Below are 144,179 nucleotides of genomic sequence, written 5' to 3'. Positions count from 1 at the left end.
TTCATGACATTGAATTTGGCAATGATTTCTTGGATATGACACCAAAATCACAACAATATAAGAAAAAAAAACAAGCAAATTGGATTTCAGGAAATTTTTAAAAATTATACAACAAAGAATAATACCAATAAGGTAAGAAGGTAACTTGCAGAATGGGAGAATATATTTTGAATCATATATCTGATATAGTACTAATATCTAGTGTAGATAGAGAACTAAAACTCAACAATAATTTTTAGGATGGGTTAAAGACTTGAATACATATTTCTCTGAAAAAGATATACAAATGGTCAGTAAAGATGCTCAATACCATTAATTATTAGGGAAAGACAAATCAAAATTCTAATGAGATACCCTCTCATGTACATTAGAATGACTAGTATCAAAACCAAGAAAATAACAAGTGTTAACATGAATGTAGACAAGTTGGAACATTGTTGCTCTATTGGTAGGAATGTAAAAGGGTACAGCTACTAAGGTTGTTCCTCTAAAACACAAATATAGAATTACTATATAATCCAGTAATTCCACTTCCAGAATATATAGTCCCTCAACCCTCCAATTTAAGCTGGATCTTAATGACATTTGTATAACCATGTGCAAAATAGCATTATTCACAATAGCTGAAATGAGGAAGTCACCCAAGTGTACATCAACTGATGAACTGATAAGCAAAATGGATAAATGTGTGTATACATACACATATACATATGTATATCTATGTATATGCACATATAATGGATCATAGAACATTACTAAACCTTGAAAAGGAAGGAAATTCTGATATAAACTGTACCATAGATGAACCTTAAAGATATTATGCTAAGAGAAATGAGCCAATCACAAACAAAACAAATACTTATTGTTTCCCCACACATGAAGTAAGAATCATACGTAATGGTGGTTGTCAAGGAAGGGAAATGGTAACTGTTTTAGTCAGCTTTTTCATCACTATAACCAAAAGACTTGACAAGAACAATTTTAGAGAAGAAAAATTTGGCAATCACAGGTCTTAGTCTATAGAGGGCAGACTCCATTCCTTGGGGCTCAAAGTGAGAAGAAACATCATGGTTGAAGAGTGTGGTAGAAGGAAGCTTCTCAGGACATCACACCGGGAAGGAGAGAGACAGACAGACAGACAGATGAAGGGAGGGAGAGAGAGGGAGTTCTCCACTTACCAGGGACAAAATATTTATGTCAAAGGCACACCCCAATGAACTATCTCTTTCAGCCACACCCTATTTGCCTATAGTTACCACCTATTTAATCCCTATCAGAGATCAATGTGCTGATTAGTTTAAAACTCTTATAACCCAATCATTTTACACCTGAACTTTCTTGCATTGTCTCACACTTGAGATTTGGAGGATGCCTCATATCTAAAGCATAACATGGATAGAGGAAGAAAGTGGTTTTTTGTTTCAAAGGTATAGAGTTTAGGATCTACCAGATAATCAGCATTATGAAGATGAATTGTTGCACATTATGAGTGTATTTAATACCACTGAACTGTACACTTAAAATGGTTAAGATGGTAAATTTTATGTTATATATATTTGGCCATAATTTGAAAAACTGGAAAAGAAGAATAAGAAGGAGGAAAAGGAAAAGAATGATTATGGGGATAAGGAAGAGTAAATGGTTCATGAAGAAAACACTTATACAACATGCTTGTATTTTATCTTGTGGGTGATAAGGAACTGTTGAATGGATTTAAGCAAAAAAGAAATCAGACATGGATTTTAGAAAGGCCAATGATATGGATCAAGAAGTCCAGGGTAAAGCCTATCCGTAGGAAGATGAGCTCCTGTTTTGCACTATTCACGTGGGTTTGGGGAAGAGGGGAAATGAAGGACACAAAGGAAAAATTGGGGACTGATTTACTTTTTCAGAGTAAATAAAGGTGATTTGATGATGGTATTGACCATTAAAAAATCAACTTAATCCTAAATATTTGCAATATTTCTTGATAGAGTTGTAAGCATGCTAGGGCAATTCCTTGACATATATAGCAGGAATTCCTTTCACCTGTTTTGGGTAGAAGATATAAAATAAATAGGAGTCAGAAATATCACTAGATCAGAAGTTCAGAATCACAGACTTCAGAAATTGCCTGAATCACTATTACCTGTCATAGTGATTTTTAATCATGAATACACATATACACCAAGGGAGGTTTCAGAAATTAAAATGCCCCATCCTTAGAAATCCTGAGATAATTGGTGTGAAGTTGAGCTCAGATATTGGAATTTTTCCTCTAGTTCTCAAACTTCAGTCTGCACCAGAATTGTTACTCTCAGGGTTTCTAATCTAATAGCCTGTGAGCAGGGCCTGAAAACTTGTATTTCTAATAAGATCTCAGGTGCTGATGCTGCTTTGGGACCACATTTTGAGAACCAATGTTCTAGAGAAAATAAGTCCCAATAGACAGTTAAAAATGAAATAATGCCACAGTTGGCAAAATGTTAGAAATAAAGATTGCTCTGATTGAGGTGACAATAGATAGAAGCACTTTTGAATTCAGTTGATAAAAGTTCAAGTGATACAAGGCAAAAGGACAAAAAATAAAGGCTCAATAAGAACAGAACATTTGAATAAATGATAAATTCAAGTCAGCTTAATAAATAAAGAGTTGAATGTAATCTATCCGTCCTTTAAAAAGTGACAGTGCTTTTATCTTCTAAAGAGTGCAGATTGAGGAGCATTACCCAGGCCCAGGCTAGGTCCGGGTCCATCTGCCACCAGCAGACAACCAACAGAGCACAGGCTCTGGCACAGGACCACATCCACCAACATGCGCAGGACCCAGGCCCAGGGTAGGTACAAGTCCCCCACCTCACCCCCAACTGGAAGTCCAGACCTAACCCACTTTCATCTTGGGATATTGCAAACATTGCCATAGCCTTCCCCACACAGTAGCCTCTACTTTTTGACAACAGAGAGAACCTAGAAGCAGCTGAATCACAGAGCAGTCATCCCAAAGGCAATGTATGGCCCACCCTTTCAATTCCATCTCTGAAAGACATTGCATCCATCTTGGGATACATTCAGTGCTATCTTGGGATTCATCCACTATTGCTGCCACCATCTTTAATTGTATCATACAGTGATGGATAGCTGCAGGGTCTAGAAGCCTAACATCAAGGTTAGGATACACTAAGATTATAAGGTAGAAACTATAATATCTCAGATCCACACTGCAAAAAAGGAAAACGCATAAACAACATGAAAAAACAAGGGAGGAAAGTGTCCCAAACAAACCAGGATAATACAATAACAGAACCCATGGAGAGCAAAATTGAAGAAATGTCAGAGAAGGAGTTCAGAATGTTCATAATTAAAATGATATGTGAATTAAAGAATGACCTAGATGAGCAAACGCAGGCAAAAATTGATCACTCCAATAAAGAGACAAGAGAACAAACATAAGTAGCAAAATATTATTTCAAGAAAGAGACTCTGGAAAAAAATCATAAATCCTTGAAATGAACAAAAAATAAAACAAAAAGCTCAATAGAAAGCATAACCAACAGATTAGCTCACTAGGAAGAAAGAACATCAGATAATGAAGACAAAGTATACACTCTGGAAAATAAAGTTGATCACACAGTGAAGATAGTAAGAAACCATGAACAGAACATTCCAAAAATTATGAGATAACATCAAAAGACCAAATCTAAGAATTATTGTAATAGAGGAAGGCACAGAGTTTCAAACAAAGGAATGCACAATCTCTTCAATGAGATAATATCAGAAAATTTCCCAAGCATGAAAAATGAAATGGAAAATCAAATACAAGAGTCTTACAAGACACCAAATGTACAAAACTACAACAGATATACAGCAAGGCACATTATAATGAAAATGCCTAGAAAACAGAATAAGGATAGAATCTTAAAGGCTGCATGAGAGAGGAATCAGATCACATATACAGGGAGACCAACTCATATCTCAGTAGATTTTTCAACCCAGACCCCCAAAGCCAGGAGATCATGGAAAATATATACTAAGCTCTGAAAGAAAATGGATGCATACCAAGAATATTATATCAAACAAAATTAAACTTTAGATTTGATGATGAAATAAAAACCTTCCATGATAAACAAAAGTTAAAAGAATTTATAACTAGAAAGCATGAAAGGACATCCTCATCAAAATATACCAAAGAGAGGAAATGAAAAACAATAATGAAAATCACCAGAGGGAGGTAAAATCACTAAGGGAAAGACTAATCAAAGGAGAAACCGAGTGAAGTTAAATACCAAAAATAAACAAAAATGGCTGAGAGTATAAATCCTCTCTCAATAATAACCCTAAATATTAATGGCCTAAACTCACCAATCAATAGACATAGATTAGCAGATTGAATAATAATAAAAAAAGACCCAATAACATGCTGCCTCCAAGAGTCTCATCTCATAAGAAAAGACATCCACAAACTGAAGGTAAAATGTTGGGAAAAATCATACCACTCACATGGACTGCGGAAGCAAGCAGGGGTCTCCATCCTTATATCAAATAAAGTAGACTTCAAGATAAAGTTAATCAAAACAGATAAAGAAGGACACTACATACTGACCAAGGGAAACATACACCAACAAGACCTAACAATTATAAATATATATGCCCCAAACAAAGGAGCATCTGCTTTCATCAAACAAACCCTTCTCAAATTCAAGAGTCAAATAAACCACAACACAATAATTCTGGGCGACTTTAACACACTTATTTCACCACTGGATAAATCTTCCAAACAAAAGCTGAACAAAGAAACTATAGAACTCAATAACACAATCAATAACTTAGGCTTAATGGACGTATATAGAATATTTCATCTTCAAGGAATGAATACACATTCTTCTCAGCAGCACATGGAAACTTCTATAAATAGACCATATATTATGCCACAAAGCAACACTTAAAAAACACAAAAAATGTAGAGATACTACCCTGTATTCTATTACATCATAATGGAATGAAACTAGAAAACAATGATAAAATTAAAAATAAAAGCTGGGCTGGGGACGTGGCTCAAGCGGTAGCGCAGTCGCCTGGCATGCGTGAGGCCCAGGTTCGATCCTCAGCACCACATACAAAGATGTTGTGTCTACTGAAAACTAAAAAATAAATATTAAAATTCTCTCTCTCTCTCTCTCTCAAAAAATAAATGAATAAATAAATTAAATAAAAGCTACTCCAACACCTTGAGACTAAATAATACGCTACTGAATGAACAATGGGTTGCAAAAGACATCAAGGAGGAGACTAAAAAATTCTTAGAGGTAAATGAGAACACTGATAAAACATATTGAAATCTCTGGGACACTATGAAGGCAGTATTAAGAGGAAAGTTCATTTCATGGAGCTCATTCCTTAAAAGAAGAAAAAGTCAACAAATAAATGACCTAATGTTACATCTCAAAGCCCTAGAAAAAGAAGAACAAACCAACACTCAAATTAGTAGAAGACAGGAAATAATTAAAATCTGAGCTGAAATCAATGAAATTGAAACAAAAGAAACAATTGAAAAAATTGACAAAGCAAAAAATTGGTCCTTTGAAAAAAGAAATAAAATTGACAAATCCTTAGCCATACTAATAAAGAGAAGGATAGAGAAAACTCAAATGACTAACATATATGATGAGAAAGGAAATATCACAACAGACACTACAGATATACAGAAGATAATTAGAAATTATTTTGAAAACTTGTACTCCAATAAAATAGAAAATATTGAAGGCATTGAAAATTTTCTAGTCATATGATTTGCCCAAATTGAATCAGGATGATATACAAAATTTAAACAGACCAATTTCAAGTGACGAAATAGAAGATGCCATCAGAAGCCTACCAAAAAAAGCCCAGGACTGGATGAATACACAGCTGAATTCTACAAGACCTTTAACACAGAAATAATACCAATACTCTTCAAATTATTTTGTGAAATAAAAAAAGAGGGAGCACTTCCAAACTCATTGTATGAGGCCAGTATCATGCTGATTCCAAAACCAGGCAAAGACACATCAAAGAAAACTTCAGACCAATATCTCTAATGAACATAGATGTAAAATTTCTCAATAAAATTCTGGCAAATCAAATATAAAAACATATCTAAAAGATAGTGCACCATGATCAAGTGATGTTCATCCCAGGGAGGCAAGGTTGTTGCAACATATTAAAATCAATAATGTATTTCATCACATCAATAGATTTAAAGGTAAGAATGGTATATATAATCATCTCAATTGATGCAGAAAAAGCATTCAAAAAATACAGCACCCATTCATGTTCAAAAAGCTAGAAAAACTAGGGATAATAGGAACATATCTCAACATCATAAAAGCTATCTATGCTAAACCCCAAGCCAACATCATTCTAAATGGAGAAAAATTGAAAACATTCCCTCTAAAAATTGGAACAAGACAGGGATGCCCTCTTTCACCACTTCTATTTACCATAGTTCTTGAAACACTGGCCAGAGCAATTAGAGGAAAGAAATTAAAGGGATATGAATAGGGAAACAAGAACTCAAATTAGCACTATTTGCCTGCCAGTGATATAATTCTATACCTAGAAGATCAAAAATTCTATCAGAAAACTTCTACAACTGGTAAATGAATTTAGCAAAGTTCCAGGATTTAAAATCAACACCCATAAATCAAAGACATTTCTATATATCAGTGACAAATCCTCTGAAAGGGAAATGAGGAAAGCTGTTCCATTCACAATAGCCTCAAAAAAAAAAAAAAAAAAAACCTTGGGAATCAACTTCAACTTAACAAAAGAGGCGAAAGACCTCTACAAAGAAAACTACAGAATGCTAAAGAAAGAAATTAAAGAAGACTTTAGAAGATGGAAAGATCTCCCTTGTTCTTGGTAGGCAGAATTGATATTGTCAAAATAACCATACTACCAAAAGCACTATACATATTTAATGTGATTTCAATCAAAATCCCAATGACATTCCTCATAGAAATAGAAAAAGAAGACAGGAAATCCATCTGGAAAAATAAGAGACCCAGAATAGCAAAAGCTATCCTTAGCAAGAAGAGTGAAGTAGGTGGCATCAGTATACAAGACCTAAAAGTATACTACAGAGCAAGAGTAACAAAAACAGCATAATATCGGCATCAAAATAGACGTGTAGACCAATGGTACAGAATACAGGACACAGAGACAAACTCACATAACTACAGTTATCTTATATTAGAAAGAGGTGCCAAAAGTATACATTAGAGAAAAGATAGCCTCTTCAACAGATGGTGCTGGGAAAACTGGAAATTTATATGCAACAAAATGAAATTAAACCCCTATCCCTCACCATGCACAAAACTCAGCTCAAAATGGATCAAGGACCTAGGAATTAAACCAGAGATACTCTGCCTAATAGAAGAGAATCACGTTGAATTAGGCCCAGATTTCCTTAATAAGACTCCTATAGTGCAAGAATTAATATCAAGAATCACAAAATGGGATAGATTCAAACTAAAAAACTTTTCAGCAAAAGAAACAATCAGTGAGGTGAGTAAAAAGTCTATATTTTGGGAGCAAATTTTTACCACACACATATCAGATAGAGCACTAATCTCTGGATTATAAAAAGAACTCAAAAATTTTAAAATAAAAAAAAATCAAATAACCCAATCAATAAATGGGTGAAGGAACTGAACAGACACTTCTCAGAATATGATATACAATCATTCAACGAATATATAAAAAATTTCAACATCTCTAGCATTTAGAAAAATGCAAATCAAAACCACTCTAAGATTTCATCCTACTCCAGTCAAAATGACAGCTATTAAGAATATAAATAAATATTGGCAATATTGGCGAGGATATGGGGAGAAAGGCACACTCATACATTGCTGATGGGACTGCAAATTTGTGCATCAAATATGGAAAAGCAGTATGAAGATTCCTTGGAAAACTGAGAATGGAACCACTATTTGACCCAGCTATCCAACTCCTTGGTCTATACCCAAAGGATTAAAAACAGCATACTACAGGGACACAGCCACATTAATGTTTATAGAAGCACAATTCACAATAGCTAAACTGTGGAACCAACATAGATCCCCTTTAGTTGATGAATGGATAAAGAAAATGTGGTATATATACACAATAGAATACTATTCAGCATTTAAAGAGAATAAAATAATGGCATTTGCAGCTAAATGAATGGAATTGGAGAACATAATACTACATGAAGTTAGCCAATTCCAAAAAACCAAATGCCGAATGTTTGGTCTGATATAAAGATTATAATTCATAATGGGGTTGGGGGTGGAGAGCACGGGTGGATTAGAAGAACTTTAGATAGAACAAAGGGGAGGGAGGGGAAGGCAGGGAACATGGGGGTAGGAAAGATGGTGGAATAAGATGGACATCATTAACCTAAGTGCATGTATGAAGATATAAATGGTGTGATTCTTCTTTGTGTACAACCAGGTATATGAAAATTTGTGCTATATATGTATAATATGAATTTTAATGCATTTTGTTGTCATATGTAAAAAATTAGAATTTTGAAAAAGTGAATACTGAAACAAAAACACACAAAAAAGAGGGAAGTTTGAGGTAAAATTTATTTTGAATGTATATGATTGGATTAGGCAAATATAAATTAGACAAATAGAAATAATTCTTTTCAGGATGGTGGTTATTTAAGCTTACCTGTGTTGTTTTGGAGGCAGCATATTTATATATCTTAATTCTAGAATGATTTTAATATAGACTTTCCAGAATTTATGTATGTGACCTCTACATTTTCCTCTTATATTTTTCCCACTGCTTGCTCTTTTGTTATATCTAAATAAATTTAGAAGCTGGTATCATATAGGGAAATGAAGTGAGACAGCCTCTGCTAAAAAATTAATTTAAAATTATAATATTCATAGCATATTTTAAAATCAAAACCTTTGCCAGCATGATTTTTGTTCACACTGTTATAAACATTTAGAATCACTAGAGCCTTCTTAGAATATGACCATCATTTTTACACTATAATGTTGTGTGAATTTCTCTGAAAGTTATTTGTACTAAACAATAGATTACTGTAGAAAATATAAGATAAACTGTAATTATTCATGCATGCTGTCAACTCTAAATGACCTATTCAACACAAATAGCAAGAGATGTTATCTATAGTGTTTTATGGTGTTCTTTCAGAAAAGAGGCATTTCCTGTTATTACTCTTACAGCTTATCTACATCCTAAAATAAAATAAGAATGGATGAAATCATTCTAATTTTAAAACAACTATTTTGTTATAATGAAATTCCTATAAAAACCTTGTATCTTTAGTGCCTGCACTATGTCAAGAACTTATAATTGTATTTAAATACAAATAAATAAATTGTTTAGTTGACTTCAAAAAGAGGTCATTGATAAAGTAACTCATTCAAGAATAATTGATATTTATTTCACAAGCTTTTTAATCCTTCCTCCATATTCATTCTTCATCTTATTTTCTTAACCATATTCCTTACAATTAGTTGATTCTAACTTATGTACTTTTTATAAGTAGTAAATGGCCATAAATTCACTAGGAAAAAAGTTTGAGAAAAAATGGTAATAGATAGATAGATGGGTGTCTAGTCTTGTTGGTGGGTTATGAACAGATAAGACAAGATGAGTTCTACAAAAAAGAAAGAACATGGAAAGGAGGTAAATATAGGGTAACAAAGAAGAAAGAGAGGGAGGAGAGAATCAAGTGAGAGAAGAAATAAGAGGAAAGGAAAGAAGGAAATCCTATCAATATTTTAGGATAATTAAATGTTTGGATTGGGTTCTGGAAAAACCAAAAAACCAAAGCAAACCAAAACAATAAAAATGACTTGGACAAGACCCCAAAAGTATTCCTGTACTCCATTATGTATCCTGCTGCTACTCCAAGTTCAACAGAACCTAAACTTAATTTGTTTTCCCTACTTCCCTATTTTTCATCTGTTTCTTCTGACTTCACAGTCTCCTACATAATGTGGTGAGTAGAAAAATAAGACACATTTTTATAAAGAGACACATGAATTTTAAAAAACAGTGTGAGCTTCAATAATATAATATTTCCACTCTGTCTTCTCATCCATAAAAAATGAAATAATAACTCTGTGCCACACCCCTCCCCATCAGACTGTTAGGATACTCTAAGATGACACATGTAAAAATTCTATTTTATCCAGTGGATCTCTCTTTCACTCAGTAGATCTTCAATAAACAAGGATACTTGTGTTTACCCTTAAGTCACTTAAATATCATTTCTAAGTTCAAACTTACATAATTAATCTGGTTTAGTTTCTTGTCATCTGCCTCCTAAGTTGCAGAGTGGAATTATTATTCTACTTCTCCATTTTCAATTCCATTTTCTCTATCTCCTAACATACCTCTTTTATGGCCCATATTATGATAAAAATACACTTTCCAAGAATACTTCTTATTATGGATACTTCACTGTTGAAAATGTATTAGTTTGACTCATTACAAACAAGATCATAACCAAACTTATACTCAAGCTCCAATGTCTTTAAGTTTGTCTACTTTTAATTTGGTTTTCTGTTCCCCTGAATTCTGCAATTTTGTCACACACACACACACACACACACACACACACACACACACCTATTTATTTATTTATTTATTTATTTATTTATTTATTTATTTATTTATTTATTTATTTTGGTACTGGGGATTAAACCCAGGGGCACTTAACCCTGAGCCACATCCCCAGTCCTTTTTTTTTTTTTTTTTTTTTTTTGTATTTTATTTAGAGACAGGGCTTGCTGAGTTGCTTGGGGCCTCATTAAATTGCTGAGGGCTTTGAACTCACAATCCTCCTGCCTCAGCCTCCTGAGCCACTGGGATTACAGGTCTGTGCCACCACACCAGACTCAGAAAAAAATATTTTTATAAATATGAAGGTAATGTGCACTAATTGTAAAAAAAAATGTGAAATGCAAAAATAACAATGTAAAGTTATCCTCCACTCTAAATCCAAATATAAAATGCTAAAGTTTTGCATTCTCTTAATCATTTTTCCTTTTCTAACATAGTTAACAAATAAGATAATATCCATATACGTACATTTTCATATTTTATTTCTCCTTTTATGCTGCATATCTGCCAAGGAAATTTCATATTCTTTGGAAACCTAATGTAATGCACACATAATATTTAAAGTTGAATATATCAACATTTGACTTAAGTTCCCATTCCTGCTATCACTTAACTCTTCCTTTTCATATCCATATTTTCCAAAACCATTTTCTATGGTCATTTTCTCTATTTTGTTTTTTTTTCTTTTCTCTTTTCAATCTACTTAAAGCCAACTTTTTATCTCAAAAATTAAAAGAAACATTTTAATCAATTAAGAAGAAAATCCAGAGATTACTCATCAGCGCTCATCTGTCCATACTGTATGCTTATATTTATATAAAGTTCTAGAGAATGTGAACTTACTTATGAGACAGAAAACAGACTAATGCTTTTCTGGAGAGAGTGGCAGGAGAGTAGCAGAAGGGAGTGACACAGAGGAACTTTTGAGGATGATGGATATGTTCACAATGATTTCAATGATTATTTCCTGAGTAGATGCTAATGTTAAAATGTATCAAGTAGTATAATTTTCATATGTGCCTTTTATTGTATGTCAGTTATATATCACGAAAGCTGATAAAATCATAAACATCTTTCAAATAGTTTGTTCACTTCTAATTAAATTCAACAAACTGTGTGCTCCGTGTGTTCATATATATATATATGATGAGTGAGTTCTAATCTCTATATAAACTGTTTAGAGTTAAAGGTTAAAACAAGGACAATACAATTTTATCAGATTGTTATTTGAGGAGAGAAATATGGAGGAAGAGGGAGAGAAGAAACAGCCCTACCTTCACTCTTCAGTCATCTACTAAGTGCTATAGTTTAGATATGTTTTGAGGGTGCCCCCAAAGCTTTGAAACTGAATTCCCATTTTGAGGTTTGAAGGGTGGAAACTTTAATGTAAGATGTTTAGAGATGTGGACTTTGGAAAATGATTAGGATTAGATAAAGTCATTAGGGCAGAGCCCTCCTTTATGATTCTTAGTGATTTTATAAGAAAAGAGTAAAGAGATCAGAAGATAGGTCTGTGTTTCCTATCTCCTGCCAGGTGATGCTTTCTACCACATTGGGAGACTATTAAGATGAAAGCCATCCCTAGAGATAGCCCTTCAATTTTGGACCTCCAGAATCCTGAGTCATAATAATCTTCTTTTCATTAAAATGAATTCAATCTGTAGTATTGTGTTATAGTCAACAGCAAATTGATGAATAAATATTTTTAACATACAAGGCATTAGACTCATCATTGGGAAAATAACCTTAAGAAGAATGTATACCAAGAAATAAATACACATGTAGAGTACAAATTGTTTAAAAGTCTAACACTCTAAGGCTGAGTAATATTCTCTTGTGTGTGTGTGTGTGTGTGTGTGTATCACATTTTCTTTATCCACTCATCTGTTGTAGGACAGCTAGGTTGGTTCCATAATTTAGCTATTGTGAATTGAGCTGCTATAAATATTGATGTGGCTGTGTCACTGTAGTATGCTGATTTTAAGTCATTTGGGTATAAATTGAAGAGTGGGATAGCTGGGTCAAATGGTGGTTCCACTCCAAAAGTTCTGAGGAATCCCCATACTGCTTTCCATAATGGTTATACCAATTTGCAGTCCTATCAGCAATGTCTGAGTGTACCTTTTCACCCACATCCCCACCAACATTTATGGTTACTTGTATTCTTGATAATTGCCATTCTGACTAGAGTGAGATAAAGTCCTGGAGTAGTTTTGATTTGCATTTCTCTAATTGTTAGAGATTTTGATCATTTTTTCATATATTTTTTGATCAGTTGTATTTCTTCTGTGAAGTGTCTTTTCCGATCCTTAGCCCATTTATTTATTGGGGTATTTGCTTTTTTGGTATTAAAGTTTTTTGAGTTCTTTATTATCCTGAAGATTAATATTCTAGCTGAGGTGCATGTGATAAAGATTTTCTCCCATTCTGTAGGCTCTATTTTCACATTATTGATTATTTCCTTTGCTGAGAATAAACTGTTTAGTTTGAATCCATTCCATTTGGAATATTATGCTAAGCAAAACAAGCCAATCCCAAAAAACCAAAGGTCTAATGTTTTCTCTGATATACCAATGCTAATTCACAATAAGGGGTGGGGGTGATAGGGAAGAAAATAATTTCTTTGGATTAGATAGGAGTGAAGGGAGAGGAAGGGGAGTGGAGGTAGGAAGCATAGTAGAATTGGACATTATTTCCCTATGTGCATATATGACTACATGACCAGTGTGATTCTATATCATCTAAAACCAGAAGAATGAGAAGTTATACTCCATTTATGTATGATATGTCAAAGTACATTCTCCTGTCATGCATAACTAATTACAAAACAAAACAAAAAGTCTAGTATGCTAAGGGCACACAAGAAGAAAGAATGTCAATGTATTAGAAGACAACATTTGACGTTAACTTAAAAACTGCATAAATATGTAGTTCAATGAACATAAAGACTAAAAAGATCTCTTCCACCCATGGAAATGGCATGAAAAATTCCCAGAAGTGAGAGAGTTTACTCATTGTGGTTGGAGAATAAAAATTCTTCTTGCATTGTCAGTAAACAGGATATATATTAGAAAATTAATAGGAAATTAAACCAATAAGGTGGGTTGTGATCATATTGTGAAAAGAAACTGAAGACCTTAATAAACAGTTTGGAATTGATTCTCTAAGCAAACAGACATTTTCAACAGTAACCTGACTACCACTTGTTCTAATTAATTGTAAGATGGGTCACAAGTAATTTAATCATAATGATTATACTACCCATATTTGTAAATAATATACTTAAAAATTTTTGATCAGGGCTTTTCTATAACAATATTAAGCTTAGTAAATCATTTTTCCAATATTCTTTCTTGAGTATGAGAGTTGGGTGTGAAATCACTATAGTGAGTTGGACAATTTCAGTAATCCTTGGAATAATCACATGGATGTGTCAAAATGAGTTATATAACATTATGTAAACTATTTCAGGGAAATTATATGTGTATATATGTACATAGAGAAAAAGAGAGACATCTTTGATATAAGTAATTGAAAGTAAGTTCAAATCAGGTGAAAAATTCTAGGATGTATTAAGTACGGAGGAAGAGATGAAAAAATACAAGAAAAAGTTAACACATATATGTGAAAACAATATTAAAATGTGAATTATCTGTATACAAGATTTTAGGAAAATAATAATATGAAGAAGTTTGTATATATTATTTGAAGATATTTCACTAATGATTCCATAGAAATAGCACACTTGCACTCACACACACACACACACACACACACTCATCACAGTGTGTGCTCAGATTGAAAGTGCAAAAGTGTGCCAGAGGTTACAAATAAATCACAATGGACATATAAAAGTAATATTCAATAACACCAAAAATACAGAGAAAACCTCTAAAATGTCCCCCCAAAGAAATTACAGATCAAGTAACAACAAAGAGAGAGAGAGAGAGAGAGAGAGAGAGAGAGAGAGATCATCTTACTATTCTTAAAGAGGCTGTCCAATGTAGTACTTCAATCTCCTGAATCTAGACTCTGTGAAACTGCTCTAGAACATACAGCAATACATTTAACTTCTCCATAGCTCAGTCTTTGCATCTATATAGCGTAGATTATTGCCATCTATCCTAGGTGGCGACCTATGCTGGGTTCACAAACCTGACTCTTCCAATAACTTAAGAAAATGGCAAAGAAAGCACACAAACACACAGAAGTACCTTTTAAAAATCCAGGACTGCCTCTGATCTTAGGAATCCATGGAAAGAGGGAAAGCCACTGGAACTCTTTATTCTTATATAGGGGACACATAAAGGGAAGTCCCATTGGAACATACTATCCCAAAAAGTACATAGGGGTAGGATTGCAAAGGAACAGGTGAGTGTAACTCAACCCCACTGGGTGACTCCTTCTCCTGGAGCCATGCTTCATTATCCCAGTGGAGGTAAAGCCCAAGTTATTGCGGGGCACAATAATTGTTCAGTATCTCTTACTCAGGACTTAAGGCCTGTATTTTCAGCGAAGCTCCCAACAATAGATCATAATAATTTCTATATCATAGGATTTTAGGAGTACAAAATATAGAGAATATGTAAATCCCATTAAATATGTAAATCCCATTAAATATGGTAAATCCCATTAAAATATGGCTAGACATGTGACAAGCATTATATGCGTATAAAATATTATTATGCTTAGATTTCTTGGGAATGATACTTGATAGAGGAATACAATGAAAGAACACTTTTAAAGTATTTAAGAAAAAAAATGTGATATTGGTATTTTATATCCACTTGAATAATCATTTAAAAAATGGGTAAAATAATAGAAAAATATTAAATATAAGAAATAAGGACTAATGTATCAGAGAGGACATTAATAACACAACTAAATATTTATTAGTAATTATCATTAATGTTCCATCCAAAATTTATTGAAAATACAATTGAATTTCAAATGTTATTTTAAAATCTTTACCTGTATTTACTTATTTAGGATTCACACAAGCCCCATGTGGCAAGGTAGGGTTCACCAAAGGTCACCCTGGGGAGATGTGATAGGCCATCAGTTACCTATATAGTAAGCCTTTGTAAGATTTGTGAATGTGAGACAGGTCCTAAATAAAAACCATCTGTTCCTTGTTCCCCTTTTGAGTCTTTCCTCTATGAAAGTTTGTTTACAGATGTTATCTCTGAGAAAGGGTCCTTGAGTGTGGTTTCAGTGGAGGCAGAAACCTTTCTTTCTAGAGAGTTTTGGTTTTGGTTATTTATACTGTTGTGTCCTTTTCCACATTAAAAAGTCAGTTACTGGTTCCAATTATGAGTACAACCAAATATTTTGTAACAAATGATTGGCACTTGCTAGTTGGCAATCACAGGGAAGTGTGTGCACAACATAGAGCTCAACTATTTGTGTTGGCCAAATTGTACACATTGCTCTCAGTGTCTGAGTCATCCCAAGGAATGACTAAAGATACAGAAAATAATGTTAGAGACCTTAAATTTTGACTGGGGAAGAAATAATAATCATGGTCTAACTACCCAGAACCTCAAGTCTATAATGGTGAAAGAAAAGAGCTTATGGAGAAAATTGAAGAAAAGAAAAAAAAAATGTACGTTCAAGTATGGCCATGGTGGCCCCAGTAATTTAGAGCTAGATCTGTAGGTGTTGGGTAGAAGCTGTCCATGTCCTGTAGTTGCCATCTGGAAACATACTTTGTGGCAGAAGATGCCTTTGTCCAAAGGCTATCTGTTTCTAAGCAATTCTCAGTAATTCCTAATTTTAAACCTTCTTCCCAGAATGTCAATCCTGTTGTCAGTGGGCTAAACCTTGTTTCTTTTTAGTTGGAAAATGAGGCCAGGTATCTATTCCTTCCAACTTAATAACTGTTCTAGTCAAAATTTCCTTCTCTTTCTTCCCAATGTTGTTGCAGGGATTTCTTCTATGCCATTTTTCCATATGACAAAGTCTTTGTTTAAGATCCCAATATTGGGGGGAAAATATTCAACATCAAAGGGAAACTTGTGATGTGTTCTTGTGGCAAGTCAATGGGTTACTAATTTTAGTTTTAAAATCCTACTAGCTTTCTGTACTTTTCTGGAGGGTTAAGGGTGATAGGGACAATAAAACTTCTGAGTAAACAATAAGGCTTTGCTAAGGTCTCTAGTAACTAAGCCAGTGCTGGAGAAGGAGGTTGGAATTCTCCAAGTTGAGAGCCCCAAATCAAGTAATATTTTTATTACAGTCAGATTATAGCATTCCAGAAAAAAAAGCTTCACTATCTTTGAAAATTAGTAAACATTGACTATTTATCCAAAATCCACAGCAAGGGGAATATTGTATGAAACCCACTTTAAGTGTCCAAAGGTACTCTGACAAGTGAGCTCTTATTCACATCTTACCTTTATAGAAGTATGCTGGTGCAGATAGAACATGCCACCAGAGAAGTTTTCAGCAATCTTGGTAAAATTTTCCCACCAATGTTGATAAATGTGCCATGATTATTTTGTCTTCCTTTGGACAGGTAATTCATGTAAAATGTTGACAAAGATTCAACTGAGGGCCTCTACGGACAGCAAAGAGTCATTCTGAAACAGACAGATTATCCTCATGCCTTTTTTTTTTCCTCCAACACATCTTTCTGTACTGAAATATGGGGACCTTGCCACAAAAAATATCCCCAGTAACAGTTCTACAGTCACAGGATGAAACAAGGGGAAGATCTGGATTATTAGAGATAGCTGTCATGTGAGAAGATTAACTCTGGGGAGGAGGTTGTATGACACTGATGGGGCTTTTGGTTGGTATTATTGTGCCAGTATCAAACAAAAATGTAGAGAGACACTCTTTAATATTTAGGCTTTCCTGGGGAGTTTCTGAGTAAATAGGAAACTGAGTGCTTGTTACCCATTGGAGCAGCTTCAATGTTTCCTTGCTTCATTTTCTGTTTAGTTTTGCTCAGTGAGTGTTGGACTGGCAGGAGGTCTCTTTTCCATTCTAGTTTCCACCTGTATATTAAGTCTCCTATTTCTCTGACTTAGGGTCATTGGGAGAAAGCAAGACAAGAGCCGGGGTTCCATCCACTTCAAGATCTATTCCTTAGTGAGTTCTAAAGGTATGTAAAAGTATTGCCCTACATATTCCCACACAGCCATCCCCTTGTTTTGGTGGAGGTCCTCCAAAAGTTTTGTCTTTTAATGGATTTTCTAAATTCCTCTGGTTTTACTATGGGATTTGGGATCTCGTCCATAATACTTAAGGTATTTACACTGCCTTTTCCATTCTATTTTATTTTATATGAAGGTCCTAATCTCATATAAATCAATTGATTGAGATAGGATAGGGGAATCCTGAATTCTAAGTTCCTAGAACCATTGACAATTCTCTCTAAATGTATGCCTTCTCCACTTAGGCTTTAGAAAGTCTTTGAAAATGACAGGCTTAAAATCCACCTTTAGACGCTTATTCTGACTTAGCTAATTTTACCAGCCATTTGAACTTTCAGAGTTTCTGGTTGACCAGCAGAAAGGGAAGCTAGTCAGAAGGAGTATTATGACAACGAAGGACCATAGGATGGGAGAAGAAGAATAGTAAGATAAAAGTTTAAAGATTAAAGTTGTGACTTCAGCAGATCTACAGTAGAATATGTCTTTCACATTCTTAAAGGTCTCTTTCATGGAAGAAACCCTAAAGTCATTGAAGAATTTGGATTTCTATTGTAAGCTTTCTCAGACTAATCATAAAATACAGGTCAAATAATGCATGCAACTTCACTCCCTTTTGAGTCTAAAGCATCTCTCAAATGAATAATTTTATTATTTTTCTCAGTCCAAAATTGTCATTGAAATTTTAAATTACCATTGGTAAGATTATGCCATTAAAAGACAGTTGCATGTATTAGTTACAATGTAAATATATGTAAGAAGCGGGAATTTGTCTTAGAGGAGATGTAAACATGGTTTAGTTTGAAACTTTCTTATGAATTTCCTGTTGTCCATTCCCTTAGGAAAAAATAATGAAAAGAGCATTTACAAAAAGCAATGTTGTTGATAATGTAGAAAATTTCTACTAGGGATAAATACTTTCAAATCCGATCACATGATTGAAGGATTCCTGAAAGGAAATAAATCTTAAGGGACAAAATACGCGACCAGTGATAGATAGCTTGGTGAAAAGAAATTGTAACTGAAATCTAATATGAGACATATTCCATCATTATAGTCACAGATACACCCTGAGCAAGAACTCTCAATGGCATTATTGGTTTGCTTTTATTTCTGAATGGAGGGTCTTGGGCTTGAGCACTAAGGTAGGTATCAACATGATCTCACTGGGACTTCCAGGTTGTTTGAACTACCCAAAATATCAGAGAAAACATTTTAATAATAATAAAAAAGCTACATTTAGCAGAACTGATCACAGTAATGGAGAATATCACTTTAGCAGAGTGTTTGCCCTGTCTTGGGGTAAGTCAGAGGTAGAAAATTTAAGGGCTTTGGGGTCTGGACTCAAGTAGTTTTAAGGTGGATCTTTCAAATTGGAAACTGAAAAGGACTGGGCAAAGTTAACAATATAGTAGTTTAGGTTTGATCCACACAGTTAAGTAAAGGTCTTGATAGGTAAATTGTTATTGACATACAGGCTGTTGTTCAGAGTAAAATTATTGTTTTCTTCAATATACTGATTCGCTGACATTTCCCGAATCAAACAGTGCATTCAATTACCTGTTTGCAATATTATCTTTCCCAGGCTAAAGCTTCCCAGAAGAAACAACTAAGTCATGCTGACACAAATGGTCCATAGTTTTACCTAAGTCTTGTTCAGAAATGGTCTCAATTCTCAAACTCTACAATATAAAAAAAAGTAGACTTTCAAAACTGGAGATTATATGTTTGAAATGGAAAATTAGATCAAAATGAAACAACACCAAATTTGTTTAAAAATAAGGCAAAAAATCTTCCAGAAATGGAAAAAGAGATTAACAATTATAATTGAAAAATTTTAAAAATCACTCCCACAAAAAATTTCAATAAAACAAAAAATAAACTCAAAATTGGTACCCAACAAGAAAGAACACACAGAATTAGTTGAAATGATCCACCATGTACTTGGTCACAAAGAAAGCCTTGAGGCATTTTTAAAATCAATATCATTTGTCGTATGACTAAATATAAAAAAATACAAATAAGGAAAATTCTATGTAAACTAACAAGAAAAAAATACAATTATCTAATGTTCTCATTTAGATAAAATAATCATAAATCATTTAGGATATATTTACAACTGAATGTCAAACACAACAGTATAGATCAAAATTTAAAAAAAAAATAAGTAAGGCAGAATGTAAAACAAAACTTTTCAAAAAATATATATTCATCATCAGCTAAAAAGATGCAAAGCAAGGGATCTGATCATTCAATAAGAAAAACTTGAATTAGAGCAACAAAGCAAACCTATAGAAGCAAAAAATAAAGTGATAATGAAATAACTGATATCAGAAAATAAATGAGAGAGATGACCAGAATGGCTATTAGAGAATGTACAGTGGGCATAGTATTGTCACTTGTCATCAAACATTATCTTCAAAGAAAGCAGTAAGTAAAACAGAAAAGAGGTATTATTTTGGCTGGCCCCTGCTACCCAACTCTCTTTTCTCAGTTTCCACTGACTGAAGAATATTTTCTGGAAAAAATAAAAAATAAAACAACAGCAAAAAGCCCGCCAAATAAAACAACAACAACAACAACAACAAAACCCCAATACTGGTTTAGAAGCACTGTTGTAAAATAGGTCTTGCACTAAGCTAGTGATGGACTCACAATCAGTACAAAGAACCTTCTTAAAGTTATTTTTTTTTGTAGATATATATATATATATATATATATATATATATATATATATATATATATATTTTAATGTGGTGCTGAGGATCGAACCCAGTGTGCCAGGCAAGTGCTCTACTGCTTAGCCACAACCTCAGCCTCCTTCTTAAACTTCAAAATATGCAGGTGGGATAAAGAATTCTCTAGGTGTTAAGAAAAACAAAAAGTCCTGAGCAACTGCCCCCTTTTGACTTTTTGAAACATTCTTGAAAACCTAATGCAATATTGTTTTCAAAGACTGCAATTATTTTTTTTCCACTCACATTCATCTTTTGCCCACATTTCACTTAACAGAATAGTAGTAGGAAAATAAATTTTTTCAGAAGAGAAAGGTTAGTATGAGCTACTGTTCTATCCTATAAATATAATACATTTTGATACATTTTAAATTGTGGATTTTGCAGTATTTATACAATGCTAAGCCCAGTGTTGGAACTGCTTGAGCTTCTCAATTTTGTTTGCCTATTAGAATGCTTCTGTCTGAGTCTTACTCCAGAATAGTTTAACTATGATTCTGATGATGGACTAAAGAATCTGAATTTCTGAAATCATCTGTGATTCCAAAGCAATCAATATGGAGACTCACTCTACTCAGGCAAGTTTATAAAGCAACTCTAATGTCTATTTAAATCTTATCCTAGTCTGTCCTTAGCTCTTCTCTTTCCATAGCTTCACCAATTTCTAAAGACAAATATAGCAAATTGGTCAAATATGTATATGGCAAGAAGACAGAAGACTAAAAGATTGACCCTGTAAAGATCCCAAAATAGCTCAACAAGTTGTGATAAACTTACTCTAACAGGAGAAATTTTCATAAAGACAAAGAACAAAACTCAAACCTGGGCATGGTAAACTGATCCTATGAATGTGGGATGCAAGGAAATGCAGATGTGAGTATATAGCAGTAGGCATGAAAAATTATAGAGGAACTTAATTGACTTTAAGTAGTTTTGCTACCTGAATCCTAGGGCAGAGATCTAAGTCTGGGGATCCCAACAGACCAGATTCAGTCACCTGTGGACACAAGATAAATGTTTGTGAAGAAGGGAAGAGGTTTATTCAATATGGTTATACTGAGAAGAAATTAGGACTAATCTCCAAATCCATGTCTTCTTGGTACTCAAAGTACCAAGAGTATATAAGTGAAGAACTAGTGCAGGAAGCAAGGAGGATGCACAATCAAGTAGTGTTTGCAAAGCTGTGGTGTAGCTGATCAGTTTCAAGGCTGGTAATATGGAGTCTTATTGGAGCTGGGAAAATCCTTGTTACCCAGGGGAGAGAGCAATTTGGTCCCTCATGAGATGATTGCTCCTGCTTGAGGGGCAGCTTCTGATCATATGATGGGGTGATGTGTCTTCAAGGCTCATTGTTCCTGGAATTTCTGGGGAGGAGCAATGACCGACAGGAAGAACAGACAATGAGGAGCAAAATGGAGTCAGGACAAGACTGGCTCCTCCTTCAAAGCCCTAATTTTTCAATTTGAGTCAGGACTCCGATTTGGCTGCCAGAAAGTAAATTTGATCCAAGACTATATCAACAAATATGTTCCATCTGCACACGGAAGAGCCTTTTTTGCATGTTTATTGGAACACTTTAAGTACTGAGCCATGGTCTGAGCAGTATGCTTTATGAGAAAGTGGAGCTGTCATACAGTGGAAAAGGAAATTTAGCTGGGAGGAAAGCTAGCACTGTGAGAACATGATAGGTATGTTGAAAATATCTGAGGAACTTACATGTGGTAGATTAGATTTATCATGTAAAAACTCCAGAAGTCAAAAGTAATAGACACAAGGAAACACTTCCATAATGTTGACCTTCAAAACAGGGAATGGACAAGCACACAAAGCAGAGGGTTCCCTGTTGCTGGAGGAATTTAAGCCTTCAAATAAAGGATGGGTAAGGAGAATTCTAAGTGTCCTAAAGGTCTGAATCACATCTAGGATTTTATGAACCTATAAGATCAGCATATTTAGAGTGGTTTGGGAGCAAAAGTGAGACTTTTCATGTTCTGCACGCTGTCAAAACTCCTTAGTTACATCCTCTACTGCTTGGGGACTGCTGGTGTCACAGGTATCACAGCCCCTGCGTACTTTTCTAATGGGAATGCAGCACTTTTCTGAAGATGTCATGTCCTTCTAGCATAGGTTTATCAGGAGCTCCTCTTCATCATCCAGTTTCTCTTGTTAACCAAATTTGTTGCGGAAGTAGACTGTGTCTTTTAGTTCTTCATAAAAATTCTAGCCTTTATCTGCATCTGCCAGAAGTCTGGGGTTCCAAAATGGCCATTAGCATCTATCCCAACAGGCTACACTGCATTCTGTGAACTCCCTTTGTTGTTCTGGCTTCACCAAGTTACCCAGAAAAAGGCAAAGGGGGGCAGTGCATTTTCCAAGGTCCAGTTGGGTCTCTGCCATAGTGATGACTTTCTCTTGAAACTTTTAGAACTCTCTTGGAAATGTGCTCCGGTCCTGAGGCCCAGGCGTGCCTGGAATAGGATGAGAGCCCGGGGGCTGACAAGGACAAAGGGTCGGCGGCTGTTTTCTACCCAAGGTACCTGCTTTCTCCTTGCTCCAACTTGCCCAGAGTAGTAACTTAACCTCCAAGGCTGGTCCTGCGGATCACCCGCCCCAAGGATGAACTTGCACCTCCAGCCGCCCACTCCAGGGAGGGAAGGGGAGGGGAAGAAAAGCTGGGGAGCGGGAAGGAGGTGGGGCCGCTGGGGCGGAGGCGAGGGAAGTGGGGAGCCGCTGGGAGAAAGCTTCCGAGGGAAAGTGAGAGGGGAGGGCAGCCCGGGCTCGGCACGCTCCCTCCCTCGGCCGCTTTCTCTCACATAAGCGCAGGCAGAGGGCGCATCAGTCATGCCCTGCCCCTGCGCCCGCCGCCGCCGCCGCCGCCGCTCAGCCCCGCGCGCACTGGAGGCTCGTGCGCCGCGGTGCTCCCGGGCCTCGCCGCCGCCGCCGCCCGGCGCCCCGCCGCCCTGCTCGCGCCACCCGCACCGCCACCGCCACCCCTCACGCCGCTCCGGGTGCCCGGCTCGCTTCACTTCGGGGAAGGGGAGGGAGGAGGGGGACGGAGGCTCTGGTGGCTCCGGAGGAGTAGAACGTTGCGGGGTGTTTGGGCTTTCCCCTCCTCTTCCCAAAAGGCAAAAACAAAAACGCGAACAGAGGAGCTGTCCTCCCTCGCCCTCGCTTCACCTCGCCGGCTCCGAATGAGGGGAGCTCGGATGTCCGGTTTCCTGTGAGGCTTTTACCTGACACCCGTCGCCTTTCCCCGGCACTGGCTGGGAGAGCGACTTGCAAAGTTGGGAACCCAGAGCCCCGGACTCGCTCCCGCCGCCTCCGGCTCGCCCAGCGGGGGGTCACGGAGAGGAAACCGGGGGGGAAAGGGGACGAGGAGAGGACTTCTGCATCGCTGGGGCGCCCGCGCCCCCACCCCTGGCCCCGCTAGCGGACCGGTCCTTCCACCATGCACTTGCTGGGCTTCTTCTCTCTGGCGTGTTCCCTGCTCGCCGCTGCGCTGCTCCCGGGTCCGCGCGAGGCACCCGCCGCCGCCGCCTTCGAGTCCGGCCTCGGCTTCTCCGACGCGGAGCCGGACGGGGGCGAGGTCAAGGTAAGAGCCTGTCTGGGGCCGGACCGGGGCCCAAGTCCAGCTGCCGGCTCAGTTTGCTAAGAATCTGCGCACAAGAGCTAAGTGTGTACCCCTTTAGCTTCGTGGAGTCAAAGTTACTGAGCCCAGTGCACGCTTCCTTGGAGAAAAGTTTTTCTTTTTTTAAATAAGAAGTTGTTACTGGAAAGGAAAGCAATTTACAGAAGCGGAGGCCCAGGAGAGGTGTCTAGTAATAGAGATCGGAGGAGTCTGTTTCAAAGTGGTCTCCGCTGGCACAACAAGGGCATCTGGAACCCTGCCAGTTGGAGTGGCTCAGGAGAGCGTTTAATTCTGGTCGAGAAATGCTCTTTCTTTCCCTGGCTGATCTGTGGGACTCCAAACAGCTTCTGGGGTAAGGATGACCAGTCGAGCGAGTCTGATTTTCCTCCAGTGTTCATAGTATGTGGAGCACCCAGCCGGCGCCTTGCGCTATTTTGGAAAAAGTGTAAGGGAATTTAGGAACTGGGCTTGAGGGCTTGAGACTTAAAAGTTCACTTGAAGTTGGTCAAACTTGGAATGTAACCGGAGGTTAGGCTCATTTAGATCAGAATCAAACAAAGTTTTTTTTTTATTCCAACTTTATAAATTCTTCTTTTCGAAAATCTGGTCATGAAATATTAAAATTAAGTTGTCTTTTTCTTGTTTGAGTTATTTTATTTATTTTGCTTTTAAGTTAGAGGAGTTTATCTTTTGCCTAAAAGTGTTGCTAAGATGCTTTTTAAGGCATTCTGATTTTCAAAAAACGGCATTATGGTGTTTGTGTCTGTTCTTACTGGGCTTTTCTAAAGAGTATGTTTTTAACCTAAAAAGTTCATAACAGTGGAGTATGCTTTATAGAGTTCTTGAACTCCTGAAATTTTATACTCAACATACTATGAGATATCTTACTTCAAACACTTGCAGTGCCTCTGGCTGAAACTACACTGCAGTGGTTTATTTCAACTGATGGCAAATGAGAAGTGCCAGTGATATATGTTGCTCTCAACTTTCAAGTGACTTTATTCATGAACATATTCTGAATGTGTAGAAATTACGTCGTCTTCCCAGTTATATTTTGAGATGCACTTTAAGACTAAGAAGACTAAGGTTTAAAATTAACTACTTTTGCATTTTAAATTTTGGGAAAAATTAAAATATATCAGAATTTGTAGTTTGATAATTAAAGTCAACAAAAAAATGAAATTTTCAGTTTCATTCACAATGTATTATCTGCATTTATTTATATGCATTAAGTTGCAAAACAGTGTACATTATGTGCATTACAATTCAACACAAACACATCACTATAGCTATAGTAGTGAAAATGTCCTTCTGTTTTTAAATACCACAAAAATGTAGCATTGGACCCAGTAATGCCATCTGTAATTTGAGTCCTTGAATTTTGCCACATCTGTTCACTTTCTGTGTCTGAAAACTCAAAACTAATTTAAGTATAACTTAGTAAGACAACACCTCTCCATTGCCTATGGTAACTTCGATTTACAATAAGAAAGTGTGATACTTTAAATAAAATGAGAAGCACTTCCGGATAAGACAATATCCGAGATGAGATTTGCTAACTCTGGGTCAGTCATGAATGAATGTTCTGCATAAGTGGGTGAGGATGGAGGGAGGAGGGATGTTATGTTTTGGTATGGGATTGGAGGGTAAAAATAGTTAATTTATTTTAATTTTCAATTGGTGGTGAAGTAATAAAATTTCCCTTCTTTGAAACTCTCTGCATTTTTGTTGGTAAATGTGGCTTTTCACATTTAACCATCTTTTCTGTTCTGTACGGGGAATATGGATTGATATTCTGTATGTGATGTGAATTCTTTCCTCACACGATAAAACATTATTTTAAATCTCTTGAGTTTTATACAGCAGTATATAGTGCTGCACTAAACTTTTCCCCAGTGGTGAAAATAGCCTTGACAGGATATATGTCATTAATGACTTCAGTAAAACTGTTCTATCCTTGCTGTGAAACTTGGATGCAACTGATCCAAAGACTCCCTGTCTCTCCCTAGTGGTCTGTCTATGGAAGCACCTCATTTAGATGAAGGCGTGCAAGAACCAGGGAGGGACCAACTGTTAATTTTCTATGAACAGTAAAATCCAGCATGATATTTCAGAAAGTAAATAAAAGATGCCTTATATACCTAATCCCAATAGATTAGGTATATAAGAAATTTTTGGTAATTAACATTTAACATAGGAATTTAAAAAATATATAACTAATATGAAGCAACTCACAAACTATGAACCAAAGCTAGCTATCCAAAATCCTTTGTGTGGTCCGAAAAGCCATGCAAAATATTGGAAGCGAAATCAGAAAAGGAATCAAGATCTTTTTTCTTGACTTATATTTGCATTTAGTAGGTTCCCATTTCTAATTATTGGTGTTGTATGATTTCATGAAAAGTTCTAAAATGTTTCTCTGAAGGATGTTTGTACAAACTATCAATGTCAGAATAGTATGTTGGTTAAAAGTGAAATTAACTGAATATAAAGTGTGAAAAGAAGAAGTATCTAAATTGTTATCCAACTAACAAAACTGCAAAACCTAGAAAACACATTAAATCTCTAAATCTAGTGATTTACAACAAGAGTTTAGATAGAGTTCACTCTGGGTGGTAGGAGTTGAGTCTGATTTTTAAGGAAGAAGTTGGTTTATGACCAAAAAGGAAAGGAAAAAAAGGGAAGAATTACTTCATATGAAGTATATTTATGAAACTTTTACTACATAAATATAGTGGATTATAGTGGGATCTAGATATCTAGATCAGGAGCAGCATTTCTCAAAATAGTGTCTGTGTGCCAACTACATCAGAATTCCCTAAGGGTTTTTTTTTTTTTTTCTTTCTCTCCTTAACCTTATACCAACTGTAACTCTTGGCTTGGAACTAGGAAAACACATTTAAAATAGTATCCTCAGTCATTCTCATTCACAATGAAAGTATTATCTGCACTTATCTATAATGTGTCTCAATGACTAATTTCGGTAGTTATATCATCTTTCTTATATAATTGTTGAGTCTGAAGAATAATCTGTCAGCTATGGGGCATAGTAAAAGACATATGCCATTTTTCCTCTCTTTGAGGAGTTAATAACTCAGGTTAAAAAAATAAAGATCTATGAACAAAAATACTATGAGATACATTGCCCTTTTGTGAGGGAACTGGCACTAAAGCATTGTCTGTGTTCTCAAGTTTGGATGAGAGACTCATCATGGTGGTCTGGATTATCTGGGAACCTTGACCTGAGAACAGAGCTTGAGTTGTAACTTGGATGTGAATTTCCAGCAGACAGTTCATCAAAACCAGAAGTCTATTTGATCTCTTGAATGGGATGAGAAAATGAGAATACAAGAAGGACACTTTGACTGGAGGATTGTATAGGGTAACAGTGAAGACTTCTCAGTAAGAATAAGTTAAGAGATAATTAGGATCATTACTGTTTATGGCCTGAGCCAGTTTAAGCAGTCTAAACTTCATGCTATGGATCAGAGAGGGTTATTCATGACCCAAGCAACTGAATAACATAGTAAGAAGACTATTGAAATTATTCCTGGGGTTGATTAGAGGTCATTAGGACTTTTACTGGGGAGATGATCCATTTAAGAAGCAACAGAAACAATCTAGATAGGAAGTGATGAAGAGTCTGAGTGTTGGCAGAGAGAACAGATTAAGGAGCTTCTAACAACGAAGAATCCATAGATCTGGTGACTGATCAATGTGAGAGTTAAGGGAAGGGGGGAATTCACCCTGGTCTCAATATTTGAATCATAGGAACATATTGGTTCTACTTGTAGGATTAGGGTATTTCAGAGAAGAGACTAGTATTCATGGATGATATTTGATGATGACAGCATTCTTCCGTTAAAAAAATGTATTTAGTAGACAATAGGACATCTTTGCAGAAACAAAGTAAACTTTATAAATTTACATTCCATTGAAGGGAAATAACTGACTAGGGTCAACGGGATGTGAACTGCATAATACACTTAAAATATTTGGGCATTTAACAGGTGTTAAGGACAATTCCTATAGGAAAATTAAGAGTATGCCTATCCTGTTACCCTTCATTAAAGATGAGGAGGTAAATTTTATTTTTTATTTTTATTTTTGGTACTGAGCATCGAACTCAAGGGCACTCGATCACTGAGCCCCATCCCTAGCCCTATTTTGTATTTTATTTGGAGACAATATCTCACTGAGTTACTTAGTGCCTCAAAATTGCTGAGGCCAGTTTTGAACTTGTGATTCTCCTGTCTCTGCCTCCAGAACCACTGGGATTACAGGTGTGAGTCAAGGCACCAGACTAAGAGGTAAATTTTATCTAAGTAGAATTCCACAAAGTGTAATTTTTAGTCATTTACTAGGAGGCTTCTCTGAGCTCTGTCTTGCAGTGCTCATACTTCTCGGTAGGAATCTTTCTCCCCCCACAATCAGTCTTTAGAAAGGAGGTTCAAGATTAAGGAAACGTGAAATATTTGTGGAAGAGGAAGCCTTTAAACTCTTTTTGCTTCACTGGACAACAATTTATGCTACAGGTTCAGAATTTGACTTCCTATGAGCCCCTCTCTGAGTAGGGCAAATGATTATATCATGGAAGAATTGGATTCATGTCCCTTTATCCAGATCTGATTCTTTAATAGCTGGCCTATAACGGCTGTGTTTAGAATTTTCCTCAGAGTGTACAATTAAGTGTTTTTGTCAATCTCCTCTCTTAGATTTCTGACATCAGTCTGAGTGATGCTGGTCATATACGAATATGGACATAAAAAGCTCCGTTCTTTCATGTTAGTTTCCACTTTGTTGTATTTCTTCTCCTGAACTGGTAACCATTTTTTTTTTCATGAGTTAATTATCGATCTCAGTGGAATATCCTTAAGAGCACTGGGTGGCTATTCTTGTCCTTCTAAATTGATTTCAGAAGAGTGAAGAGTAGAGGATTTGAGGTTCTTAAGAAGGAGCTTTTGGCCTCCTTCTTTTCACCATAAACCAGCCTAGAAGCTTCTCTCAGCTCTTAACTTGGGGACACAGTTGCTGGTGTGAGAAGTGGAATGGAGGGCCTCTTGTACTCCCAGCACTACTCTTGCCTTCAGCACCTTCAGGCTTCTTCCATGAAGGTTCCGATTATCCTCCAGGTGCCGTCCATTCCTCTGTATATCAAGAGTCAGAATTTAAATAATGAGCTGTGACATCCTAAGCACTTGCCTGTTCTATGCACCTTGCTAGGGCCTTATAACTTAATTATATTTTGTTTTTTATTACACCTCCATGAGATATACGTTATGTGTCATTAAGAATGATGATCTAAGACTCAGATGACTTAACAAAGATCAAGAATAGTTCTTTTTTTCTTTGAAAAATACTTTTGCAACATTTAAAGAACACCTTGGAGAAATGTGGTGATGGGTTTGGGTCTTTTGGATTGGTGAAAGACATATGATCTGTTCTCCTTTCAGCATCATTGTGCCTCTTCCCCCTGCACATGGCAGTAATGTGCAAGAAGGCAGAGAGAATGTATCACTCTACATTTATGGCTGCCCTGTGAAAACTGCTTAGGTCCAGATTCCCTATAATGGAACAAACTACAATGAACGTGAACTTTCTTCCAGACATGCTACCCCCTTGACTAAAGATAGATCATGAATGACCCAATTTATGGAAGTATTGAAAGAATAACTACTTAGCTAAGAGCCTAATGTGAATTCCTGACAGTTATTAAGCAGTTTTCTAAGTTGTGCTATGTAACCTCAGTGAAAGACTGTAATTTTACCTATGCCAAATGACCTTTCACAAATAAGTAGATTTGGAAAGAACAAACTTTAGTTGGCAGAACCATTATACCTCTGCAAACTTCTGAACATATACTGTTTCATCTTTTGCCAGTTACAATATTTCCTGGCAGACATGCATACTGTAGACACTACATTGGCCTACCATTTGTTAAGTATACATATTGGTAAGTACACATTTGTAAATTCACACTCAGATATCATGGATTTTTTTCAAGTTAGAAAAAAAAAAACCCCTGAGAATTTTGCACAAAAAGGAATGCTAAGGAGTTTGATATATAATGTAATTCTAAATTTTAGTATAACTATTTCAAGTATGTCTGTGTAATTGTTTCTTCTGAAATTTACTTGTGTAAATTGTTTGGGTGCTTCCTATCCCTAATCTATTTATTTTTTTTCAGAGTTTATAATTTAAGAGAGCAGAGATTGTGTTGATTTGCTTTATTGGGCATCCATAATAGAAGAAATCAAGTAGGTATCTTAAAATATCTTTCGCTAATGGATTCCTACTATTTCTTTTTTTTTTTTTTATTGTTGGTCGTTCAAAACATTACACAGTTCTTAATACATCATCTTTCACAGTTTGATTCAAGTGGGTTATGAACTCCCAACTTTACCCCGTATACAGATTGCTGTTTCACATCAGTTACCCTTCCATTGATTGACATATTGCCTTTCTAGTGTCTGATGTATTCTGCTGTCTGTCCTATTCTCTACTATCCCCCCTCCCCTCCCCTCCCCTCCCCTCCCCTCCCCTTTTCTCATCCCTGTTTAATGTAAATCTTCTTCTCAAGCTCTTCATCCTTACCCTGTCCTTGTTTACTCCCCTTATATCAAAGGGGTCATTTGGTATTTGTTTTTTAACGATTGACTAGCTTCACTTAGCATAATCTGCTCTAATGCCATCCATTTCCCTCCAAATTCTATGATTTTGTCGTTCCTTAATGCAGAGTAATACTCCATTGTGTATAAATGCCACATTTTTTTTTATCCATTCATCTATTGAAGGGCATCTAGGCTGATTCCATAATCTTGCTATAGTGAATTGTGCTGCTATGAACATCGTTGTAGCAGTGTCTCTGTAACATGCTCTTATTAGGTCTTTAGGGAATAGACCAAGAAGGGGAATAGCTGGGTCAAATGGTGGTTCCATTCCCAGCTTTCCAAGAAATCTCCATACTGCTTTCCAAATTGGCTGCACCAATTTGCAGTCCCACCAGCAATGAACAAGAGTGCCCTTTTCCCCGCATCCTCTCCAGCACTTATTGTTGTTTGACTTCCTAATGGCTGCCAATCTTACTGGAGTGAGGTGGTATCTTAGGGTAGTTTTGATTTGCATTTCTCTAACTGCTAGCGATGGTGAGCATTTTTTCATGTACTTACTGATTGATTGTATGTCCTCCTCTGAGAACTGTCTGTTCAGGTCCTTGGCCCATTTATTGATTGGGTTATTTGTTATCTTATTGTCTAATTTTTTGAGTTCTTTGTATATTCTGGTTATTAGGGCTCTATCTGAAGTGTGTGGATTAAAGATTTGTTCCCAGGATGTAGGCTTCCTGTTTATCTCTCTTATTGTTTCTTTTGCTGAGAAAAAACTTTTTAGTTTGAGTAAGTCCCATTTGTTGATTCTAGTTGTTAACTCTTGCGCTATGGGTGTCCTATTGAGGAATTTGGGGCCCGATCCCACAGTATGTAGATCATAACCAACTTTTTCTTCTATCAGATGCCATGTCTCTGATTTAATATCAAGCTCCTTAATCCATTTTGAGTTAACTTTTGTGCATGGCGAGAGATAGGGGTTCAGATTCATTTTGATGCAAATGGATTTCCAGTTTTCCCAGCACCATTTGTTGGAAGATGCTATCCTTCCTCCATTGCATGCTTTTAGCCCCTTTATCAAATATAAGATAGTTGTAGTTTTGTGGATTGGTTTCTGTGTCCTCTATTCTGTACCATTGGTCCACCCGCCTGTTTTGGTACCAGTACCATGCTGTTTTTGTTACTATTGCTCTGTAGTATAGTATACTGATCTTATCCTTGGGGCTTTCAAGTGTTCATTTTTTTTTTTTTGTAATTGTGAAATCCAAAAGCTCATTCCCATAAATTTGATACTTTAACACTATCCTGAATTGACAAACTACTATGTACTGTCTTTATTTATCCTATAAGTTTAAATATTTCTAAACTTTTTTGAAGAAATAGCAGCATATTTATTCATGAGAAGTTGCTATAGATCCTGCTGGTTGGAGGATGATGTTGAATATTAAATGCATATACACTGTGTTTCTTAAAAAATTCTGGCATCTGAGATTGATGTCCTCCAAGGGTTTAGGGTTAGGGAGTGGATTGTAGGCCTGTTGTTTTTAGAAGCCTTCCTTAGGGACTGGCTGGAAGGGGCAGGGAAAGGAAATTGAAGACCTCATGAAGGAAGTGCTATAGATGCTCCTAACACTTAAACTTTACCCATTAGTACCTTGTTTATGTGCTTACAAATCCATATTCTCATATAAGTTTCCTTTAATTCAGGGGCACTATAATTAATTCTCATCAATGGCAGCTTCAGTTCAAAGCAGGAGATTATAATGTGATGAGTAATGTAAAAAAAAATGTGGAGTGATTGATTCTTGTCAATAGCAAGTTTATAATCATTTTTGAGAAACACCAAATTTACTCATTAAAAATACCAGAAATGGGAACTGGGGTTAGAGCTGTGTTGGTAGAGTGGTTGCCTAGAATGCACAAGGCCCAGAGTTCAATTCCCAGCACAGAAATGAATTGAACTATAAATACAGGCAATATAAAATATTTGTGTAAGAGAGTTTCATGAGTTATCACCAATTGTAGGGTAGGCTTCTGGTTGTTGCTTGGGCAGACCTGGTAGAATTGAGATGATATGAGATTAAATGAAAAAAAAAAAAAGAGTAGATGCTGATTACAGAAATTGGGAGGGGGAATATTTTGGATATTGAAGAGTGACCACAAAGTATGAAAGTAGTAATGGACAGGGGTGTTTGGGAACTGGGAAGGGTCTCTTTCACTGAAGAGTCAAGAGCTTGAAGGGAAAAAGAGGGCATTATGGAATGTGAGACGCGCAAGATCCACTCTAAGTTTGGGTTAAAGCAATAAGAGCCACCACAGATTCCTCAATGCGACTCTGAAAGTGGGATATAAGAAGACTAATTTGCTCAAAAGTGTCTAAAGAAATCAACTAGAAGCCATTTTAACTCTGGCTTTCGTGAGTTTAGCAGTGACTATCTTTCTCATTCCATGACCACCCATGTGTGGTATTTGAACTCCTCTATATGCCTCTGATTTCTGATGATTACAGTGGTGATTACTTTTGACTTATGTAAACACCCATTACTGTGTGATCTGGATACATTTATAAAACATATTAATAACAGACAACTTTTCTCTCATGATTTGCATTCCAAACAGAGTAAGCAGTGTAAACAGTGGTCATGCTTAGATACACACACACACACACACACACACACACACACTTCACTTCTTAAGAATTGTTTAAACTGGCAACCATGGGTTACGAATTGTTTCTTTTATGGCTAAATATTTTTTGACAATTCATTGAAACAGAACCGTAAAGAAAATTCTGAAGTGTATGAGACTTAGAGTTTATAATTTATAATTGTTTATAATTTTTCGAGACTATCTTAACCACATGTAGGTGCAGGTCAGCTGGCAATTTTATCAGAAAAAGAGATAATCCAAAAGTGTCTTAGAAATTCCTTCTTTGAAAATTTTGCTTAAATGTTGTTTAGTCAGCTTTTGTGTTGATATGATCAAATTATCCAACAAAAATACCTTGGAGGAGGAAAAGTTTATTGGGGCTTATAGTTTCAGAGGTCACATCCACCGATGGCTGACTATTGCTCTGGGCTTGAGGTAAGACAGAATATCATGGTGCAAGGGCCCAGTGGAGGAAAGTGCTGAGCTCATGACCCAGTGAGGAAGAGGGGAGACAGAGACAGAAAGGGCCACAGGGAAGATGTACTCTTCAAGAGCATGCCTCTAGTGACCTACCTCCCCTGGGCATGCCCCACTTGCCTTTAGTTACCAGCCAGTTCATTCTAAGCAGGATGGAGTTGATTAGGTACAGCTCTCATAATTCAATCTTTTCATCTCCAAGCATTCCTTCATTAACAGGAGCTTTTGGGGGACACCTCATGTCTAAACCAAACAAAATATTCCTGTTAACAGTAAGATTAGAAAGACAGGGTAGAGAATAAACAAAATAAATAGTATAAATACTTTGTAGCTCTTGTTATAACTGATTTTTAGCATAGAAAAAATTTATTTAAACTCAAGACATCTAGTCGAAAAAAATACATAATTGGTAAAGGAAATATACAGATGAGCAACCTTGTACAGTAGTGGTATTGAAGCATTTAAAAAGCATATTTCTCAGCCAGGTGCAGGGGTACATGCCTGTAATCCCAGCATCTCAGGAGGCTGAGCCAGAAGGATCCTGAGTCCAAAGCCAGCCTCAGCAACCATGAGGTACTAAACAACTCAGTGAGACCCTGTCTCTAAATAAAATACAAAATAGGGCTGGGGTTGTGGCATAGTGATTGAGTGCCCCTGAGTTCAGTCTCTAATACTGACCGCCACCCACCCACCCCCCTTCCCCCTTCTCCACCCCCCTTCCCCCTCCTCCCCCCCCCTGCAAAAAGCATACTTTTCTATAAGGTCAGCTTTCAACTTTTTGCCTTGTTTGGGTAGGTAGACAGGAAATGAATATTTTGGGATTGATAAGAAAGGTGTGTTTTGTGACTTGTATAGTTGTAGAGGTTTTTTATGTGTTTATTTTGTAATGAATTTTACCTTCAGGCTTGGTTCCGAAATTACCACTTCCTTTCCTGCAGTAGTAATGCATGTGTTCAGTCATGAGTGGTTAAGGCTGTAGTCAAAACTAGCCTTTTCCTGAGTGCAGATTCTATGTACTTTGCTTTGCACTTCCTATGACAATGCTGTGAATAACTGTCAGTATTTTTTGCTTGTTTCAATTATCTAACTGTTGCTGGCTTCAGTGACATAAATGTTGAGATAGAGATGCAGTGTAGTGGTTGAGAGCACAGACTCTGCAATACTTTCTGTATTCACAATCTAGGTATGTATGTTTACATCCTGCCAGTGCCGCTTACTACCTATGTGACTGCGCACAAATTATTTAGGTTCTTTGTGCTTCTTTGGTACTTACTTCCTAAGGTTATATTTATGGTGGTGCATATTTCTCTTTCTGTAAAATTTTTGTTACGTAGATAGGATTCATGATTAGAAAAAAAATCAGCATGTATTATGTCCTCAGTCCATGAAGTAGTTGAATTTCTAATACTTTGCAAAAGTAACTTGTTGCATATTTTTAATACAAGCTTACTGATAATTTCTAAAATAAGAGAATGTAGTATTGATGTTTGATTTTAAGGCAGCTGGAAGAAATATTGCACGTTTAATCATTCAGTGTATGGAGGCTACATACATATTGTTTATTATATGATTTTACCTGTGCCGAGTACCTGGATTTTTCTTTTCTGTGACAACTCTGGCTGTAGAACACCAAACAAAGCAATACTGTATAATGGGCATCACTTAATCACCTAAAGTGTTCATACTTAAGTCATTTGCTTATTACACAGAGCATTTTTATAATGCCAGATAATTTCATGTGAACTCATCCTGAATACATTCAAAGCTTAAGCACTTTTCAGGTTTAAAATGTCTATTAATGAAACATGCTAATGTTGCTTCTGTAAACATTTCAAGTCTTGTCCACAGAAACATGTGCATTCTAAGTCTACAATGAAAGCATTGCAGAATACTTAAAACATTACAAATATTCTTTCACCGAAGAAAATAAAAAGAACATTTAATGGTAGAAAGTTATATGTAAGAGTTCAATTTTTGTGAGTTTGTCTGGAAAAATGTGATTGTATTGCCCTTTTGGTACTCTTATTCTGCATGGCACCTAGCAAAGTACATATGGAGGTGAATCATGGAGTAGATGCTTTCTTGGAGGGCAAATCTGGTTTACTTGGGTTCTCTAATTTACTGTGGTTGGTTTTGTTTGATGGTTCCGTTTTGTCATTCTGCCAGTCAGTGCTGTGAACTTCTTGGTCTCTGTGTCCTCAGCACTTTATGGTGCTGGGCACTGGAGGGATATGAGTGTACAGGAAAAGGGAATTAAAAATAAGTGATGTACAACATTCCCAGCTCTTGAATAACTTATTTTTTATTGAATAACATCTTGAAAGTGTTCACTTCCTTAAATTCCAGTACAGATGTTAGTTGGAGTATTTTAGGAACTTTTGACCATATTTCTAAACAGAGAATTTTTTTTTTCTCGCTAAATCTGGAACAAAGGACTGACACTCAGGCAATATGTGCATGAATAAACATTTAGATAATCCTGCAGTATCCATATACATGGGCATGCAGATCCTGGTATCATCTTTTTTTTTAAAGTAAAATTCATAGTTTTATTTCAAGATTAGAACTATATATAATTACAAAAATGAAACTATATTGAAGTGATACTACATTTCCCTAGTTATAGAGTATTCAGATTTAATTTTTTATGTGAAGTAATTTTTTTCACAGTAATATTCCATTTCCACACAAACTTCGTTTTTTAATAAATATGCTGTGCTTTGGCGGGGGAGGGGGTGGTCAAAGATGTTGTGTCCGCCGAAAACTAAAAAATAAATATTAAAATTCTCTCTCTCTCTCCCTCTCTCTCACTCTTTCTTAAAAAATAAAAAAAAGAAAAAAGAAAAGATGTGTTGGTAATGGCCTTGTAAACTTTCATCAAGAAAATCCTTCCTTCCCTTTCTCTTTTGTTTATGCTTAGATCAGCTCTATTCCCCCCACCCTGAGTTCCTCACCTCACATACAAAGAGTGAATGAATCAGGCAAATTGATTAGATTGAAATCTTAAAGATGATGGGCTTGATTTTCTTTTAACTGGAGTGACCACACAGCTGCCATGGATCCTATAATTGAATTCCTATAATCTGTAAGAGGCATTGCTATTTCCGCTCACTCTAAGTTACTTGGAAGTAGCCAGTTAATATCAAATACCAGATGTGGGGCTGTTTTAAACCACTGTGGTTTACTTCACTACAGTATCATTGCCTACATGGAATATTTTTAATTCTTTCTCTTTGTTTGTGTCTGTTGTGGGTATTTAGTTACTTTATCCTTTTTAAAGTCCTCTTCCAAGTTTATGTTCTGAAAAAAATGGAACACTTATTTAGATTCATGTTTGCTTATGGGTCATGACATTTATGATTTCCCCAAAAAATAAACTAATCCATTTGTCTCAGAGCCAAATTTTACATTTGAGATGATAGTGATTCACTGTTTGTTCTCCTTGAGTCTTTTCTCTTTCTTTTAATTTTGGTGTTCATCCATGTTAAATTAGAATTTTATCAAGGCCAAAAATTATTTGTGAGTCATGACCATAACACTTCACGTTGAGTAATTTGAAACTGCTTTAGATATACAGATTAAGCAAATAATGATGTCATAGATTTTAATACAAGATTTTGTTTTCTTCCATAATGTTGGTAGCTGTGAGGACTACTCTGCTGAAAACCAAATCAATTTTACTTTAGAAAACACACCTTTGTGTCACATCCAAAGGAGCACAGTGTGGTTATTAAAGTACTATAATGTAACACATGGTGACACATAACTTAGTGAATTAAAGATAAAATATTTAACTACTGGGGAGGTTGAGGCAAGAAGATCACAAGTGTAGGCCCACCTAAGCAAGTTAGCTGGACTCTGCTTCAATATAAGATTTAAATGTGGTGATGCATATTGGTGGTAGCATGCTTGCCTCTCAAGTGTGAGGTCCTACATTCAATCCCCAGTACTGCCAAAAGTTTAAAAAAAAAAAAAAACTTGAAAAAATTAAAAACTTTAAAATGATTATTATACTTTAGTGCCATATATTGTTTGACAGTGAGGTTCTTTATAGTTTTAAACCTAGGACATAAATTTAATATAAATATATAGTTATAACAAATTTGGATTGAAAATTGAAGTGATATTCTATAAATTAAGATATTTCTATGTTAAAATTAAATTTCTGATATTGAGGTGAACTATGCATTGTACTATGTAGACTGGGTATCACACATAAGTATTAAATACTTGCTTGATGAATGAGATAGACGTGAGTTTTGATAGATACTTTTGTAAAATACCAGTCATTTGCCTACTCTGAACTATAATGAGTTCAAGTGAAAGACATTTATGTTTAAAACCTTCCATTTTTTAAATAAAACATCACTAACATATCTTAAACATAGATTTTAATATGCGTGACTATGGGTTTCATTCCATCTTAATGACACACATCTCTCTGAAGCTGCATGTTGTCCAGCAGAACATTAGAATATTGTTTCCTTTCCATATTTAAGTTCAATCTTCTCCAGAACAGTTTCCGGTTTTCTAAGCCTAAGATATTTTTCATTTTAGTTCATTAAATCCATAATTTTTTTTCTAATCTTTGCTTTTTTCTACTGACATTTCCAAGTGTAGGAGGAGTAATATATACAAATTCTAGGATAATGGTCTCTCTTGAAAGTTAAAAAGGCACCTAATTTAGAGCATATCTTTGCATCTCTGAGCAAAGCATCTCAGGGGATGATGTGCTCTGGATGCTGATTAGATATTGTAGTCTTCCTTTTCTAAACCACACCACATGGTATGTAATCTTTTTATAAATTACATATTCTTTTTAATCCTTTTTATATCATCTTTTACTCTAATGCACTATTTTAGTAGTCTTCAAACTACTTTTACTAATTATAAAATAACTATACCCATCACTGCCAGGAATTAACTCACTGTTGATGCCACCTTATGTTATAATATATACGTGTCATCACACTAAGTACATTAAAACTTTTTTAAGCTGCATTCTCTTCAATTTAAATATGAAATTTGATTCTTTGGGAAAATCAGACTCCACAGACTCTGTTGTCTTTTCATCTCTAAGTATGTTTCTTCCTACTATTTTGGTTCATAGATGATACTTTTCTATTAGGATGGCTTTAATTTTAATGTACTTTTTTTTGGTTTTATGACTGGAAGAATCTAGTACATACTGTATTTATAAATACAGAAGTATACATTAAATATATGGTGTATATTGCAAATAATCAGAAATTTTTAGGGGTATTTAGAGTTTATGAAGACAGAGAAATTAAGAGGGATTAGTTCTTGTGCGTGCAGATCAGAGGGTGTTTTAGATCAGAGCAAATGTTTAGCAGCAGGGGGTTGAAACATGTGATAATACATCTGGGTCATGTTTAGTTATCAAAACTTGACTTGTATTCAATGAAACTGGTAATTAAGAGATAAATAAGGATTGTTATGCTTCTAAGCCTTTGTAGTTGTTCAGCAAAGTGACTTATTCTCAAATAATTTAGTTAACATTTTTTAATTAAATAATTTCTACTTGATTCAACATCTGATTATAATACAAGTAGTAGTTCTAAGTAATTTGGAATTTCTGGCTCTGGATTACTGGAGAAAAGAAATTAGGTCATGTTAAGGAATACTTTTTTTTTTTTTTTTTTTTTCTGGAAGAGCATTCTATTTACTTCATTTATCCTAAATGTATTTTCTTCACTTTGGGCATTGTCGTTCTTGCTTTTAATTAGAATTGTGAGCAAATAAAAGTAGAAATTGTTTGTAACTCTTAGCACAATCATTTTTTTTTACATTTACATTTTATTCTGATTAAAGTTCAACATTTTGGTGACTCTAATTGAGGAAAAATAGAAAACTATTTCATCTTGAGCTATACACAGAAAAGATATCAAATTCTTAGATTTTTAAGAATTATTTTACAATTTGATATTAACTTCTATTAACTTCATGTAAAATAAGCTGAAGAACCAGGATTTTAGGCACATGTTTGACTATAAAGTCACTTTTATATTTGTCACTGTATAACATTGTTAATTTTTTGAGTAAGTAGTCATTGCTCACCATGTGTCATTGTTTAGGTATTAAATAAAATCTGAGCCAGGCACATGCCTGTGCTCCCAGCAACTAGGGAGGCTGAAGCAGGAGGACCACAAGTTCAAAGCCAGCCTCAGCAATTTAGTAATAGGTCTTACTATTATTTAGTAATAGGTCTTACTAACAAATCAAGGAGAACCTGTCTCGAAGTAAAAAACAAGAAGGGCTGAGGATGTAGCTCAATGGTAAAGTACCCTTAAATCATCAGTACAAAAAAAAAAAAAAATCCGAACAAAACCATTCTATAAGATCCCAAGATGTAAAGTGTTTTTGTATCTAAAAGTTTCATAATTCATTTTTTATGGGATATAAATATAGACGAGAAGTAAGAAGTTGGATTTCAGAACAAAAAAAAAAAAAAAAAAAAACCCAGAATCTAGTTACATGGCCAATTACGAAGTGAAGCCCAGGTATGCAGTGTTTTTAAAAATTCAGTGAAGTTAACACACCTTCATTTATGCTAAATAATAAGTATCATTTTCTATTACGAAATATTAGAATAAGATTAACTAGGTTATCCATAATTTTTAAACATTAATTAAAAGATAAATACTTCATTAAGTATAAATAGTAAGTGTAAGAGTAAGTATAAGAGTGTAAGGCTTTACACTTTAACATTTCAAATTCATATATATATATATATATACACAAAAGCAAACAAACCTAAAACTTGGGTGCATAGTAATAAATTTCTATTTTTGCCACTAGTTTTGGGCCATAGCATCATATATCACTTCAAAGAAGACAGCTCTAGAGCTAGGAATTACTCTGCTGGGGGTCGGGATGGGAGAACATTCTGTCCTTCCATGTTCCTCCTTGCCCCCTTATTTATAAATTGAGTCTGCTTCAGGCTTTGGCAACAGCCGTGAAGTACCATGCGGCGCGGATGATTTTCTATTTCTTCTTACAGAGAAACACACGTCTTATGTTGTGTGTTACACCTTGGCTGTGTGGGCTCAGATTAATTTTCTTAGTGTAAGTCAAGGTGTTAATTGGAAATTTTAAATGTAGTTGGAACCAAACTGTCCTTGAGGTCATGGTACCCAGTTTAAAATAACTAATTTCCCCATCTTCCTTTGAATCTAGTATTATCATAGGATAGTTCTGGGCAATAAAATATGAGAGACAATTTAGTAGGAATTTATGGAAAACTTTTGGTTTTCTGCCAAGGCCCACTGCCTTTCTTCCTATTCTCTTATTGTCTTCCCTGAAAAGTAGAAAGTATTTTATAATTTTGAAAGTTTACTTTTTGCTTATTAAAAAAACTACTTTCAGCAATATGTGGACCAAGACATTTATAATTATTCATGCAAGCCCTTGATTACGGAGTGACTTTCTTAATTTCTTAAAGTTAAAATAATTTCTAGCTTTTAACGTTGTTAAAGTTAAAATAATTTGTATCTTTATAATCCAACATTCTTAGCTTAGCTAATGGATTCTTTTAGAATGTTCTTTTTAAATGTTTATATTTCATACATGTGTTACAAAGGCTTACTCAATTGCCATATTTCAAATAAATAAAAAGTTTCTGTCCGTTGGTGAGAGTATACCCTTTGCCCATTGTATAGTTAAATGTGTTAATAGCCTGGGGATGACCCCTGACCAACTCTAATTGTTTGGAAAATGGTAACTTAGACAGGATAGAGAAAGACTATTTTTACAGGATTTAGAGAGAAATTGGATGAGAAATCTCAGAACTGACGGGAAAATATGTGCAAAGAAGAAAATAGTTTTATGTGCCTCATTCGAGTTAATGAATAAACACCTGGACTATTCAGAAACGGTGCTGGATTCTAGTCCTTTGGAAGTCTGGATTTGTCATCATAGCCATCAAGATGGAAAATTAGAAAAGAATGTTAATTTAAATTTAAAACAGCTGGAAACACAGCTTATGGCTTATCTCCTCATCTGTCAACAACTGCTTGCAGATGTCACATGAACTGTTTTAACTGCAATTATAAAACTCAGTGGAATGTTTAGAGGTGATTTAAAAAATGTGATTGGCTGACACACAGAGTACTCATTCTTAAGAAATGCTTCATCCAAAATAATTTTAAATGTGTACAAGCTCTTCTACATTTAAGAGTTTCAAGTTAACTTTTTTGTGTGTGTGTGTGGGAGGGGGATTAACATCAAAAAATAGATAAGAGATATATGATATTAGTTTAAATTATTTTTCCTAATAATAATTTATCTATAAATTCAACGTATTTTTCTTTCATTTAGTTGTTTTCTTAGTCATAAAACTTGGAAACTGGATTCCACAGGTCAAGTTGTAGTATATCAGAAATAATTAAAGATTTTATATGTGACAAGCCTTTTCCCTGAAGGTTATTTGCTTCACCTTTGAGCTGTGAATTTATGATTCTTCTCTCTAGGGTAAATGTCTAAGTCACTTGTGCTGTATTATTTCCCATCTGATGGTTTTTTAGAATATCAGAGTGAGCAATATTTATGCAGGACTCTTCTCTATGTTCAAGGTACTTTGACCAGACAGTTATTTCAATCTGATAAATTGTGCTAAGGGATAGTCCTATTCTGAGAGTGGACTAGTTGATTTCTAGGGTATTCCCACCTGACAATTTAGAGGATAAACAGCAAGACATGTCACATGCAGGAAGTAACATCAAAGCACATGTCCTGAAGCATTTCTTCAAGACATACTCCAGATCATGAACTGTACTTACCCTTATTGAGTTTATTTAGGGAGATCCTTTTCATTTCTAGGTTTGGTTGTTGTATTTTTCCATTTTCTAGTTTTTTGAAGTTTAAATTGCTAGTTTTATATTCTTCTGCTTTACCTGTTTCTCCACTTTATTTATATGCAAAGATAATTGCTTGCCACAAAAATAAACATTCAACAGACTCCACCCTCTGTTGACTAATTGGCATAACTAAACACAGTTGCTGAGTGACAGGCAGAAGTGTTTCTCTCACTTGGCACTGAAGCTGCTGAGGTTATTAATTGCATATTGATTTCTATCATATTTAAAATCTAGCAAAGTTAATTTTCATAATTATTGCTGAGTTTAATAACTCAGACATCAATTGGGACTTTTATTTGGTATGCAGTTTCATTCTATTAAAATCATATGCTGATATATGTATGAAGTGGTCCTACAATATACATTATTTAAGAGTTGCAAATAATGGTGTGGTGCAAATCAGCTGTACAATATGTATTCTTGATTCTGTTTTTATTTTTTATTTTTCCTAACAATTTGCTGGGAACAAATTGACTTCACAAGAAGAGAATACTATCTTGTAATTTATTCAACATTCTAAAGAAATTAAGTTGTTTTTATAAGTGAATGATCTGGACTCCTGAAGATTAGCATTTTTAAGTGAATAATCAAGATTTATATTGTATTCATTAAAGTATATGAAGCATAACCTCATCTTAATGACTCAAATAAAATTAGAACAAGAATTATTGCTGCTTCTCATTAATGTTAGTGCTGTCATAGTTTACCCTTATATTTACCTTAACACTTTTAAAAGATTTGCTTTTATTTGTCTCTCTTTGGTCTCCTTTTTCCAAGTTTCTTCTATACTTCTGTTCTTTGATGCCAGGAAGATTTTTATTATTATTATTTTTAATAGCTATTGCCAAACCATAAAAGAATTTTATTTCAGCCTCTGGTGATTTAACCAACTATTTTGAGAGTATCCATTAAAATGGGATTTGGCTTGTATGTAACAAAAATCTAGCTTCAGTGGTTTAAGCAAATTGAAGTTTATTTTTCTACAATAACCAAAAGACCTCAGTGTGCAGTTAAGGGCTGGTGCAAAGAGGAGCTGCATTATATCATCAGTGTCCCGGACTTCTGTGTGTTTCACTTGATCATTTTCTTCCTTGTTCTTTTCTTTTCATGGTTGCAGCAAAGCTGATTCCTCCAGAGCACCATGTCTGATTTCAAAGAAGGAAGAATAAGGAAAGGAGAATTTGGTGCCTTAACAAGAAAGCATATCTTTCTTAGAAACCCCTTACTGAGCCGGGCCTGGTGGCACATGCCTGTAATCACAGCAGCTTTGGAGAAGCATCACAAGTTCAAAGCCAGCCTCAGCAATTTAACAAGGTCCTTAGCAATTTAGTAAGACCTTGTATTAAAATAAAAAATAAAAAGGACTGGGATATGGCTCAGTGATTAAGCACCCTAGGGTTCAATCCCAGTTACGGGGTGGTGGAGGAAGCCCCTTACTGAACAAAACTGTCTTTTGGCCACCTCTAAGTACAAGAGAAACTGGGAAACAAAGTACATATAATTTCAAACCATAGTTGATTTTTTTTCTGTAAAGAACAAAAGCAGAGTGGACTTTATGTAGGCAACTAGTGGTGTTTCTAACATTGTGTCACAGTGACTTCTAGTTGACTTTTGACTGTCCACTAATTTTACTGCTCAAAGTACCTGTATAATAGAAAAGGGAAAACCTTGGGAAGGTTACTGCCTTGAAAAGTATTCAATAATGTAGATTTCAGTCTAAAACAAATTATATTAAACTGAATAAATATAACATTAAATTTTTTCTTTGATATATGTCAGCATTACTTTTTATTTTACTCTATAGTTCTTTTGTGAAGTTAGAAATCAGAAAAGTTTCAAGTTATACTTCATTTCTTTCTTAAGGTTTCCTCTCCATTGCTTAATGTGTAAACTATAATAAGGTTCTCATGAGCCAAAATGCTCATTCTTCATACTTGTGTGCACAAAAAGAGGGGGATGGTTATTTGCAGTTCTGATAATGGAGAATATAGTAATCCTGACTTTACTATGTTGGTTGAAAGATGACACAGCATATGATCCTGATGAAAGGCTAAGGTACCATGGGGATGGATAATGAGCTTTCTTCATACCTTCTGTGACACACCTGGTACTGGTGCAGTGCATCATCTTCACCAAGAGAACAGTGAGTCTTTTGCCCAGGTGGAAAATCCACAGCATTTATATGAGACCCCAAAATCCTTACAGGTGTGTCACAGTGTGTCTGCCTTTCCCTCTTCCTGTGTCTCATACTTTTACTAAGAAAGAAAACAGGGAAAGATAACATCGTAAATGGACTAAATATAAAAACATATGGAATGTAATGGCCATCATTATCCAAAGTACATATATGAAGACACAAATTGGTGTGAATATACTTTGTATATAACCAGTTAAATGAAAAATTTGTGCTTTATATGTGTAATATGAATTGTGTTGCATTCCACTATCATATATAATAAAATAATTAAAAAACATATTTAGTTCGCTTATGATGTTAATAGAAACCGCAAACTTATTTTTCTGTTATTTCTTTATTACCCTTTATATTTTACTTAACTGATCTTATTCCAATTTGTAATCCTATGTATATATAAATATGTATATATACATATATTTATATAATTTTTTATTAAGTAAACTATATATAAAATTTAATTGCTGTTTGACATGGAAAGACACTTAAAAGAGATTGGAAAATAGTTATTCTTAGTATATCTGAACTTTAAATATTTGCTCTGTTAATTTCGATAGGGCAGCATCTGAATCACTAGAACTGGAACAGTTTGTTTTAAAATTTCATCTGCTTTAGATTATTTGTCCTTAACATTGTTATTATTCTTAATGTGTCTGATGGATAATTGTTGCATATGTTGATGTTTTCGATAGAGTCCACGTTAGAATTCTTTATTTCAAGGATGATTCCTGTTAAATTTTAAGTAAATGCCCCTTGGAGAAGTAAATTTTGCATGTTTATCACTTATTTGAACCTTTATTTGGATGAAAGATCAGAACAGGCTATATTATTTTCCTGAGTACCTCGGAGGTCAAGTCAGGCTAGGCTACTCTGTGGTTGATGGGGGCAGTGGAGAAGGTGCTCATCCTACGAGAATCAAGAAGAGTGTGTGACAAGCCTGAGTGTGAAACAGATGCATGGAATGCCCATAATTTTTGTTGAACTCTGTACCCTTGTCTCTTTAAACCACCTCAGGAGAATGTAAGTTTCTAAAATAGGATCTTGGTTATTTTTCAGGGACAGTGGGCAGAGCACACTCTAATAGCAATAGATAATTTCAAAGTTGAAAATATATTGGATACTATTTTATTCTGTCTGGAAAGTCTGCATTGAGGCTTTATTCTGTTCAGTTTTATCAGAGGAATACCTTATTTAGGTCACTGGAAATACCATGTCAGATTGTAAAAGCTACTTCATATATAGCCAAATAAACCTGCTAAATATATTTAGAAAAATCATTCTAGTGACTAATATCTTAAAATCTTTCCTTAATAACAGTTTTGTTAATGTTAGGATTTACTCTTCATTTGGAAATAGCTTGCCAAATTTTAAGGCTTTATGAGTAGCCAAACATACTTGCTTGAATGTGTTTTAGATAGCATTTTAAAAAATCGAAAAAAAATTAAAGACATGGTTTATTAATTTTAAGCAATAATATTGATTGAAATCATTAGGTAGCTGCAGAGAGAAGCTGACCTGGATTTTGCTAGTATAACTTTTCTAAATATCTTGAGTTCATTTGGAAAAGAAGAATCAGATCCAGCTATAACTGGGAAGTTTGAATTTTTAACCTGGTTGAATTTTATTTTTCAAAATTACTGTTTTTAAGATTATTTTCAGGTGTTTTGTAAGTTGCCTCAGGACTTCTTTCTAATTAATAGAGATTTCTTCCAAACCTTGTAAGAATGTTTTATTGGCTTTCTTTTTTGTTTTTCTGTGTGTGTTTTTTTTTTGGTATGGATTATTAAGAAAATAACTTTTTTAGGGAGTGCAGGGGCCCAGATTTGACTCTCAGAAAATTCAAATGTACCTTCTTTAATCATTCTGTATTATTAGAGAGCATAGGGTAGTTGAGACTACATGGACTTTGGAGTCAGAACTAGACTTGAATTTAACATCTTAGGACATAGACTCTAACCCCTTTGAATAAGACATTCCTGTCTGTAAACTGGGAAATACTGTATACCTTACAACATTGGATGAGAGTTCATTTAAAGCAATGTATCATGTTAGCTACTAATAAAGCAGGACATGCCTAAATTTTTAACTCCATCAGTGTGGATCATGTCCTTGTCTTCAGAGTTCTAAATAAGGTTTCGTGATTGAAGGCCCACTGACAGAATAAAGTTCATCCAAACATCCATTTATTAATGTAATATCTGCTTTGTAAATGAACATTCATTAAATATAAACAAATTGCTCTTTTCAAGACACCAGTGACCTCCACGTTGCTGAAGATGGTATATAAGTCTTTGAACTCTAGTTCTGTGTATTCTTATGTCATGACCAATCAGGTGAGGCCACAGAGGAGACACAGGAAAGGCACAAGAGAATGAAGTTTATAACACTCCCAGGTACTATAGAGGAGTGTGTCACATGGTGTCTTAGTCCATTCAGGTTGTTGTAACAAATTACCTTAGACTTACCCATAAACAACAGAGACTTTTCACTATTCTGGAGTCTGGAAAGTCCACAGTCAAGGTTCCAATTCCTCATAGACTCAGCTTTTGCAGTGTCCTCTCATAGTGGAAGGGAAGAAAGGGTAAACAGGCTTCCTCAGTCTCATAAGGGCACTAACCCCGTTCACAAGGGCTCCACTCTTATGATCCAGCTATCTGCCAGGGGCTCCATGTCTTAATGCCAACACACTGGGGTTTAGATTTCAATGTATGAGTTTTGAAAGGGTACATTTGGCCCTCTATAGCTTGGAGAAAGTACCAGGTTTTGAAAACAGGAGTGAAGAGAGTTTAGGCTACAACCTTTATTGGAAGTTCTGGGGGCCTGAGTGAGGCAATATATGGTAAATAGTTTAAGATTGGCTAGTTTGAATAATTTCAGCAGGCACTAAACTCTATAGTTGATATCTGGTTGCTTGATGGCCCTGGAAAAATAAGACAAAGGAAGTTGCCTCTTGAGATGTAGGGACAGATGGAGGAGGTGTGGCTCTGTGTTGGTGGTTTTGCTTGTCAAAGGCATCTCCCTGCTGAGTCCCATGCTATGTCTGAGAATTGACTGGTCTCTGGAGGAGCAGTCACTCCCCAGCCAGAAGGTTTTTAAAGAGTTCAAAATATAATACGATACAGAGAAAATTTTAAAGAATGGGTAATGCATCCTTTCACTTGACATAACAGTTGATCTTGCCTTGTGACTCTGTCTTCCTGCAGTTGCTTTACCTCACTGGTTACTTTTTCTCAGTCTCCATTTTTGGCTACTTTTCTTCTTCTTAAACATTTTAATATTGAAGTGTCCAGTGCCCACTGTCCTTATTTTATTCATTTATTTGATCTCTACTCACTTATTTTTAGTAATTTAACCTAGACCCATGTTTCTAAATATCCCCAAATCTTTATCTTCAGTCCAAGTCTCCCTTCTTAACTTCAAAACATAAACAACTCTCCTTTTAACTCTGTATCTCGTGTTTCCACTCTGATTTTTTTCAAGTATAACACCTTCAAAACCAAACTTCTGATCTTCCCCATCCCATATCAGATTGGCCATACACACAGTCCTTCCTCTGTCCACAGCAACTAATCGAATTGTTCAAATCCAAGTCCATGAAGGTATCCTTGGCTTATTTCTTAACTACCCACATCAAATTACCAAGGATTCCAGGGACTGGGGCCATGGCTCAGTGGTAGAGCACTTGCCTAGCATGTGTGTGTCATTGGGTTTGGTTCTCAGCACCGCATATAAATAAATAATATATAGGTCCATGGACAACTAAATAAGCAAACAAAAAAAATTATCAGCTCAGTCCTTTTGACTGAGACTTCAAAATACAATGAGAATATAAGCATCTCTTTCCTCATCCACTACTGCCTGCTTGGTCTGAGCTACCATTGCCTCTCACTGGGATCACAGCAGTGCTATTCACTGTTCTCAATGGTTCTACTCTGAATCTCTCCCAAAAGTGTCACCAAGAAGCAGTCAGAATAATCCTTTGGGAATATAAGTTACATTCATCCCTATCCTATTATATATAAGGTCCTCGAGTATCTCCCTATTTCACAAAAAGTAAAAGCCAAAATTTCTACAAATTATTAGCAGTCCTGGGCTGGTAGAGTGCTTGCCTCACATGCATGAGACCCAGAGTTTGATCCTCAGCACCACATAAAAATAAAGAAATAAAAATAAAGATATTGTGTCCATCCACAACTAAAAAAATATATTTTTTTAAATTATTAGCAGTTCTGGCAGTGTTTTAACAGAAAATGATTTCATGATTACTGAATTTTATAGATGCAGGGACAGTGTTCAGAAACAGAAACCAACAGAACACAGAACATCCAAGGACCAGCAACAGTGGAAGTTTGAACCACCCTAGTCCCAAGGAGAAAAGGGAGGGAATGATGTTATCAATCGTAGAAATTGCTGGGCACACTCCCATAACTATGATGAGGAGAGAGAGAGTAAGGATGACAATACCCCAACCCATGTTTTCTTCATCCCCAACACTTGATATTGTTAGTCTTTTTCCTTTTACCCCTTCTGGTGATTATGGAATGATATTACACTGTGATTTTATTTTGCCTTTTCATGGAGATTAATGAAGTTTAACACTTTTTTTTTCTATTTAAGTTTATTGCCGTTTGGATGTTCACTTATAAAATGCCTATTCAAGAATTTTGCTCATTTTTCTTTTGGTTATGTATCTATTTTTAAAGTCTCTTTACATTATTTGAATGTCAGAATTTTGTGAGATATGTGGGTTGCAATTATCTTCCACTTTTTTTTAATGGCCAGAATTTCTTAATTGTAAGGTAGAATGATTTTTCTCTTTTTTTTTTTACTTTATAGTTAATGCTTTTTATGTTTTATATGAGAAATCTCTATCTATCCTCTGTTATGAAAATAGTTTTCTAGAAGACATATTGTTTGAAGTTTTGCATTTATATTTATAGCCCACCTGGAACCGATATTTGTGCAGAGCAGAGGGTAGGGATGGAGATTACATTTTCATTTGGATATCTGGCTAATTGAGCATCTTTTCTTCCTACTGTTCTCCCTGTCCCAGTATTACCTTTTTCATAAATGATGTCTCTATAGTTTCCTTCTGGACTGTTTTATTACAGTAATAGATTTATTTGAGTTCATATGCTGTCTTAAATTCTATGGTTTCATATTAAGTCCTATTATATTGCACAGACACTTCCAGTGTGTGACTCTTTAACATCACCTTGACTATATATGTTGGAATGGCCTTGAATCTAGAAAAATGATTTTAGGAAATCTGCCATATTAGAAATAATGAGCTTTCTATGTGAGCATGTATTTCTATATTCTCTAATTATATAGAATTTCTAAAGTCTTTCTTTTTAGTAAAGGCCTTGTATATCTTCCTTATTGTTAACTAGGTATATGACAATTTTGAAGCTTTTGCAAATATATTTGTGTTTGTATTTCATTGTCTAAGTTTTTTTTTTTCTGGTTGTGTCACTCTTGATTGACATTTATTTTCTTTTCATATGTTTAAGAGTCCCCCCATTATCTTCTGACTTTCATGTTTTTACTGTCAATTTATTACTGCTCTTTTGAACAAGAAATTATTTTCACTGTTGGCTTTTAAGATTTTCTTCTTCTCTTTGGAATTCAGTAGCTCTATTATTTTGCTGTAGATATTTAGTTGTAGCTGCGTTTTGTATATAACCTTCTTCAGTTTATAGCAATTGTTGGATTTACAACAATCCCTTCTTATTATTTTGGCAAGTTCTAGATAATCATTTCTTCATACCTTCCTTCTGCCTTATGGACTCTATCTTCCTGTGGTAAACCTTTTCACTGTCACCTCTATATCTTTGTCAGTTTTGATATTCTTTATGTCTATTGTGCTTTTTTTTCTTTGTTTCCTCTGTATCTTTTCTACAGAATTGCCTTCCAGTTCACAAATTCTCTTCTTATCTGTAATGCTATTGATTCAGTATGTTGACATCTATTTTTGGTTATTACAACTTATATTTCTCAAATTTCTTTTTTTATTAAAAAGATAAATCCCATTTGTCTGATCAAATTATTTATATTGCTTTCTGTTTTCATAAGCATATTATCGCAGTGCTCAGTGATATCCATTTTAATATTTATCTCATCTGCAGTTTTATTTCTGTTGTCTATTTTCTTTTTGTTTGCTGCTATTGTTAGTCTCATTTGTATGACTGAAAATTTTTTATTGAAAAGCATGGTGTTGTATGTGAAAAAGTATAATTGTCTAAATCATGTTCTTCTAGAGAGGGTTATATATCCTCTAGTAGTTAGCTAAAATGGGAACAAAGCTCCTGTCCCATCAAAGTGGCTGGAGATTGCCTGTAGCTTTGTCAAAGTCAGTGTAGCTTTGTGCAGGTCAGGTCACATAGTGCTGTGATTGTCTGCCACTGTGGAGACCCAGTCAGAGTCAGCAGATTTATGAGATCCTTCTGACTTGGTGAGTTGTGAACTCCAGTTTTGTTATTCTGAGCATTATTAGTGTGTTAAAAACATCCTTGTGCTCTTTAGAAGATTTTTTTTTTCTTCACTGCTTTGTATCTTGCCCTGGAGAATTTGAAAATTTAGCCAATTCCTCAAGATGAAGTCTTCAGAATCAGGCAGACTTACATCTCTTATCTCATCTACTTTCCATGATCTGAGCTCCTCATGTCCGACTGCCTTTGAAGTCTCAAACACCAAAATTTTATCTTTGGAGCCTTATGAAAATTTTAAAAATCTTACTTTTCTACCTCTGTATTATTTTCTGCTTGTATTCTCAACCTCTTAACCATATAAGGACAGTCATAGTATCCGAGGGCAAAAGTATCACCAAATGTCAGCTCACCTCTCTGGGTTTTTGTTTGCTCTTTTTCTGCCCAAGATCTTGGCTACTGAAACCTTGGCTGCCTCTGAAGTTCTCTCTTCAAAGAGGCATTTGTTGTCTTTAATTTCATCTTATAATTTCTTATTGTTCTCAGTGGGAGCATTGTCTTGTTAGAAGCTATTCCATCAAGGTCAGAAGTGGAAGTCACTGTGTAGGCCATCTTAATAATTGTTGTGTGACTATGAATGAGTACTGACTAAAGGGGTAAAATGTTTGAATAGATTCTTGGCTTAAATTTCTCTTATTGCGTTTGATATATATATATATATATATATATTTTTTTTTTTTTCATTTAAAGCTCTATTTTATCTTCTATAATCAGAAAATATATACTTTTTTGACTATTGAAGGGGTTAATTGGAAAGTATACACATACAGAATTCATGACATATTCATCACATAGTAAATTTCATAAGTATGCCTCAAATGATACAGACAGCCTATGAAACCTTTGAGGTTAAACCATACATTTCTGAAAATGGCAATAACATTTCCTGTATTCTCAGTGGATTAATATTAATTAAATCATTTGAGGATATTTCTGATAAGTGTTGATTACATGTAAAAGAATACATATAACACATATTTAAGATTTATAACAATAAATCAAATGCTAGTTTAATAGCATTCAAGTTATAAATAGAATATTACTATTTTTTTTTTTTTACTTTAGGTGCCTATGTTCTTTATAAATATTGTGTGTTTTGGTGAACTCACTTGCATTTAAACTCCATGTAGTTGAATTGATGTTACATTCTTTTCTTTGCAACTTATTTTACAAGTTTCCTTGTTTTCACCTTCTGTGAGTATGTGTTTTTAATTTTTTCTTTTATTATATTTTAATTGTTGTTGGCTTTTGTTTTAGTTTGGATCTGAAATGACCCACAAAGGCCTATGGGTTATGAAGGCTTTGTCTTCAGCTTGGTGCTATTAAGAGTTGGTGAAAACTTTAAGAGGTGGGACTTGGTGGGAGGTTTTAGATATGAGAGGCATTCCTTAAGGGGGATTAGAGACCTTGGTTTCTTTCTCTTTCTGTTTTTTGTAGCCTGGCAATTAGCTGAATAGTTTCTTCATTACATGTTTCCTACCATGATGTGCTGCCTCATCCTGAGCCCAAAGAATTGGAGTCAGGCAGTCATGCACTGAAACCTCCAAAACTGTAAATCAGTTTCTCTTTATAGATCGATTGTCTCAGGTATTTTTGCCACAGTAATGGGAAGCTGACTAACACAAACACTGTAATCTTCAGGGATTCTAGTTTAATTCAAGGATCTGCCATTAAAGTCTCAATGTTAGGAAATTCTGGGTTCTATATTCCATGAGATGGTCAACTTCAAAGCTTAAGCTCACCAGCCAAAACTCCTGCTTCAGGGTGAATATGACTTGATTGCTTGATTAGTCTGTAAATACCATCTTTCATTTCATTTTTGGCCCCCTGGGAACATGAACTTTCTTATTAGATATTTATGTTCATGCACGCGTATACACACACATGCACACACATGTGTACATAGGGTATGTATGTATATAGATATACATTTTTAAAATAATATCTTTTATAACTGTTAGAGATATCTTACTTTGAGTTTCTTTCCTAAAACAGAATACTTAAGGCTGGATAATATATATAAAAAATAGATTTATTTCTTAGATTTCTGGAGACCAGGAAATCCAAAATCAAGATATCAACAGGTTTGGTGTTTGGAGAGGGTTCTATCGCCACTTGTAAGATGGCTCCTTGAACATTGCATCTTCCAGAGCAGTGGAACTCTCTCTGTTCATTACACGGGAGAAGAGGAAAAGAGCAGAAAAGGAACCCATTACTGAAAGCCTTTTAAAAATGGCTGGGGATATGACTCAAGCGGTAGCGCGCTCACCTGGCATGCGTACAGCCTGGGTTCAATCCTCAGCACCACATACAAAGATGTTGTGTCCGCCGAAAAAAAACGAAAAAAAATAAATATTGAAATTCTCTCTCTCCTCTCTCTCTCTCTCTCTCTCTCAAAAAAAAAAAAAATGGTACTCAACCCTTTTAAAGACCCTCTGCCTTACACCCTTATACTGCCAGTTAGATTTCCAGATGAGTTTTGTAAGGGACAGAACTTCAAAGCATATAAAAAACCAACTACCTTATTTTTACAAGACATATTAGGATTGTCCTTAAGGCCAGGTAATATTAAGGACTCATGTTCTGACTCTGCATCTGATACCAATTGCAGTGGTGCAATAGACTCATGAGTGTCTTTTTCATTCACAGCTATAAAGGGAAATAGAAGATTTTCTCTTCCTCCCTGGGTTTGACTGGCACAGAGGCATTATTATATAGTTATTAATATTAATAGTGGTATTATTACTATAATAATAGCAATGATAGTAATAAAAGAGACATAGCTGAGCTCACTTTCTATCATTTTCTTTCCTTTCTCAGTCTCTGACCATTTTCTTCTTGGTCTGTGATGGCTTCTTCCAGCCCTGGATGAATTCCAGTATCTCTGCAGTTTCATTTTACACTGCATGCCTTCCTCTCCACTCCGATTCCCTCCATCTGCCAGGAAGCACTTCCTTTTCTGTTATTTTTGTACTCCATGAGGTATAATTAACCTAAGTGCTGAGTATGTGTTTATTTTTCTAGAGTTATGTAGGTGTGTTCATAATGTAGGGAAAATGGCTGAAACTGAGAGACAGAAAATACACATACACAGATATTAGTTTATTGTCCTTGGTATAATATTCAACATTACATATTACTATAACCCTAATAAAACTTTGTCATGGGGCTGGAGTTGTAGCTCAGCGGTAGAGCGCTTGCCTTGTACACATGAGGCACTGCGTTTGATTCCAGCACCACATATAATTAAGCAAAATAAAATAAAGGACCATCAACAACTAAAAAAAAATTTAAAAAAACTTTGTCATAATTTGTCTTATTTTTTTTAGAAAGCACCTATAAAAACCATACCTTTTTTTACTCAAAAAATGCATGTGATAGTTAATAAATGGTTTATATATCAGCTGTTTTATTTTCAGAGATACACTAGAATGTGTATCTCAATATACTTGAAAGGAAAAGTATAGAAAGAAGAGGAAAATAGATTTTGTTTTTATCAATTTTATCAACTTTCTTGCAATGTTAGAACAATTTCATATAATATCAGTAATCATATATTTAGTTTATTTCCTTAAAATTTTTTTTCCTTCCTTTTATGAGATCAATAGTGACAAAATACAGAACATTTTAGCTTCAAGGAACTAATCACTTCAAATTCATGTATCCCTGCCCCTTGTTCATTGGGCCAGACTTGCTGTTTGCCAGACTTCTTTATGTGAATTTTGTATGATTTTGCTATGTCCAGAACAACCAAGAGTGAGCAATTATGAATGTAGAATATATCCTGAGATCGATGCTGTTTGAAACTGCCTCAATATGGTGTTTGTTCAGCTCTTAAAAAAAAAATGCTTTGTTTTGGAATCAGAAAATCATTAAAGAGTGGAGTATTTCTGGGGGATAAATAGGACTTGCAAAATCACATGCATGGGAAAAAATTGGCCAGAGAAAGGACTAATTCTTCCCTTCCTTGTTTAACAGAGCAGTTTTAGCTCATATGCAAAAAATTCTGGAATAGATTTGTGAGGGGGGAGTGTTGGATGAGGAAATAAAACAGTAAAAGCTTGTTGTGGAGTGGAATTCTTGTTATATTTCTTACCTGTTCTTCCAAGGAACTCTCAGTTAGTTTGATGATAAATTGTTTAAAAATATGTAAGCAATATAGCTTAAGAACATCTGAACACATTTTGGCAAGGCTTGATTGAGAAGATAAATTGTCAAACCATTAAAAGATGACTTAGCCTGGATAGATTCTTTATTTTGGGGACAACTATTAGGGAAAAAACCTATTTTTTTTTGTTTGTTTTGTAAGCTAATTGAACATACATGTAAAATTCACTTAAAAATATTTTGCTAAGCATGGTGAAATAACTTCCCAGACCCTCCTGTGCAAGCAGGTTCCTCACTGCTCTCTTCCCAGGGTAATTTTACTTTCACACCCTAGAGCCTGAGACCAGTGTGGTCTTGCCAATTCTTGAGATGCCCTAAAGCCATCTTTCCTGTTTCCTCTGGATAAAGTCCTTTTTTTTTTCCCTGCCCACATTTTTATTACTGCATTATACTTGTACTTATTGATGGGATTTGTTGTTACATATTTGTATATGCACACAATATAATTTGACCAGTATCATTCCAAGCACTTTCCTCCTCCCTCCCTACCTTCCACCCCTTAGTTCCTTTCCTCTACAGATCTCCCTTTGATTTTTAGGATATCTACTCCCACTTTTTCCTTTTTTCTCAGTATTTTCCCTATGTTAGAGAAAACATATGACCCTTAACTTTCTGAGTTTTACTTATTTTGCTTACATTAAAGTCTCTAGTTCCATCCATTTTCCTGTAAATGCCATAAATTTATTTTTCTTTATAGCTTAATAAAACTCCATTTTTGTGTGAGTGTGTGTATAGATATATATATATCACATTGTCTTTATCCTTTCGTCTGTTGATGGACACCTAGGCTGGTTTCATAATTTGGCTGTTGTGAATTGTGCTGCTGTAAACATGGGTATACATGTATCACTATAGTAAGATGACTATAATTATTCAGGATAAATACCAAGAAGTGGTATAGCTGAATCATATGGTGGTTCCATGCCTAGTCTTTGGGGGAGCCTCCATACTGACGTCCATAGCAATTGCACTGATTTGCAGTATCACAGTGTAAAAGTGTTTCTTTTTCTTCACATCATCTCCAGCATTTAATATTCTTTGTATTATTGATAACTGCCATTCTGATTGGTGTGAGATAAAATCTCAGTGAGAATTTGATTTGCATTTCCCCAGTTGCTAATGATGTTAAACATATTTTCATGTATTTGTTTTGGCCATTTGTGTTTCTTTTAGAGATGTATCTGTTTAGTTCTTTTAGGGCAAAGTCTTTAGTGTTTCTTTAGTGACTAGAATCTCTTTAACAACCACATATTCCTTAGCCCAGGTTTTACTTAGTTTTCTAGCCAAACCAAAAGTTTTTCAAAATTTTCTTCTTTGTTTTCTGCTCCTGATGATCACAATAAATTTGGTAAAAGAAGCCAGTCATACCTATGCTACCCCCTGAAGGTTGTGCTGCCTTGAAATTTCCTCTACCAGATTAATTAGTCCATCACCACTAAATTCTGTCTCACAGAATGCCTCAGGACATGGGCAAATTGTAGACAACTTCTTAGGCAGAATGTAACACAAGTTGCCTTTATTTCCATTTACCAATAGAGTCTTCCTTCTCTTTTGAAACCTCTTGAGCCCAGTCTTTACTGTCCACAGTCCTATCAGCATTATGATCTTCTGAGCTTCCACCAGAATTGCCATTGAAGGTCCACTTACAGAATTCTAAAGCTTTTCTATCTTGCATTGCTAAACTTTTCAAAATTCCTCCCACAAATTCCAAACAAAGCTCTAAAACCTGCTGTAACCAAAAGACTTGACAAGAACAATTAGGGAAAGATATGTATATTTTGGGACTCAGGGTTTCAGAAATTTCAGTCTGTAGATGGCTGACTCCATTGCTCTGGGCCCTAAGTGAGGCACAGCATCATGGTGAAAGAGTGTGACAGAGGACAGTAGCTCAGGACATCACACCAGGACACCATGGACAAAATATATACCCCAAGTCATGTCCCTGATGATGCACCTCCTCCAGCCACAGTTACCACCTTGTTAATTCCTAGTAGGGGATTAATGTACTTATTAGGATAAGACTCTCATAACCCAATCCTCTCACTTCTAAGCTTTTTTGCATTGTCTCACACATGAGCTTTTGGGGGACAACTTACATCTAAACCATAACATGAAGTGATGTGTCACTTTGGTTTTAAAATGCATTTTCTTGATGACTTGTGGTTGAATACCTTTTAATATACTTATTGGCTCTTTGAATGTCTTTTGTACTTTGTCCATTTATCAATTAGGTTCTTCATATTTTGCTATTGAATTGTTATTGCATTCCTTATTTATTTTGGATAGTAACCTATTATCATTGGTTTGCAAATATTTACTCACATTCTATAGATTGTTCCTTGACTTTGTTCATTGTTTCTTTTGCTATGCAGAAGTTTACTAATTTGATCCAACTAAATTGTTTCTGTTGCCTCTGCTTTGGGAATCATATTCAAAGATTCTTTATCAAGACCAATGTCAAGAAGTTTCTTCCTAATATATTCTTCTAGTAGTTATTTTATTAGTAGCAATAGGTGTTACATTTAAGTTTTAGATCATTTTAATTGAATTATTATGTTCTTACATTTTTAATCATTTTAATAAAAAATTGAATAAGGTTTTGCACCACATTGCACACATATTTTGTAGGTGCACATATTTATAAATTACATTGCATGTAGTTCACATGTAATTTTTATGTACCTATATTTACCCACCAACTACATTGTACATATATTTACAACCACATTTATACATGCATTTATTTAGAGTAAATTCTCTGTGTAATGATTTATGAACTCATTATCAATTATTTTGTTATTATTTTCATTCATTTTACAGTCAGCTAACCAATATCTTTGAAGCAAATGTTTAAGAAAGCATAGAAATATGGATTATATCTGTCCATTCTTACCCATGTAAGGCTATTCTTTTTTCCTTTTTTTTTTCTTTACCACCATTTGCCAACAGTAACAACAAATTCAATAAACATTTTTAAATTATTCTTTTAGTCCTTATGGTAGTGAACTCTGAAGTTAAAATTTTATCTATATAAGCATTTATCTATTTTTAGGGTATTTTTGACAGTTTTTGTTTCTTTATTTTTGTCTGTTTATAAATTATGGAAAACTCTTTTTATCCTTGAAGTTTAAATACTTCATCAGGATGTATCACCATATTCTTTTGTAAAATTTCACAGGTGCTCAGATTGGCACTAAGCAAACATTTTACCTTCATTTGTTTTAATTAACTTTGAATTATTGTTAGTATTATTTATTACCATTAGTATTAGTTCTTTAAACTAATTTCTTCTGCAGCTCTTTTTTTTGGTATGGCTTTCTTGTGGTATATATACATTCATACAGAATTGTTTTTGATATTTACTTTTGCTTCTGAAATCTGAAAGAATTTGCTACACTTATCTTTTGTTTCACTGACATTTTTCACAGCACAATTTACTAAAGGGTATCACTTTAATAATTTTAAATTAAGTAGTCTGTTGTGCTTTTTAGTTTCATCAAATTTCTTGGCTTTGTGTTATTACCCTTTTTAAAATACACACAGCATGGATTTTATAGATAATCTCCTGTGTTTTTAGTAATTTTGTTTTAAAAAGTCATTCTAATTCTCAAAGTGGGTTTTTGAACTATTGTGTTCTTTTAACTAACAATTTTCTCTGATCTTCATCCTTATAAATGAATGAAAATTACCTCATAGAAGTTAAGGTAGGTTTTGTAATATTTAATACATGAGTTCATGTTTTAATCTTCTAGGGTCTAAATATAGTTGAAACAATTTTAAATTCTTTTAGCTTGGTCTCCTCTTTTAAATACAATTATAACTCTATCCTTGTATTGAACTCAGAGAAAATCTTGGAGGAATGGTTAAAAATATGTACTTGTGCTCCCACTTACATGTATAAGATTGCAAAGCAAATACAAAACATGACATTTATATTCATGAACTGTTTTAGTATACTTCACTCATATTTAAATAACATTAATCTATTTTCCCACCAGTTCCCTTTTGCATTTTACCCTTTCAAATACATTGGCTCAACTTCCAGAATTCCAGAATTAAGAAATCTTTTCAAAAGTAAACCAATGAATTTAATTTCTAAATACAAATTGAATGAAATTCATCCTGACAATTCTAAATTCCAATATACAGCATAGTTTTGAATATTTATGTCAGTCAGATGTTATCTTAGCTATGTATTTATAATTTTTTACAATTTATTTGTGACTTTTTTTTTTTTTTACTGATTTTCCTTTAAGAAAGTAGATAATCCTATGACAGTGCACTTCTAGAGAGAGTTTTTGGCTTTTCAGAAAGTCTCATTTTTTAAAATAAATTCTCTCAGGGAATTAAAATATAATTCAGTAACAGTGGATTTTCAGATAATATCTTTTGGCTCAGGTATCACAGGGCTTGGATAGTTGTGGGATAAACTCACAAAAGGACAGACCAAGTAAATAGCAAGTGAGGCTAAATATGCAGAAGAGCCATAGTTCTTTTTTAGGATCATGTCATGAGTGCAGAAAAGGGATCAAACCTGGGGTTATCTAATGAGAAGAAGGTTTGGCATTATTGATATAAATAAAATCATATTTGAGTGCATTATGAGACAAGAGACAGGTATCATGGAAAGGTTATAGACTCTGCATTTAAACTGTGGTCTCTAATAACTAGGGCTAGAAGAAGAGCCTTTTTTCTGGAAACAAATTACTCAGACCAAGAAAATCTTCAAGTCCAGAATTGTGTTGATTTAGGAAACTACTTATTAATGTACCTTATATCCTTTCTGACATGGGTCAAGATTGATAACCACATTTAATTCAGTTTTAGTCAGTATGAAGGAGTTTTTCTGGCACCATCTGCCAAGACTAAAAGGATGTGTATGCCCTGGCTCTAGGAAGTGTCTGGTGTGATTGATGCTTGGTACTTTTTCATCTAAATATACATTTACTACTGGGAAATAAATTAAAACTCTGTATATTCGCTCAGAAGATCAGCAAGGTAACTAAAGTATGCCAAACCTCAGAATGATTAGAAATAAACCTTATTAAAAAAACTGAACTAATTAACCATATTTGTCCTCCAGAAATGAGCCCTCATACATATGATGGCATATTATTTTGCTGCTGCTTCTAACCAATCTATCCTTCTCTCTGATAACTTAGTTGTGAATATTTTTATTTCTCACTCTAATGGGATCATATCTAAATGATTCATTTTCCTCCAAAGAATTAAAAAAGGAGTTTTGGGGTGATTTACCAAAGAAAGTGCCAAAAAAATACAATACATAATTTGAAACTTCTGAAATACAAGAAGTATCCAGTGAAATTATACTTTTGCCTTTATGAAAATCAAAACAAAGCAATAAAATAATTATAATAAATGTTTCCTTAAAAGATACTGAATTTATAAGTTTTCTGAATGTACATTTTCCTAAAAGATCCTAACATATCACAATCATTAAGATAATTATAATTTTAGGTAGGTTAAAGACAACTGTTGTTCACTGAACATATGAATATGTATATGTAATAAAATATGTGAAAAAATGAGTTAGAACCCAAGGAAGACAGTGAAGACAAGGAGCAGAATGTAAGAAATAAATTTTAAAATTTAACTCCAGATTATGAGTAAGCATAAGACATGTTAATAAAGGACATGAAATAGGTATTTTGTCATAACCTTTCCAGTTCTTTAGTCCTGCTAAGGTATACTTTAGAACTTACATTAGGAAATAATTGCCTATGATTGTCCCAATGTTATTGTGTTAGCAGTGTTGCTTTTTATTGTTGTCTATTTACAATAACTGTTAACAAAGAGTCAAACTATGTATTGCACTCGAATGTCCTGTGCATTCTCCAAAGAGGTGGATGATGTTGTGTTCATGTATCACAGATCCAGATATCCTTTGTCATCTAACTTGTATAGAAATCACTACCTACTCAGTTCAATTGGCACTTAATATGTATTACCTTGAAGATAGGTGTCATGTGTGGCATAGCCTTTAACATTCACAACTAGTTATATAAGTCTACATTGTAAATGGTCCTCAGGAAAAAATGTTAATAAGGAAACTATTCATTCATATACTTGTCTTTACTACCTATTGGTATACTCTGTTCAACCCCTCCCCCCATTTACCAGTTTACATTTGATTTCTCTTCTTCCACATCTGGATACTATTTGTTGAGTATTTGATATATGCCAGGCATTCGGCATGGTGCTTTTTGTGTAAATCATATGAATCTACAAAACATCTTTGATTTTTTCATTTGACCTCTTTCACAAGCTCTTCCACAATCTATCAGCAAAACTTCTCACCTGTAAAGTATATCCCAAATCCACCTATTGCTCTGCATTTCAACTGTTACTCCTCCTAGATGGAGCTGTACTAGTCCCATGTTCCCCTGAGTGCAGCAGAACCCCACTGTCCTGTTATTTCCCCTCTTTACATCCTTTAAACATAAATCTACTCATGAAAGCCAGGTTGTGTTTCTCATGTGAGATAACATTATTCCTAGATCTCAATCTACCAATAACTTCTTCCTTTCATATTTGGACTTAAACCCAAACATCCTGGCATGGAGGGTTAAGAGCTATCCTGATCTAGTCCCTGAGACTTTGACTTCATCTCCACCATGCTATGCCACATCTGCTCTTGTCAAAGTATTTTAGCCCTTTCTTTCTGCTTTGTAATCACATTCTTTCCATAGAACCCAGAATATTCCCAAAATGAGCATGGCTGACTTTTTTTTTTTTGTTGAGGTCTTAGCTTCAATACCAGCTTTTTAGGTGAACTGTTTTATTTATCTTTTCCGAAGGGGCCACCCAGCTTATATCATGACCTCCAGTTTATTGTCACCACTTTATTTTCTTATATCTTTTTTGGTTTATTTCCTAGTTGATAGTTTCCCTACTAAAAACTGTAGGCACTATGAAGTGTTTGCTTACAGCTGAATGCTGAGAAAGAGTAATATCTGACCTTTGAAAAATTTCTATAAGCATTTAGAACTTTTGTTAAATAAGAAGACATTTTCTCATATACTGTGAGACTATCAACCTAAGTTTAATATTGTTATTGTTATTTACTAGATTAAAAAAGCCAAGGATTTGGGGGTTAATATCTTGCCCAGGCTTATCTAATCAGTTCCTTGTTAGAGTCAGAATTTCAACTCAGCTCTGTCAAACTATAAAATTATAAAAGTTCATGTGGGCACCACATTCAGAAGGGATTATGTACTTCTCCCAGGAATAGATTAGTTCTCATACCAGGTTGTTATAAAAGAATGGCCCTGGTGCCTCCCCACTCTTGCTTCCTCTCTCTTCTTCCAAGCTCTCTCCCACACACTCTCTATGTGCAATGCCATCTGCCTCATTGTGGCATAGCCAGGAGACCCTCTCCAGAGTTTAATCAGTGCTTCCTGATCTTAAACATTCAGCCTTCAAAACAGTGAGCTAAATAAATATTTTTTTTCTTTATGCAATATCTAATGTCAGATATTTTGTTATGGCAGCAGAAAATGGACTAAAACATGAACATGCATGTGAATATGAATGCATGTGTATCGATGAGATCATACATATATTGTGGTTTAGTACTTGCTTAGCATGTCAATAGGCAATGATAATTATCTGTAAATATTTCTGAAAGTCTTAGTTAATTTGGCTTTACCTAGAAGTGGATTTTGAGACAAATATTTAAAGCAAGGAGTTTATTTGAGAGGGGATTTGAGGATACCTGACAGGGAAATGGTAAAACGAGATAGAATAGGAAAGGACTCCAAAATGGTATATTCTCAAGCAATCTGTTACCTACAATGGGTTTAATTCTACAGAAACTAAAACCATGGAGTTCAATTTCTGGAGTTTAGTTCTACTGGGGATTTATGAGACATTGTATGGAACATGCACCTCAGAGTTATCCCAACTGAGGGCCTAGGGAACTGAAGTATTTATATTTATACACAAACTCTTGTCAATTTTTGCCTGATGACTCTTTTGGGGAGTGTAATTCCCAGCATGTACTTCCTGCCATAAGTGAATACTATGAGCTCTGACAACAAAATTCAGATGCTGAGACATGGAAGGTCATCTGTGTTTACTGGAATTAGGAGGACAGGGACACATAGGCAGGCTATTCAATGGGTCTTCTAAACCACCCATACAGGTAGGATAATTTGTATGGATTTGTGAAGGATTTTTGAATGTAAAGATGTGTATGAATTGGTAGCAAAGGATGAAAAGTAGCTAAATGAAAACTGAAATATAAGTGTGAATTAGATATAACATCAGAGATAGAACATGGAGACAATACTCCAAGTAAATGGGTTATTATCTGAATGCCTATGTTGATGTAGACAGTGTGACAGTCTACGCTTTAGGAATTGTAGGCATGTTTGAGAAAGTTATATTTTTATGTAATATATAATAGTCCTCTTCTGGACTTATCAGTAGATAACCTGAGAAACTTTTCTCCATTTCCCTGTTTATTTACCCTGACCCCACACTCATATAACTAATTCGATTTCCTGTATGTTTGTTTTGTTGGGTTGTATTGTTTTGATGGAGTTTTGCTGAATTGCTCAGGAACTCTTGGTCCTCCTCCTCAGTCTCTCAGTAGCTGGGATTATAGGTATGTGCCACCACTCCCAGCTATACATTGTTTTCAGTTTTTATTGGTTCATATTAGTTTTATATAATATTTAGGATTCATTTTGATATAATAATAAATGAAAAAAATATAATTTGCTCCAGTTCAGTCCCCAGTATTCCCTTTGCCCTCTCTTCCTCCCTCCTCATTTTCTTTCCTGTACTTTGCACATCTCTCTGCCATTTACTTACATTTATTTGTTTTTTAGTGTCTTATACATAATAGTGAGATTCACTGTAGTACATGGGAAATTTAGGTCGGATTCATTCCACTGATTTTTCATTATTCTGTTCCTCCCCACTCCCCCTCAATCCCTTTCTTCTACTCTCCTCATCTTTCTTTTTTATTTTGGTGTACTCTTCCCCACTGTTTCTTTTCTTTTTCCTTCCCTCCCCGCTGCCGCTTATTTTAAAAAGGATTACATCTTATATCAGAGAAGAATTTATCAACCTTTGACTTACTTGGTCTGGCTCATTTCACTTTGCAGTATAGTCTTTATTTCCATCCACTTACCAGCATATGATATAAAATCTTTTTTTTTTGGGGGGTACCAGGGATTGAATCCAGGGGTACTTAACCACTGATCCACATTCTTGGTCCTTTTTTATATTTTAGTGACAGGGTTTTAGACAGGGTCTCACTAAGTTAGTTAGTTCAGCTGAAGCTGACTTTGAATTCTCAGTCCTCCCAAGCTGCTGGGTTTATAGATGTGTGCCACCATGCCTGGCATATAATGTTATTCTTCTTTATGACTGAATAATACTCCATTGTGTATATTTACTACATTTTCTTTATCTGTTCATCTGTTGAAGGGCATTTAGGTTGGTTCCATAGCTTAGCTATTATAAATGGCACTACTGTAAACAATGATAATTCAAACTATCTTGATAAGCAGAATAGTGGCCTTCAAAGATGTCTATGTCCTCCCTGTAAACCATGATTGTGAATATTACATAATAAAAGGGATATTGCAGATGTGGTTCATTAAGAATCTTAAAACAGAAAGATTATAATCCTGGATTATGGAGGTGGGCCAGAAATATTTACAGGGGCCCTTATAAGAGAGATGCTGCCAAGTCATATTCAGAGTGACAAGATCTGGAAAAGCCTCATCCGGTCAGTACTGGCTCTACAGATGAAAGGAGACCATGAGCCAACAAATGGTGGGCAGGTTCTAAAAGCTAGAAAAGGCAGGAAAATGGATTTTTCTCTGGTCTCTGTAAAGGCCCCATTGATACCTTGGTTTTTACCCTATGAGAAGGACTTTAAACTTCTTACCTCCACCACTGTTAACATAATATATTTGTGTTGTTTTAAGCAACTAAATTTGTGGTTATTTCAGCAACAATAGGAAATGAATATACTGATTAATCAAAGACAGATGAAATGTCATGTCAAGTTAAAAAAAGATAAATCCTATATTTAAATAATCATAGCAATATTTCAAATGTCTATATAACTACATAGTGATAAATGTTGTGGCCCATTAGAAAGAATTTGAAATTTTAGTAAGAAAAACTGGGTTGGACTTCTGCCTAGTTACTTTCTATTTGATCTCAGGTAACTTTTAAGTTGTCTTAGCTTTAAGTTCATCATCAGGTATGTGACAACAGTAATAATATTCTTGTTTCTTTCAGAAGTTTGCTATGAGTATCAATTTGGGTAAATCACATGAAAATACATACTAACCTACAAGATAATAATATACAATCTTATTTGAATTTTTTACAAAATAGTAGTGCAAAAGAGGTGATTGCAAAGAATCAAATACTCAAGACACAAATTAAGTCACATAATTCTAGTCAATTTATAGATTTCTGAGTATTTCTAAATCAAACTAAGATATATTATACTTAAAGTGAGCAAGTCATAACTCTTTTCGAAGATTGACTGTTTCATGACAGTAGAGAATACTATTTTTATTTTTATGCCATGTTTTGTTAAATTGCATTTTTCTATGCCTTAATGAGGAATATTGTTAAACAGTTTTATCGTGTGGGAATAGAAGCATTTCCATGCACTATCAGATATCGAACTACTACTTCTCTGCAACATGCACTTGGGAGGAATCATAAATCTGTGTTCTAATTCTAGGTTTCCTAAAAAATAATATTTGGAAAATAGTATTCTGTATTTTCTTTTGCCTTTCACATCTGTCTTAATACTAGCCAAGACTTGTTTGGGTCATAGAAAAGAACAAACGGTCTCTGATGAAAGGGTCACCCTAGCTGCCAGTGACCAAAAGAGCTGCCTGCTGAGCAACTTGGATGCAGTACTGCAGGCTGCCAGGGACTCATGGGTGAGGAATCCACACAGCTAATGAATTCCATAAGGTGACTCTTCTCTTCTTAAGCCCTAGGCATCAGGCACTGGTGCTCAAGCATTTTACCCTGTGGACTCTATCATTCTTTGACAACATTGACATTTCCTGCCCCTCCCAAAATAAGCCCCAACAAGACAATAACAAACAATTCTCTTTGATTTTTAGACAGTACGATCATCAAACAGTCCCTTAGAATGCCATAGCTGCAGCCTGTCACTCAGTGTTTCAGCAGGATCAGGCTAGAGATAGAAGAGAGAGGCAGGGAATGCCAGGATATGTAAAACTTCATTTTAGTTAATTGCTGTCAAGGTCAGTGAGCTGTTTTGTACTTGTTTCCGTGCATTTATTTCCTGCCCTTCATTAATAAACCAAGACTGAATATTTTTTTGAACATCATATATGCTATACGCTATAGTTTTAATCTCTCAAGATACATCAGAATGTAAGTACTATTGTTATTTTGTAAATGAGCAAGCTGAGACTTCTGATAGTCATGCATCTCCCTAGCAAGTGGCCTAGCCAGGGGATTTGAGTCTGGGCTCTTTTGGCATTTTCATTACCTTTTCATTAGCCACATCACATACCTGATGGAAAGCGGTGTTTAATAGTTATGTGTGAAAAGCACCCTTGCTTGTTACAGAAAATGTGCACATTATTATCTTCTAAGGATGGTTTTATTAGAGAATGTCTTCATCTTTGCCTGACTATTGAAGTGACTTAAAGATTCACAATAAATATCTATTTTAATGGTGAATAGAAGGAATACTTCTCTTTACATTTCATCCTCTATATCTAAATGATATCATGCTCCTCTTGGAAACTGAAGAGTGGAAGTGGGTTTTTGTTAGTACCCTTAGAGTCAGTAGGTCTCATCTGTTAGGTTCAGGTTATGAAAAGTCAGGAAGTTGTCTTTGAGATCCAGTAAGTATGTAAAGCCATGCCACCAAGGAGGAGGATTCAACCTTCAGACTTCTTTCTCCCATAAATTGTGCCTTGTATTTTCCTGGCATCTTACGGGAGTCTGGGCAGTTTATCTGACATTTTCCACTAGTTTAGTCTTTAACATTTCAAAAACATGTCCATTATCCCTGTGAACACCTCCAGTCTAGTATTAAGGATACTGATATAATCATCCCAGGAAAGATGCAAGTCAACAATTTTAACAGTCTAATAAAAATATTTTTTAAAATCATGTTATTATATTTTAGTAATGATTTTAGGTTGAACTTTACAGATTGTAAGTTAAATAGGGCTTATCCTGTGAGTCATATCTTATAGAAAAAGCAAGACATAACATGAAATGTGAAGTTTTATCCATCTAATTGCTTTTTTTTTCCTGTTGTTATATATATATTCTGAATGTACCTGAAAACCTCATGCATCCATGCTCGAGCTCAAATTCCTAATATTTTTCTTTATGTTTCTAGCAATTCTTTTTAAGAAAAAAAAATACAGACAACATTGAAGAGTGCTGTGTGAGTCTGGGTGAATTTCATCCACCTTCCTTATACCAGGTTTAACCAATGTTTCAGATTTGGTGCTTGAGGTGTTGTACTCTTACCACACATCTTTGATCTTTCTATACAACTTTTTGTAAATTGTGTAACACCCAAAATGCATTCTTCAACATGTTATTTACTTTTTTGGTTAATAATTTAGGAATTGAATATTATTGATGCCTGTAGCTTTAGAACATATATGAAAATCTATTGTGTAATCTCTGACTAACTGCCCTGGGAGATGGATATTTGGTTTGATTTAGACATTTTTCTATTACAACCATTGCTTCAGTATACATTTTTGTTTCCTATATGAAACTTAGAAAGATTGTATGTTTGCTTTTTTGTTTTTAGAGATTCTTCAGTCATCCTGTATTATACAAATCCTTTGCCCATTATGAAGCTGAAATGCTTTCAATTTTACTCACTTAAATTTTCTAAAGTTGTTGATTTTGTCTGTTTTAAAATCTATTTGTATGAATAAATACATAATAGTCCCTTATGCTTTTTCCTATCCACTTTACATATAGTTACATCCACCTTTATCTTAAAAAGGTTTTCTTTATGACTTTTCTCCTTCATTCTTATTTAGTCTCATTAGAAGACTCTCCAACTTTGTAATCCATTCAAAGAACGTTGTTTGTTTTTTCTCCCTCATTATTTCTATGTTTATATTTTACTATTTGATGTTGTTGTTTGATAATATCTTTCTTCTTTGCTTGAGTACATTCTTATTCTTAAATTTTTGAGTTGAAGTAAACTCAAATTTATTATTTCCAGTCTTATGGCTTTTAAGCTTTGTCTTACTTCTTCCCACAAGTTTGAAAAGTGGAACTTCTACTGTAAAGTTCTGGTTTTTATTTGTTTCTCAGTCCTATTGAGATTTTCCTCTCAGTTTTTTAAACAAATATAGATTTTTTACAGTAACTTTCAATGAACTATTTTTACTTTAGTTGAATTGTAGATACTTGTTCTGAAAAATATTTGTTTTGTAATTTTTTTTAATTTAAAATTGCTTGACATCTTTTAAGACTCTGTAATGATTGATTTTTATAAATAGCTTGTGTGTATCTGAAAAGGTTTTCATTTTTTATTTGTAGGCAGAAATCTCTCTATATGAGAAGAAATTTGTTAATTCTGTGTTGAATGTTTTTGTTGTTACTAGATTCTTTGCTTCTCATTAAAGTTTTAGATTTGCAATTCCTCAAAGTTTGAAACAGTAATGATAGGTGTATAATCAAAATGACCTCTTAGTAGACTATGTGCTAATAAGTACTATATTGTGATCATCTTAATACATGTCCTAATTTTTCTTACTGACATTAATATTGCTGAGTAAACTTTTTTATAGTTATTATCTATATTTTTTTTCTTTTTCAATTTTTCTATTTCAAATTTTCAAAACAAATATAATTTTAGGTATGATTTTTTTTTCTGGTGGGTAGGGTGAGGTGGTACTGGGGATTGAACTCCAGAGCACTTGGTCACTGAGACATATCTCCAGTCTTGTTGTGTATTTTATTTAGAGGTAGCGTCTCACTAAGTTGCTTAGTGCCTCGCTTTTGTTGAGGCTGGCTGTGAACTTGTGATCCTACTGTCTCAGTGTCCTGAGCCTCTGGGATTACAGGTGTGCACCACTGTGCCTGGTTTAGATATGATTCTTATAATCATCATATAGTTTTTGTTTTTTAATCAAATTTATCATTTCTGTTTTGAATCAATGTTTGATAAGTTCACCTTAGAATTAATGATATATTGCAACATAATAAGGACTGTGGACCTCATTTATCCACATAAACATAGATATTTATCTACATAAACTTAGTTTCACAGGTCAGACTAATGTATGCACCTAGTGTTATGATGACTTCCTATAAGGATTAATTTTTATATAAAATCCTTTTATTTTATTTGTTATTGTTTCTTTTGAGTTATACATAACATTAGGATTCATATTAATATAACTTTAAAAGCTTGAATTATAATTTGCTCTAATTCAGTTCCCAGTAATTCTTTCTCCCCTCTTCTCTCTCCTCTCCTATTCTTTTCTCTACTTATCTTTCTGCTATTTACTTTTAGTGTTTGTGTAAGGATTAGTTTTAAAGTATTCAATATTTATTTAACTTTTGATTTTTTTCCAAACTGAATATTTAATTTCAGAAGTCAAAATCTAGGTGGTTTTTTTTTTTTGGATTTCCCATTAATTATACATTACTTGCTGATCTAGTTTCTTTTAATATTACATTTTTGCCATACATTTTAATAAATATTTATATTATAATTTTTAACAACTTAATATGAAGCTAAGAGTATATTTTTAAAATATATGAACTTTTTAAACTTGCTTTTAAAGATAAGTAATATGTTGCATTATGAACACATGGACACATGGTGGGTCAGTTAGGTAAAAATTCTAGAGTTTATTTTTGCTTGAGTTATTATTTACCATGTTACTGTAGGAAACAAACAAACAAGAGACTGACCCAAGTGCATTTAATTAACAATTGGGTTATTCTTCTCTTTGAGTTTAACTTCCATGTTTTAAAGCTTTTAATTGTAAATATGGGGAGAGGAACAGAGTATTTCCAAGGTTTCTATTGCATCCATTCTCCTACATTTTTCTTTCTTTTCTTTCTTTTTTTTTTTAGTGTCAAACTAAGGTGACTTACCATCTTTGTCTTCTCTATTGAGACCAAGTCTGCAGTCAGCTTTTTATTTCTCCTCTCTTCTACCCTAAGTCTTTTCCATCATCCACAAGATTAGGTTAGGATCATTACATTATTACTTTGCATCATAAACTCTTTTGTAATAATAGCAATACCTTTGTTTTTTAAATGACAAAATACATTCCAATTATTTAGATCAATTTTCATTTTATGTGATTTTCTTCATCAGAGCCCATTTTTCCCAACAAGATTTCTCCTGTCTTCTGTTTTTAAATTCTCATTCAATCGTCCTTCGAATAGTTTTAAAAATAATTTTTATAAAGTATATGAGCACCTTTTTATTTTCCAGTAGAATATGTCAGTAAATATGTAATTATGTTCAGAAATTTACATTTAAAGTTCATATCTCTTAAATGTGCTAAAGGTTTGTGATTAACATATGTGAGTAATGCTCACAGAGCATCTCTGTTTGCTTTGGATTTAGGGATTTATTGTGGCCAGTTATTTTCCTGGAAGATTTACTTTGAAATGAGTGCAGTTTTATGCCCATTATATTTCTTTATGAATGATGAATCAAGCAGCCCACCTTCCTTCCTTGTGTAGTTATATCATTTGCCTAGTATCCAAAATACCCACATGCCAATTACTTTTCTGTATTTTCTTCACAAACTTCCCAGTAATATGGATATTATTGTTTTCATTTCATGGTTAAAGAAACTAAGACTTAATGAGTTTAGATGATATCTGAATGTATAGAAGATTTTATTGCCTATGACCCTGCAAACCTCAGATTTGGATTCATTCCAGAACCAAGCTCTACGTCGTTCTGTGTTGGTTTGCTATGCTTTTTGCTACAGTCATTGTTCTTCATCTCAACAGTTATCTGTGAGTTATTTCTAAATCACAGAAAATTTTCCTCTTATTTTAAATCAGATTCTATTTATGTTATCACATAGTAATAGGCCAGTGTGGGGTCCATACAATGGAGTTATGTGCAGTCTGAATTTTCCAGGAGTTTTGTTCAACACTTTAAATGCCTCAGTTCGTATTTTAGAAGTTTTTTCCAATGCTAAAGGAATTGTGTTAACATATTAAAACATTAAACTTTATATGTTTTAACATATACATTTTAAATAATCTTAAAAATATTAGTCTAAACTCAAGGTTTATGTAAGCAAAGTAATTATTGCTTGGTTCTAGCTTTTCTCTTGCTTGGGATCCTTATTTTATTCTCCCTCCTTACAAGCTGCTTAATGAAGCACAACTTGAATTAAGTACACTGTGTACTGAAAGAATCCAGTCTTTGCTTCTGACCCAGGGTTTTCAATCAAATTTGTTAAAAATTTTGAATGCAGTTTGATTGTGGTATTTCTTTAAAAAAATAATGGATTTGTTTTCATATAATTTATTGTTGCCTTTATATTTACTATTATTAATTATTCAAAATAACATTGGCATCATCATTTATATGTAAATAATTCAAGTGAATTTATTGTAATACATAGCCCTACTAATGAGGAGGAATGCTTTTAATTTATAGTGTCAATTTTTATCCATCATGATTAGTCTTAAAGTGCATCTCCTTTCCCTATGCTTCTATTTTAAATGCTTACATAACCACACTGTTAAGTCTTATGTATGGTGTAACAGGACACAATACCATAATACATTTTCATCCTGTCAAAGCTTTGAATTACATTAAGTGGAAAACAGGAAGCAGAAGCATGCCACTAATTCAGTATGGATTGTCATGCAGTACTGTGCACAGGGGGGTGATACTGTTTATCTCCATATCTGCATATTCTTAAAGTGTGTATCACTTTGACATCTAGGCACTCAAGCACTAAGTCAATTTCTGCATCTAGTTAATCAATTCAGCAAATAAGTGTTATCAACATCTGGCATCTGCCTTACTTTAGTGGCTTTATATGAACAACTGATGCATGATGACCTTTGATGATTTTTGTGATTGCTTAGAATTTTAGTAGTGGTTTAGAGGTGCTAGTGTGGATTTTAATATTGTAACAAACTTCCTCATGGTTTCTTTGCCCATATTGGAAATCACAGTATCAACCCAGAAAAAGCTATATGTTTTTCAGTTTTATCACATATATCCTAACTTTTACAGCTTCCCAAAATATAATCACGAAGGGAGAAAATAAATCAATATAAAAATAAGGAGGAATGAGAAATTTTCTAAAGTATATTATAAGGGATAGTTTTCCCTTAAAAATTGACATGGTTATAGTGCAGAGAACAAAGTAAAACTTCATAGCCACAGATCTGGAAAGTTCCTGGCCACCCTCTGGTCACCTTAGCAGTAAAACACACTCTCTCTCTCTCTCTCTCTCTCTCTCTCTCTCTCTCTCTCTCTCTCTTATATGTATTGGTATTCAGGTTGTTTAGTTACAGAGACTGTCCACCTCTTTAGTTGTCTTTAAAAGTTTAGAATTCCTATGACGATGGTTATTACCCTGGGTCAATTTTCTCTATTCCTATATCAATCATATGGGGACAGAGAACACAGGGGTAGGACAGATTGAGTTGGGGTGGAAGTAAGGTATTTTTGTGAGCCAAAAGGACATCTTTCTTGCCTTATTTATAAAAATTGTGAAAACTACTGGTTACTAATAAATAGAAAGTGGTCTATGGAACTATCTTTGGGTCTTAATGTTTTCTATACCATCCTAGGTGATATTTTCCTTACCATCTCCCATATGTTATCTGAATTCTGTTTGATGTTGATCTTATTCCTCTACATTACATTATTGGGAAGCCCTAGATCTTAGAAAACTATTTCTTACAATGAACCAAAATTTTGCCTTTGTACACTTGTTCAGGCTATGCCCACTAAGGAACTGAAAGCATGTTTGACACAGGTCAACATACAATATCTGTTTACAAAAGGATTTTTTCTTTTAGGTTTATATTTTCCACATCTCTAGTGCTGTTGACAGTGTTTTATACAGGCTTCCAGTGTTCATACAGTTCCTATTATCCCCATCTGCAGCATTCCTTGTTTTGTCTGCAAATGTGTCAGTTACACTTGAACGCAGTTCCACATCTGTCATCTGTCCAAGATAGACCCAAACCAGCTGCAGTACAGCTCTAGCAGGATATCACAGATTTGGCTTGTGATGAACTTGTAAGTAGCCCCCAGGCTTTATCCCATGAACTCTCAGTAAGCCAGTATATTTGCCACATTATTTGGGGACACAGTCTAACATGATCATTCCTGGCATTAGATAGGCAGGCAATGGAATAGCAGATAAATCCACAGTTCTGGCAGGTTCAGGCAGAACACACTGTACATGGAATGCTGTGCAATGAGTGGTCCAGAGATGCAGCCCACGTGGAATACATGGTTGTCAAATGACCTAGAACTAATAAACCAGATCTACAGGAAATGAACATGAGAATTTGAATATTTCTTTAACAGCAACTCTCTCTCTCTCTCTCTCTCTCTCTCTCTCTCTCTCTCTCTCTCTCTCTCTGTGTGTGTGTGTGTGTGTGTGTGTGTGTGTGTGTGTGTGCATTTTTTACCAAAAGTTTTAGCATCATTGTAGAGAGAGGATGGCAGCAGTGGAGGTACAGGTAAGTAATCAGCAATCGACTGACTCCTAACAGAATTGATGAAACTTCCTAAGGGAAGTGGTGACCTTCAGAAATCCCTAAGGATGAGTGTCTGGTGTTAGACTCAGGACACCTTGTTCAGTGTTCCTAGCAATTAATCTACCTGTTTATATGGGTCACTGGAAAGCTAGTTATCAGAAGTTGCTGATACAGGCAGAAGGAGAAAAGCTGGCACCCAGTTACCCAGGCTGCACTACAGCTAGGAATTATAAAATTGTAAAAGTTAGGACTTTTGAGAATTAGTATAGAAATAATGTAATATGGTGCATAAATAGCACAGGCTCTGAAATCTCATGCAAAAGTCATAGAAACATTGGTTTCTATCTTCCCTTCGGACTAAATGCCTACCCTTTTTAAGTTAATTAGGTTAATATTAGGCTAGTTCAAAGAATTATAGAAGTAATAATGTACTTTAAAAAAACTAGCAGAGCAAGATTTATCAATAAAACTAACAGATTTATTTATCAAGAACAATAAATATTAATAACTATTGTAACACATTCTATTTGTTGGTATTCTCTGCCACATCAATGACTTTGTTATTGTTACATTAACATTACTAAAACACTGGGTAGAAATGCTGAAATCTTTGCTGCTAATCACCATATTGGATCTTGAGACCCTGAAGGAGCCTGACTGAACATTATCCCTTTAGGGCTATTACACTGTCTGGGACCCTGAGTTGTAAAGGGAAGGAGGAGTTATTTTCTCATTCAGAAAAGAGCCTTGATATTTTATAAGGACATGTTAGCACTGGAAACTTTAGGGTTTCTAAGAATATAAGGTATTTCTTCTTAAATTTTGTATATGATATCTATCCCATATTCTCTGGATGGTCTGAGCATTCTGTATATTACAACTCAAAACTTTATTTATTACAGGTTCTATTAACAATAAATTATTTCCTTAGAGGAGAAAGTGGTATTGTATAATTCAGTTCATGAAAATGATTATGTAACCTGTAACTTCTCAACCAGACAGAATGAATAGATCACAGGAATGAGTGCTTAGGATTCATTCCTGTCAAACATTTTCAACACAAAGTGACATTTCATTCTTAGAATGGGATTTTTATTAAATTCAAATTTGACTAATGTGGAAGCTTGACAAGTTTTGACTGGGTAATGAATTTGAGAATAGATCACTGCTCTTTTCAATACATTCATAGACCAAGGGTATAGCTTAGTGTGGAGCATGTGCTTAGCATACACAGGCCTTAGGTAGATCCCTTGCACCAAAAGTTAAAACAACAAAAACAACTGCAGAACAAAGGTTTATTGGAACTGTGGCTATATTTCCTTTCCAGAAATTTAGGATATCAAAATATGAGTAAGTTTGTGTGAACTTAAGTTTAGGTAAATTAAGTATAGATTGGAGATTGCGGTTCACAAGTCAGAAACTGTGTTTGTTCTACATTTACATTACTGAAATGTTATGAAGAGTTTAAGAAAATGAAATTTATTTAGCATGCAGAATAAATGTTTTAAAAAATCACTGAATAGTATATATTATTAAAGGCCTAGACATATCTGTCATTCATATGAATAAAAGCATAAAAATATAAATCTTTTGATTGTTGCTAGAGAGATTTAAGCCAAATATTTACAACCTGGTGCATCAGATACACACACACACATACACACACATATATGTATAAACTATTTTAATAATTCATATTTTTTATGTTTAAGTAGATTATAATTCATATTACTTTAGTTACATATTGTTATGTGCACAATGAGTCCATAATTGTACACAGTATATCCAATCTTTAATCCATTGTCATTATAAGACTTTTAATCATTTACCTTATTTTCCTATTCTATTATATGATTTGCATTGGACATTTCAATTTTTATCAATAATCAGGACATACCAAACATATAATTATGTGAAATGTCAAACATTAAGTTTATTTCAACAAATAATTTATTTGTAAACCAATAATTTATTTATAAACACACATTATTAAAGATTTTCTTGATCCAAATATTTTCACCATTTTTATTTTAATAATATGAAAATGCATATTCTGAAAACAAGTTTCTGTTATCTGTTCTATCTTGTCTTTTGAATAAAGTGGCCTTCTCAAAGATACCAAGAGTTTGGAAATATATATGGAGAAATTTCCAGCAGTAATCAATAGGAGTGTTGCCTGTGTCTACTTTGGACTTTGTTCTTGAGCTTCTCATTTCCCTGGGTGGCCATTATTTTGTTGAGTATATCTATCTTTCAGTATCTACCTCTTTGTGCCTCTTGATCCAAAACTCATATGAATATGAGCTCCATTTACAGTTAGCTGACCTCAGTATGTAGTATTGCTTGACACTGCTTGTCACTGTAGTGTCTCCTTAATATAAGCATCACTATTGTCTCAGATTAAGGCACATAATCTCTCTGCTATGTTCAGCACCTGGCTCATTTCTTGCCAAATAAATTATTTGTTGGAATAAACTTAATATTTGGCATTTTACATCATTATAGGCAAGACTCATGCTGCCAGCCATGGAGAGATCTGAACAGAATTGGTCAAGAATAGGGTTGATATTTAAAATTTTACAGCTTAAAATGCAGTGCTAATGAAATACACAAAGATGGTAATAGTCCATTATGAAACATACTGAGTATTTAATCTTCAAAATAGTCCTAAGGATTCCTATTATGAGAACCATTTAGATACAATAAAGCTGAGACTCAGAATGTTTATTAATAATTATTTGAAGGTAAATAAAAAAGAAAGCAGAAGAATGAGGGTTTGATTCAAGATTTAGGTAATCCCCAACTCATGATTGTCCTCCTAAATTATGCACTCAAGTCACCATATAATGGAGAAGAAACAAATAAAAGAATTAATTTAATACAGTATTATTTATAGTGTTTTCTTTCTAAAGAAGGTAACTGCCAAGACATTATAGAATATGGGTCTCTCTAATTCACATTTCCTTTCCCTTATGTAAATCTTGGTTCCAGTCCAGATTATTTTTCTTAATGAACAATACAATTGGTAACAATTGCAGGAAACATTTCAATTTACAAATATATTAAGTGGTTTTTCAAGTGAAGGTTACCCTTTATTATTTTTTATTACCTACAGCATAATATATTTTAGATTATATTGGACACTATGTAATCTATCAGTTTAACATCAGAAGTAGAGGTCTTAAGGCATCACATACACAGCATAGTTCAGTAGCTGTTTGGCCGTTTTCCAATTGCTATGATACTAAAGACAACCATAGCAAATAAATCAAGCCCCCAAATGGAAGCTCTGGCCCAGATTTCTCAAGTTTTAATGTGCCTTTGGAGTGTCCCAGTACAATCTTATCAATGTTGATTGTCCAGCTGGCACTGCCCTGGGCACTAAAGTGATTAACATAAAGCAAGTCATTATTCCAACAATTAAATCAGCTGGAATTAGCACAAGCATTTTTTTTCTTGTTGCAATGTTAGGATTTATGTAAAACAAACAACTTTCCCTGTGTTCTGTAACTTCCCAATTTATTAGAAGATGATGATTTTACAGAAAGATAAACAATCAAAATGGAGCACACAGTACAAAACTAAGTACCTGAACTGTTCTGTGTGGCAAAAATGACATGATCCGTAAAACACTGGACAATGACATTGATAGACTAAGAATACACACCTAAATGTCCTTTAGCTTTTTTGTTTGTTTGTTTGTTTGGTCTCTCAAATTTGAGTTCTTATCAACCTCATTAATTATTGGATTAATAACTTTATACAGCCAAGTTTTGTTGAGTACTTGCTGTTTGTTCCTTGAACATTCAGTTATTCATTTCAATCAATAAGTTTTCAGTGAGATCCTATTGTATATAAATAGCTGTTTAAGATGCAGTGAAAAAAAACAATACCTGAATTTGGAGGCAATAGGTTTTTCTTTGCTTAACACAGTTTTGGAATATTTACTTTTAAAAATGTTTCATGATCTATCACAGTGTTTTCTTCTGAAAAATCTAAATGATTCCAAATACATAAATGGCCAGTCATTTGGATCCAAGGGTAATACATTAGTGTTCCAGTTATTAGGGAAGGCTAGTTTTGATCTGAGGGCCAATATAGCTATAAAATAATGAGATTGTTTTTTCTTCTGTGTTCTGAAACAATTTCAAACTTCTGATTTGGGCATGTTCCCAGGCTTTCTTCACAGCCTCCAGTTACAAAACTACCCAACAGCTTAGCCAAGAAACCCTAGGGCTCACTTAATCTCCCTTCTCTAAATTAAGTAGGCTGGAGGCTGCTCTCTTCCAGGACTAGCCTTACCATCAGCAAGCTATAAACACATAGGTAAGTGCCATCAGGAAACTGCCAAGTCATGACTTACTTCATATGTGGTATGGTTTGTTTTATAAAGTAATCCACAAAGTGACTCTAAACTCTTGCAAGTTTAATTTTAGATACTTGCTTGAGGCCCTTAGGCTCAGAGCAAATTTTGTGCAAAATTTCTCCTGGGCTACTTGTCCATTGCAAATTGCTCAAATTATTTAACATAAGCTCGGTGTTAGCCTGGCCTTGTAAGCATCAATCCATTACTATTTTGTCTTGTTTCTTTAAAGATTTCAAAACCTTCCTCTCATAATTTCAAGCCATATTTTTAATTTCTATCTTTTGCCCATGATAGCATTTCATTCTTTCAAGTGGACGTCAAGTAGAATTTGCTCAATTTATTTTTGTCAACATCATAACCAATAAATTGTGATTTAGCCCACAAGGAGTATGATACAGTATCTCTCTAATTTTGAGTTACCAAAACAAGACTGGGTATAGTGGTGTTTACCTGTAATCCCAGCTACTTTGGAGGCCGAGGCCAGGGGATCCCAGATTTGAGGCAGGCCAGTAATTTAGCTGAGACCTTGTCCTAAAATAAAAGAGGCTGGAGTTGTAGCTCAGTGATAGAACACTTGCCTAGTTTGTAGGAGGCCCTGGGTTAAATCCCCAGTGCCAATAAATAAGTAAGTTAGGAAAACATATTTTGCTCATCTGCTTTCTGCTGTTGCACCTTCCTAGGTATATGAATATATATATTAAAACAAGTGTTGCAGACCTATATAATGTGAACTGAAGTCATTGATGATTTATAAATAGTTAAGAAGCAATGAAATATATTAACATAAATTGTGAAGTATGCATGTGTTTTTCCAAGAAGATTTTATTGGGAAAAAAAACCATTATCATATGAAAGTATATAATTATTCTTTTCAAAACTAGAGTTTATATTGTTATGTGGGGACTTTCTTTAATCAGATGAAGAAAGGTATTTTTTTGTTCAAATGATTTTTGGTCTTGAATATTACATGAACTGCATGAGCACTACAATAATTCTAGATTAATCTCTTATTGATATGGGAAACATCTTAAATTTAACATTTCTCTATTAAATGAGTAAGCAAAAAATATTTTTCACAGTATTTTCAAATAAATTTTTTTATATCCCTTATGCCTCGATTAACTCAATTATCAGTCAACAGAGTTTACATTTCTTTTTCAGTGTTGGTTTATATTTGTCTTTAGAGTGTATTTTAGTTCATGAGGCAAAGTGGGTGGTCTTTTAATTAATGTTACCATTCAGGTTTACAAATAGTGCAGGTTTTGTGTAACTATTTAAAATTTATGCACTTTTGCATTAGATATTTTGCTTAATACTTAAAAATTGTTATCATTTTTTGAACTGAAAAAATAATTATTTTAAAATGTATCCTTAAAAACAAAATGAGTTATGTTCCACTGTGCAGCTTATTGATAAATATTTAGTCTATAGTTTTTGTCTATCTCTGTGTGTTTACTCAAGAATTTTTTTTTATTTTGGTAAACAGTACATTATTTAGGAATATGAAAAACATTGAGGCAATTATGAAGTATTTAGCAATTTTACAAAAGAACAAACTCTAAAAATTACTATAAGAAACACTCTCATTAAAATGAATATTTATATCTAAGAGTCTTTCATACCTCCTCTGTGTACAATTTCCAACTTGAAATACATAATTTTCTTGGCACCTTATGGAACATGGCTTTACTTCATTATGTGAACTAAGCCTTATACTGAATTTCAGAAAAACATCATCTCTTTTAATCATCCTAACAAATCATGAGGTAGGTGCATGTTTTATATTTGCTTTGCAGTAGAACAAATGGAGCACAGAGAGACTTAATAATATACTGAAGTTCCACAACTGAGAATTAATGCAGAATTAATACAATTCTCAGGCTAGGGCTAAAATCTAGTCTTTTGACTATAATATATGGGTGCATAGACAAATAGTTACTTAAAGTTATTGAAGAGAAAACAATGCAAAAATTGTCCACAGAATATTTATATAAAAATGATCACTTCATCATTATGAAAGTTTCCCTGAAAAATAGGTGAACTTTAATAGTCAAATTCAAAGCTTTCATTGTCTGAAACCATGAAAACCATACATCCTTTTAATTTTGTGTTAATGATTTGAGTGCACATTACTTCCACTCTTCTCTTTATTCTCAGAACACTTTCCAGGCCCAATGTCCTCACAAAATTCTCTGCTACAGAATAAGGCAGGTGTTTCCATACTCTATGGTGGAGATAGTCCCTTTACAAAAAAAAATGGATATAAATCCATATTTTTCATGAACAGTTACTTCTGTCTTCATTAAAGTAAGTTAATTTTCAAAGCTTTTGCTAATTTAAATAACATGGAAGGCTATATATGTGACAGTTTACATGAAATTCAAAAGATTGTGAGAAAGAATGTTGCATACCCCATTCAAACAGTATTTTCAAAGGATAATTTTGCAATTGACCTCAATGACAGACACCTCTTTCGAGCAGTAGGCAGATGTTGCTTGGCCTGGTTTTCACTCACACTTGCAGTCCTAGGGAACACTTGCAGTGTTCTGGTCAAAATGCCCCTGTTCAGAAGCTAGCATTTGTCATCTATTAAATTTTATATCTTACTGTTTCCTGCTACCCTGAACTCTTCTAATGCACCCAAATAGGAAAAAGTAGACATTGAATTTCTGGGAGGAGTTCCTCTAAGAGCCTCTGTCCAAAACACACAGTGCTGAAACAAGAAAAGATAATAGTGGCATATACCTATGGATATCTTGTTTCTTTTTCTTTCCTTTTCTGTTCTATCTGTGAAAAGAATAGAACTGGTTCAAAGACCTAAGAGTCAGAATGCTGTCTTTTTACATCCAAAAGTGGAACTAATTTTCCCTACTAAATAGTAAATTATTTAATACTTCAATCTTTTATTCAATGCATTTTGCAGTTTATTCATTCATTCATTCATTCATTTATTCATTCAATCTGGGATGTAGCTCAGGCCTTGTGCATACTAGGAAAGCACTCTATCCCCGTGATATAGTCCCAACAACAACACAATTTTAAGTTTTTTAAAATAAAACACAATTACTCACCTTCCTTGGTGAAACAAAAAGAGACAAAGCAGTTTTCTATTTGACTCTAATGGTGTTGATAAAAGTGCTATATCAAAGAGCTAGGTAGAAGAGAATTGATGGTTAAAAAATATCTGAAGTCATATGGTTACCTGAAGATAAGTTTTCATTTATACCTGAAAGACTGCTCTGGGCGAATTACAATAGAATTTGGAGACTTTAAAGTTTTATTTGGATCATTTTACATTTTGGAAATGATGTAGAAAACAACTTGAAGATAGAATAGTATATATCAAAGAAAAGGAGTTTCCAATAAACTAAGAACAATAAAATTCTGACAGGAATCTACTCAGAATAGATGCCTTCTGACAAGAAGGAGGAGGAGTAGAAGAAGGAGGGGAGGAAGAGGGGAGGAAGAGAAGGAGGGAAAAAATAAAAGAAAGAAGGGAATGCTAAATGAAAGAATACCAATATAAAAATGATAAAATATATTAGAAATTTTAAATGAAATTGTGTAAACTAAGATTTACAAGAAAAAAAAATTAACCAAATAAAATTTAGTTCACATTGTAAACCAAATAAAAATAAAAATTTGAAAATCAGGGAAATAACTAAAGAAGGAAAGAAAATAAATAGATATTAAAGCAAGAATTGGCCCTTAAAACAGCTATAGATGAAATCTGTAGCCAAATCAGAAATACTTGCTTTGTCAGCCATTTAAATTAAAACAACAACAAAAATAAATAAATAAAAATAAAAACGTCAACAACAATAACAACAACAAAACCCCACAAATATAAAACTGTTTTGAAATCACACATGAAACTTTTGCTTTCATACAAATTTGTAAAGTTACACTGGTGTTCAAATGTATTCTTAAAATTATTATTATAAAGCCACCTGTCTAGAAATTGGGTGAACATTTCTTCACAACCATTTCATGAATTAAATCCTAACTTCTGGATATAATTGTTTAATGTGTAATGAATATGTACATAAACATAAATGAACACACACATGTGTTATAAACATTTTCTTTTCAAATAAGTTTTAAACTACTTTAGTTTTTTCCCACTTAACTTTTTCTAATTCTAGCGTTTTCTTAAAGTCTACAAAATTCTTTCACTTATTAAAAAGAAAACAGTCAATGCTGAGCTCACATTTGGCTTGCATAATCCATAAAAGTTAACTTTGGGTTATAAAATATGAGCATTATTTGTTTTAGAAATTCTTGTCTATTTTTCTTATCTAGCTATCATAAAAAAATGTTATAGTGCCTCCTATTTGCTGAACTCGTAGTGAACCAGATTCAATGCTAAGAGCTAGTTTTTTTGTGACTCTTTTATTTATTTAAATAACCATTGGATGTGCTTTTATTTATAAGATATGCTAAAATAACAAATAATTATATAGCAGACCACCATGTAGATTCCTTGAAATAGTTGTGTAACTTTCTTATTACAGTTTGCTTGGATAAACACAAAACAATAGAATATATTTTTAAATAGATGTTAAAATCGTTATCTTATAAATGGAGAAACTGAGACTCAGAAAATTTTAGTTAACAGTTCCACAGTTGCTTATCTAGTAATTAAAAGCAAAACCCAAATTTGATCTCAGATTTCTGATTTTCTCGTCTTTCAACATAACACAATATTGCTTCCAATTCAGAAGCCAATGTGGAAGATAATACCTTACCATTTCAAAAGAAGAAGAGAAATTTCATAAACTCTTGTGTACCAAGCAATTCATTTTATCTTTTTTAGGAAAAAAAGATAAAATCATTCTTTTCCTTTAAGTTATTTATGTTGCAGAAAAAAATTGATAATGTTAAGGTTATATTTCCCCTTTAAATTTTTCCTCCTAGTTTTTATTGGTTTAAATTTTTAGATGAAATTTTAACTTAGATTTAATTCTCAGTTTATATATATTTCAATTTAGTTAGATTTGGGGACCATTTTTTAAAAATTGAGGCATAATTATATATGGCTAAATTTACCCTTTACAGTGAGTTTTGACAAATACATCAAGTTGTATAACCACCATCAAAATCAAGATATAGGACAGTTCAATCACTGCACTTTCTCCTCCAAAAAATCCCTTTGTCCTACTTAGTGATGTTTTTCTTCACCTCCAGCATGTAGCAGCCACTTCTCAGTTATTTTCCCTATAGATTTGCCTATTACAGAAGGTGTATAAAGAAAACCATACAGTATATAGCATTTTGAATCAGGCTTCTTTAATTCATTATTACTTCATTTGAAATTCATCTATACTGTTGCAAATATAAGTAGTATGATGCTTTTTATTGCTGAATAGTATTCCATTGTATCAGTGTGCCAATATATTTTACCTATTTGTCCAATTAAATTTTTTTTTTGGTTTTTATGATTATAAATAAAGTTTATAAATGCATTTATGTGAATTCTTTGTGTCAACATAAATGGTCATTTCACTTGAATAAATACCTCCAGTGAAATTTTGGGTAAGTAAATGTTTAACTTTATAGGGAACTACCCAACTGCTTTAGCAAAAAGTTGCTGCCAATTTTTACATTGTCACAGCAATATATGGGAATTCTGATCACTGCACATACTTGTTAGCACTTAGCATTGTATTTTTCATTTTATACATTCTAGTGGGTATGAAGTGGTATCTTGCTAAGATTTTAATAAGTGTTTCCCTAATAATCAATCATATTTCTTATTTATTTGCCATCTCTTTACATCCTTTGGTGAGGTGTCTGAGAATATCATTAATATTGAATATTTTAATGTGCCTATTTGCCATTTGGATATAATTTTTGGTGAAATAGCCAATCAAATATTTTGTGCTTTTTGTTCAGAACTTGGGTTTGTCAACTTATCGGTTTGGAAAAGTTCTTTATATATTCTAGATATAATTTCTTTATCAGATATACAATTTGCAAACATTTTATCCACAATTTTGGATTGTTTTTTAATTTTTGTAATGGTTTTATTTGAAGAACAAAACTTCAAATTTGATGAAGTCCAACTTCTTTTTCAAATTCTGCTTTTAATGTTATATCTAAGAAATTTTTACCTATTCCAAGGTTATAAAGATTAGATTTGCATTTTGTTGCAGTTTTATAGATTGAACTCTTGCATTTAAGTATGTGATCTGTCTTCGTTAATTTGTGAGTATGGTGAGAAGTAAAGGTGTGTTTTTGTTGTTGTCTTGCTTACTTTTGCTTTTGCATATGATTGACCAGTTGTCCTGGCATCATTTGTTGAATAAACTATCCATTGCCCTTTGGTTTGTCTTGGTACCTTTGTCAAAAATCTGTCAACCATAAATATAAGGTTTGAGTAGGGAGAAGGGATTGTTTTACATTCTCTAAGTCTTTTCTGCTTATCTGTCCTTAAGCCAATTTCACATTGTCCTGATTTATCTTACTTTAGAGATAGTTTGAGACCAGATATGAGTCCTCCAACTTTGTTCTTTTTCAGAATTAATTCAGCTATTCTGGATTCTTTGAACATATTTTGGAATCAGTTTGCAATCTCTACAAAAATTCCTATTGATATTTTTGATAGAGACTGAATTTAATTCATTGATCAGTTTTGGGAAAAAATGTCAACTTAGTGATATTGAGTGTTCCTAACCATGAACAGAACTATCCATTTATTTAGATCTTTAATTTCTCTGAGTTATTTTTTATAGTTTTCACTGTATAGGTCATGCACATCTTTAGATATATTGATTCCAAAGACTTTTACTCTTTTGTACATTGCTCTGAATTAATTGTTTTCTTGATTACAATTTGATTGTTCATTGCAGGTATGTAGAAATGTATATTGGTCTCATATCTTCTGACTTTGCTGACTTATTTATCATTTCTAGAATTTTTTTGTAAATTTCTTAAAATTTTCCATATGCAAGATCAAGTAGTCCATGGATACAGATAGTATCATTACATTGATTCATTTGCATAATTGCATTATCTATAGTCTACATGTTGGATCAAAACAGTGCAAGCACACGTCTGTGCCTTGCTTCATCCTACAGAGGAAAGCATTCAGTCTTCCATCTGGTATGATATTAACTGTGAATGTTTCATAGCTGTCCCTTATTAATATTGAGGGCATTCCATTATATTTCTAGCTTACTGGGCAGTTTTTATGAAGATTGAATATTATATTTTGTTAAATAGTTCATGTGATATTTTTCCTTATTCTGTTAATATGGTTCATTTTTTAAAATGATTTTTAGATGTTAAGATAACCTTGCACTTATGGCCTAAATCCCACTTTTTCATAGTTTATAATCCACATTTATATATTATAGATTATATATTATAGATTAATTTTGCTAGTCGAGTTGTTGCTCCAGTGTTTCTAAAAACATATGCCTCTGAGGTCTCTTTTTTCCCCCCATGTATTTCTCTAACTGCTGTCAAGCTAATAATGACCTCATCGAATAAGATGAGTTTTTAATCCCATTCGATTTGTTGGAAAGTGGCTGTGTAGAACTGGTATTATTTCTCCCCTAAATATTTTTACCAGTCAAGCCCATCTGGCCTTGGACTTCCCATTTTAGGAAGATTTTACTTACCAGTTCAGCTTATTTATTGTTTAGATCTAATAAATATATGAGTGGGTAGAGGTGTAGTTGTTTGACTGGATGGGTTGGTAGAAGAGGGAGCCAAAGACCAAATCATTCTCTGTGCAGATTTAATCAAACTTCCCATTTTTATCTGTTTTTCATCTCCATTTTGCATAGTACCTTGTGAGTCAATATATCTGTGCATCAGGGGTATACTTCCTTTTAAAGCTGTCCCCATCTGCAGACTCATGGAATTCAACTTTTTCTCTTTGAGTAACATTAATGATTTTTCTTCTATAAAACTATACACTTTCTTTCATATACCTCTGTCTCCTTACTTTTTGTCTCTGGTTATAATGTATTACTCTTACTTCAGTACAGTTAGGAAAGGAAGAAGAGCTATATACCTGCTTCCAATCTTCTAAGCTAAACCAGGAATTGAAAGATTAATTTTTTATCTATAATTGGCTTAGTTTTAGCTCTGAGGCCAGCAAGCTTAAAAAATATGTGTAGAAACATTAGTTGTCTGGCAAAAAAGAAAACTAACTAAAAAGGTTTAACATTATGTATTTGTCATGACCAATGACTACTATTGCACATGGACTGTTGCAAGAAAAAACAACTTAGAAGGAGGTTGTGTCTGTGGTTTTATAGGCTATACAGTTATTCTACACAAGGTTAGGCTATACAAATTATTCTTCATAGTTGCTGGATTTATGTTCCCTACCTCCAGGCAGATTTTGTGATTATTGGTTTTGCTTCTTCATTTTGGCACATTTTTGCATTAGGTCTTTTGCAATCACTGCCTTATATTCTTTTCACCTTTACTTCTAGTATACTCAGCTTTTCGTTCAGATGGAATGGCAGTAGTAACAAACTACTGTTTTTTATTTAGCTAATAAGAGGTTTGGACCACTTGGGTAAGTGACAATCCAATAAAGCTCTGTGTATCAGAGGTACAGAGATAGTACAAAAGAAGGTATTTCTTTAATATCATGGGCTTTATTTGACAATGAATCAGTGGCAGCTTTAAAAAGCTCTGTGATGATTTTGATAACCTTATGTTTTATGGGGTGAGAGATAAAGGGAGCTAGATGTGTTATATTTCAGTGCAGTATAATTATATCTTTCCTATTTATCCCCAAACTTCTGATTTTTAGAATACATGTCTTAGACCATCTATTAATTTAATTCTCTTTGCATTGTACAGAGGAAGAAATTAATGTTTTGAAAGTTTACATGTAAAAAATGTAAAATGAAGGTTTTTTCATGAATATAACTTTCATAAATTAATATTCACATTTTAAAAATATTGTTTTGTTACTTTCTATGAAGCATCTTTAAATCAGACTTTCATGTACTCCTTTCTCCCATCCATTTTATTTTCTTCTTTATTGCATTCTATTTAATTCGAGTATTTTAAAACTTCTAATACACAACTATTTGATTTTGAGTTTGAAAATAAAGAAAAATCAGATGAAAGGAATATACATATCATATATTTATTTTCCTACCTTTGTATTTAAATAGTCTAAGAGCTTCAGTATTATCGTGATGAAAATATTAGCTAAAATGCAAACATGCTGCCATTTTTTAGTATTTGCTCTGAAAAGTAATCAATATTTAGTTTTTATTTCTCAATTCAGACCAAATAGAGAACAGTTTCTAAAATGAAACCTTACTTTAAGAAAATAAATATGTCTTGGACACTTGGGTTGATTCTAAATCCTGGCTATTGTGAGTAGCGCTACTATAAAATGCTAATGTAGATGTTCCCCCAACAACAGAAATAAATAAAACATAAGTATGTCATTATAAATAGTTACTTTTTTGGCAAATTTAAGACAATTTGAATTAAATTACCCTTAAATGTTTTTTCTGTTGTACTTTGTTTTTTAGGAAAGTATTAGCTGTAAAGTTGCTTAATAACATCTAAAATGAAGGGACTTTGCTTGTACCAGCCCTTCTTTCATTTATTCCTTCTGTGAATATCATATGGCAGCTGTACTATAAGAGAGTGTGTCTATAGTAGGCAGCAAATCAGAGGAGTCATTAAGAGGAAATAAAACAAAGAATAAATGAGCTAGTATTACAATGTCTGAAATGATATGAAGGGAACAAGAAGGTGAATCAGGACATTTGGTTACAGTGGGTGGAATGCTGCACTGATTTTTTGGCATTTAAGTTGAAATCTTACGGAAGGCACCAGCCACAGTGCCAGGACTATATAATTCCAAGAAAGGGAGCAGATTTTGATAAGGTTTTAATCTTAAACTTGGAGTTTTTAAGACACAGAAGTTCAATGAGTGAGGGCGGGAATGTTGTGAGATGAAACTGGATCAGGGGCCAGATCATCCAGGGCCTGTGATAGTAACCCACCAGCTCAGATTAGACTGCTACGTGGCATCATTCAATGGTGTCCATCTAGGATCCTCTGATTTCTGTGTAGAGAGAGAATTGGAGGGATCCACAGAGCAACTGAATCAGGCCAAAGCTGATGGGAGCTTTGCCATATTTTAGAAGTAGGATTACTGAGATTTTATGATACAATATATTTAGAAGTAAGGGAAAAGGATATAGTAAGTGTCATTCCCAAGCTTTTGAATAATGGTTTAGTAAGATTTACTTAGATGGGAAAAACTGGATGTAAATGGACTGAGGAGACTGATGAATTCTGTTTTTAGATTTTAGGAATGAGATCTTGAGAAATATAATGGCTTATGATTTTAAGGAAGAGTTGGGCTGCATATATATATACCTTTTAGTCCTCAGATTGATCATTTGGGGAGGGTCAGGAATGAATGAGAGTATTCACAAATGAATATAAGGTGAAAATACAGGAACTATTAGAATTCAAATTTGAGATTATGAAAAGGAGAAATCAACATAGATTGCTGATAATAATAGACACTAAAGTGGAAGAAATAGTAGAGGGACATGGTCTTAGGGAGAGAAAGAACACATGGTTTTAATAGAATAATAATAGCACAGTGGCCCATGGAATAAAGGTAAAGTGGGTGGTTCAAAGAAGACTTCAATAGAAGTTTGGGGGACTGAGTTTCAGTAGAATAGTGGGAACAGGGGCTGAGAAGGGGCTGGGAAATGGAGACTAGTGGAAGTATAGGCTGTCCACTCAAAAATTTAAGCTTTGAAAACAAAAATGGTAGTAGTTCATCGAGGATATGGACTTACACAGAGTTTTCCTTCTGGTTGTTGGTATTTTCTTTGCATATTCTGGATTTTTTAAAAATTTGTGAAAAAAACAAGTCTCCCTGCCAATAGAATACTATATTTGAGAGAGAGAGAGAGAGAGAGAGGAGAAAGAGAGAATGCTGAAGAGAGGGGAATAACAGAAGGAGTCAAGTGTTGCTACAGCAAGAACAGACATGATCCAAGTGCCTGTGGTATTAGTGGCTTTGGAGAGGTTGAGGAGAAGCATTTGATTATTTCTCCTCAAAGGAGGAGGAGCTTGGGAGGTGGGATGTGTATATGTGAGTTTCTATTTAATCTACTATTCCCTCTATGATGTATGAGGCAAGTTTGCCCAATGAAAGCAGACATGGGAGATCAAAGCAAGTGGAGATGGTATGGAATTTGGATGAGCATAAATTGGCAAGCAACTCATGAACTGATGGTGAGCAGTGTTAAAAAAAATTCTGACACTTGTTAAAATGGAAACAAAGACTTCATTCAGGACTACTGCAGTATGTGTCAGAGTATTGATTGCTACAGGGGAGAAAGATCAGGCTCAGCTCTGAATACGGTAAGAGTAAGTGAATTTATAGTCAAGAAGCAGTTTGGATACAGATGAAAATTACTAACAGGAGACATCAAGAGTAGGGTAATTCTTGATAAGTGTACTTAACTAGTGACTTTCTAAAGGCAGGTCAGCAGGATCACACATCACCTGGAAGCTGGGAAGCTGAGGAATTTGGATGATTTGATCAGATATTCAGGGCGGTCAAATATCAAGGATGGCAAGAGTCTCTCTCAATTGAATTAGGATTCATGCTAATAGTGATGTATTAGCTTTTCATCACTATAGCAAAAGGCCTGAGGAAGTTAACATAAAGAAAAAAGGTTTATTTGGGGTCATAGTTTTAGAGGTGCTCAGTCCATGACCAAATGGCTCCATTGCTTTTGGGCCTGTAGTGAGGGAGCACATCATGGCAGAACCCTTTGCAGAAGAAAACTATTTACTTCATCATGAGCCAGGAAGCAAAACAGGATGAAGTAGAGGACAGGGTCCCAATTCTCCTTAAGGTCATACCCAAAATGACCTAAAGACCTCCTACTAGATTCCCCCTCTCTCAAAGGCCCACTTCTTCCCAAGAACACCACACCAGGGACCAGACCTTTGGCGCATGGGCCTTTGGGGAACATTCAGCATCCAAACTGCAGCAACTCGATTCTTCATAGATGGACACTGAAGTCCAAAGAAAAGGCCTCAGAGGAGCCTGCCTACAATTTACCCCAGAAAAGAGACATTGTCAGCATGAAACTGACTACAATCAAGATTTCTAAATTTTTATATACCCATTTTCAAAAATCAAAAAATCATATATTTTCAGAGCAATTGACAATAATGTCATATCACTTGTATGAAAATGGCCTTGTTTGGTGTATGCGCCTCTGCTCCTCACCTGCACACAGCTGGTCTCTGTTGTATTAGAAGTAAGAACTCCAGAGTGAGCTGCTTCTAGAGCCTTTCCTGACTGCCATCACCAGAAATATTGCCCTTCCTCAGAAATCCCAAACAACTTTACTGTCGTTCCTTTATGGTACCTACTACTGTCTCTCTGCTTGTATTTTGTGCATGTCACATGCCCTTTTTGAGGAAGTATTTCTGATTTCATTCTAGACTTCTCATGGCACTTCTTCCATTTAAACATCCAATAAATATTATTTTCATTGGTGACTAAATATGATTGGCTTGCTTTTCCCCTGGACAGATACCCACCACCACCACCACCACCACCAACCCCTCTCTCAATGAAGTCAACTAGATCCCTTGATTTTTTGAGAGTATATTTGTTTTTGAGGGAGGGAAAAAGTAAAGAACATTAGTTCCATTTATCATAAAATGCAATTGAGTTTGGTTAAGTGCACTTGACATACAGAAAGGTTCCAATAAACATTAGTAATAACATTGAATATAACTACCTGAATTAGATTAACTGAGTTCGATAATGCTGCGGTCATATTTTAGGGTCACAAAGCTAATTGCATACAGAAGTAAAAGAGAGTCAAATGTTTAAAGTTTTTGTATCCTTTAAAAGGACAATTTCTTCTAGTGAAACTTTAAACAGGAGTTCAATTTATTGATTCACGGCGTTATAGAATGCAAATATTTAACTCTAACTCTTATATTCAGAGGTTACTTTAAAATTGGAATAACATTTGGCCTACAATTGCACTGTCCATAAACTGAAATATAGGCTTCAGGTTATGAAGACTGATCAAAAGTTTCATTAATGTGAATGCACTTTTGTTCATCTACATACTTCTGAGAGGTAGGTGAGGGTGTTAAAGGTGAGCTAAGTCTTCAATCTAGTACTTATTTATCTAGATTATGATTTGTCAATACCAGGATATTTGCAGCAAATACTCATTACTAGAATTCTTCAGCATGTTTTTAAACATTTCATTTTTTTAAATGAGGAATTTTCTTCCGTTATGCTCCCCCTATCTGTACTGTTATCTACAAGGATATACCTGCTGGAAATATAAAAGGCAAATTGCATAGAGGAATCATTATTAACTTAAATAGCATTGCTAACTGAGATATCATGGTTAACTTAGAAGTAGCACAAAATTGAGAAATGCATCCTGGCAGGGTGTTTCCATAAAGCAATGTTGACACTAGACAGAGGGTTGTGAAGCTGTTCCTGAAGTAAGCAGGTAAGGATTTAGGAGGACCTGGCTTGATGAAGGAGTGTCTGGTTTCCTGAAGGTAATTTCTTTAGCCAAAACTGCCTAAGTGATACTGACATGGGGTGAACATGGGGCTGGGGGATTAAGAAAAGCCAACAACAAATAAAAACCTTTTAAACCAGGCATGGTGGCACACACCTGTATTCCCAGTTCCTGCAGTCCTAGGATTTGGGACTAAGGCAAGGGAGATTGCAAGTTCAAGACCAGCCTCAACAATTTAGCAAGAATCTCAGAAACTTAGTAATATCCTGCCTGAAAAAAAATCTGATAAAAATACTATGAATTATAGAACAGTAGATTAGAGGGAAGAGGGTAGGGGAGGGAGAAGAGAGGAAATGGGAAGTGCTGAGGACTGAATTAAAGCAAGTTACATTCCATGCTTCTGTGATTGTGATTATGTCAAAATGTATCCTGATGTTATATATAACTAAAAAGAATTTAAAAATAATAAGATACACTTACAACAGGGGTAAATAAAGTTCTGGGGATGTAGTTCAGTGGTGAAGTGCCCCATTACCCAAAACAAAAGAAAGAATTTTTAAAATTCTTAATGATGAGCTAGATATGGTGACAATCTTCAATTTTTCCAGCTTGCTTATTTACTAAATATATAACTTAAATATATTCCAGCTGCCTACCACTGCACATCACACACACACACACACATTCCTTCCAGAACCAAGAGTATAATTGTGGTCTGAAGCCCGTATTATAGAATATAAGTAGATGAGTAAATTAATTTATGGAGAAAATTATATAGAGACTTTATATTTTTGTTAATTCGAAAGAAAACTACTAAATGGATTTTATCTGCAGAGAAATTTCATAGCTCAGTGGTTAGTAGAAAGCAAAAAATGAACTTTTATGTTTTTAGACAAAGTACTTCTGGTTAAATAATTTAACTTTGTTTTACTCAACATTGTTTCATAGCAACAAGTTCCCCTCTCTGCCACTTTAGTAACTAACCTGGAATCCTTTAGACACAGAAGCACATAAGAAACAAGAAATTCATCTGTAATTAATTGCAACATACAAAACAGGTATGCCTTAAAATTTGCAAATTCCTTGGAAAGAATGAATTCAAGGGACTGACCATTTTTTCAGCTTTCAAAATAAACATATAATGCCTAACTTATAAACTTCATGAGAAAAGAGGCTGTGTTTCCAAATAACATGCTTAGAACATTCCTTGGCACATTGGCATTAAGTAAAAGTCATAAAATCATAATATTTCTCTCCTTTGACATTTAATTAAAATATTTTATTAGAGGCAGGTGAATAATTATTTTGCTGCCGCCTTCTTTTATGCTTTACAAATATTGTAAACATTTTAACAGCAGCTTCTCAAGGTACATTTCATTATCTACATTTTATTAACAGGGAAACTTAAGCTTGGGGTTATCTTTATCATCATCGTCATCACCTACACTTTAAAAAAAACTTATTAAGACTTCCAGGGCTGAGGTTGTGGCTCAGTGGTAGAGTGCTTGCCTGGCATGTGTGAGGCACTGGGTTCAGTTCTTAGCACTACATGAAAATAAAGGTACATCAACAACTAAAAGAATTATTTTAAAAAAGAAAATCCCAAACAACAAAATGTGTATGGGCTTTGTTCATTAGTTAATGGGATACCAAGAGAGACTTTAGAGAAATTAAGGAAGTGGTTATAACTGTGCTTTAACAACAGTGACATAAGATGCCTTGGAAATGTGGGCATAGGATGCATTGGAAATGAGAATAATAAGAAAAACAGGTGTCACCTTAAATTCCTACAAGGTAATTAAAGCGTAAACTTCAAGAGTGTGTAGGCTTCTAATCTCACTCTCCATCACCATTTATGCCAGGTCTTATGACAGCTCTTATTTTGATCTTGACCACCACTGAAGACATTCTCAGTAAACTCTGGAAAACTCCTGAGGAGGCTCTTGCTTTTTGGTTAAAATGCATTCATTGTATTTAAATGTATAAGATGGTATTTACTGTTGTCATTTTTATTTAAAAAAAAAAAGTATGTTCATGACACCAATCCCTCTGGTCTATAGAGGACTTAGGAATCTCTCAATACAGGGTGCATCTGATTCTTTTGCCAAAATGTAACAGGTGCAGAAATGGTGGAAGCTGTAGCATTTTTGTATTAGCCCAGCACTTTGCACAAGAGTGGCCACATGACAACCACTTTAGAAATCACTAAAAATCAGGAGCTGCAGTTCCAGTTTCTGAATCTTTTCATTCTGTCTATTTATTCTCTTGAGAAGTCAGGGTATGTTTTTCCAGTATATTTTTTCTCTATTAATTTTTTTTTTTGCCTCTATTCTTTCTCCTACATCCTCATAGGCACAATGGCCCCTGATTATTCAGGTCTCTAGATCCCACAAAGAAGACCCTTTGGCGATAATGAGGAGCCCAATGATTTCTTGAAATTACCTTGTCTTTGATCACATTATACCCATCTGAGAAAAAGTTCAAGTGTTTGGCATATTTATTACATGTCTCCTGTGTGAATCTTTTCAGCAAGTAGACACGGTTTGTCTGTATAAAGGGACATAATTAAATAAAAATAATTGAGGACTGATAATTTTTTTTAAATAGAAACATTAGAGGAGAAAATGCTGCCTATATAAAGTGGTTGATTTAGTACATTCAGCTCAACCTTAACCAGGGGAGGAAAAAGACAAACTTAAAATACAAATAAATATAGAAAAGAACTTTTAAAATAGTCTTACCATAAATAAGCATTTGGCTATTCCCATACTTTGTTTCACAGTAGCTCATTTAATTGTTACATTTCTCCCCATATTTCAGATGAGATGAACCTCAAAAGTCACAGACACAGAGTAAGTAGAAAAAGCTAAGATTCAAATGGAGGTGTATCTATGCCCAAAATATATGTTCATAATATTCTGAGAAAACTCATAACTCAGTCAGACATTGTGTTAGAAATGTATTTTGGGGTATGCTAGATGTCATTTTTAAATAACATGTACACATGATTGGGAAAATTAATATTTCACAAGGAATATAGGTTTTAAAAAATAATAATAAATTATACTTACAAAATTGAACATGTTATGGATATTATTTAATGTAATTATTAAAGTCAAGTGAATTTTCTTTAATGTAATTATTGTCCATGTGTTTGCTACTATTACTATATTACTATGTAACTGTTCTCCACCACCCAGCATATACAAGGCACTAGGATTTTTATTTCACTTATATTATTTAGTACCAACAAGTTCCTCGAGTTTTTTTTTCAGAAGCCATAACAGATTAGTCATATAAGAGAAAGGAAATGAAATTTCAAAATTTTATAAATCAGTGACATTATTAAAACTTGGGGCACTACAGGTATAAACCAAATAATATGTTTAATATCAAGGTTAATTATAAAGCTGTTGTAGTGTGGCACTGGCATAAGGGTCGAAAAAAAGATAAAAGAAAGAAATTTAAAAGTCCAAAAAATTCAGTATGTGTTTCACAGCAAAGGGACCAGTTCAGTGCTGTGGCCAAAGGAGAGAATTTTCAGTGAATAATGGTGAACGAGTTAAATATGAGAAAAAGAAGGATCTTGACTCCTACCTCACACTATACTAAGAAAATTAGTTCTAAGTTTATAGTAGGCCCAAATATGAAAAGTAAAATTATAAAGCTCCTAGAAGATAATGTAGGATAATATTTACCTTGTGATGAATGTCCCATTACCTTGAGATAGTTGAAGATTTTTAAAAGAATATATCAAAAGCATTAACCATAAAGAACATATTCAGACATCATTAATATTAAGAACTTTTGGTCATCAAAAGCCACTACTGAGTGGAGTAAAGATACAACTTAACAATATAGGAACATGTTTTCAACATATATACCCACATATGAGAAAAACTTAAATCCAGACTATATTAAGAACTCTCAACAAATCAATAACAGAATAACCAATAGAAATGAATGAATGAAAAGCTTTTAGTTGGCACTTCTTAAAAGAGACAAACCAAATATCCAAATAACAGATGAAAGAGTATTCAATATAGGAGCTATGCATTAAACCACAATGATTATCACAATGTACCTATTGGATTGAATGAAAATTAAAAACAATAATACCAGCTATAGACAAAGATATGCGCAAGGGGATTCTTCTGTAGCCCTCAGCATATAAATTGGCAAAATTACTTTGAAAAATGGTTTGGCCATATCTGTAAAGCTAAGTAGATGCTTATTTCCATGAACCATCAACTCCATTTGTGATAATAAATACCCTAAAATGCATGATACTTTCAGAAAAAGATACATGATGCCTAGACTAGATCAATTTCAGTAGTTCATACAATGGAAACCCAGAGAACAGCAAATCTAACTGCTTCAATAAGGATCCATTTCAGAAATACAAGGATGAGAAATGGAGCCCAAACCTAAAGACTGCATATTGTAATTCCATCTGTGTGAATTGGAAAAGGAGTTTTTTTTGTTTTTTTTTTTAAGACTTACATTAGAAGAAATCAAAAAATGCTACCCTCTCCTGTTTGGTGGGGCATTAGAAGAGACAGGGAATAAAGAAAGCTTGGATATAGTCAGGATTCAATACATTGACCTGGGTCTGATTATAAGAATTCAATTTGTAAAAATTCATAAACTGGATATGTATGATTTACTCACCTTTTTAAATAAATAGTTTTCATTAATTAAATTTTTAAAAATCACATTATTAATATTACTTTCAGTAGAAAATAGCATAAGCTTAAAATATCCAAGAAGAAAAGCAATTTTGCCAAAACATAAATATTTTAATAATCACATATTTTAATTTCAAAATGATTTTCTAAATATATATTTTTAAAAGCATGTAAAACTTGTTTTGAAATAATAAACAATGGAATGAAAATAATTGAGAAACACATTGATTTTACTTACCTAGGAATACTATATATCAAGTATCAAATTCTCACAAAACAATGAAACACTGTTGAGAAATGCCTATATAAAAAGAAAATTATATGTTACCCTGACCATTACATAAATCTCACCAAGAATATTACAGTTACTAAGTCCAACTGCTAGTGATACTTTAAATTCATTCATATAGTCATTCTGATGTCTGTAAGGTATTTTGCGAGTGAAATTCTTGCAAATTTTCAACCTTCTGGCCTGTTCTTCAGAGGCTAATAAATGACATATATAATTAAATTATCCTGGAAAAACCCACTCTTACTCAACTGCACTGTTAACCAACAGCAGCACCATTACATGTTAGATTGGATAGTTGTTTTTCTGTAGGAGACTGTCCTGTGTGTTACAGCATGTTTAGCAGCAGGCCTGGCACAGTTAGGAAACAAAAAAAAAAAGTGACAATTTCTGTTCCCATCTCAGGGGAATGGGGGTCAGGGAGTGGAAAGTCATCCTGGGTAGAACAATTGCATTTGTTAATTTTGGTCTCAATCGTTCAGTGTCGTTTTTGCAATAATATCTGGAAAAGGGTTAGCATTAATATTTCTGAGATCATTTTGCCATTGTACAAGAAAGTAGAGTCAACAGAATTTAATTTCAGAATAAAAGCCAAACAAGTAGCTTTCACTAGAGAATGCAAGACATCACCTTGTATCAAATATTATCTCTGATTCTCTGTATCTTCTGGCTGATGACATTGCACATTCATCTTTGCCTTCCAAAGCATCTTCCCTCATTGTCCTAAAAGTCACATATCAATTATTTTTAATACCACCTAATTGATTCATCCACATTGGAATAAAAATTAGATTCAGTTTTATATTGCTCCAGGCTTTATGCCAGTTGAGTATCCATTTGTAAGGCATTTTCTCTTTTGAACTATAACAAACCCCTTTGGAACATAAAAGGAATACTTCTTAATATTCAAGCAAAGGACTTCACCATTTTAGAAAACATTATTGAAGATAAAGACTCAGAAGTGCATTAAGAAGAAATTGGACTTTCATGTGCAAGCTCTTCTACTTGAAAGATTTTGATATGTCCCTCGTCAGAACTCTTTCTGGATTAATAGAGCTTTTGCAAATTCCTGAAAAGTAGAATATGAAGTGAATTTGCCGAAGCTTGCTACTACTGTCTATCCCTAAACAGCTCTAGCTTTATTCACTGCACAGCCATATGACTTAGCCGACAATGATGAATTCCTAGGTGACTAGTCCTTTGAAAATGCAGAAAAGAGATCTAAAGAAATATTGCACTTGAACATATGAAGTACTTAGTTCACAATGGTGTAAAAATTTCAGCTATTTAAAAAAAACAACCTCTGTAATGAGCTGTTATTTTCTAAGAATGTTATACTGGAAAATAATTCCCTCTCTGACTGCAAAAGTAGATTCTACTTCTTTTGGGGGGGGGGGGCATTGATCATTGTGCATTATAAATATTAGCTAATTTTTGCTTTAATGAGTTAGTAATACCTTATTGCATTTCCTACAATAGTTTTTGAAAGTACACCTTTCTCCACATTAAAAAAAAAACCCTGTCTCCTCATTTCTGTCTGTTATCACTCTTAATTTTTGCCAACCCAGAAAGTAGTAATTTTTTCCGTTTTTGGTTTTTAATTGATTTATTTTTACAATTGGTGCATTATACATAAAAGTTGGATTCATTGTGATGTTCATCCGTACACATGTCATAGTTTGGTTAATTTCTTTAGTTTGCTTCTCCCCTTTTCCATCTCTTCTTCCTCTCCTTCATTCTCGTTTCTCTGCTCCACTGTTCTCCCTTGAATTTTCATGAGATTCCCCCGCCCTTTTTAATTCCATGTTGCTCTCTGAATTCCAGATTTAAGAGAAAACATTTGACCCTTGACTTTGTGAGTCTGGCTTATTTCACTGAGCATGCTGTTCTCCAGTTCCATACATTTACCATCAAATGTCATGATTTTATTCTGCTTCATGACTGAGTAAAACTCTGTTTTCTTAAACCATCAGTCTATTGAGGGACACCTAGGGTGGTTTCACATCTTGACTGTTGTGAATTGGGCTTCTATACAGAGCAGTATGCATGTATCACTATAGTAAGTTGATTTTAGTTCTTCAATTCAAAGGGTCAACTCTCCAACATGTTGGTGCAAACACTGACTTCTTTAAGAAGGCTCCTAAAGCCCAATAAATAAAATCAAGAATAAATAAGTGGGTTGACTTCTAATTAAAAAGCACCTGCACAGCAAACAAACAAACAAAAAGCATGAAGAGAGAACCTACAGAACAGAAGAAAATATGCCTGCTATTCTTTTTTGCTTAATACACATGCACACATGCTCACATACAAACACACACACACACACACACACACACACACACACACACACAAATTCAATAAACCAGCAAAAGAACTAAACAGACATTTCACAAAGGAAGAAATGCAAATGACCGATTAATATATAAAAAAAATGTTCAATATCCTTAGCAATCAGGGAAATGTAAATAAAAACTACATTGAAATTCCATCTCATTCCAGTTAGAATAGCAGCCATCAAGAATAAAATCCTAAAGAAAGAAATCTAAGAAGACCTTGGAAGGTGGAAAGACCTACCTTGCACTTGGATTGACAGAATTAATATTATCAAAATGACCATATTATCAAAAGCACTACACATATTTAATGCAATTATAGTCAAAATCCCAATGATATTTCTCATATAAATAGAAAAAGCAATCATGAAATTTATCTGGAAAAATAAGAGATCCAGAATAGCTAAAGCAATTCTTAGCAGGAAGAGTGAAGCAGGTGGCATCACTATACCAGACCTTAAAAACTGTACTACAGAGCAATAGTCAAAAAAACAGCATGGTATTGTCACTAAAACATACTGGTACACCAATGGTACAGAATAGAGGACAGAGAGACTAACCCAAAAAATTACAATTATCTTATATTAGACAAAGGCATCCAAAACATTCATTGAGAAAGGTAGCCTCTTCAACAAATGGTGCTAGGAAAACTGGAAATCCATATGAAACGAAATGAAATTAAACCTCTGTCTCTCACCATGCACAAAACTCAGCTCAAAATGGATCAAGGACCTAGGAATAAAACCAGAGACCCTGCATCAAATAGAAAAAAAAAAATGTTGGCTCTTATCTCCATCATGTGGGATTAAGTCCCAACTTCCTTAATAATACTCCTTTGGCACAAGAATTTAAATCAAGAATCAATAAATGAGATAGACTCAAACTAAAAAGTTTCTTCTCATCAAAAGAAATAATCTATGAGGTTAATAGAGAACCTATATCTTGGGAGCAAATATTTACCCCTCACAGATCAGATAGAGCACTAATCTCTAGGATATATAAAGAACTCAAAAAGCTAAACACCAAAAAAGCAAATAATCAATAAATGGGCCAAGGACTTGAACAAACACTTCTCAGAGGATGATATATAACCAATCAACAAATATATGAAAAGTGTTCATCATCGCTAGCAATTAGAGAAATGAAAATCAAAACTCTCTGACATTTCATCTCACTCCGGTCAGAATGGCAGCTATTATACAAACAACATGTGTTGGCAAGGATGTGGGGGAAAAGGCACACTCATACATTGCTGGTGGGACTGCCCATTGGTGCAACAAATATGGAAAGCAGTATGGAGATTTCTTGGAAAATTGGGAATGGAACTACCTTTTGACGCAGCTATCCCTCTCTTCAGTCTATACCCAAAGGACTTAAAAATAGCATACTACAGGGACACAGCCACATCAATATTTATAGCAACACAATTCACAATAGCTAAACTGTAGAGCCAACATAGATCCCCTTCAGTAGATGAATGGAAAAAAAAGTGGCATATATACACAATGGAATATTACTCAGCAATAAAAGAGAATAAAATCATGGCATTTTCAGGTAAATGGATGAAGTTGGAGAAGATAATGCTTAGTGAAGTTAGCCAATCTCAAATAAATGTCAAATGTTTTCTCTGATATAAGGAGGCTCATTCATAGTGGGGTAGTGAGGGTGAGCATGGGAGGAATAGAGGAATTCTTGATAGGGCAGAGGAGTTGTGGGAAAGGAAGGGGGCATGGGGTTAGAAATGATGGTGGAATGTGATGGACATTATTATCCAAAGTACTTGTATGAAGACATAAATTGGTGTGACTATACTTTGTATACAACCAGGGATATGAAAAATTGTGCTCTGTATATGTAATAAGAATTATAATACATTCCACTGTCATATATAAATAAAGTTAATTAAAAATGAATACAAGTAATAAAGCTGGCAAGGATGTGGGGGAAGAAGGTGTATTTATACATTTTAGTAGAACTGCAAATAAGTACAAGCACTATGGAAAGCAGTATAGAGATTCCTCAAATGACTGGAATGGACCTATTATATGATCCAGCTGTCTCACTCCTTTGTATTTATCCAAAAGAACTCAAATAAACATACATTATACTTCTATATCAAATTTATATTTGAATCATTACAAAAACTCATATGATAGAAATATCATTATTTCTATTTTACAGAATAAAATGAGGTTTGAAGATGATATGACGTCTGATGCTTCCCAATTAAATATGATATTCTCATTCATGATAGAAATCTGGGTCTCTTAGTACTAAAACTTGTTTTTATTTCACATAAATATAATACAGTAATTATCATCTAGTTTGAAAAAAAATAATGAATTACTTAGTCTTCAAGACATTTTTATTCAATATCATAATCTCTGCTTTTGCCAATGAATGTTATAACTTAAATAATATGTCAGATGCTTTCTCTATGCAAATATAAGAGCAGCAAACAATATATATGTGTGTGAAAGGGTGAAATGAGAACTAATTCCATGCAATATGCTTAGAGATGATTACTTTAAACATTTTATTATGATTATAAAATTATATTTAAAATTAAATACAGAAGTACATAAAAAGAGCATAATTTCCTCCATCCTACAATTTGAAGACAATAATTTTTATTGCTAACTAGCTTTTACTTTCAAGACAATGTATCCATATATAAATTTTGTTTTTTGTAAAGACTGTACCAATATCAAACTCTATGTCTGATCCTTGTTTGTGTGTGTAATTTATAAGTTGTGTTCCCTGCTTTTTCAGAGAATCTGTTGTGAACAATTTTTCACGGCTAAAGTATAAAACTTTTATTTTCATTTTATACTGTTATATTAATTTCTCTGCTAATTTATATTTTTCCGTAAATTATTTGATCACTTTTTATTGTTTATATTGGTAGTTGTCATAGTCATCATCATATAGACAGCCTCACAATGAGTTTGTACATATATCTAAAAGAATTTCATCACTTCTTTGGGTGGGAAGTTTAATTCTAAAATGAATTTCCTATCTTAATTGGGCATGTTTAAAGTCCTTTTAAGTTGCAATACAGTATTTTTTATGAATAACTTTACTCATGTATATTACTACAAGAGTTGGAAAGAATTATAGTTCCTTCACTTTTGTTGTTATACAATATATATTACTTTTACCTTTTTTCTTTATGATTATTCTGTTCAAATTCTCTGCCCATTTTTCTATTAATTTTAGTTAATTTTTTCATTAACATGTTTTTGCGATATATTAAGAACTTAATCTTTTCTATCTATTATATATATTGCAAAGTTTTCTTATTTCATTTTCTTTGTTTTTTTTTCAACAATGTTTTCCACCACACACAAATTATACATTTTTAATAACCACCTTTAGGAAGACCTTTTTTCAGCCCAAGAATATAGATATGCTAATGTTTATCTTCTATTGTTTTTTTCATTTTTTATGTTACATTTGTCTCTCTCATGAATTTTATGTGCATATTTTTCTCCTGTTGACCTTGTGAAGGCGATTGTTTTCTCTATAAGATATAAATATTATAGTGGGGTTTTTCATTTCTTTATTTTTTAAGTACAAGAGTAATTTCTCTATCTTAAAACTTCAAGAAATAATTAGCTGAATATCCTTCATCACCATCCCATTTCTTAGTGTTCCGTGTTATCTTGCTCTGAGCTGTGTGCTGGTTTTGTGTTGGAGTTCCTCTAGGTGGAGGGAGCACTTAGCCCTACTCTGGAAATTGATGTGATCATCTTAGGCCACAGCCTAACTTTAATCTTAGCTGAGTATTAAAGGCAAGAGCTCCAGCAACCCTCCACTCACAGGCAGTCCTCTGTTGCTCCTTGTGTTTTGAGGCTATTGAACAAGCAAAGGCTAACAAAACCCAGCCATGATGTTTTACAGAAGGTAGCTGTGACCACAGATATAGCTGTCCCTCACCCACCCCATTTTACTGAGGTATGATGGATTAAAAAAAAAATTATGTGCCTTAAATATAAGCTTTAAGATGTGATTTATACAATAAAAATGTACACTTTAAAGACAAGCTGTACAATATGATGTTTTATATATAAATATATGTATTTTTATATATAGTGAAATGATCACCACAGTCAACATGTTCATCACCTCACATGTGGTTATTTTTATAAACTTGTACTTTTATAATCTTTATCTAAAGTGATTATTCTTTTAGATTCTGAAACACTTTTGATTCCTGTGTTTTATGTAAGATTTTCTTCAGGCAAATATTTCATAAATATTTAATTGGGAAATTGATACGATATTATGTTACTTACTGAGATCTCCTCTCCATTTACTATTTTGTAGAATTGTATGGTGAATCAAGAACCCTCCTACATATTACAGAAAGTAATGGATTGATATCAGCACTTTTATAATATAAATAATGTAGAACTAAAAGAAATTAAATGACATTCTCAAATCACACAGTAAATGGTAGAGAAAGTGGACATCCAATATTAATTGCCACCTTCATTCTCTAATAAAAAAGAACACATTTCATAATCTATTGCCTTATTTTTAGGAGGTTTTGTAATTATGTAAGAAAATGTATTACAAAAATTATAAGGATAATTTGAATTACTTAAAATGCAGTGTGAGAAACTTTCAATTAAATAATATTTCAGTTGTTAAGAAAAATATGTCAATTTTATTCTTCAAAAGTTAGAAAAGGAGAACTATAACTTGTTGATATGAACATAGAGTCTTGATTCCTACCCAGAAATTTATGGGGAGGTGAAAGCAGTTAACTGCAATTTTAACAATTCTCCAATGGATTCCTGTGCTTGCTAAAAAAATATAGACTGATAATGGCAATATAAAATAAAGAGTTACTGTTGAATTTTACTTCAAAGATAGATAAATCAAAAAAAGTTCCACTTTTTCTCATTTTAAAGCATAAGTTAGAAAAATTAATTTTTTCTTAGATATAGTAATTAATTAAATGCAATGGAATTTTCTCCCTAATTGGATATACTTATAATAAGCAACAATTTATAAGTGGATTTAGTCTGCTTTAAACTATCTCATGTTTTTTTCACAGCAAAATTAATTTTGCTTACAAAATTTTTTTTAAATGTTGGGAGGTTTTGCTAAAATATAAATTTTATTGTGGCACTACTCTTGAAATCTTATTTTATGTGACTTTTTATTCTTCAACAGCCTCCATGAAAGTAAGATCCCTAAGTTTTTAGCATCCTACTTAATTATATTTTATCAATGCTTATAACTAAAAAGGAAACAATAAATTTCAGTATAGTTTTTTATGTAAATGGACAGTACAAACTTGAATACTTTTTCAAGCTAATAAATTTGCCAATTATGTAAAAGAATGATAAATAAAATAAGCCACTTTGAAAATCATTATTAAAATCAATTAAGAATTTTAATGCAAAAAAACAACAAAGTACATGTATAAAGGCATAAATTGGTGTGAACATACTTTATATACAGAGATATGAAAAATTGTGTCCTATATGTGTAATAAGAATAGTAATGCTTTCCAAAAAAATCACATATCAAAAATTTTGTCTTAAAAAAAGTATATATTGCTAATTGCAATTCAGACTAATTAAAATATAAATATAATTTTACCAAGAAGTTAAAGTAGGTGAGGAGTCATTGACAATATTTTTATTAGCAAATATAGCATAAATAACATTAAGCCTAAAGGTTTTTTTAATGTATCTGTTTCCATATCCTGAGTCTGATAAGTAATTGATCTTGCATTTTTCCTTGACAGGCATATGCAGGCAAAGACCTGGAGGAACAGTTGCGGTCCGTGTCGAGCGTAGATGAGCTCATGACTGTTCTCTACCCAGAATACTGGAAAATGTACAAGTGTCAGTTAAGGAAAGGAGGCTGGCAACACAGTAAAGAACAGCCCAACCTCAACACAAGGACAGAAGAGACACAAAAATTTGCTGCAGCACATTATAATGCAGAGATCCTGAAAAGTAAGTGTGAGAAAGAAAATATATACTGAGCTTCATATATCAAATTATTTAAGGCTGCCAGCATGGCCCTTTAATTTCAGCATTTATACCTTATGGCATGAGTGTCAGGAAAATAGAAAATTAAAAATACTTTAAATATACAACATTATTTAATTTCACTTGGAGTGTTGAGTTTTCTTGAAATTCAAAGCTAGAAAGGCACAGGTGTATCAACACATTTTTTTAAAATTGGGGTACTATCCCATTGTCAAATTATAAAAACTGCTGGATGTGGTGTAGTCCCAGTAACTTGGGAGGCTGAGGCAGGAGATTGTGAGTTCAGAGCCAGCTTCTGCAACAGTGAGGTATTAAGCAACTCAATGAGACCCTGTCTCTAATTAAAATACAAAATAGGACTGGGCCTGCAGCTCAGTGCCAAGTGCCCCTGAGTTCAATCCCTGGTACCAAAAAATAAAATATAAATTTTAAAACATTTAGATACAGTTTACATACTAGGCAAGTTTAATCATTTAAAGTATATTATATCTTACAAAATAACTCTACCTAAGTTTTCTTTCTTATTTGAACTTAGAAATGCTTAATTTCTCTAAAAACAAACCTAGATCACCTTTTCAAATGCTACTTGTTGTCTCCCACTTTGTAGATAGATGGCTGGGTCAGAGCTGGATTTTGTGAAGCTGATGGGATATCTAGCATACATCTCACAAAACACTGCAATATTGCATAAAAGAGCATGTTATCAATTGATGAGCTAATTTTAAAAAATAGCTCCCTTTAGTTGTTAGACATTACTTGAAAGGTTTGATATTACAAAGTATTTTGAGAGCAAAAACAAACAAAAATGACTTCATGGTTGAATAACCTATAGTCTATGTCTTTTTATAGTTTTTTTTCCCAAAATTTTATTTTAGGGAAAATATGGGAGAAATAAACTAGATCACTTAGGAAATACATCATTTGTAGTACAGTAAAAGAGTCAACAGTGTTATAGGAAGCCACTAAAAAAATAAATGGTAAAACTTCCAAGAAAAAGCACAAAAGGAATAGGAAATTTGATTTTCCTGGAAAAAAAATAAAGTTAGTTTAGATACAAAGACTGATGGGTGGAAATTAACCTTGCATTTCACATAGCTATTGCCATGTTTTTACCCCAAATTGTCAAGTAGCCTGCCTGAAAATGATTTTTGAGTTGAATCCAAAACCATAGCCAACTTCTCATTTACATTTCCTTTTACATTTCCTTTTAAAAAGAAAATAAAATCATATCATTTACATCTGCTTCAAGACCACAAAAGCAGTATATAACAGCAAATGAACATGTCTCTGTTTCTGCAATCATATAAGCATCCATATATTAAATTCCCATTCTCTTAAATAAGAAAAATCAAACATAATTGCTGTGGAATAGTGATTTAATGTTTTTTAAAAAGTGCAGTCCTAACTTTGCTTGTTACATGGCTTTAGAAATGAGTTTTTTTTAGGAAAATATCCTTAGCTGGTATGAGCTAGATCATATTCCTATTTACAGGGCAATTTAGGATCATGGCAGCTATTTCCCTAAATTTATATATTGTACTTAAAGCATAAAATCTGAAATCAAATGTGAGTAGCTTCCAACTGCTGTGGGCTTTTTCCCCCTTGGTGGCTTCTGTGTAACTTACAGACTTCCCTGTGACTCGACAGGTATTGATAATGAGTGGAGAAAGACTCAATGCATGCCACGTGAGGTGTGTATAGATGTGGGGAAGGAGTTTGGAGCAGCAACAAACACCTTCTTTAAACCTCCATGTGTGTCCGTCTACAGATGTGGGGGCTGCTGCAACAGTGAGGGGCTACAGTGCATGAACACCAGCACAGGCTACCTCAGCAAGACGGTAGGTATTTCCTATTTCAGCTCTGAGAGCCCTCTCAGGAAGAGCCTTTGACTCTGGGAACGTGGGACTAAAACTTCTGGTCCCACTGAAGTAGTTTTGTTCAAGTCAGAGTTTTTAATATTTCTTAGGGGAATGAAGTAAAGGTCTAATATTTTGTTTTGGGATAAAACAGTATCATGAAGAAAGTAATTGATGTTGTATGAACTTTGTTCATATATAGTGGAATCAAAACCTAGTGACAAAATGATAAATAGCAGTGTGTGTGTGTGTATGTGTGTGTGTGTGTGTACACAGTATGTGTATATGTGTGTGGATATATATGTGTGCACTATGTGTGTGTGTGTGTGTGTGTGTGTGTATTCGTGTGGGAAATATATATATGTGTATGTACTATGTATATGTATAAATTTCTGCATGTGTGTACAATATATGGATATGTGTGTGTGCATGTGTTGACCTTCAAGAATAAGCATTTTCATTTAAAACTAAAATTCTTTTAAATGGTTATATCTTCTGGTTGTATATAACATAAATTACCTATCCAAAATGTATACTTATATCCATGTGTTCTGTGAAACAGTGGCATAGTGTTGAAATAAGCCATTACATTTAAAAAATTATTGTGTTCCTTTCAAAATCAAGGAAGATAATTATGACACTAAATCTCAAATATTTTGAAGAATCCATAAAGTCCATCTGACACGATGTTAAAGTGTTGGTTGAAGTCATGTGGGTGCTGACTGCCTGCACAGAGGCAGTACTGTGGGCTGGCCTGATGCAAGCATATCCCAGAAAGACAAAACTGTAGTTGCTTTAAAGACTTTTCCATTCTTATGATAAGTGGACTATCATTGAATATAGTATTCTGACTACATTCAAAACTATGTTTTGATGGTTAAAATGAAAAATGGAATTTTTGAAAAATGTGATGTTAAATTTGCTTGTATGATGTGGAATGACAGCAAGTCACATTTTAATTTCATGTACATCTTAGTTGATCATAGCTAGCTAAACCTACTCTTATTTTAATATAATTTTAATGGGACTGAAAGTTAAAATTACTGCCTCAGTTCCTTTGACTGCATTTTTTCATGCAGTTGCAAATTAGTCTTTAAAATTAACTTAAAGGTGTATGCAAAGACCCTGGGACAGAGAATGCATATTGGTTCCCAACAATTAAAGAAGCTCATAGTATTGGAAGCACAAAAAGTGAGGTCAAGGGCTATGTACATTAGATGACACTGGAGAGGAAGAAACAGGCCAGCTATCCAAGGCTGAGATAAGATGTTTTGTAGAAACGGACTATTCAGATTTGTTATACTATCAAGCTGGGGATAGCTTTGAGGACAGATTTGGAAGAGGAGAAATAGAAGTAAGGAGAACAGAAAGGATGTTATTTCATCAGTTGGAAGAAGCATCAGAGGCATTTTCGAGTCCCGTTACATTTGTGGACTTGGAGATTGAAGATACTAGGGGTGGAAATTAACATTTTTCCCAGGACACCTCTCATCCAATTCTGCACACTCACATTATATGTCTTCATCTACTCATTTTGAAGACTCCCAAGTATTATTTAGTAGACTGCTCTCCAGATAACCATACTACCTACTTGAATTTGTGATTTGGCTTTTACCTAAACAGTTTTGACACTAATCTGTCTCACATCGGAGGAGTTATATCCAAGCCCCTTCTCCTCAAACAAGCAAACAAGTAAATGAATCTCATTTTTTCCAGAGTCTCTGTCTGAAAATGACATTGTCATTCATCCATTTAGTTAAACCAACTTGATCTTCTTTTAAAAAGCCTTCCAAACATCTCTAGGATGCATCTCGTGTCTTCATTCTGCTGATCCCACTGTGACATAGGCCACGTTAATCCCTCACCTAGACCTAGACCAGTCTGATAACTGGTCCCTAATGTCATTCTATTCCAATCCAATCTGTTAGCCATATTTTAATAGTGATTTTTTTTCTAAAACTTTCCATAGCATTGCTTGCTTGAAACTGAGCTAGCACACAGCCAGTGTATTGATTAGCTAGTGTTTGCTAATTGGATTGCTCAGGAAATCTGATTGTTCTGATTGGTGCAAACACACTAGGTGCTAAACATTTTGAATGGCACCCTCTGTAAGACAAAATTCCTTTACATTATATTTATTGGGTGGTTCATGATCTAGCTGCTCCCTAAATTCCAGCCTCATTTGTTACTGCTCTTCTCTTTAAAAGCTACTTTTCATCAGTTCCCAAATTCTTAGCTCTTATGTTATGTCAGCACCTCTCACTTCCACATTCTTACAAAGCTTTCCTTTGTGGAAATGATCCCCAGATCTTCCTTTATCCTGTTAATTTCTCCTCATCCTTAGACCTAGATATAAACGTCACCTCCATGTCGTCATTCATGCTCATATATTACCCTTTATTGCTCTCATTTTAGCATCATTACCTCATCTGTTAGATAGTTTTATTCCCTAGATTCTAAATCACATCAAAGAAAACACTATGTTTGGTTATTATTGTGAGCAACAGCAATCGTTGGTACATAGTGAAGATTTGGAGAATTTAGAATTAATGCTTGAGTGAAAGGCAACTAATTCAACATCAAAAGTTGGGTTTTGAATATGTGATTTTGAGAATTGGAATCTATTTAGGTATAGATCCCAGAAGAATGTTGATCACATAATTATAGAATTTGGCTAAGTGAATGGGTCTCTCACTTTCGATTTAGAAGGAAGCATCATATTGATAAAGGTTATCCGAAGCCCTTTTGTGCTTGTTAATAGAGAAGTCATTCCTCAGAACAGCAAAAGCTAATGCCAAGGGAGAGCCAATATTTATCAGTCATTTCTTCCTTTGAATTTTGTGATATCATGCTCCTCTCTTCAATCAACTCAGATGTGTTTGTTAATAATAAAAGAAAAAAAATATAACTTGAATTTAATTGTCATTTCATACTATGTTTTGCAGTAGGTAAATGGAGTTTGCAAATTATCCAAGAAAATAAACATTAATAAAATAATTAAAAGTAGTCTAAGTGTTGTAAAAGAGAAATACAAAGGTTTATGGAACTGCATTCAAGAAGATTTATAAAGCAAAGTAGGAAACTCCCAAAGGCAATGTTCATTGATGTTTCCATTTTTACTAATTCAGCAACTCAAAAAAGCTCATGCTTAAGTTTTTTTTCAAATTATTATATTGTCAGTGTAGTTTAAATGAGAGTATGTGAGGATTTTCTTCAAATTTATAAAAGAATTTTCCTACTATTAAATTTTCTGAAGTCAATGAAAAAAAGTTGTTTTATTTATTTTTGTTGTTGTTGTTAGAAGTCCCAGACACATTTTTTTAACCAACAGTCATCGATTGGAATCAGATAAATTTTAAGGACACTGTACTTTAAGTAATGATAAACTCAAGTTGTTGCTTTTTAATAGAAGCTTCATAAAAATGTTTTTATGGGGCTCAGTGAAGGGCAGGTTACCATACTGTGTGAGGAAGCCAGCCATTATTTGAAAAGTAAAACCATATGCACTAAGCATTCCTAAGTGAAATAATCGATAACAACTGCTTCAAAGTCTCCCACAACTAATACATGAGTGGCTTTGAAATTGCTGTCTTCTTGACCTCTTCCATAAACACATGTAGTAAGTGCATTTTCTTATGGGAAGTTGTATTTGTAGGAGATAAAACCAAAAAAAAAATGGCAAATTTTGTAGAAAGAAAATTATTTGGTGATTAATGTAGAAACGAAAGAAAAGTCACCTGCTTTCCAGCCCCATATTTGGATTAAAACATTCTCTGAATGATACTATTTACTTTTATGTTGTGTTGAAGATAGAAATGGATAAAGGAAAACTAACTCCATGGGGTCCATTGGGTCCTGGAGTTAGTACATGGTCATTGGTGCTGGACTAAAGAAGGCAGCCATCTGTAGAAGCTCACTCTAACATACAGAAACAGCATTATTTAACATTCTGCTTCAAACATTAAAAGGCATTTTGGGGATTTTTTATTTTCATTTTTATTTTTTGGAACCAGGGATTGAACTCGGGGCACTTGACCACTGAGCCACATCCCCAGCCCTATTTTGTATTTTATTTAGAGATAAGTTCTTACTTAGTGCTTCATATTTGCTGAGGCTGGCTTGGAACTTGCAATCCTTTTGCCTTAACCTCCCAAGCCACTTTTCATTATTTTTTAAAGAAATAATGTAAACACATATATTATCAAAGGCATTTCAGATTATGTTGGACTTGAAATTAATGTTTCATAAATTTTTACAGCAAAATATATTTAAACCTCAGTAAAATACATTACCATATAATGAAACTAGGAGATAACTATTTTGCACTGTTGTCAGAGCTATTCCGTTAATTAGATAGAATGTTGTGACAGTCTGAAACGTTAACTTATTCTGCTCACATGTGTTCAGCAAGTAGAAGGTGATGTGTATTGTATCCTTAGCAAATTTATATTTGGCAAGCACAGTGGTTGGACATCAGGTTTCATTCTGATGTGGATAAAGAACTCTTCAGCAATAACAGTCATCAGGAGTTTCTTTAGGAATAACATTTGCCTTAGGAAATTTATTAAGACCTCTGTAAAGAATGCCACTTTTGTCCAACTGAAGGTGTGATGACGTTCACACATTTTATTCAGTATTTTTAAAACTCCTGAATTGGGATTTTTAACTGTAGTTATAGCACTGTGTATGCATTTTAAGCATAACACTGTTAAAATTAATTCAGTGCCAGATGTAAATTTGTTACACTATCTACAATCTGGTGTTCATTTCCAGGCCCAGCCTGAGTTCCATAGGCTGTCCATGTGCTGTCCAGTTGAAATACTACATGAACCCTCAGGTTTTACCTTCTCCATTTTTTAGGGATTATTTCTTTAAATATTTTATAATCTTTTCATCAAATTATGCAATTACTGATCACACCCTCAAAGGGCTATATATTTTTATATCTAATGAACTCAAAGTTGGGATATTTATTTTTATTTTATATTTTTCACTGTTTCATATCTAGGAAATTGGATCAAATATTTAAATTGATTTTAAATTAATTTATGATGATTTAAGTTAAAATTAAATATTACAGAAGATAAACTGATTGTCTTTTAGGTATAAAGATGTTTTAAAGGCAGGAATTTGGTGGTCATATTTGTCTCCACACAAACATTTGAATTTAGTAGTTACACTGTTTCCTAGAATATTCTCAGTGAGTTGTACACCTTTTTCTTGAATAGCCTATAAAATAAGTAGAAACAGAAATTGTTGTTTTATAGCTATTGCTATGCTGGGATAAACAACCTATTGTTTTATAACACGATTTTATTTAAAGTCCATTTTTGTTGACGAGAACTGACTATTAAATATTTGTATTAAAGAGTGCCAGTGGGTAACAACTGGGAAACCACTGTTGGAAACACTTTCCATTTCCTCTTCTTTATAATAGTTTTACAGAGAAAACAATCTGACTTTTTTCAATTTCCAGCCTCATTGAAAGTGCTTTTTTTTTTTTTTTTCCTGCTACCAGGAATTGAACCCAGGGGCACTTAACCACTGACCTTCATCCCCAGCCTTTTTTTTCTTTTGAGACAGAATCTCGCTAAGTTACCTAGGGCCTCCATAAATTGCTGAGGCTGGCTTTAAATTTCTAATCCTCCTGCCTCACCCTCCCGAGTCATATGCCAGTGTACCCAACTGAAAATACCCTCTTTATATAAATCTTTTTGATCTGCTCCCAAAGCAAAAACTATTTTAATAAACATATACTCTTAGAATAGAAAAATATGTAATTAGTCTCCATAATAAATTATATTATTATTACTTAAATCCTAAGTGAATATCATGTATTGGTTAAGAACTACTCACTTTATAGTAAAAAAACATTTTAGGAAAATATTTCAAAATATCATATTATAATCGATTTATCAAGTCAATTACGACATCAGTATTTACTGAATAAACATATGAGATTATTAGTTAATGCTGAAAATAAAATATAATTTATGTACTCTATAAACTTAAGTGTACAATAGAAAATACTATTGTGCACACATTAAAGCAAAAGACAGTCTGACAATAGCATAATGATTCATATTTTATTAAAATATAAAATAATCTCCTTATTATTTTGAATACCAATGTATTTGAATAGATCTTAACTCTTTTGAGAGAAAATTAGTTATTGTTTTGGTTCAGATTTTCATATAATGGCAAGAACACATTTCATATGGAAGTTAAATTGCAAGTTCTTGCTTAATAAACAGCATTTATTTTAAACTATGTGGTATTTTAAAAGTTCTAACATCATATCTATCTGTGTGTATGTGTGCTTGCATGAGTGTGTGCATGCATATCTAATTCACCCTAGCTGTCATTGTCATTCTTGTAAACTATGAGCTGCATAAGGACAAGAGTCCTTGATAAATATTATTCAGATTCTGGCAAGGAGCTTGACACATTCTAAGTATTCTGTAAATAATCATTGAAAAACTACACAGGAAAGATTTTAAACAAATTTAAAACCTCAGAATTCCTTTAACAAAGATTCAACTTAATCTTGGCCTGTGATGATGATCCTGTGATAAAGAGGAGGAAGAAGAGGTAGAAGAGGAGGGATCCCAACATTACCACTTTGAAGTCACCACCATGATTATGCCAATTTTAGACAGAAGCTTAGAGAAGTTAGAAAAATTTCTGATCCAGGACTCATAACTAAAGTCATCTGTTTCCTGAAACTATGTTCTTAGTTCTTCTTCTGTAGTAGAGAATAACCAAGTAGAGAAGTTGACAGTTATTTGAAAAGCATGCATCTTTATTTTTGAAAGGGGGACACTCCTAATTATTAATTATTTTATGGCTTCTAAAAAAGTTTATATTTCCTAATCTTATGTTATCTGATTAGGAAAAAATACCTCTGGACACTTTCTTAGTAACATTAGTATTTAATTATAGCTATACAAAATTCAACAAATTGGTCTTTCAACAACAAAATGGAATTTATTATGCTTATTAAAAAGAGTAGTAATTTTATTTACCAAAAAAATTTAATGGTGAAAAAAAAGTCAGTCAATTATACAAATGAGACCAGGGAAGAACAAAAATTGGAAAATTAAGTGACTCCTTGAATATCCAGCAACTAGCATAGGCACCATTATGTCTTAGTGCACACACATATGTTGTACTCTAAGTTCGTGTTTTTACAATCTTTTGAAGTAAATAGATGAACAAAACTCAATTATCAGGAATATTTCCACTTTTCATATTAGTCAAAGACATCTTTCTCTGGACCCTTAATTTTTTTCCACACTGACATAATTAAACTGAGAATTGAAAAGATAGCTTGAAAAACTCAGGTCAGAAAAGAGGATAGAGGATGTTTCAACACAAAAAAAGATTGTTATTTTAATTTGGCAGCCTATTTATTCCTTTGGATGAAATTAACTGAGTTGGACAATTGTCTGTGTAGAGCCAAATAAGAGGTTAGACATCAGTAATTAAGACTGTTTTCCCTAATTTTAATTAGCCTACAAGTAAACTTTTCTCTCAAACTGTATTATAGTTTTAAGCTTATAAAATTCCTTCAACTTAACCTCTGAACAGTGATTTCTTTTTAATTCCTCTTTATCTCTCTCTGTATCCTTTTATTCAGTGAATTCACCAATATAATCTCTTCCAACCTTTAAAAGCGAAGGATGGCCTTATGTTTCCAGGAATATGTTTTCTTGATATATAGCTAACTGTTTTCCATCTCACTAGAACATTCTTCAAAGCTCTTGTTCCTACATACATACTTGATACTTGTGGGAAGATCCCGATTGTAGACGTTATCCACACTATAATGGATGATGTTTACCCATGATCACTGATACTACTCATCCTGACCTCTTTCCTCTTTGGAAAACAGGCCAGGGTGGAACTGAGAATGGGAGATAGCCCTGGGAGCAGAAGTAATGCTGTCAGGGTTAGGGATAGGAAAACATCAACTTTTCTGCAGTCACTGTTATCTCAAACGATGCCTTATCCTTCACTCTCAGGCCCTGCATGGTCTTCTGTCACAGGAGACAATGCTAGATGTTGCAGTGATTGCAAGAATTCTTGTAAGCAAAACTATTCCTCATTGCCTGAGCCATCTAAGCCCTTTCCCTCCCGTCATATGGGGCCTCTCTCCTTCTCCCTCCTTTCCCACTGCCACTCCTCTCCTGCACTCTTGGCTCAGCCACAACCCTCAGGGCCACTTCTGGGACCTGTCTCCATTCAGCTTTTTATATATTTGGTTTCCCAGAGGCAGCTGACCCTGTGACACCTTTTTGAAGCCCTCCTCTCTCTTTTTTGCCTTCCGTATCTTTAACAGCACCCACCCTGCTCTTCCATGTTCTCTCCCATACATATTTACCAGTTCATTTGCCTCTTCTCAACCTTTAAATGCTCCTCTGCCCCAGGTTTCTAAGACACTTTTCATTCCAAAGATTCACTAAGTAGTTTCACCAATGTCCAAGACTTCAGTTAACAATGTTTATGACACTTACATGCCTCCTATAGCTCTAGACACATATATCTAACTGCCTAGTAGACAAATCCTTGGGGTTTTATTTGCCGACCTGCACACTTTCCTGCCATTTACACTATTTCAAGGCATAAATAACGCAAATCATAAATTATGTGAATACAAAAGTTAAGGGCTTGGAATGTGGCTTGGTGTTAGAATGCTTGCCTAGCATGTGCAAGGCCCTGAGGTAAATTCCTAGCCCTGAAAAAAAAAAAAGAATAAATAAAAGTTTATAAGTATATTAGAAATTTCTTATAAGTTGCTTTATATATCTACTATAGTACTAGTTCTTAAGGTAGGTTCTATAGATGTCCTAAGACATAGAAAAATTGCAGTTTATATAATTCCTCCAGAGTTCCTTCTCATAAAATAGTTATTTTTAGTGCAAAAGATTTCTGCCATTGCATCATTTCACCAATAAAAGGTTTCATCCAAACCACATGAACAAATGTTATTTTAGAACAAACTGATCAAAATCATAATTCTGGCATAGATTGCAGTCATACATTGAGACTATCTGTGTATTATAGACAGTATTCTGGAAAATGCATAGTATCTTGAGAATTTGTGTTAATAATAACAACTCTCATCTTTATAGCAAACAATATACACATTGCATTCATATACATTAGGTTATACAATCTTTATAATAATCCCATGAAGTAATGCATCAGGATTGTTATCCTTGGTTTACTGATTATTAAGGGAAAATACAGCAGAAAAAAAGTTGAATTACTTTTCCAAATTCAAAAATGTATATGTGTGGGAGCTAATAAAAGTATCCTGCCTGTGTATAACCCTGTGCCAATTTCTCCTGAAACCTGTTGTCCTTATGCTTATAAAGTCATTGAATTTTCTAATGAATATGTAATGAATACAATTCAAATGAATAAAATGTGTTGCTTTTTAAGATTTAGGTATTTCCACTTATTATATTTATTTTTAAAACTTTTTTTAGTTATAAATGTACACAATACCTTTATTTAGTATATTTTTTATGTAGTGCTAGAGATCAAACCCAGTGCTTCACCATGCTAGGCAAGCACCTACCACTGAGCCACAACCTCAGCCCCTTATTATACTTTTTTAAAAAAATTGTATGTAAAAACAAAAGTTGCACATATGAATGCTGTACCATGTTACGTTTTAATACAAGTGCACATTGTGTAATCATGTTAAACTATCTATCTCCTCATATATCACTTCTTTATGGCAAAAACATTCAAAACTCCCTTTCTAGCTTTCTGAGATAAACAATATACTGCCACTATCTATAGTCACTTCACTATACCATGTCACGCCATGACTTGTTGCTCCTACCTAACTGTAACTTAATCCCATTGATGGGTTTTTCCCTATTCCTCCCTCTCCCCTCTCTTCCCCAGTTTCTGGTAATCAATGAGCTCAGCTATTTTATATTCCACAGATATGTGGAATCATTTGGTACTTGTCCTTCTGCTTAGCTTATTTCCCTTAACATGATCTCCATTCCATCCATGTTGTAGCAAATGACAGTCTTTCCTTATGTCATATTCTTTTAAAAAGTCTCCCTACTGGTGTGGACAAAATTGACAACCAGTTATGTCCCTTCAGTATTTTCAATGATCCTCAACTGATAGTATGAAATTATAGCAAGGAGCCAAGTTTCAAGACCCCGTCAGTATATATCCTCTGTTTAGCACTGCTCAGACTGCCATTGAAGCACCAAATAATACCTGGCTTAACTATCCTTACATTACTACAAATTGATCTCCTCAAGCATTTATGGACATGATTTCCCTTTTACCATTTTTTACTGATAATTATTTAGAACTTCAGAATCTTAGAAATTTAAGTCCACTAGTTTTACTTAATAATTAGTGTGTTCACTTAAAAACTTTTGGGTATTTTTGTTGTTAGAATTCTTTCTTCTTTGGAGAACAAGTGATGTTCCTATAAATAAGACTGAACTTTAAGACTCTAATCTGGAATCATATAAATTCCCTGCCTTATTGTAAGCTGATTTTCATAAGACCTTTGTCAAGATTTCAGAAACACAGCTTTATTTAATAATAAATGTGCTTGTTTTTCTTTTAAACATAATAAATTCAATAAGAGATCTGAGACACGTAAATCTACTTGGAGGGAGAAATTTAATATGGAATGAAAATTAATTTTACATCTATGTAGTTTATGTCTGTGTGTTCAGTTTACATAAAATAGGACTTAGCCAGGCATTTCTAGGTAGTGTGGCCAATAACTTTGCTCTTAAATCACAAAGATATTTACTAAAGTTGATTTGTGCCATTTTTTTAAATCCCTAGAATATTTTGAACTTGGATATTGAATAATCTTGGATTCTGGAATAATTTTTTTCCTTGAACATATTCATTGGTCTGTCACATCTCTGCTTTATAATAATTAATTGGTTATCATAATTCTAATATGCTTCATAACTAGTAGTAACATGAGATTAACCTATAAACTACTTATTATTCTGATAAAAGATACTTTTTAGGAGCAAAACAATTTGTACTTTGTAATCATAAAAAGCAGTAGTGGTGTCCTCCATGCTATGCAGTACCACCTAATCATAAGGAACTAATCTCACTCTTTTTTTGGACACCAACATTTACCATAAAAGTGCTTTATAGCAATCTATATAATTTTTTCTTCTTTTTGTCCCTTCTTTGTAGTTGTTTGAAATTACAGTGCCTCTCTCTCAAGGCCCCAAACCAGTAACAATCAGTTTTGCCAATCACACTTCCTGCCGATGCATGTCTAAACTGGATGTTTACAGACAAGTTCACTCAATTATTAGACGTTCCCTGCCAGCAACATTACCACAGTGAGTATGAATTAAATCTATTTTTTTGCAATCCTCTACTAATATAAAATTATTTTTAAGTGAACCCAAGTTTATTAAAAGAAGTTTTTGTGAAATTTGCTATACTCTGCATCAAATACAAAACAAAGACAAAAATTTCTATAATATGCTCTGAAAATAAAATTAAGTAGAAACAGGGAATCCCATTTTATAGGCAAAATAGTTCACAAAATAAAGAAATAGTTACATAGAGTAACATGCATCCCACAATTGTTCATTCTAGGAGTAAGGTAGCTGAACTGATATAATGTTCATGAAATCAAATGCACTAATTCATAAATGATGTTAAAATTTAAATCATTTAATCCTTGATAAGACTTATGTCCAAAGCAAAGGATAATTATAAAAAATAAGTGAACATCTATTTGCATTCAGTTACCTTTTTTATAATTTCTTACATATAGTTATAATTTAATTGAAATATGTAATTCCAATTTCTTATTCCAGGAAAGATTGACTAAAATAGTGCTGGATTAATTGAAAGAATTTTTTCATCATTTTGTTCAAATTAACATTCAGACTATTATTTATTATTCAAGTTACCTTCCATCTTATTTTTAAATTTGGCAAATAGCAGTATTTCATCATAAGAAGGATCTGGATAGAGCATCACTCCTGACTCTGTGAATAGTTTATGTTGAATCAATATGCACTGCCATTTGAAACCTAGAAACTCTCCACCCGAAAATAGGAATGTGGCTCTTTGTACTTTAGGATTTCCAGTGCATGGGGAACGTGCATATAAATGAAACTTACATATTTCTGACATTGGTAACAAAAGGATAAGTAAATCAGTGGACAAACACATATATTACAAATAATCTCAGAAAACTTTGCACCGTAGGTGACTCAACAGCAATCATAATATGCTAAGAGGAATCTTCCCCACTGAATCTCTTTACAGTTCTTAGTGTGCCAGATAATAGGCCCTGTCTAGGGACACTTTGGGATAGCTTCATTTGATTGAAAGATATTTGTCCTCCTTGACATGTAAGAAAAGATCTTACAGATCTTTTAGATCTTATATTTGTGAATAAATTCATGCTGATACAAGCAGGAACCACTATCACCTGAATTAAAGCAGATGTTTTATATGTGATTTCATCCTTGAAATCCTAAGACTTCTGTTTAATTGTCTTGGCCCTATTTCCCTTGGCAGCTCATTAATTCTGAGAGCTTGGGCCTTTATCTTTGTGCTCATGTTTTCCAAAGTTGCATTTGAAGCTCTGGCCATATTCTTGATTTGTATAACTTTATCTAAACTTACCTTACATTGCTGTATAGTCATACAAGCTGCAAGTACAAAATTAAAGATTTATTAAATTCCTTTTATTTCTCTGTTATTCATAGCAGTGTTCTCTCTCATATTCATTGAGGTCTTGAAATACACTCTTGTCATTAGTGACTTCTTTTATCCCTCCAAACATGATTGATTATTTTGAAGGGAAACATATATCATTTTCATTGCTTTCATCCTGCATCCACTTTCTTCTGCCTGTATGTCTAATTTAATGCAGCAGTGTTGTTACCAGTTTTTAGTACTAAGACTTTCTCCCGTTCTTATATGATACCATAAATAAACTTTTAAAGGCATTGTTTCATTCATCTGACCAGAAACAGTGATTGTCCACTACTCAAAGAATTGGACTCAAATTTTGCACCATCCTTTCCTGCTGAAGGCCTTTCCTCCTTATTTTGTCTTCCGTTATTCACCAAGTCTGTGTTTCACAAAGTCCTATTCCCTGAATACCAAGCTCATTTCCTGCTCTGTATCTTGTTTCTATTCTGGCCCTGGCTTCAAATGAGTCCCCTTTCTTTTCTGCCTTTCCAAAGCCCAATCTGTTTTGCAGAGTTCAGGTCAAGGTCTTTTCTCCTGCATTTGTCTCATCAAAATACCGCAGCCACCTTTGCTTCTTGAATACCCATAGCAATTACTGGATTTACTTTGTCCTCACATGACTGTATCAGGGTCTATGAATGTTGCATGGGAAACTGGATTGTGAGAACCTTTCAGGTAGGTTTATATCCCACTAATAACCTGATAATTAATACTCAGGAATAACTGGGTCATGGCAGTGTTCTGAGACCTTTACATACATGATCTCTCAAAAATTATCTGTCAGTAGTATCATCTTATTTGACAGATGAAACAGGCAGCATACTTCAAAGCTGTGAAATTAACAGTGTTCTATATTGACCAATAAATGCTTGTTAGCTGGAAAAAAACCTTATTTGTCTATATTCATTTTAAGCATTGAGCAAGTGTTACTCATGTTTTCATCATCATTTGTTCATATAACTACTATGCTAGGCACTATTTGAGATCAAGAAGAGAAAGAAAGTTACAGCAAGAAGACTCTAGAGTAAGCCAGATAGAAATCAGAAATCAGGTCTGCCACTAATTGGCTTTTGATGACTGGTAGGTTTTTCATATCTCTGAACTACAGATTGTCTATGTAAAAATGTAGCGAGGATTGAGTGAAATACTGAATGCTTATCCAGTGCTTAGCATAGTATCTGGCATCCAAATGGCAGTCATAAAGAGCAGATTTATTGTAATCATTATGATCCAAGTCTGATTTATCTCCTGGTTCCTGTGTTTTCGTGTGTATGTGTGTGTGTGTGTGTTTGTGTGTTTAGCACCACCTACAGTAAGAAATATATGTAATATTACAAGTATGTAGATAAATCTGTACATGTGTATAAATATATACATATGCAAACAAGTATTTTATATGTATGTAACATATATAGTATATAATGTTTTAAAATAGATAACTATATAATTGTACATGTAGTTAGTTACATAAATATAAAATTACATTTTTTGAAATTATTTTCCCTTATTGTAATATTGCTCAACCTTTTTCATAATGAGCCCCTAAGGATTCTTTTTTGATTTTTTTGAATTTTTTAGAATTTTTTCCTAATAGTTCCACCATTAAATTTTTATTATTTTTATTTTTTAGAGAGAGAGAGAGAGAGAGAGAGAGAGAGAGAGAGAGAGAGAAAGAAAGAGAGAGAATTTTTTTTAATATTTATTTTTTAGTTTTCGGCAGACACACATCTTTGTTGTATGTGGTGCTGAGGATCGAACCCAGGTCACACGCATGCCAGGCGAGCGCACTACCACTTGAGCCACATCCCCAGCCCCACCACCATTAAATTTTTAATACCATAAAAATACTATATATCTCTTTGTGTACTGTATGATATCTGTGTTTTATATATAAGAAGGAAGTATCAAACTTACTTTTGATTCAGTGTAAATTTAAAATGACAAAATAAAAATCTTCAGCTAAAAGTTAAATTAAAATTTTCAAATCTATTAATAGCTTGTGTAACTTCATAATTAATTTACTAAGAAACATCAAGGTCATATCAAATTACATGTGCAAAGTAGCAAATGATATGAATATATAATACAAATACAATTTTTTAAATATTTAAAATCATTAATTTTCTAGAAGAAATAAAATAATCTTAAAACTAATTACTCTTTATAAAGCATTCTAGTGAACTTAACTTTTAATTTTGCTTGATCTGAGAAAACAACTAACTTAGCTGGTAGACATTAACTTAGATATTGTCAAACTTTTTCTAATGATAGTGTGCATAACTTTGTAGAATTAATAATAAAATATGAACTGTTTTGACTTCCAAATTCAAGGCACACTTGAAGGCACAAAGGACTAAGCACAAGCAATACCCACAAGGCAGCCAATGGCAGACAGTGGCACACACAGGTACTTCCCACTGTACGGCTTTGGGATTGTGTAGTTGGTCAAGAGAAAGTTCTCCAACAACAGTCATCTATTTACTATCATTTTGCAGTTTTCTCCCCATACACTTGGTATCTGTCTTGCAATGCCAATACTACTTATGCAATAGCCAATGAAATCCAATGTAAATTAAATACTAAGGAATAGTTTGGGGAGACCAAAATTCATTGTAATCTCAAGGTTTCCATTCCCCCTATGCCTGATTTTTATCCCTAGGGATTCTACTCTCATTATGAGTGCCTGCTTTATTACCCATAATTCATCCAAATATTTTTATCTTGTTTCACTTTTTAAAATAGTGCCCTCATTCAATTGTGAACTGTGGCCCACAATTTAATTTTTAAAAAGCACCATAATAATGTATTTACAATGAGTATATAATAGCTGTCTATAAAATCCTAACCTTAATTAAGAGTTAAGAAGAAAAGCCACACAATTAATTGTACACAGATCTTTATTTTCAGTAATAAGGAGTAACCCAAATGTCTACAAAAATGAATAGATAAACAAATTACAGTATATCCATATAGTAGAACATTGCTAAGCAATAAAAAAGAATGAACTGTTGACATGAATAATATGGACCTCAATTATATGAAGTTTAGTGAAATAAGATAGACTAAAAGGAGTATATGCTATGTGATTTAAATTACATGAAATGCTAGAAAAGACAAATATAATGTAGGTTGACAAATTCAGTGGGTATGACTAGGATAGTGGGTATGACTAGAAGGTGCAAGGAACATTGAGGGCTGATAGAAGTGTTCTGTATTTTGATTGTGACCATCGTTATATGGCTACATGAATTTAATTAAACTGTGAAATTAAAATTGGAACATTTTAATATGTAAGAATTATTTATCAAAAATAAATTTGATTTTTAAAAACCAAGAGGAACTCCCCTGCCACTTTTGGTACCAGGAATGGAACCCAGGGGTGCTTAACCACTGAGGAACATCCCAAGCCCTTTTTGTTTTGTTTTGAGACAGAGTTAGGACTTTGCTAAGCTGCTGAGGCTGACTTCAAATTTGCAGTCTTCCTGTCTCAGCCTCCTGAGATGCTGGGATCACAGGCATGTACCACTGCACCCAGCAAAAGTCCCCTTTTATTAACTATAATTTTGAAATTAATTTAGGCTTACATTCTAGATTTTGTAAAATCTTCATATCAAACATATTTAAGACATTAAGTCAAATCTTTAAGACTCTTGGGATTCCTTTGGTGTGTGCAGGGTTTCCGAGAAGTCCCTTCTGTAGTGTTTGAAATTCCATGCTGTATAGACTGAGTCCCAGTTCTGCAACATCCTTTGCTCTTACCAGCCATTGTCAGGAGGAAGACAAAACATGCCTTTTCAAGTGTATGGAATATTAATTGCATTATTATGAAATTAAATGAGTAGCACACCTTTTGTGTTTTGCATTATTTATGAAGCAAAATTATATAATTAAAAGAATCATTCATAAAATTAGTTAATTAATCATATATGTGTAGAGTCACTGAAATAGACAAATATACTAGCTACTGTAAGAAAACTAAGATGTGTTGGTCTGCCTTCCTCTAATTTCAGAGCACTCCCAGTCAAAGGGGGATGATAAGTATTATATTTATGTTATTATAACTGTTGTATTTTGCCAAATATTGGTAAGCACCAAGCTTCTTCCACATATTGTCTCATGTTCATATAAGTCCTGGCAGTGGCTTCATGCATGATACACACCACAGAACACATTTTAAGTGCATAGACACTGTAGCAACTCACTGTTTGGACAATTCATTCTTGGATTACTAGATCTTCAGATTTTAATAAGTTCTATAACCCTTTTGTGACTAAACTTTATTCACCTATAAAACTGCATATAATTACAAATATTATATATAACATTATACTTATATATATTAATATTCATATGGAGATTCTCACAGGTAATTCTCTATCCAATTCTTTCCTCATGTTTTTCTTTGAATAGAATTCCATGTATTTCCATGGCCCCTTCCACACAGACTCTCCTTTTAAGAGGGAGCCATGTGTAATTAAGCAGTAATATCCTGAATTTTTCTACTTAATAGAAGTAGTATTCATTTGTTCATTAGATATTTATGTTGAGTCTTCCATCCTTCTAACATTGTACTAGGAACTGCTGGATCTTGAAAAATGAATAATGCAATTTATTAGCTAACAGAACTCATGTACCAGAGTACAAACACACAGATATGTCTAGCATAATCAGTGTGTAAAACCCTAGGCTGTGTTTCATTCAGTCATTCAACACGCAATGTTTGTGAGCCTGCTGGAGGATAATGGTGTGCAAGACTGTAGAAATGGAAAACAGAAAGGTAAGATGGCCACTCAGGAATCCCACACACAACTCAGCCATATAAACATACAACTGAAATGAGTGAGGTAAAGGAAGCAAGCTGGATTTGCTACCATAGTAAAATGAGAGAGAGAGAAGATGTACCTGAGTGTAAAGAGGTCTTCACCATCACATATGCCACTCTGAGGGCATGCCTTTCCTTCAAGTCTTGTGAGAACTGCTAAAAAATACATGTCAGAGTGTGGAATCTGCACTTTACTGTTTGAAAAAGGACAACCTGCTAACAGTGTGATATATGGATTAGAGGGAACTAAACAGGAAATAGGAAAATTAGTGAGGAAACTTTTAAAATAATACAAGAGAGAAGTAATAAAGACATGGGCCTAGCCAGTTGGATTGAGGATGAAAAGAAATTTCAAATGTAAGAGAGCCTGTGACTTAGGAGCTACATATGGGGAGTACTCAGAGGGCATAAGCCATGAGAATGAAGCCATACAGGTGACATTCAAAATAACAGGGAACACAACTCTCCAGTAGCAGTAGGAAAAAACAGTTTGAAAAAAAGAATTAAGTTGTTACATGCATGCATAGTTTGAGTGCTTGCAGTATCTGTAAGAAATCTGAATGGTAGAGGGGAATAGAGGAAGTAAGAAAAGAGGAACAGCAGCAGAGGAAGCTATGAGAAAATCAGTATTTAAGAAATAGAAGCAGGGTTCTATGCAGGAGTCTGAGAAAGAGTGATAGGAGACTGAGAAAGAGCAGACAGGATAAAGACTGGGAAAGAAGATCCTCTGAAAGCCAATTGAGGCAAAAAAGCTAGACTATCCGTGAAGGAAGAAGTGGTGAGAGGGGTCAGATATTCAGAAAGTTCAAGGAGGACAAGGACCATCTCCACTAGTTGAAGGGCATGAAATACAGATGATGTTTGCTTATTAATAACCTGCCACACTAGGTTCATAGAGGAAGAATGCATTTTGGGAAAGAGGCAAAATAGAGGGGCAGAGATAAATTTCTATTTATTCCTATTACATAATTAACTGTATCCGAGGGAGAAACTAAATATCCCCCAACAACACACAACTAAAAAAGTAGCAAAGCAGAGATTCAAACTAATTTTTTTTTACATATAATCCACTTTTGGGGGAGATTTGGTCATTACTGCATTTTTAACTTCTTTAAATTTAAAAAAAAAATGAACATATAGGAAAGTACAAAAAGACAAAAAAAAGCATCATTACATCCCAAATTGAAATTTTAAGAAATATTTCATTCATCATATTTATGTGCTCTATATGTATAATATGAATTGTAATGCATTCTACATATGCAATAAATTAGAATAAAACTTTTTAAAAGAGAAATATTTCCTCATATTTATTTAACATATAACCCAAACCCCAAGTCATCATTCATCTATTCCCAGAAGTCACCCCTAAACTGAAATAATATTACACTCCTTCTTTCTTTTCTGTGTTTATGACAGAGGAGTGAATTATCTTAACACAAGAGATTATACAATAGGGACTTGCATGTTCCAAATTATATGCTAAAATATCTCCATTGTTTTTCTTCTCTTGACATTATGTTTTGGAGATGTAATCATATTGCTATTTGTAGATCTAGTTTGTTCATTTGGTGGCTATTAATATTCCATTAACTAAGTAAGTATTTATTTATTTATTTATTTTTGCTATGAGAATATACTGTACAGAAGTCTGTCTGCTGCACATTAAAAGAGTGTAGCCAAAGGAGAGAGGGAACAATAGACAGATAGACATATCACATAGGAATAGGAGACAAGTGCCTTGAAACTAATGATGGTAAATTTATTGATGGGTTCATTGGTTAGCATGGACAATGTGACTAAAAACATAAGAAAATAATACATTCTAAGGACAATTAACAGGACAGCATAATAGAATTGAGTTTTAAAGTGCAAAATAAAAAGGGTGTTAAATTTTAAAAGGCTAAGACTATGTTTCTGAAGCTTTGAGCACCAGCCTGGGAAATTTAACTTTTTTTGCAGAGGATTTGGTAGCTTAGGAAGTTTTGCAGGTGGAGGAGAGACAAGACAAGTTTCAGCACAGCTACAGTGTCTTGGATTGTTTTTAACAATCCAACTTACTGATACGAAAACAGAAGACATGTTATTTCAACTTGATAATGAATTAGGTCTGTCTCTAGGGAAGAGTCATATTGGTGAGAAAGAGAAAAGGAAGGGGTGAAGAAAGATGAGGAAAATGGGTAAATCTGTCCTGAAGGTTAATTTGTGGTTTTGTTTACTGATTTTCATTTTCTTATAACAATGTGCACACTATTTACTAAAATTATAAGTAAAAACTATTTGCTTATAAGAAGTTATACTGACTGAGGTTTAAGGAAACCATTGTTCTTATAAGGTTGCATCTCTCTTCCCAGAACTAGAGTGGATTTATAGCCAACCTTAGGTTTGGAACTGAGTGTTCAGTGTCTGTCAATCTGTAAAGCGGTCTCATTTCAAATGCTTAGAAGCTTGAATATCCATGAGTTTTCTTTTGCCCATTTCAATTTTCCATTCTTTCAATTTGAAGATGATACAGTATTGTTTTTCTTAAAATAGAAATGAACAGAATAGCTTGATAACATTAATTTACTGAGGCATATCAGAACACAAATGTAGAAAGAACAGAGCTGCCATAACTAAATCAGGAGATGGCCCCACTCCTGTTGATCAGAAACTATTTCACTTCCAGCACTTTGTAATGTACATTTAATTCTGGTCCTAAAATATCCTCGTTGCAAATTTAAAATCCCTAAGTTCATGTGCAGTTATTTTTGAAATCTTACTTGGTGTCTGTTCATCTTCTTTTCCACAAAGCTCTTTTTGTAAATATTGTCTCACACTTATCAATCCTCTGATATAAATAGATTTACCAGTGGAACTCATGCAAGAGATTTTAGACCCTGAATCATTATATTGTTTTGTAATTGCAATGTAGTGTGCCTGCCTTTGACTTGTCTGGTTTCTACCTTCAAAAGATGATCATTAAGATCTCAACAGTCCTATGGCTTGCTGATAGACTGGAGAAAGAACAACAAAGTTCTGGGAAACTGGGAGCAGTGAGTCTATAATGGTCTACACAGGAATTCGCTGTACTTTCCACTCAACTTTTCCATAAATCTGAAACTGCCCAAAAAATAATGTCTACTAAAATATTTAGAAAACGACTGCTGGAATTGGTCTAATAATATATTCACCATTTTTATTGATATTTTGCATTAGTTTAGTAATTTTTTTACTGTTAATGAGCCAATACTGATATGATCACATTAAAGTTCCTTATTTTGTTATGCATTCTATAAATTTTGGACAAATGTAAATACACCTTCAAGGTATCATAAAGAATCATTTCACTATTGTAAAAATCCTGCATTCACCTCTTCATTTCTCCTCTGCCCATATTCCTGGCATCCACCAGTTATTTAAATGTCAGGTCAACACTCTGATGCCCTCTAATGCTTTTGTTGTCATTTCAGGTTTGTTTTCCTCTTCATGAGGTGTGGCTTTGATGTAGTAAAGACAACTCTGCTGGTCTAAAACTGTTACCTTGAATTAAAATGCAGAAATAAAAACTAACAAGCTGGTAATAGAGCAATTACTAGATTTATTTGTTTCAACCAAATAACACTTTTCTTAACCTTATATATTTAAGCAAATAAAAAATAGCAGAAAAATATAGGCTTTGATATTTGTCCTGCTCTCCTTGTTCTCCCATGCCCCAGTTTTGGTGGCCATCCAGTTCAGGACTCAGGCAGCAATGTACTTGACAAATTGGTGACCGCACAGTGACTCATGTTTTGTATCCAAGTTTCAGACAGTGGGTAAGCTTCTCAGTGGCAGCTTCCTGCTTGAAAACAGTCATTTAGAATCATACAAAAAGGAAAATATTAGATATATCAATCAACTTTTTAAAACTAGTGTAACTTTTTCATTAGACATTTTGGTATTAAGTCTAGTGAAATTGCTAAAAACAGAATTTTCATGATTAGTCTTAACCCCCATCTCTTCCTTTTAATCCAAACAAGCCCAGCTCTGTCCACCAATTTTTCTGTTCATAGACTAATGATACACAGCTAACAGTAGCATAAACATATAAGCACAAGCTCCTTAAAATTAATAAAATTAAATACAAGTCAAGAAAGAAAAGTATTTGCATTTTATTTTGATAAATTTCTGTTAAAATTGTACCTTTTTATTTTTAACTATTTATACAGAACTTCAAGATTAATGTATTTCTGATTTCTATGCCTAGTACCAAAAAGGTTTTTGTTGTGGTTCTTTGGTTTGGTTTGGTGCTAGGGATTGAACCCAGGACTTCATGCATGTGAAGCACATGCTCTACCACTGAGGTACTAAACCTAAAGCCCCTAATTAAAGGCAACTTTTGCTTAACTACTTTCTATTCACTGATAATAAAAATTGTAAAAATATAAGCAAATCAGTATGTGTTTAAAAGCCATGCATAACAAATTCAAAATGTACAGAATAATTCAAAGACATTTTGAACAAAGCTGTTGTTCCCTATATGTGTTTTCTTGATGAAATACAGAGCATCTTTTTAATATCCTATTAGATTGATGTGAGGATGCTTTGAAGGAGGGTGTCAGAGCTCAAGAGTAGTAGCTGCTTTCAAACATGGTTTCATTAATGTTAATGGATTACATCCCACATTTCATAAGCTTTAGGGTAATATAGCTACTTGAGGATCATAACTGGATTATAGTGACACCCAGTCAGTAAAATTTTAATCTTTTGGGTTCTTATGAAAATACATTATTAAAAGAACCACATAGAAAGTACTTGATTAATAACACAGTTCATATCCAGAGAAATCATTTTCTTATTGAAGTCATTATGTGTTACAGGTTAAATTCATATTAAATTTATGTTACCATTCATTTTGATGATCTAACAATGTATGTTAAGGAGCAATTTAGTAACATAGATCAATAAGTAGTTTAACATAAATCAACTTGCAGTTAATATTTTAAATTAGAAATATTAAAAAGATCTTGCCACATCCTGTTAATGCTATTACATAATGTAATGCTTTGTCAAATAAGCCAACACAGAAAGACCAATATTACATGATATTGTTTATATATGAATTCAAAAGAGTAGACCTTATTTCCTTTAGAGAAAAAAATAATTAAAGAGTGGTTACCAGGGTTCAGAGAATGGGGAAAATAAGGAGATATTGATCAGTAGATACAAACTTGCAATTAGTTATAAGACAAATAAGCTCTAGAAGCCAGTTATCACCCACATGATAATGACAGGTAATAATAATGTGTTGATAATAAAATTTGCTAAAGGAGTAGATCTCCTCATTCTCATCCTCCAAAATAAAAAGGCAAATATATAAGGTGATAAGTATATTAATGACCTCCTTTGTGGTCATCATTTCACACTGTATATACATGTCAAACCATCACTTCAGTACATACAATTTGTCAATTGTGCTTCAACAAAGTTGGAAAAAACATATTCATTTAAAAGGAACTATATTGCAAAGATTATAATTGTTTCAAAAAGAGTAACGTTCCAGCTCAGTGTTAATCAGTGCCAATCAAAAGGTGGTAGTGTGTTTTTATTCCTTAGATGTGGATTTGGGGAGCCAGAGAATCCAAATATCTAAAAACCCCAGTGACAAAAGTAGAGAATATGAAAGTCATAAAAATATCATGCAAGAAATAGTGTACTGCAAGGTTCAAAGGATAAACACTAGCAATTATTATCCAGCATTTATAAAATGATCTAACAAAAGAGAGATAAATGGCAAAATAAGATTGACTTTATTATTGAATTCATTGTTCTCCATGTTGAGAAATACATATACCCTTAAATTCTTGTCCTCTGATTTTAATCAGCAAAATCAGTAGCTACCAAACCAAAGTTGAATAAAGTTTTGAGATAATTACTGAGATAAGTCTTCTCATAGTAACTTATCCTTCATAAAAGTCACAATCATGTTTCAGAGGGAAAAATACAAAAGTTTATTTGTTAATATGATTTTCAGCATAGATCTACTTTGCAAATAGTTGTGCAACCCTTTGCTTTGCAAACAAAAATGCATCTTTGAGTCAGTATACTTTTATAAATATGATGTATAAAGCAACTTATTTATAAAAAATATTGATATGTATAAATATATAAATAATTTCTTCTGAATAGAAATTTCAATAGCATGAGAATTCTTTGGAGATTAAAGCACACAAGTGATAAGCACATTGTGCTAAACCTTCTACCCACCATGAAAACATTTCCTTTCATTTTGAAAAAGCAATATTTTAGAAATTTTGACTCCCTTTTTTTAACATGAGAAGCATAAATGTTAATAACTTGCTACTCTTGAAGCAGAGAGCTTCATTTAGAAATTATGAAAATGTATTCTACATAAATACATGTTTCTTTAATTCAATAGAATTCAGCAGGGTTTCCAATTTCAACATTAAAATGTTTTAATATTGATGAGCAATAGTTTCCCATTTTTGGCAAAGCCTCTAGAGTCATACTTTTCTAGAAATTCAAATTAAGTTTTAAGTCTATTAGTGACTAAAATATTTATTTCCCTTTGAGCAAACTATAATTAGGTGGTAATGTAAAGTTTGTGTTGCCAAAAACGTTTGAGTAATAATTGAAAGTGTTGCTCTGAGGTCTGTATTTCTATTCAACATGAACATGCAAAGACAAAAGAGCTAGTATAACCCCATGAAATCATTATCTAATACCATAAAACTAGATATCTTGCTGGTTAGTATAACATTTCTAGAATTAGATTCCTATATTTGTTTCTACACACAAAGTTCTTGCTTTTGAATTTATGCTATTGAAGATGTTGAAATTTGGTATTTGTTCCTGTGTATGAGTCAGGAAGTTGTTCTATTTTCAATATTATTTAGGAAAAAAATTATGCATATTTAAACTCAGGAATATTAATAAATATTCCTGAAGTAGAGGATCTCATTATTCACTAGTATCACAAAGGCTAGCAACTGAGATGATTCTCGTCACATTTTGTCATTTGAATAGCTTAGATCTGTGTTTTCTCAATTTTCAAGACTACAACTAAAAAATAAGTGGATCTGATCTTGTGCCAAATACACATGCACAACATGTGGAAGACAGGGAGGGTGTGTATGTAGTGTTTACAATGCATATTTGTGTGTGTTTATGTATAATTGAAAAAAAATTCAGAGAATTCTTTACCACATAAAGTCTAGTAGCTTGAGTTTTATTATATGTTATTTTATTTCAATAAAATGTATTTCCCAAGTCATGTAATTGATTTCATGATCCACTAAATGGGTAACAACCAAAAACTGAAAAACACTGCCTCAGGCAATGGCAATAAAATTAAGCATTGGCAAATGAATAATATCTTGCTACTGCCACCACCATAATATTGTGCCCACCCAAAGCCAGTGCAGCAGTGTGTTATTTAAGCCATGTAGAGGTCAACAGCGAGGCAATATGGCCAAAATTGTTTTACCACCATCTATAGGAGAATTAAAGGATCTTTTTTGCCACCAGAATTCATTGAATTACTGTTATAAAACTAATTGTAAATTGCTTCATATTTGATGGAAGGATGATAAAGAATATACATATTAAACTGTGGACATTGCATTTGGAAAGTGATAAGTATTTGTAAATTTATCTGAAATAATATATGTTCACAATTAACCCAGAAAATAAAGGCAAAATCCTGTAATGAATAGACACTTGCCCTTGGGATTACCTGAAAATTCTATTTATTTATTTATTTATTTTTAGTTGTAGATGGACACAATACCTTTATTTTATTTATTTTTATGTGGTGCTGAGGATGAAACCCAGTGCCTCACACATGCTAGGTGAGCACTCTACCACTGAACCACAACCTCCAGCTCCTACCTGAATTTTTTAAGAAGGCATAATATTCTCCAGGAAATGTTAAGTAAAAAGAGAGAGATTGATTTAAAACATTAGATGCATAATATCATGTTATATGTAACAAAATGACAAAAAAAACACATATATCCATACTATATTTTCTTATTCAAAAAGAAATAGTGAACACAAAGGAACCCATGCTTGGGATATGGAACATATGAACTTTTCTCAGTATATATTCTCTCATAGTCTTAACTCTGAAATCACATAAATATCTTACAGTTTTGAAATTAAAATCAAAGACAAAATATGAAATAATATATGCATGATATGGAAAATATGTTTATATGACAATTGTTATAAATCAGAATTTATATGAACCTTATCAGTAAAAGGAACACAGTTAAAATACCAGTCATATTGAATCTGACTTAGAAATAACAAACTGAGCTCTTTTCTCCCTCCCCCCCAAAATATGAATAAGACTCTCTTGCTTAAAATCAATAATCTGTTCCCAAAAACATGCATTGCAAGTACATTTATTATCATTTTAAATGGGAAAATTATAATAAATTGTAAGTTAACTCCAAACAGCACTGATTTTCTATTAAGCAACAAAAACAATGATATCTATGGAAAAGTAACAAACTATCACAGTAGGATCTATAATATTTAAACGTTGTTTCCGAGTCACCCAGCAATTATGACTGTTACTAAAACACAGTTGCTTTGTAGGTAGTTACTTACTTTGTTTGAATGCCATATGAGAAGCTATTTATGATGTAGTGTGGCAAAGACCACATAGCAATAAATTCAAGAAAACACCCTCTTATAGACTACCAAACCAAAGGAGACATGTCTCTTGACGAAAGTGAAGAAGGGAGTAGGCAGTGAGGATTAAAGCAGCAATTGCCATTTGTTGTAGGTGACCATGTGCAGGAAGGACAAAGGGACAGTTTTAGGCAAAGAGAAATTGAGAGGAATGAATGGAGATTCTGTGTGTCTTAGAGCTGCTGTAGAGACTGATGAACAATAAAACTTTGATAAACCCTCAGAGGTGGTGTTCAAACAGAAGGAAGACAAGGTTACACAAGGCAGATTGGCTTAGTAGTTCCGTCAAAAATTCCTTTGTATTGTGCTGTAAGAGATATCTATTTTTGAAAGGCGTATACTCACATGGAATCTGACTCTGTGCACATTTTCCTAGCAACATCCAAAGCATGTAGTGTGCTTGTTTACACTCGGTGCACTTTGTAAGAGGTCTACATGTGACCTTGTGTTCTGCCAACTTGCAGGGCAACTCAACATTCTCCTATGACATCATGTTGTTTATGACTTTGTATTGAGATGAAAGATTCAAGAGGATAAATAAGTGTTTCCACTTGGTATCTACACAATGTTCATGACAATGTAGTTAGAGCTTTGTATATACTCTGAAGTTAGAATACTAAAAGCCAAGAATCCTTCTAATGCATAAACATTAACTTGGGAAACATTCTGGAAACATACCTGCATTTTCTAGCTCTGCCTCCCTGAAAAGATCTAAAAGTAATGTCATCTGATGGCACTGGACACACCCAATCACAAAGGATAGCCTCTAAATGCTATTTTCCAAAGAAAAAATAATAAGAGATCCTTGAAGGAATGGTTGATTACAGGGATGGGGGAAAAAAATAAGTGAGATGAGCTTGTAATATCTGTTCATCCCAGAGAGCAGACCTGTGGAACTGAAGGGCTCATGCCGTACAGGCACCTACCTGCAGAGGTCCCAATGAGCCAACAGTGGGACAGCTGGAACATCAAAGGAGTGACTGGTGTACTTGGTGGAAGCCCTCATGTTCACAATTTTATTAAAACAAAGAAGTAAGATAAGAGAGAAGGAAGGAAGATGGGAGAAAGGAAGGAAGGAAGGCAGGCAGGCAGGTGGGCAGGTGGGTGGAAGAGTAGGACAAAAGGAAGACAGAAGGAAGCAGAGGACCAGGACAACAATGACAAAGCAAAACATGAACATGGATACTTTTTGGTGGGAATATAGAGTTGAAGTTTTGCATTAAGGGAAATTTTACACCTATGGAGATCTCTGCTTCAGAACTAAATCAGTAAGCAAGTATGGGTGTGGGTATTACATCCTGCAGCATTGAGATTGCCCCAAACTGGAAATAACTTAAATAGTTATCCTAAGAGATTAATTAAATAAATAGCAGTGCAGCCTATTTATGGATTATTATGCAGCCACTAAAAATAATGGAGAAGACTTTATGAAATGACATAAAGATGTCTATTTCATATTGTTTAGTGGGACAAAAGGGAGAATTCAGAATGATATAAAAGGTTTTATTATACTTTTTCCAGAAGCCAAAGTACTATGTGATTATGCAAATAAATGTATCTGTCTTAAAAAGATAAAAGTTTGGAAGCATTTAAGACTACATAACTTAACATTGAGCATCTTTGGTATTAGAATTTGACAGTATATGTCATTAGGGTTAGTTTTTGAGAGGAAACATTCAAATTTCATTTTATATATTCTTATGTATTTTAAATCTTTTTTAATAAGCCTGTATTGATTAGCAATACGTATGTGAGAAAGATACAATAATCCTTTCAATGATCTGGTTAGATTATTGCTTACCCTTACCTCTTTCTTCCAAAGGTGTCAAGCAACCAACAAGACTTGCCCCACAAATTATATATGGAATAATCACATCTGTAGATGCCTGGCTCAGCAAGATTTCATTTTTTCCTCAAATGCTGGAGATGGTAAGTAGAATCTTATTTTGGTACATATATGGTCTATGTTTTGATTAACACATTTTAGTATTAAAACCTCATGTACAATATTCAGATCATCATTCTTTGAAAAAAGAGACTATGAAACAAGACACTTCCTACTTCATATTAGTATTATTTTTAGCTTCTTTGTAGAGGAGCATACCCATGTTTGTGCACATTTTTTAATGAAAACCATAAAAGGAAAATGTTTTTAAATACACTTGTTTCACATCACATCCAGAACTGAGTAAGGTACAGTGAAGATGTCCTGTGTTTGTCTAGACTCAGCAGATGGAATCCACGACATCTGTGGGCCCAACAAGGAGCTGGATGAAGAGACTTGTCAGTGTGTCTGCAAAGGGGGGCTTCAGCCTGCCAGCTGTGGACCCCATAAAGAACTAGACAGAGACTCCTGCCAGTGCGTCTGTAAAAACAAACTTTCCCCCAGCTCATGTGGGGCCAACAGAGAATTTGATGAAAACACATGCCAGTGTGTATGTAAAAGAACCTGCCCAAGAAATCAACCCCTAAATCCTGGAAAATGTGCCTGTGAATGTACAGAAAATCCCCAGAAATGCCTCTTAAAAGGAAAGAAGTTCCAACATCAGACGTGCAGGTAAGAGATCTTCATAAACAGCATGAATTTCTCTTAACTAGAAACATGTTCTCAACCAAGAGCACCTTTCCTAACCAAACTAGAACTTGTTTATAAGAATGAAGCCAATAAGGTCTGGAAGACAAATTATGATTTTTAAAATAATGTTTAGATCGATTTTTTTAAGTTAATGTGTGCATTACAGGAAAAATAAAAACACAAGCCAAGAACAAAGTTATCTAGTCAAAAGCAGCTTAGTTGGACATATCCCTCCAGGTCCTGTGTAGACAGATACAACATCCCATTTTGTGTGATTGAGATTATAGTGTGTGTATGATGCTTTTCCACATGTCATGAATATTCACCAATTCAAAATCCCAAAGCTACATGACTATTTTTGATAACCAGAAATAAACAACAGCAACTCAATCTGTTAAAAAAATGTAATTCTTTATTGGGGACAAAAGTTTCACTGAAGACAGAAATGGTAACAGGCCTCTAGGTAGACATATTGGCAGAGTTACAACTAGAAATAAAATAAAAATATTTTTTATCCAATGCTAAACTTTCATAGGACCGACTTTGCTCCCAAAGAAGGAAGACCATTATGTTGGAGACCAAAAGCAGATCCAAGCTCAGAATACACTAAATCCTTGCCCCAGAGGCTAAGGTAGTGTTGTTTAACATGAGTCAGAGGACTTGTGTAGTATTTTTAAAAAATGTAACTGGGCCATCCAGACCTGCCCCTGCCAGAAATTATGAAATCTTTAAGATGTAATTTAGAACAAACTGTTTTAGGTACAGTTTTGATGTAAATTATGTTGTGTGCATGTATGAGTATGTAATTACAACGCCCACTAATGTGTATAACTATAATGCACTAATAAAAAAGTCTTCTTAAAAAAGATATGTCACTTAAGTACCAAAAAGTAAAAAATAAAAAGAAAGAAAGAAAAAGAAAACAACTTACACATAAGGGATATGATGGTACCATCTAGGGTAGAATTTTATCCAGAAATGAAAATATTTACACTAAGTATTTAACAGAATTTGAGAAATGAATTAATATATTATTAATGGTTACTCAAGACTCATTTCTTAAGCCTTGGTTTTGTTTCTTCTTCATCAAGAAATAAATGAGCTTACTGCACTCAAGGACTTACCATGTTAATCTATGAATTTATTCTTCTTTAGTCTCAGAGAACATGGTGAACTGCTGTTTAAAACAGGCTTGAGACTTTTGACATTTTCTCCCAAATTCCTTCAGCTTTGCCACGTTAGTCCTGCCTCCTTGCTTCCATATGTTAATATCTTCAACTCTATCTTCCTTTTCCCTCATTTGTGAAACTTCTGCAGTTCCTTCTATTTTACCAGCATCTTATAGCCATGATGAGCATGCTTCAGCGCTTCTCAGAAGCTAAGCATGTGGCCCTAGCTTTCACCCCTTTCATCTCCCATTTATTCAGTCTGATTAACACCCTCTGTGTTCAGGTTATGTTTAAGCCACCAGTAGCCTGTTAGTTGCCAGATCCAGTGGATAATTTTGTCTTTCTGTAGTTGGCCTTTCTGTTACCTCTTTCTTAAGCTCACCTCTTTGTCTGGCATGTGGTTTGTGCTTTCCTGGTTGTCCACTACATTTTCAGACCATTTGTTTTAATTGCTTTCACTGGATTCTTTTTTTTTTCTATTCATTCTTTAAATATGGGTTGATAATGGCCTTTTCAACAGATAAAAGAGTTTTATGCTCTCATTTTAATTTACATTTCTGAAGATCTGTCTACTCCAGCATTTTAGTTACAGCAATAAGAGGTATCAATGAATCTATGTATCTCACTGATCATATTTTTCCTTTTCTTATTGTTGCAGAGTGCCTTATGGGGCTTTTATAAGGCACTTTAGACTGTCTTAAGCAATAATTATGTTCCAATTTTACTTTCGTATTTCTACTTTAATTACCAGAAAGAGATTTTGAAATTACACTACTATCCTAGAAGAATATAGATACTAAGACTTTTTTAACCTTATTAAACTATATTTTATATTGAATCCTTCTTAAGTGGGTCTAGTACATATTGAAAAAAAAAACCTACAGTTTTTATGTCTATAAAACCAGCAATCATATTTTCCTGCAGATTTCTTATATTAATTTTGTAGAAAAGATTTCTATCATCATATTTCTCTAAATAGGATGCATCCTGTCTGATGACTTTCTATTTACTGCAACTATTTCATATGCTCATTTTTCTTTCTAAGGGTATTGTTCCAGATTTTGTGGTAGCAAATGGAGCATATGCATTCCAAAAGTGTGGAGGGCAGAGCATGTTTTCTTTCATCTACAGCTTTAATCAGCAAAATTCACTAGTCATTGAGAATTGCATCACTTTGTAGTAAAAGAATATCAGTGATTTTATGATTATGAATTTGGGCTTTAGAAGTGTTTTAAAATGTTAACTAGATATGCTTTCTTTTCTACAACAAAAGAGACACAATTCAGTATTAAGTGTCTACATATTCTTAGAGTGCTTTTTGATTTCCACCTCAAGTTGTCTTGTGGTTTTTTTCCTATGTACCCATTCCACGTATTAGGCATACTCTTATTCCAAAAAGTTCTTCAAAGACAGTGCAGTTTATTTGATCAGCAGGGTTGCCAGCAGATTGACGGATTGGTAATTTGTTCTTTCACCACCACTAGAATTTGGAAATCTAGGCTGGAAAAAGAGAGACCCCCAACGGTCAGTATTTCCCCTCTTCCTAGTTTGCCTGGGGCTAATCTGTTTCACATGGAGCCCAGGAGGAGAAAGGAGAGTTAACCACCATCATGCAGCTAGCTGCCAAGTAGTAACAGAAGAGTGAGGGTGAGCTGCTCATTGAGGACCTCAGTTCTGCCAAGATGGCTGGGTTTAATTGCCTGGAAGTCTGGGTCCCATACATGTCCCAGACTTTTGTGAATTCTGCTATGCTTATATGATCACAGTAAATCAGCAGACCTTAAATATTCACTTTCATAATTTCTGTCTTATGTTACTTTCATCCACAAAGCAGAAGGCACTTCAAAAGAACTAATGCTTACAATATCCCATCCTTCCATTTATTACATCAGCAAGCAAGACATGTTTTTAAAGGCTTTTCCATTCCTCTAAAATTTTGTGATTATAAGCACAAACTTAAACATTTGTCAACCTATGAATGACTTTTTGAAAAAAATATAGTAAGCTTTTTTTTTCTTGTTTAAATTTAGAAAACTTAGTCAAAAATAATTTAGTACATTAGTAGCATAATGAACTCATTGCCTCAGTCTTTGATGAATGTTTTCCTTTTTGTTTTCCTAGTTGTTACAGAAGGCCATGCAACCGACTGAAGCACTGTGAGCAGGGACTGTCATTTAGTGAAGAAGTGTGTCGCTGTGTCCCTTCATATTGGAAAAGACCACATATGAACTAAGACTGTCCTGTTTTCCAGCTCATCATTTTTCTATCATGAAAAACTGTCTTCACATTAGAACTGTCTATGAACAGAGAGACCCTATGGGGCCGGGTGACAAAGACAGAAGTCTGTGTTCCTGAACCATGTGGATAACTTCACGGAAATAGACTGGAGCTCACCTGTAAAATGCCTCTTTCAAAGACTGGTTTTCTGCCAATGACCAAACACCTGAGGTTCTTCTCTTGTGATTTAAAAAAAAAAAAAAAGAAAGAAAAAAGAATGACTATATAATTTATTTCCACTAAAAATATTGTTTCTGCATTCATTTTTATAGCAATAACAATTGGTAAAGCTCACTGTGATCAATATTTTTATAACATGCAAAAATATGTTTAAAATAAAATGAAAATTGTATTATAAGTTGGTAAGTTCAGTTCATTACCATCATACATTCAAAGCACAAACTGATAGGAGAACATTGGTCTTCTGCTGCCCTTGTTCTTGTCTATAACCAGATATCAAATTTTGATTGCTATGAAAAAATGTAAAAGAAAGTTTCAGAGGGACACTAATATGCTATTACATTTTGTTTAAATTTATCTAAATATAGTTAATAATTATAAACATTTCAGCACATGAAACTTTTGAATTTATAGGATTAAATGAATCAACACAGAACATCTTTTGAAATAAGTCTGCTTAGCTTGTCCATGTGATTGATAGTTATTTAGTGCAGTGGAAGCATTCAGTCTCTTAGTTTGGTATAAAATCCTTCAGTACATCTTAAAATTACCTTAAAATCAAAAGGAATCTTTTCTTTTTAATATTTAATTTATTTTGACCAGCTAAAATGTTTTTTTTTTCAAACTGAAGTGCTCCTGGTGAACACATTTAAACTAAACTAGAAATAAAATTTAATACTCATATAGGTTAAAAAGGAAACATTTCAGCCATGTAACCTGCACGTTTTCATTTTTCCAAAAGGGCATCACACTGAAGTATTTTTTGCTGTGGAGACAAATATTTTGCTTGCAAAAATACATCCAAATAAATAATATGTATGTTGACAGAGAATTAATTACATACTAGTGTGACATAGCTGCTGTATATAAAAAATTAGTCCTTAAAGAAGAAACTATTTTACTCAAGTTATATAAAGAACTCTCTAGAAGGTAGCAAAATTAATATACCAAACATCATTAATTGGTGTGGATGGCTAATCAGTGCAATACAAAATATTAGTATCTTTGTGTTTAAAAAAAAAAGTGTGTTATTTTACCAAGATGTATAAATAGGAGGTCAATGCCTACAAATAATCCTGAGCAATTTCCATACTAACTTTTAAGACAGATTATATAAGTGGTATTTGCAGAATTCCAGTAACATACTCCATACAACATTCAGTTCATGAAGTCAGACTTTTTCATGTGTTAGAAAACAAACAAACAAACAAAAAAACAGTCTTCCAAAATTATCTAATTATACATTTATGGACTATTCCAATTTTTTTTAGTAAAGATTACCCTGAATCTTCTAAAGTATTATAGATTCAATGTACTTACTAAGGTCTAGGTAGTTTTCAAACTTTCAAAGGGGAGGGAAGGAGAAAGAATAAAGTTAACAAAAGAGTTCTTCAAATTTCTTCAAAAAAAAAGAAAAACAAATTCAAGGGGAATTACAGAAGGAAAATTGGGATCAATATAAATAACATTCTCTCTGATGGGATGAACACAAATGATTACCTTTAAAATTCAGCTACTCTTTAGTACAATTATTTTTCACTCATTTCAGTGAAAAAACAAAAAGGAAAGAAAACAATCCTTTTAATCTTTACCATCAGTCTCGCAAATCCTTTTTTAGATTCAATACATTTGAAATATAATTTGCCTGATTAAAAAAAAAAGAAATTCTAAGTAAGCCTCCTGAGACCATGCAACAAATACTAGAATGACTATTATATGTTAGATCAAAAAAATAATCCAAATTCTGTTTCTGAAATGTATAAGCTAACCAAAAAAAAAAAAAAATTAAATCTGTAGGCCAAAAGTTGAATCTAGAAACATGCCAAAAAAATAACATTAAAATTTGTCCCTAGAGGTGTAATAAATTTTGACTCAAAAGAAAGAATAGCATGAACAAGAATAATATATTGCCAGATCCTTGCAAACAATTTTAGGTGAACCATAAAAATCCCACTTCAACACATTGTAATGAATGAAATTTTTGTGTAGCCTGTTAAGCTGGAATAGAGATAAAGCTAAGCAGTTGTTTATAATATTAGCAAATGTGATTCAGCAAAAAGGGAAAAAAACACAGTAGGAACTTGCATAAGTTCTGTAAAAGAGTCCCCAGACACCAATGCAGTCGATGGACAAAGTTGAGAAAACACTGGAAGCCCAAAGCAACAGTTAATATTTCCACAACTTGGAAAGTTTATAAATAGAATTTTATGTCCAGAAACCTAACACTCTATATTCAGTTGAGAGAGGGGAAAAAATGTTTTGGTAAGCAGTTGTTTAAGATTTAGCTTTCATTTTTTTTTTTTGGAAGGAGATTATGACATTTACTAAGTGCTTAAGTGAAACAAATTCCATTATTAGAATTTCTAAAAATAATCTTTGTCCTCCATATCAACACCACTAAGAACAAAATGTCTGAGTGGTGTGGATGTGAGACCTAGTTCACCAACAGTGTGCTTCCAGGGAAGATGGAGGGTCATGAACATAAACGCTAGCACTGTAGACTCTCTCCAAGGACATCTTGATCCTCCTGCAGGAATCTCATTCAATGGGAGAGGGAGAAGAAGGAGATATGTCAGGTGAGAGAGTTCACCTTGCAGTGACTGTTTTAACATAGCACCAAAGCTTATGAACACCCCCAACGTGTATGTCTGTCTGTGCTAGCACAGAATGAACATAGGTCTCTGGGCTCACACTTCCTACATTACTATGTAGGACACTTTTTGAGGGGTTTGACTTTCGTATATAGGTGAATTCTAGAAAGTTCTGAATAAAACATTATTTTATACTAAAATTGCATGTAGTATACCCAAAGAGCTATTTAAGTCTGTGACATGCAAAATGGAAAGTAATAATTGCTTGTAATGTCATTACTAGTTAATCTGTCTATGTGTTTGAATTGTTGCAATCTTGGATATGTTTAAGTAGGGAGCAACCATGTTAACTTCTTGAAGTATAAACCAAGGTTTCATATGACTTCTTCAAGTTCCATAGTCAACAACTCATTGCTTGAAGAAGCATAATGCAGTAGAAGGATCTAATGCAAATGAACGCTGAACTAGAAGTCATAAGCCCAAATTTTAAATTAACATTTCTGCTGTGTCCCTGAGCAAATCACCAAACCCCCTGAGTTTCAGCACATTAACCTGTGAAAGGAAAGAACTAGGTTAAAACTGTGTATACAGTCTCATTTTTGAAGTTCCAAAGTTTGTTCTGAACTACATACAAAGGGAAATCAAAACCAGAAAGTACATTTTAAAAGAATTTCAGGGAAGCACGATTATTGAGATTGGTGACCCCATTAAGAGGAACAATGTTTCATGTTAGAAATTATAAATGAAAAATCTGTCTCCCTTGGGCTTTTCATTCTAATTCTACTTAAATTCTAACAAATGTAGATAGCTCAGAGTGTCATTCTCCCTGATTCCTTTATATCAAAGGTGGTCCCATATGGAGACTGAAAATTTTCCTTTTTACACATCTTTTTTTTTGAGGGGAAAAAAACATGCAGTTTTCATAAAATAGCAAAAATTAAGATTTCTTGTGCACTCCTCCCAAACTTTAGTCAGATGCCTATGTGTAGTACTTAATCCAGGAAAGGGCTTTGAGGCAGAAATTGCTTCAAAAGTTCTTACCATCTGGTATTCTGATGAGAGGATTTGATTAGGTGTTGCGGGCCTCCATCACCAGGGTCTGGTATTAACAATTTTGTAAGCATAATTGTCAAAATCGTTGTGTGTTGTCTTGGACTTAACACCAACCGGGTTGATTATGTAGCAGAATTGAAACAGCTTGTCACTGTTTAGATTTTATAAAAATGTGAGACCACCATTTGAAACTTCTTTAAAAATCTACTAAATAATGAGTGGTTGCCTCTAAAAAAATTCCAAATTGTCTCAAACAGAACTATTTAATTTTAAAGATGTAATTTACCCCCAATACCTTGAAACAGAGAAAGAGGTTTTCACGAGTTCACACACAGTGACTTCACAACCAAAAGTTAAGAAGTGTGTAGTTACAATTATGTGGAAAACCTTTATTATCATTTCAAGGAAGCCATCCATCTTATTTTATTTTTTGAAAATTAATCTTCCATATATTCAAATGTACACCTGTAGGCTCAATAGAATTTTTTTTTTAACTAGGAATAGTATTACACCTATGAAAATGGAACGAGGTTCATTCAATTTATGAAGAATTTCTTTTCTTGGGAGCAAGTGTCCACAGAGATCAGAGAGCTCTTTCTCCAGCGTAACGAATGAGCCCTCTAGGACACGCCATTCTCCACACTTCATATTTCCTTTCTATCACAGTTTTTCTC

At 33.9% G+C, this 144,179-nt stretch overlaps 1 protein-coding gene across 3 annotated transcripts; it reads left to right on the top strand.

The window, feature by feature from the left end:
• The first annotated feature begins 22,915 nt into the window (after positions 1 to 22,915).
• Positions 22,916 to 140,039, top strand: Vegfc (vascular endothelial growth factor C). 3 transcript variants are annotated; one of them, XM_078031001.1, is made up of 7 exons: positions 22,916 to 23,036; positions 105,310 to 105,523; positions 107,207 to 107,397; positions 118,627 to 118,778; positions 135,483 to 135,589; positions 135,884 to 136,217; positions 139,526 to 140,039. In XM_078031001.1, the coding sequence occupies exons 2-7, from the start codon at positions 105,370 to 105,372 to the stop codon at positions 139,635 to 139,637; spliced, it is 1,050 nt and encodes a 349-aa protein (XP_077887127.1). In that variant the 5' UTR covers positions 22,916 to 23,036; positions 105,310 to 105,369; the 3' UTR covers positions 139,638 to 140,039. The 3 variants fall into 3 exon arrangements, with proteins under 3 accessions (XP_077887127.1, XP_005325592.1, XP_077887126.1); XM_005325535.5 differs by lacking the exon at positions 22,916 to 23,036 and adding an exon at positions 23,669 to 24,095; XM_078031000.1 differs by lacking the exon at positions 22,916 to 23,036 and adding an exon at positions 24,238 to 24,483.
• The last annotated feature ends 4,140 nt before the right edge of the window (positions 140,040 to 144,179 follow it).

The sequence above is a fragment of the Ictidomys tridecemlineatus genome, chromosome 14, assembly GCF_052094955.1.
Source record: "Ictidomys tridecemlineatus isolate mIctTri1 chromosome 14, mIctTri1.hap1, whole genome shotgun sequence".
NCBI lineage: Eukaryota > Metazoa > Chordata > Mammalia > Rodentia > Sciuridae > Ictidomys > Ictidomys tridecemlineatus.
This window is presented reverse-complemented; position numbering and strand designations above follow the sequence as displayed.

Excerpts from the sequence above, each read along its gene's own strand:
- Vegfc (XM_005325535.5), top strand. The coding sequence starts at position 23,952 with ATGCACTTGCTGGGCTTCTTCTCTCTGGCGTGTTCCCTGCTCGCCGCT. Across the intron at positions 105,524-107,206 it reads TAATGCAGAGATCCTGAAAA|GTATTGATAATGAGTGGAGA; the intron begins GTAAGTGTGAGA and ends GTGACTCGACAG. Across the intron at positions 136,218-139,525 it reads TTCCAACATCAGACGTGCAG|TTGTTACAGAAGGCCATGCA; the intron begins GTAAGAGATCTT and ends TTGTTTTCCTAG.